The sequence below is a fragment of the Aptenodytes patagonicus genome, chromosome 4, assembly GCF_965638725.1.
Source record: "Aptenodytes patagonicus chromosome 4, bAptPat1.pri.cur, whole genome shotgun sequence".
In the NCBI taxonomy this organism is placed as follows: Eukaryota; Metazoa; Chordata; class Aves; order Sphenisciformes; family Spheniscidae; genus Aptenodytes; species Aptenodytes patagonicus.
This window is the reverse complement of record NC_134952.1, coordinates 36,212,506-36,356,684: the sequence shown is the minus strand read 5'-3', so window position 1 is coordinate 36,356,684 and position 144,179 is coordinate 36,212,506. Positions and strand designations below refer to the sequence as shown.

At 37.5% G+C, this 144,179-nt stretch overlaps 1 protein-coding gene across 3 annotated transcripts; it reads right to left on the bottom strand.

Annotated features, from left to right (window-relative positions):
* Positions 1-80,582: 80,582 nt before the first annotated feature.
* MTNR1A (melatonin receptor 1A) lies at positions 80,583-139,965 on the bottom strand. Of its 3 annotated transcripts, XM_076336358.1 has the most exons (5): positions 139,718-139,965; positions 136,899-137,450; positions 135,464-135,565; positions 134,678-134,859; positions 80,583-81,861 (listed from the first exon to the last, which is right to left on the bottom strand). In XM_076336358.1, the coding sequence occupies exon 5, from the start codon at positions 81,725-81,727 to the stop codon at positions 80,993-80,995; it is 735 nt and encodes a 244-aa protein (XP_076192473.1). In that variant the 5' UTR covers positions 81,728-81,861; positions 134,678-134,859; positions 135,464-135,565; positions 136,899-137,450; positions 139,718-139,965; the 3' UTR covers positions 80,583-80,992. The 3 variants fall into 3 exon arrangements, with proteins under 3 accessions (XP_076192473.1, XP_076192471.1, XP_076192472.1); XM_076336356.1 differs by lacking the exon at positions 135,464-135,565; XM_076336357.1 differs by lacking the exons at positions 135,464-135,565; positions 136,899-137,450.
* Positions 139,966-144,179: the final 4,214 nt, after the last annotated feature.

The following is a 144,179-nucleotide window of genomic DNA, read 5'->3' as shown; positions in this document are numbered from 1 at the left end:
CTCAAGTTGTGCCAGGGGAGGTTTAGATTGGGCATGAGGAAAAATGTCTTTACTGAAAGAGTGGTTAAACATTGGAAGAGGCTGCCCAGGGAAGTGGTTCAGTCACCATCCCTGGAAATATTTAAAAGATGCACAGATGAGGCACTTAGAGACATGGTTTAGTGGGCATGGTGGTGTTGGGTCGACGGTTGGCCTCGATGATCTTCGAGGTCTTTTCCAACCTTAATGATTCTATGATTCTATGAATATATTAAATACATATTACCACTAGCTCATTTTTATAATCCAGCTAAGACTGTTCCTGAGCTCCTGTACCATTATATTCACTTTTCTCTTATTCCACGAGTCATCTTACTGTGATTTAAGCTTCCTCAGTTATCTCAGTAGATGTTCCCTGGGACTGAAATTCAGAGCAATAAAATTCTTCCATTTATGGTGTAAATATTTTTTTTTCCTGCAAACAATTCTAATTTACTTCTGTTGTATTCAGTTCCCTCCCTTTTCCCTTTGATTGTCCCCTCTGAACTAGACTGAAATTTCCAAAGTGGGCTTACAAATTTTTTTGTCATTTCATATTAATAATAAATTCCCTTGCATATTCCCCACCCTGTTTGAGTATTTTCTCAGTGTCTTCTTCTATTTACACATGAAATAGTATCTGATCAGTTGTTAAATGCATGTTGGAATTTTATAACATATTTTTCACATTGCAGCAAATGGATAATCAACAGTAATTGTGAACCAGCTTCAGTCAGTATAGACGCTAATAGAATATTTTCATTTGCAAAATCTTCTCAGGTTGTATTAATATTGACAAGTAGTGTTTTGGGCTGAAATTTAGCAAACAGTTTTCTAGAAGAAATGAGAAAACTTCTTTAAAACTACTGAAAAATTTGAAAAAGATTGTGTAAGTAGTGAAGGGCAAAAATGCAGTCCTTATTTTTCTTTGGTATTTTTTGGTATTCTTGTGATCTAGAATGGCTTTGAGCTTTGAACAAAAGGTGATGCAGAGGTCTTTCTTTGCTGAGTGGTCTACACAGGGTATTCTCAGGGGGCAAACATTTGCAGTTCTAAAACTATCAAACGATTTATTTGTTCTTGGGTGAAACCAATAGCATAAATATAAAAAAAACCACAGGTGAATACACTGTACATGCTACATACTGCTTATAACATTTCACAGCAATAGTATTGTATGACAGTAACTCCACCAAAGTGTGAAATAGATGTACATGTAAAGACAGTAGGTAGGTAGTCCAAATCTCCAGTGGGGCTTCATGAGTAGTTTATATACAGGCTAAATTGGTTGATGTAATTTAGGAAAGTGAGTCTCATGCATTCATAGACAATAATCACTGCTGACAAAAATGTCACATGGCTTTTTAGTACACAGAGGTTTAGAATACTTGAGAGTTTGTAGATTAATTGTTCTATAATTTTTGGTATAATAGATCATAGTAGCTGCTTTTGAAGAAAAAAAATGAATAGCTGGGGTAAAAGAGAACTTTCAATGCATGGAATTTTGATGCGGGAGGGAATTTTTTTGGGGATACTGTTGAGCAACCCTAAAATCACTTCAAACAAGTCTGTTAACATATCCCAGCTAAGATAGTTATTGTGTTTTCTAGACAAAATGCAGAAGCAAATTAGCCGATCAATCTTATTCTTGTTTATTTGTTAATGCAGTTGTTTGGGGAGTTCTAACACAAAGTTTTGGGGGAAAAAAAATGAAGGCATTTTTGTCCCTGTTCAAATGGATGATTTCCCTTTGAATTTCAATTATTACCTGTCTGGTTTCGGCTGGGATGGAGTTAATTTTCTTCCTAGTAGCTGGTACAGTGCTGTGTTTTGGATTTAGGATGAGAATAATGGTGATAACACGCTGATGTTTTAGTTGTTGTTAAGCAGTGTTTATACTAAGTCAAGGACTTTTCAGCTTCCCATGCTCTACCGACTGAGAAGGCTGGGGGTGCACAAGAAGCTGGGAGGGGGCACAGCCAGGACAGCTGACCCAAACTGGCCAAAGGGATATTCCATACCATATGGTGTCATGCTCAGAATATAAACTGGGGGGGAGTTGGTCGGGGGGCGGCGACTGCTGCTCAGGGACTGACTGGGCATCAGTCGGTGGGTGGTGACCAGTTGCATCACTTGTTTTTCCTGGGTTTTGTTTCTGTCTCTCTTTTTGTTGTTTTCCTTTTCATTACAAATTGTTGTTGTTGTTGTTGTTGTTGTTGTTGTTGTTGTTGTTATTATATTTTATTTCAATCATTAAACTGTTCTTATCTCAACCCATGAGTTTTCTTACTTTTGCCCTTCTGATTCTCTCCCCCATCCCACTGCGGGGGGTGGGAGGGTGAGCGAGCGCCTGTGTGGTGCTTGGTTGCTGGCTAGGGTTAAACCACGACTTTTCTTTTGCATGGGAATGTTCATTACCCAAACTGTTTTTCATTTTTTGCCGTATTCTGTCTGTATAATACTGAAGATGAGCAATTCAACAGATAAACTACAAAGCATTTCATATTTCAATTTTTTCCCTGAGTCTCTCCTGTACCAACCCTTACTGATTCTAATGGGGAGGGAAAAGGTTCACATTAGGAACTACAGTTTACACTTTGTATATTTAAGATATTATAAGCTTCTGGAAGCACTATGCTAAAACAGAATGATCTTTATACCATTAGAAATTACATGTCTCCAGTCTGGCCTCTAACTTATTGTAAATCTGGCCTTCTACTGATATAATTCAGAGCAGACCAACTGTCAATAATGGAGCCATGCTGGTATATGCCACCTGGCAACACTTTGTTACCTCCAAAACTATCTTTTTATAGCTATTGGAATGCAAAAACTATTGTATCATTAGGAAGCATATCTGCATACTATATGAATTCATGTTGAGTTTAAGCAAATATTTCTGGTTTTGTGTTATCTCTTGCTTTGCAGGAGAAACAGTTGTCTTGAATATCTTGCCAATTACCCTTAATACTTGAGAAATAAAAAAAGCACTACAATTGCTATTAAAATGTGAGGTCTATTTTAAAATTATGATATTTGGTTTCCTGTCTGGTTTCAGTCAACCTAAGCCTGTCTTGCTGCCAGAAGCACAGTCCAGCCTTTCCACCCCTATCTGGATATTCTTGTCACCTGCTTGTCCTGGCTTGCCTGCTCCTGTGGTTGCACTGTCAGCTGCAGAAGGGAACAGATCCACAGAAAAACTAGCAGTAAAACAAAATTATTTTCAGACAGGTGTGGTTCTAATCCTGATGAATAAACTGCCACAAAGTGCTAGCAAAAAAAGCATCAAGAACCAGTGATGAAGATGGTGACAAGTGAGAAACTGTCTCTTTGGCAATAGCTTGAAATATAATTGGTGTCTCTGATTATGAAATCATATTCTTGGATTTACTTTTCACAGTTTTCTCCCCCCAAGAGCTATCTTGATAGGTAAACTTGGTGGAGGCAAATGTAACAGCACAGCCAGAGCATGCAGGCGTAAATTAATAAATAAATACAATTTACACTGGAGACTACATATCAGGCCCTAAATTTTGTAAAGCACTTGCATACGTATTTAAGTCCACCTATACTCTATAGCATCCACATGTGGTTTGTATTTGGTATTTATTTACATCTCCTTAAAAGAGTAGGAATTAAACATGTGCTTAAGGGGGTTTTCAGAACTGGGACACCTTCCTAAATTATGGTTAAATGACCCTTTTTTTGTGTACTATTGCCCTTGTTTGTACTATGATTGCTTATACAATAGCAAATTGCAATTGTTCCCTGTAGAGGACCCCTAGAAAACTTTTGGCACAATACCAACTCCTCAATTGGCTTTAAACACATCTGTTTCACTCAATGTTTCCCAAACCACTCCAAAAATCTTAATCAGGAGCTAAAATTTTTGTTCCATTAAGTACTGAACCCACTAGGAATTTTGTTACTAATTTCAGTAGAATGAAGATGCATTTTTTACTATCTACAAGACATTATGTTGAGAACTAATGCTTGGGCTTCAAGTAGAGCAATTTATACTAATGTCCTTATTTTTGTCTAGGCAACAAGGCCTAGCGACATTCTAGCTGTTCATGTGCTTTTCGTACACACTGTCTCCTTTACTGGCTTATTCAGGTTGCTTCCGGAGAACGGAGAAGCAGAGGAGAGCTGATCAAAGGTAATCAAGAGTGAGCAGAAGCAGAAAAAGGACGGTTTCGGAAATAGAGTATGGGGGTGTGAGCATGAACATACATACACAATCACCATCTAGCTTGTAGTCTGGGCTCTGCAGAAGGCAGGTTTCCCCTAGGAGGGAAAGCCTGTTAATATGAAGCTACAGATTGGGGGAAAAAATAATCACAATTTGTAGTAAGCGTGTGTTAAATTCTCCTACTAGGCTTTTTCTTGCACTTCTATTAGTTTTGCTAGCTATTGCCTGGTGGAGCACCTAATTTTGTGTCTCCATCTATCAGTCAACTGTCACTTATGAAAACGTTGCCTTGAGTCAAATCCTGCAATTCTGTTCAGACAATACTCCCCAAACAACTCAAAGGGGATAGTTTTGACGGAGGAGATAGTAAAAGACTTGGCCCTTGGTTTATAGTCTTCAACCTCATTTGTTTTTTTCCCTTGACATCAGACTAGTTTTTATCACTACTCGTGATTAACAATATTTGGTTGAAATCAGGTTATATTTACAATTCAACAGCACCAAATCCTTAGAAGTACAGTCCTGTTCTTAGCAATTAAGATCATTGCAAAAGACTGACTGTAGCAGTACTTCCATTTTGATACGTCTGCTTTTATTTCCTTCTTTCTTCGAAGTGTTTAAATAATGTTTTTCTTCTTCATTGATAAAAACCAGCACTTCTTTAATTTGCTCTAAGCAAACTGAACTATATGAAATAGTAATGACGTGACCCAAGATTGAAAGTCTAATAAGATTTCTTCAGCTAAGTCTGAAGCATGCTGCAAGTAAAGCAAGAATGTGAATGTAGTAATTAGCACACCTCAGTGGAAACTTGATTCCCTTTAAGCTTCTCTATATTCAACCTTTATTCACCACTGAAGCAGGTTTAATTATTTTTTACCATTTGTACACAGTTTACAGCTGCTGCTCTAGCAATTATGCGAAGCAATTAACTGCTTTCTTTGCTATTTAGGAACTTGAAAAACGGTGGGAAAAATGGGTATCAACCATACTGTCACTTGGTTTTATTGAGAAAAACGTCCTGCCATATGGGTCAATCTGACTGTGCAAATGTAACATGCTATCATGCAGAGCATTCAAATTAGGTTCTTAATCTTCAACTGGTAGGGACAGTAAAAAAAGACAGAAAAAAAGAAACAAATGCAGGGAAGGAGTGTCTAATGTCCAGTGCTATTTCAAACCAAACAAAAAAACCATTAAATCACTAATCTGAGATTGACTGTCAAGTTATGGAGTAAAAGATACAGACATTTAGAAATTCAAAAGATGATAAAATTTTGAGAACTACTTTCTATTCCTTCACTTTAGACTAAGAAGAAAGAGCAATGTACTGGGCAACAGATTCCTGACGTACTTTTGGAATAGACACAACATTGCGTCTAAATCCAATGTAATTGCTTATATTGGATTTAGAAAGGCTGTCCACACAAATTTGCCATAAAAAATATTAATTGGTGTTTCTCAATGCTATTTTAAGGCAACTTTCAGTCTCTGTTAGCAGAGGCAGAAGTAGACTACAGAAAGGAAGATATAAAAGTATTTCATATCAGAGCAGATATTTACACATCAGTTTGTGCTGAAGAAAGTTGAGACACAGGAGATCACCAAAGCTATACCCCTATAACTTAAATCTATTCTGATTGCTAGTCTGAGACACAGTTTTTCAGTTCTGCTTTAAGAAGTATAATAAACGCAGATTGAAGTAGATAGTCATTACTAAAAGACTGGTTTTTTTTCTCTGAGCAAAAGACAAAGTGTCTGACTGACACTTTATTGTAAATACTAAAGAAGCTTTCCACCTAAAGTTATTTCCAAGGGGAAGTACACACTACTCATTTAAAGAGTTGGTTGCTATAAAAACTTTAGTGTTTGGAACCTTGAATCTTATTTTTATTTTTCCTGCAACTATTCTAATACTCAGTTAGCAGTCTCACAGCTACACAGCTTCTCTAGGAATAGGAATAGGACTTCCCTAGAAATGCAGGAAGAGGTGGTAGCCATCTTTTACATGAGTCAGGTACTACACTCACTTCCAGTCATATGAGATGATTCCAGTTCCTAAATGGAATCACATTATTGGGATGGCTTCATATAGCAAGACCACAAAATATATAGACAGAGTATGGGATAGGATGCACCATACATAAATAAATGGACACACTTTCAGACATTATGAAGTAGCTTTGAAGGAGTCAAAGGCCATAGTGCTACACAAACACTGAGATCATCTGATTTTCCACTGTGGTGGTGGGTATGCAGGTAAGAAGATTAACTAGGGGAAGGGGGAAAGGCAAGGAAAGTTAAAGTCCCCTTAGACCTTTCCATAAAACTGCAGTTAAAGTTGTCCCTCCTAGAAACAGAAAGAGGAAAATATGCTTTTTATGTGTCCTCTTATTTTATGTAGAACAGGCTTTAGAAAGTTACATATGTCCTATGACACAAAGCAACCTTTGTAGAATATAATATTCTCACTCAGGTGGCCTACAACTTCAAAGCCTTTATAAAAGGTTAAGTTTTGAGTGTACATAGTTAGTCCAGCTAATTGAGATCAAAGGTCAGAAGATAACAAAACCTCTGATAACTGTCAAAACAATATACTCAGAAATAATTATGATAGTCTGGATTTTTGTTTGAATACCCTGTCCTGCAGAAATGCACCCTAAGAAGCCACTCATGGAGTCACTAGTTCAATAAACATCTAAAGCACCTTCTTTAGCTGAACTGAGTATTAATTACTATTCTGAGGAAATGACAGACCACAAACAAATAGAGAAACTCAGTTATGGTTAATATCATAGAACAGCCCAGGTTGGAAGGGACCTCAAAAGATCATCTGCTCAAATCTTTCATGGAAAAGGGAGCCTAGGTGAGATTATTTAACACCCTGTCCAGTCGTGTCTTGAAAACCTCCAGTGATGGAGACTCCACCATGTCCCTGGGAAGGTTGTTCCAGTGATGAGTTGTTCTCATTGTGAAAAATTTCTTTCTTATATCAAGATGAAAACTCTCCCGATGCAACTTGCACCTATTGCCCCTTGTCCTCTCGATGCAGCTCCTTGTGAAGAGAGAGCCTCCATCCTTTTTGTAGTCACCCTTTAAGAACTGGAAAACTGTGATGAGGTCCCTCCTGAGGCTTCTCGTCTCCAGGGTGAAAAGACCGAATTCCTTCAGTCTTTCCTCACAATGCAGGTTCTCCAGCCCTTTGATCATCTTTGTGGCCCTCCTTTGGACCCTCTAAAGTCTGTCCAATATTTAAAGCAGCTCTTTGTTTTGACAACTTGTTACATGAGAAGTATATGACAAGAAGGCAAATGGAAGCTTATTCATTACTTCCTCAAAGAAAATGTTCTTTATCCCTCTGGGATTCATTTTCCTTTACAATAGGATCAAGATTATCCCACAAGTTTTGGCTTTTAACTGTGACACACAAATTGAAAGTGTCCAGTCTGTTAGGAGTCAACGCAGGTCTAGTTGGAGACCAGTGTTTATAGCCATTACAAAGCTTTTCATCAACCAAGAAGGTCTCTCTGCTATTGAAGTTGTTGCCAGTAGATGCACTATCTGCACAAGAAGGGGCTAACAGTGTCAGGAAAATGGTACAACAGGTGTTGTGCTGTCAAAAGAGAGGAGGAAGGGAAATTTAGTAAGTACATTGTACCTAATATAAGACCTTATGGTGGGAATGAAATCTGAACATCCTGATCAGGACACATGTGGAATCTAATACATATTTATTTTGAATACTGTAGAGGAAAGAGTCTGAAACCATGTAAATTTTGTGTTGTGCTAGGGAGTATGATGCTAACAGGATGGTTAGCATGATGATAACAGGATGTTAGCATGATGGTAACAGGAGTTAATGCCTCATCAAAGGGAGCTTGTTATAGCTCTGCGGGCTACAAACCTGAATGAGACTGTCACTGAGCTTGAGCTCATTCTTTATGAGGCAAAATTAGCTCTGGTGGTTCCAGACTGCAGCTACTCTGGCACTGACATATCCAGGGTTACAACTCTAACACACATGCTTTCAGCAGATGATGACCACAGCTACAGCAAATAGTCAACAGACAATTTAAAAAAAAAAAAAAAACATTTTTCTCATAGAAAAAGCCTTGTTTTGGAAAATTGCTGACTTCAGGAAAAAATAAAAGATCTGGCTTAATACTTCTTACCGATTTTGTCTTTTCAAAATGTTAATTGTAGTAACTCCCATAGAAATGAAAATGTTCAAATTGTAAAAATTGTTCTGAAGTTGTTGAAGCATAATTTATTTAAGTCAAAATACACTTCTGACTGAAGAAGAGGAATATTAGCTATTGAAAATTTTGAGACTTTGACTTTTCATCCCACTTCAGAATAATGTTCTTCTAAATCTCAATAGTTTTCCAATGGGGGAAAATTATTTGTATTCTGTTTAAATATGAAAAAGAATAGTAAAGTTGACAGATTTTCTAAGCAAGTTCTTCGACAGTAGTAACCACTGAAATCGGTCATCACTGAATTAGGTTCATTGAGACTGAGTCCATCATTAGCAAGTAAAGAATTACATTGTCTCTATCCCCAAACAGTTGCAGAGCAGAACAAGGTTATGTAATTTTGTTTGGAAACCAATCCAAGTTTAATAGTAAAATAATAATATCAATGTGCTGATGCTTACATTCTTAATGAGATTCCCATAACGCTTTCAGTGATCAAAGTTATAAACTCTTTACAATGCCAAGAAAAGGGATGAAAACAGTCCAGTAACAATGTTTGCAGTCATTTTGACTAGCCAATCCAGAAGAGTTTCTGAGAAAATTTAGAGGGACCCCTTGAGGCAGGTGAATAGGGATGAAGACAGAATATGTTGATAAATGCATACTGAAGAGTGAATAAATGCATTTGTTCTTTCACTTTATAGGGTTCTAAAATTTTGGTATTAATTCAGTAAAGGGCCTGGGTATCACTGCAGGCAGCTCAGTGAAAACGACAGCTCACTGGGCAGTTTCAGTCAAACAAATTATCAAGGTTACACGAATGCATAATGTAGAATGTTATTATGCTTTTAGAGTACTGGAGACGATGGGGGTCTGCTCTCCTTCCTCCCTTAAAGGAGAATTTGGCTTTGGATTAGAGATTCAGAGAGTGCTAGTGAGAAAGAGCAAGGGCACGGAGCAATCTCCCATGATGACAGACTGAAACTACTGGATTTGTTTACCTCAAAGAAGGGATAAGTGAAAGGTTATGTGCTGAAAGTAGTTAACATTTCACACACATTGTCTAGCAAAAGACTTAAGATGACAAAATCAACCACTAGGAAGCTGGAAAATGCCAGAACTAATAATACTTTAACAGATGTGCTCCAAAAGAGAGAGAAATAGTACCAAGAAAAATAGTTTGCACAAAGTTGCTTTCTGAGAGATAAAAGATTTCATTATTTAAAAATAGGGGGGTTTTCAGGTCTATTTCTGCAATTTAGAATCTTCTTTATAATATTTAGATTAGGAGAACTCTTTCTAATGATGTTTGGTTTTACACTTAATACACAGACTTACCTATGTTGCGTAATTAATGAATGGAATATAACCTGTCACACAAACGTGCATCTCAAACTTCATGTTCTTTCAGGATACTAGCAGACGGGAATATTTAAAATCAGATGTAACATTACACAATATTGCAAATGGAAATACTTATTCTCAAAATGATCACCAATAAACGTTCTCTTAGACTCTTTCTTAAACCCTTTCTTTTTTTTTTTCTCTTCTGATTACAAATCAACAATTTAATGATTCAAAAATTTTGTTATATTCCTTCAAAATTTTAATAGGGTTTTTGTTATATAAATATAGGGAGGAGATATACAGCATACACTTTTTTCATAAATGGAACCATCTCTGAGTCATACAAATAGCATGTTAACCAGGAAAAGTAATTCAGCCCTAATTTGCAACTAAAGCTAGTAACAGATGCAAATGTTAAGGCAGGTTTACAGCTTCTATCATATGGTCAGTTTTCAACTGTCAATGACTAGTCCCTACTTCAGAACTTTCAAATGAAAAAAATGTAACTCCCATTGGCTGGTTCCATCTTCATAATTTTGAAAAATATTCTTAAGTTGTAATGCTTAGAATTTTCTGAGTATTGGGCTAAGGGAAAATCTTCTAGTCTTCTCTGTCTTATATTTCCTTGTCTTGTCTTTGTTTCACTGAATGATGCTATGCTTCCCAGAGCTGTCTCATCCTGTCACATTTTGCTGGGAATCTATTATGACACCATTCTGTCATCTTTTATGCTTTCACCATTATTATTTCTTCATTCCCTGCTGTAGTAATAAAATTCCCCCTTCCCATTTCCAAGTAAACTCAGGCATCTTCCACGTTCCTTCCTCATTCCTAGTGAGACATCTCCCCTTCTTCCACCAAATGCCCTTGCCATTTCTTGCACTTTGCATGTCACAGCATTTACTCCTTTCTCTTCCGCTCAAGCTAGGTCTTCTCCAAATTAAAGCAAAGTAAAATCTTTCATTAAAGTAAATCTCAAAATATAGTTAGAAATGTAGGGAATTATAGTCGACAATCTTCTGTAGGTCCCCCAAAATCTGTTGCTACCATATCCACCTATGAATATTCAGGTACCTAAGTTTCATGTCAATGAAACCTATATATCATGGAAAGTAGGACTGGCAGGATCTGTGAAAAAGCACACATAAATAAAAATAACAGAAGAAGGAACAATTCGTCTTTGTGGTTCAGCAACACAGGGTGGAGCTCTGTGGTGGCAAGTTAAAAAGCATGTCTTTTGAATATGTGGTGTCTTTACCACAGACTAGGTCTTCCATGGAAAAACCACACAGTTCACCCACAATACTTCATGAAGTTGATGTTTTGAAACAAGCCTAAAAAATTGGAAGTGTGGCATGGATTTCAGCAGTGTAAGTAAATTAAAGTAGCTCCATTATTAATTGAAGAAAGTACAGCACCAAGAACCTGCACCAAACTAAGCAGTATTTCTGTGACTTTCTGAAAAACTTGAAAGACATATTCTGCCTGACGGAAATGGAAAAAAGTAAAATTCAATACAACAGAAGCTTTCAAAATGCTTCCTGTTGCTAGTCACAAACATACCAGTGAAGCAGTACCTTCAGCATCAATGCAAACTGCCTAGGGAATAAAGAACAGAAGAAACTATTTCAATAATTTTTTGTAAATCTATATAATGTTAAGCATAAATGTGATACAGAAAATATTCTCCTGTTACAAAATCAGCAGTATGCCAGTTTCTATTATCTCTGTTATGGTCATGTACAAAAGCTTTAATCAAGGATAAATGTCTCATTCCCTGAGGCACTATAAAATTATCCATAGTAAAAAGTCAGCTATTTAATGAATTAAGTATCTGAAGGCATAACTACTGGTAAAGTTAAAATAAATTAGTATGCGATGTTTTAATCATGATTAAATTTAGTTGTGTTCAATGCTGTGCAAACACACACAAATCACGTGTATATTTCCAAAATACATAAAGACATTCAGATTTCAGTCACTACCTGATGCAAGATACCCAAGCTGACGAATCAGTACTGATGTATCCAGTATCTTTAAATGGATCTATATGTCTGTCTGTATATGTCTGTGAAAAATGATAATATCATTGAAGAGACATGGATGATCCCCTATCAAACAGGCAAATCTACAAAGATGCTAATAGATAGACCTATGAAGGAGTGCTTGCGTAACAAAGAAAGAGCACACAGTGGCAATTATTAGGCAAGATTTAGAAAATACACATCAGACAGAACAGTGATTATGTTTAGCCTGGAGGGGCAAAGTACAGGGGAAAAAAGACTGGAAAACAAGTCTGGTAAAGAAAAACTACTGAATGTACATAGGGTAGAGGAAGTAAAACAGCTTCTAGAGAAATGACCAGGGATGGATAAAACTTCTGAAAAGATTATGAAACCTAATAACAGCTTTGAAACCCATTGCAAGGTATTAAAATAGATATTAAATAGCCAACTGGAAGATATTGGAAGCCCTATGCCTTTGGTGGGCTCTCCATCTGCCTGACCGATTAGCAAAGTTCAGCTCATACAGAGATTTTGTGTGTGTGTGGTGTAGATAGAGATCATACCATCTCTGCCTGTCAGATGGAAATATGTGAATCTATAAGCACATATCACATATGATTTCTTTTTTCCTGCACATTCTGACCAGAATATGAACAAAATACCATGAATATGAGTGTGATATATACAAGGGTGATGGAAAAAACTCTGCTGCAGGGCATTGTCCTGCTTCTAGACCAGGAGAATCAACAAGCGTAGAATCCTATGAATTTTATGACAGCAAATGAAACTTTCTGCAGTTTGAATCATGACATGTTGAGTATTCTCATTCCATTATTGTATTTTAAAGTGTGAGGAATTAAGCATAATTGCTACCTAGCATATATATTAAGCATATATATCAAAAAGCACTCAACAAAAATCTTGCGGGCGTAAGAAAAACAAAGTGGACAAAATGTGTTGAAAAAATAGGAGTCACTTAAAAGGAATGCATTTGTTGTGTTGGCTTGTGTTCTGACTGACGTGTAAAACATATCCTATACGGTAACAGCATACTTTGACTGACTTCTATCCTAAGGGAGCAGAGAGTCATTATTAGTCCTTTTCTGCAATTCAGAATAAAAACTGAAGGATGTTCATTACACAGACTGATTACCCTGATTTTTCATATGACTTGTAAAGACTGAAGAGCTGGGTGCTCATATGTGCTAAAACGCACAAGCTCTATATACCTGCCATTTGAATATTTGGGGTTACACAATTAAAATATGAAAGGGAATAGTGGAGAGGAGTACCTGAAAGGCTCTGCAAACACCAACTTTGTACCTCAATTTTTTACTTAGGGTATAAATGATTTGGTGAAGAACAGAGTTCAGAGGCAGTAAAATTTACTGATGACAGAAAATAGGAAAAGGAAGAAACCTCTGCAAATGCACGGGAACAAAGTAGACAAATTAATTTGCATGGATTACTCTCAAGTGGCTCATCGATCTCAGCAGAGAGAAGTGCGAAGTAATTAGACTAGGGATTCAAATAATTGGACACCACCAGGCAGGAGTCACAATATTGAGTAGCTGTGTGGTTTGAACACATGCAATAGTAGGTTTGAGCAAATTAATGTATGAAGTTCCAGAGTACTTTTCATCACTGGACAATGGGAGCTACATGGATTGCGATTTTGCACAACTGCCAACTTACTTGATTTTATTATTGCAGCTTGTAATATTTATTTTTACATCTTCATAAATCCTTGTGACTTTTGTTTGTGACTATAGTTTGTGACTATAATTTGTGACTATAAAATTCCTTATCCTCTATGTATTGAAAATACTCTGTAAATCAGTATAAGCAACCTGAAGTACCTAACAAGGAGAGAAAAATCAGTGGTTTAGATTCTGAAATCTTCTTAATATTGACATCTCTGGGGACAATATGACCAGAATTTTGAGATTGTACTTGGTTTATCAGCATGGCCAGAAAAGAAATTGGCACTGAATACTTCCATGCAACAGATATGACTACAGTGGAAGTGCCCCAGGACAAACTGCATAATGGTGGTTGGTTTGGTTAAAAAAAGAGAAGAAAGGGTCTGAGATGTGATTTGTGCTTCTACTTTTTGTAATGGGAAAATGATATTGTTAGGAGCATGATTAGCATTTGATCTGCACTACTCTGGTTCTGTGGGCTTCATGATCATAGGTATACAAACTTGCCCACAGTTCTGGCTGTTCTGGCTCTATTTAAAGTGTGGAATATTATTATAAACTGCAGAATATTATAAATAAATGGTAACTATAAAGTCCTGAAGGGACCAGGATTTTAATGTTAACTGTTATAAAATAAATATCATAGGTTTCACAGGAAATAACTAAGTTCAGAAGTTATTGTGGTTATGCAGAATAGCTTTGCATGTATGTCAATTTATAGCTCATGAAATTATTGTTTCATCTGTCCAAAAAATACAAGTAAGTAAACAGCTACTATAACAATGGTGTCTGATGGACAGAGGCAGCTCACACTGTTGTAAATGTAATTAAACACACAACAAAGCAACTCTACATCTGTGACATGATGAACAGCACAATACTGGAACTGCTACACACAGTGTAGTGATTTGCAGAGATTTTCAAGATTTATCTGTTTCTCAGAGAATTATGCTATTGATTATTATTTATTAATATTCATATGGTCATTGACTTGTACCTGAAAGTGCATATTGTCAAGATGTCACTCATTTGTCTAATTCTAGCATAAATGAGAGCTTGTCAGACCACTCTTAATTAAGTGCATAATTTTCTAAACTATTTATTTGTCCTCTGTTCATTTACTGAGGGAGCAGAAACAATACAATGTTAGGTGATAAATTTGACACAATAAATAAAAAACAGAGAATGAGGAAAGTCTGAAAGAGAAACAAGTATCTTATGATCAATTCATTATCTTACATTTACACACCTTGTGAATTTAACTACAATTTGCAGAAAATGTTTGAAAAAAGCAGGATTTGTTCATGAACAGAGGGTTAAATATGAAATATCAGACCCTATGCATACCTTAGTTTCATTGACCTGTTTGATGACTGAAAAAAACAAACAAATAAATTAAATTAAGTGATGAAATACTATGCCTCTACAACCAAATGTGTCCCTAGCCTTGTAGGTACAGCACCTATGCTAATATGACCCTACTAGAGCATTAGCCTTATCTAATCGATCTGATAGTAGGAGGTAAAAACGAAGTTCAGCATGTTGCTCAAATTGTCAATGTATGTAGCATGAGGTAGGTCTGGGAAATCTAAGGAGAAACAGAAAAGCTGCGTCATCAACTCAGAAGTGCTTTTAAAGCTTCTGGTGGTAGAAGGAAAGTCAAAGCCAAAGCTTTAATAAAATTTTATTTTGTGCCATATTCATTTCCTGTATGACAAATACTCAAACTCCTCTGTAAGCGGTGTGATATTGTAGAAGGATAAGGCAATGTCACAAGGCATGTAGAACAACATGAACTATAATTTTTAGGAGACTTCTGTATGTAAAGAAAAGGACCTCTAGCAAATATATGCAAATAATATTATGGTTTTCTCACTTTAAAGATTTAAGGGAGAAATTCAGCAAGGTTACCTTACAATTATGTCACAAAATACAATATACTTCTTTATCAGATTTCATTTTAATTTTTCATCTGATCCAGTTTTGCAAAATTCCTGATGTTCATAATTTGCACTGAAATGAACTTTTTAAAATTTTCTAAAAAAGCTGAAGTATGGAAGTTGCAATTTTTACTCTTATGTAAATAACATATGTAAATGTACATATTCTACAATGAGACTGAACTTTTTAATTGCTAATATGTTTCCTAGCCTTTGCAAAACTTAAATAATAAAAACCCTTTTAAAGCTACTAAAACCATTCTGATGTTTTGAATTGGAAAAAGAAAAATAAATTTGCAAAATTTCCCATTAAAAAATATAAATGCATTTTGATTCAGAAGTCTTGAAATATTTCATTCTGCATAATTTCATTATGCTATTTTCAAATCATTAGGATATGCCATATTACATATCATTAACTTGTCAAGATGACAGTTGAAACAAATTGAAGATAAATATAACTAATCAAAACACCAATTATTATCATTATTGTTTAATTGAAATTATATATTTCAACTGTAATTTATAATATTTAATAATTTATAATATTTATTTTTTATTAATTATTATTTAATTAATATATTATTTATTATAATTAATAATTATTAATTATTAATTTATAAATTTATAATATTTAATTTTAAACGTGCTAGGTTATGTGATTAAAAGCTAATCACAGGTAACACAGCTGCCCAGCAAGGATCACGGGAACAACACAAGCAGAGGAACCCTGGTGACCTGAGAAGTGAAATGAAGTTCACAAACCACCTTCTCCAAAGACCATCAGAGGAGACTAATTAGACCACTGACCCCAGTGGTAAACCCACCGGGGTGAGTCAGCTGAAACCCCTCTTCCATAATGCCATCCGGGCTAAGAGGGGTGATCGCCTGAGTGGGTATAGGACTTACTATGGATGCAGGAGGAAGAGCATTTTGGGACTGTATGAAGCTTCTGATGTGGCTTAAAGGGATTGTGGGAATAAGCAAGACTCATTGTGGGATGCTGTACTGGGGCTGGCTAGACTGGAGTTAACTTCCTCCATAGCAGCCCGTACGGTGCTGTGTTTTGGATTTGTGACTAAAACAGCATTGATAACACGCTGGTGCTTTGGCCACTGCTGAACAGTTCTTGCACAGCATTAAGGTTTTCAATTTTTCTCACCCACCAGCTGTCTTCAATCCTGAGCAGCCAGAGGAACCGGATCAAGTTGTCCTTGCTGTTCATGTTTGCGTGAGTGTGGTGTCTGGTGGCACGGGTGCCTTCAAAGGCACTGTTTTTTCTCTGTGTTTGTCTGTGTGACCACCTGTCTCAGCAGTGTGTGTGTGCGCACTATTGGGACTACATGCTCAGCCTTTCACTGGCTGGACCTGGGGACATGGAGCCACAGCTGCCTCACATCTGTGGGGCTGGGACTGGAGGGGGCCACCTGGGTCCTGAAGTCCACCAGATGTGGCATCCGCTAGCAACAAAAGGTCCCTGCTCTTAACTGAGATGCTCATACCAGGGAACACTACTGAATTTCCGAAAACCTAGCTGTATGACTGCTTATCTTGGTGTCCTCAGTGCTCTGTGTATTCTAGAAGTGGAACACTGTCCTTTTACAGTCTTCTGTCCTGAACCTTATTTTATTTCCTTACTTAGGTAACTTGCAGATAATACAGTCTCCTCTCTGACCTGTACAGCAAGTTCCTCTCAACTTCAGCTGATGGGGCAACTAAAGATTTCCTCTCAGCTAGAAAAAAAAAACCTTTGTTCCTTCCTTGACTTAACCTCTGTTTGTAGAGGTCTTCACTAGCCCTTTGTCCATTTCTTCTTTGTCTTAAATATTTTCCCTTTCTATTTTCCTCTCTGAAGAGAAGTACTTCATTTCAGGTTGGAAGTGCAAGGTTTACTCATTTGTTCACAGACATTTATCATCCTATCTGACAACTGTTAGGGACGGCAGTCACACCACTGTTAACATCCTTACTGTCACTGCTAGAAGTCCAGTGCAGGAATCAAAGCCGTTACCATGACAGAAATTTGAATAGAACTATTAATCTCAACATTGAAAATTAATGGGGAATTTGTCAACCTATAGAATAGGATCCTCAGTTTATCCTAACTTGAACTTACTCATATCATATTAATAACTGGAAAGATTTGCAAGAAAAAATACATTCCAAGAAATACATGTATAATATGAGAAATATGGGACTTTTTAGAAAGACGAATGGAATCCTTATGCCAGGAATTACGATGATAACTATTTAAACAAGATTATAACTTCACTCTAAAAGTTTGTGTATGCTCTGTTAAGTTAGTGATTCGCTATCCCATTTTTCCTTTAAGAAAGGAAAACAGAAAGGAATATATTTTGGAGGCGGTAATAAACACCGGTAGAAGTTGAAAGTGTAAGTTATAGTAAATCATGGGAAAAGTTGTGTTATTAAAAAGAAAACTACTGAAAACTATTTAAACATTTTTCATTTCTCTAAATGCTGTCTAGATTATACATCAAATATTCTGTGTTTAGAAGGTTTGCTTTTTGTCCTTGAAGATGCTATAAAAATACATTTTTCTGAACACCCAATTAGAATGAAAAAAATGACTTTTTCTTTATTTTGTTCCAATATATTCTATTTTATTGTAAGTCCAGAGGTTCAGCAAGTGCTTTTAGGCAGAGTGTAGTAGTTATCTACCAGTAAAATAAATTCAGAACAATGGTACAAGACATTATTAAACAGTAACTGACCGCTCTGGGATTCTTTTTAAAAGAGCTATTGCAGTCTCTGGGTGCATTACTTTTCTAAAGGTGAGAATTGACTATGCTGTACAGTAAATGAGCCTCACGAGGTTGGGCTATTTATAAAGGACACGAAGTAAGATTTAGCCTGTATGATCATAAGTCATACTTTTTATAGTTTTTTCTTTTTCTCCTGTTCAGAAAAATTTACAAAACAACAGGGTCTTAAAGAAAATGAACCCAAACTATCTATTGACTTCAACAGGTTGAGTCAGAATGAATATAGCGGAGAAAAAAAGGAATTACATATTTAAAGAGAGGGAGACATTCACTTATGTATTAAAAAATGTTTTGGACAACAGAAAAGACATTATGATATTAGAAATTATTAAATATAATAAAAGAGTTATAAAATGTTACAAATTTAAAAAGAGTTAAAATGTTACAAAACATTTTAAAAGAGACCCTGATATGAACAGTCATGTCTTTACTCCTCTACAACCAAATATGCTTGAAGTCATTCAAGTATCTACCAGCAGGCACCTCCCTTTGCTACTCCAGAGCACCACTGCGGACAGAGTGCAGCAACAAGGATACCCACTAGATGGTAGTGGCACCACTAATTGCTGATCCTTCACCTTAAAACTTTTTCTTTAATTACGTTGACACTTGCACCTTCAAGAATATAATTAAAAGACGTTATTTTTAAACCAATTATAAGCCTACAAAAGTTACTAATAAATTTAGCAAATACTGAAATTTCCATCCTGTGGGAAAGCATTTTACTAGCACTTGTTGGGTTAACTGGAACCTAAAATAAAATATGGAAACATTTGCATGACTGAAAAGTACTGGGAAATTCAGAAATCATGACAATAAATGAATATATGCAAAAAAATAATCTTTCACTTTGAGTCAATTCAAGATTAAACTACACTTTTCTATAATGTCCTGAGAATCATCATTTAGGGAAATGGTATTCTGTTCTTCTCTAATGTCTTCAGTCCTTGGCTGAATTATACTTTTCAAGACTCGCTATGCTGCTTTATCAGGAAAAAATTATACACTGTAACTTAGAAGAAAAAGTCATCCCAAAAAGCTCATGAGAAAAAATGGTTCAAGCCACAATTTTCAAGAGACACTTTGCCATAAGAAGAGAGTACTGTTTATTATTAAATGGTTTGAAACCAAAAATTTATAATCAGTTCAATAAATGGAAATATTTCAATTCACATCCAACTGTTTCCAGACACAATGAATTGGTTTGGAGAAAAAGTATCAGCAATTTTTTCTACACAAAACAATATTTCCTATTAGAGAATCATTTAAGGAGACATTCCCAACCTGCTCTAGTGGATATCAGTTGTATGTTTTGCACTTTGGCTTGTCTTAATGTTTTTCTGCCATTACCATTATATTGTGTGAGTGCAGTAGCTATCCTGCTCTGCCATGTTTTTAGAAAGGCCTCTGAGACACTCTGGCCTCTAACATAGCCTTCATAACCCTTTTTCAATTTGTTTTTTTTCTTTCTGAAGAACTCCTATTCATAGCCCATTATTTTTTTACAAAAAATCCATATTAATCTGTAATTTCATTCAATCATATTAGTCTGCTCATTTTACAGAAGCTTTCAGTAACTCAAGGTTACTGCTTCTAGATTTTTTGGTGCTTGACAAACTAGAAACAGAGGAGGCCAGAAGTAATAGCAACAAGCTAGGAGATAACACCAAGGAGGAAACAAAATCAAATTAAATATGTTGGATCCGTGCCTTGGGCATACTCTGAAGATACTAAGTCAAGTAAAACTCTATTCACAAGTAAATCCAGTTCCCCGATGCATCTACAGACTAAGAATGACTTGTATCTTCTTCTAGAAATTACACTAATTGTTTCCTCAGGGAGGAAAGTGATGTATATCCGAGCTGTATGTCTGTGGGCAGACATTTTCTTTCGTGGGAGAGACTTCAAGGAGAGCATTGTCTTTTCCTGGCTGTAGCTATTGAAGATCACCAAAATGGAGTTATGGTTATCTATCCTATCAACTTCTGTTATAAATAATGCAGTTTTCAGTCTGATTTATGCATATTTCCAGGGTACCACACAGGTAGTAAAACCGTGCACAACACGGTGAATTCTCCACTAAATGTTTAAGACAGCTTCACAGGGCTTTTGCCCTAGGAAAGAATGCAAAGTGTGGCCAGGAGGCGATGCACCGTCTTCAGATCTCAGCTGAAATATCTGCAGTCTGTAATCTGTGAAAGAATTTAGTCTCCCTGAAACACTGAGAAATGTGGAGTTCCCTGCAACCAAGCAGTACCCTCTGTTGAGTTTCTCTTTCTGAGAAAAGGATACCCTAGCATTAACAGCTTTTTATTTTACTGATTCCTTTTGTTTTTCTGTGATTTATGTGGTCAGAGGATGCCACATCTGGTGGATTTCAGGACTCAGGTGGTCCCCTCCAGTCCCAGCCCCATAGGTGTGAGGCAGCTGTGGCTCCATGTCCCCAGGTCCAGCCAGCGGCGAGGCTGAGCATGTAGTCCCAATAGTGCACACACACACTGCTAACATGGCTGGCTGCACAGACCAATGAAGAGAGAAAACTGAGTATTTGCTCAATGACGTTTGTGCTGTCTGAATGCCTTGTCCCTTCCCAAATTTTAGGACAGGTAGCAAAAATAAAAGGCTTGTTAGGTCATCAAAGATGGCCTTGGACTTAGGCAGATGTCTAAACTCTGAATTGTGATTCTTAATTCTCTGCTTAATTCCCAACTAATCCTTGAGGTCCATAAACTCAAATAATGCCACAGTTTCCATTGGCATCTAATATTCCATTTGTGTAAATGACCATAATATTTCAGGCCTGACTCCGTGGGGCAGCTCATTGCCTATATGCCTAATTTAGGCATATGCCTATATTGCCTATATCTAATCCACATCTGCAAACTGAATGGGGTAATGCTTATCTACCAAAGGAGAGTAGAATTAGTAGCTGTAGGATGGAATATAGTTCTCATGGAATATAGAGGATTTATTTTAAACTACTGGCATCTCAGTGAATACAGGTCTTACTCAGGGCCACAAGACCCGGGTTCAGTTTTCCTCTTTCCCTGAGAAGATGTGAATTCAAATCGCCTGCCTCCCTGATTTGAAAGTAAACTCCTCCTGTTGAAGCCATGTAATTGTGAAGAAAAGCCAGCTGGGCCAGAAGGAGAACTGTTATGTGTCATTTAGTAGTTATGGCAGTCTCCTGGACTGTGATATTTTAAGTCTGTAAACCAAAGAAGGGACCTCAAACCACACCAGCTCTAGCATGAGTCATAAGTTTTTCTATGTCTCTTTTCTTCTTCTCAACCATGTCCTGAAAGGACAGAATAAGACATTTCATTTTTCAAAGAAAAATTATAGACCCTTGTCTTACGAAGAAGTTGCTGCAGACAGTCCTGCAGAAGCATTCACCTTGTTGAAATAATGCACCCTAGTTCTACAGAGAAAAGGCATATGAGCTTATTTCAGCTTTGCTGTCTCTAGGTGCTCAATACCTAGCTTGTCCGGTATTTGACTTTCTTCAGGCATCATATTGAGTGTCTTGATCCTTAACATATTAGTCTGGATTCTACTCAATTACTTACTCAAGTTCTACTCAAGAAGCAGGAACTTCAAAATTACATGTTTAAAGTCTCAGCGTTGTGGTGCACAACCTTTTTTTCAGACTAAAGCCCTTTGATCTTTTATTATGTGCAGAATGTTCTCATCTGAGACATTACTGGATTCATTTTTTATAAAGATGAGTGTGCAAAGAAAAGCATAAACTATGTGTCCGAGTGATCAGTCTGGAATTTCTCAAATTCCAGCTGCAGGTTTTAGAAGTCATAATTGCAAAATTAGCTAAACCAGCTAGCACTATAGCTAGAAACTGGGAATAACGAAACTCCCAACATTTTTCTCAAGGGTTATTAAAGCCATATATCTAGTAAGGTTCTTAGTTAACTATAACAAGCCACTTTAGTCTATAAGTTATACTTTAGTGTAAGTTTCTACAAATAGCTGATAATCCTGTTGTCATACAGAAAGAATGCTCAACTCAGGAACTTATTCTAAATACCTTGTAACCTAGGAAAAGTGATAGGGGAATATGAAAGCCTTGTGTAGCAATTTATACTCATTAGCATTAAAGTGTATCTGTGCTGAAGAGGTGTAGAGTCAGTGTCTTCTTTTAGTTTGTTTGGGGGGGTTTGCTTTTGGGTTGGGGTTTGGGGTTTTTTTGCAAAGGAACTCTTCTTTCATATACAGCCAGGGGTAGGGGGGATATGTTCTGGTATGAGAGGGGAGATTTTTACAATGAATATTGTTTATTTTCCATATTTTGATATTTCCAATGGAAAGACAATTACAAGTTTGAAACCTTTAGGATTTAAAATGTTCCTAAGTATAAGATTAGACAAAATACTTATATATAAACCCCTCTTTTGCCTGAGGATAGGAAAGTGACTCCCCCACACATATCTTAATGTTTATACTAATCACTGACATCAGGGTAGGTGCCAAAAACAGTTTTCCAGATGGCTGTCATTTTAAGGTACAACAAAAATATAGATCCTGGAACCTACTAACACCCTCCATGATTATTCTTTTGAAAGTCCTCTGTGAGGACGTTGTAATCACTTAAAGTAAAATACCAAAGGGGATTCCGAGTGGCCTTGGGGAATCTTCAGTAGACTTCTGAGTTGTGATGGCTTGTGCAAATATTTCTTACCGGCTCTCTTGTATTGCCATACAAGAATCTATGCACTTCTCCTTTCATATCATAGAGTATTGGTGCTTTGGAAAAATAATGTGAAATGAAGGTCTTACATTACTTTGTGGTTTTGTACTACTTTTTGCTTTGTTTCTACAGTTGTTAAATATGGGAAAGTGCTTTCATGTTAAAAAATGTTTCTAGCCTCATGAATGAGGGAAAAAGATGGAAAATGAATACATTTTTGGGAAAAAAAGGTGGGAAACATTATCTGAAGTATTCTAAGTTCTCCAAAACAAAAAAGTGAAAGAAAACAACTCACAATTTATTATTTCATCAATAATTCATGACATTGCAGCAAATTTCCTTGATTTTGGAAAGTTGTTTCATGATTTCTGAGCACTTTGATGTGGAAATACTAAAGAGCTATGAGATACAGTGTATCAACTGTAAAAATTTCAAGTAGTTGGTTGTTTTCAAATGAAAAATACAAAATAATAAGTAAGATCCCTGAAAATCAAAGGGAAAGTTTGAGTAATTTTTCATTTCAGCTTATGCTTATTCAACTGCAAGGATTTTCCATTAAGTCTTCAAACTGTGAATAATTAGAAACAGCTGTGAAAGAAAGATGATGCTACTTGCACAGTTTTTACCCCCTTTACTGATATCAAGCCTTGACAAAAGACCATCATCAAATATGATTGAATACCTCAATACAGAGTTATGTTTGTGGTAGGAGAGTGTCGAGTTCTGTCATTGGTAATTATGTGGATATAATGTCAAGAAGACTAGAAAGGAATGTTTTGCAACTCAGATTTGCAGATGCAATCTGCAAATTATTACACCATGGGAAACCCCTATGTTTTATAGAAGGCTGTTGGTGACTGATGTTTTTAAGACTTGAAGTCTCACAAAATGTTGAGAAACATCTTTCAAATATGTTTTTTTCATCTAATATAAGAAGTAGGAACTTGAAGAAGGTCCCTCTGGAGAAGGGTAACAGAGGAAGAGAAAGATATAGATAAAATGCTTTGTTTTCTTTTCTGTGAAATGCTCATGTATTAACATGAAAATGACCACGAGATTATATAAACAGACCTGAACAGAACCCAAACTCCCTTTTTTTTTCACCAAAAAACAAATTCTCTAAAAAAAGAACAGGGCAGGCTGGGGATTAGAAAGAAACTTTGCTCGTAAACTTTTTTCCCTTGGTCATATCTGTTTTTTAAAATCTTTTTTGGAAGCATCCAGTACTAGTCACTTCTTAGAAACAGGATACTGGGTGGGTATTAACAGATGATGGGGGTGATGACTGTAGCACTTAGGAGCCATTGTAATGGACTGGAAATTCAGATTCTGTCTGTTTGGGCAATTATTGTGTTCTTCTAAAAAATATACTTCACACTTCTCTAACATTTCTTTCCTGTTTGGGATCTGAAATTACTGTATGAGAGTGTATAAATAAGATTATGTAGATTTTTATAGTCAGAGAAACTGGGGCACTAAGTGGGTAAATGGCTTGTTTAGCCTGTGGCAGAGCTGAGAATTAAACTAGCATTTTCCAACTGTTAGTTTCAGTAGAAAATATAATGTCCTGTATTTGTTACCTTTTTTGGAATTTGGGGGGTTGGGGGTTTTTTGACTCTTTTAATGTTAATTCAGTTTTCATTATAGTAATTATGTAGCTACAGTAGCCTAGGGTCCAGTTTGCAGCCAGCTGTAAATTACTAGTGCAATAGCCATTTCTCCCCATTTTTTCAGATGTAAGTAGTTAGCCCATGGCTATCTCAGCTACAGAAGAAATAAGCAGACCTGAGAGAAAGTTTCTGATTTGCAGCTACATACGATGTTATTTGAGTGTGCACACATCCTTGGATATAAGATGCATTTGGAAAAAGCCTTCAAATCTCATCTTTCTTGGCTAAAGGAGTTAACTTGTTTTAAATCATGGCATACATAATCCTGTCCGTAAAACAAATAAAACCACATTAACCTGCAAATACTTTGGGAAATTCAGCTCTTAAGAAACTCATGATTAAGTTTAGTGTTTTTCCAGTTTATATTCTTACAGTCTGCTTGCCAAAGAAAGAGGATAATACTTAATTCTTTCAAATATTTTTGAAAACCCTAACCTAAGCTACATAACTGATATTATTAACAAAAATTTTTATGTTCTATAATGATTCACAGTGCTAGAAGACGGTAAAACTTTTCTTTAACCAAGATGTTAGAATACATACTATCAAAGCAGTTAAACAGTTGTGAAACCTTAGAACAGCAGAACCATGCATCCGAGTGTGGAATTCAGGAGAAAGGCAGAAGGGAAACAGAAAAAGAGGGAATATGGAGACTCGAGATGTCAGTGCACCTGGGCAATTAAGTAGGTGAAGCAAAAAAATGCATGTCAGCTCCATGTATAGATAGATAAAGACATGAGCTTATATATTGGTACTATAGAATGCAGTATTTGGGCAGTTTACTCTGCTCTTTTCCACCCTCAATGTAACAGCCACATTTATATGACTCTATCACTTTGCTGGACCTGGGGGATCACCCTTCCACTGAAGTGTTTTCAGATTTATTTTCTCCAACTCCAAAGACTACCTTTTTTCTCACTGGAAGCTGGGATGTTTTGTCATTCCCTTGGAGTCTTCCTTCTTTGTCCAGGAGGGCCAGTGTCTTAGGAGAAGTGAAAAGTAGTAGCAAAATTTTTCTGTGTACAGAAAACCTTTGTGAATAAATTGCTTGAACATTGTCACCGGCTGGAGTCAACCTTTGCTTGTTCATGACTATGTAAAGTTCCATTTCTATCAGTTTGAAAGTCCAAGTCATGTTTATCTGCTTTCATTTATCAGAGATGTGTTATTGCCCTGTGCACCTGGCCAGTTTTATTGGGTTTGATTATTGCAGTTGCCCTTTTACATTTAATTGTTAATGCTGTTAGTGTCATCAAAATTGATTTGTGTCTCATGGAATGTAGTTTGGTTGAATTCTTGCCTTTTGGATTTCTAAATTTGGTTCCTTATGTGGGTCTCCTATTAATGAGATATGAATATGAAATACATATTTCCTGATTTGAGTACAGTTTCTTACAAAACAGATTTATGACATGATTTTCATAGATTGTGTTTTATAAAACTAATTGTAATGGTGATGTGACTGCAAAAGGCCATGCCTTTGGGCAGGTGCCTTTCTATTTGGTCTGCAAATCACAGCTCAGGCTTATGATGTATAAATTACAATGATTTTTTTTATTAATAATGCTTATTGATACATGTTTGGATGGCATGGAAAACTGTTATTGATACTCCCTACAATAATGTGTGATGTGTGGCAAAACTTACATTGTCTTTTCCAAAATTAACCTAGGATTACTAATAAAAAATTCAGTAGTCTGTCTTTTGTTTTTCTTTTGCAATTGTAGTGGAAGACTTAAATGGAAAACACAAATTAGCAAAATGGAAAACAAAAGTTTGGGATAAGAAAAAGAAATATTCGAGGATGATTTAAAACCAGAGAGGCAAGGGCTGTGGTCTACATTTTTAAATGAGACCATATTCTCATTTTATTGATGTTGCAGTAGCAACTTAAGACACATTAAAGGGAAGTAGATTTTTTGGAAAGTAGATTACTGTATTTTCAAAGCTGGACATAAATGAGCGATCTAAAACCTAGAACCACTTTTGTAAATGAAGGCTTACATGTTGACGATTAGAACAAAGAGGTTAGGAATCTTTATGAGATGATCTCTTCAAGAGATTCTCTGGCTATGCAAGAGATTCACAGCACAAGGCAGGTCCTGGTCTTCAAGATTTGGCTGCAGCATGCTGTGGTTCTCTTAGAGTCCATGTGGAGTGCTTTTCTTGCCAGGGAAAGGAATGTATGGACGGGGGCTTTTGTGCATCTGATCTCATTCTGATATGGGATTAACATATGCCCAGATCACTTACATGGGCCTAGGGACTAAGATGTGCTCCTGGATTGTGTACGCTAAATATAGCTCATATGTCCTAAAAGGAGCCACTTCACCACTCTGTACTTCCATCTGTTTGATGGTGCCTCATTCTACATCTGAATTCAGAAGAAATTTTCTGGGGACCTCCTCTCCTCCAGTTGAGTCTGAGAAAATGTTGGCAGGCATTCCTTTCTTCATCTGTCTATGTAAGGTGAGTGTTTAAGTGTGCAACAGGCTGATAAAAGAGATCCATGGTGATTGAGAGAAAAGATCTATAGGCCTCTGTAAGAACACCGTTTCCTTGTCTATACTTGCCAGCACTTTATTTAAAGAAAAGAACATTAAATTTCCTCTGGTATATCACTGGAGTGTCAGTTAAACAATCTCAAATGTCCTTAAATGCTAATTGATGGGGCTGCTTGGAAGTGAGTTTCATAGTTTTAATCGCATCATGTCTCTTCCAAGCTCATTTCTCTGAGCATAGGATAAAGTTTTCGTAGCTGACCTGCACTTCGTGTCGTTGGTAGTGTGTGTGTCTTGAAAATACAATTCTGTACATATACTCCACATACTCATATATTCATACAGGCTCTTTTTATAACAACATCCCTGACATTAGAGGAGGAAATTATTCTTTTAAAAAGAGAGAGAACGAGAGAGAGAGAGAATGATCTAAATTAGTGGTATGTGCCTGGAAAAATTATGTGGCATTTTAAGTGGAGAGGAATACTCTACTAATTAGAAAATTCTTGGGAATATTCAACCAATGAAATCCAGTGATTGACTGCATGTTGCAAACCTACTAGCTTTAAATAGATGTTGACTCACTGCAACAGTGTTCATAGCAACAGATCATTCCGTTGGAGGGGAGAGGGATGTAGAGGAGTACTGCGCTTTAAATACGTTTATACTTAAACAGGCACAGACACACACAGAGATATAGATATAAATATCTAAAAACATGCTTTCCAAGAGCCATATAATCTTTTTACAACCTATTAGGAGCTTTGCCCTTGGCAGTACTTGGAGTCTACACACTGAAAGATATAAAAATGAGAATAGAACCGTTCAGTTTTGCTGCAGCATCTTACATCCTGACTTTGTTCTGCTGAGCAAACAATCTTTAAACCAATTGTAGATTAATTATCAAACAAAGTATGTAAACAAAATTGTATGAGAGTAGGTTAATACAGTTTATATTGATTTTAAATATATGATTTTTTAAAAGTGAAATCTGAACTTGTAAACAGAAAATTACTTCTGATTTACTTTTACTCTATGTTTTGTTTAACCAGAAGGGCTTGGGTTGTAAAAAGTAATATGGCTACATACCACCTACACAGTGATATTTTAAACACTCACTACCACAGCAACATGATACCCTCATCACTGATGAGTTCCTGAGGTAAATTGGTTCCAGAGGCTTTATTGGTGAGCCAAAAAAAAAATTTTTAATGTTACAGTGACAGTTTGGGACTAAAGGTTCCCATTTCAGTGGGTACATCAATAAATGAGAACAATTATAGGTGTGTATACCAATCTTTGAAAGCAAAATAGATCAATTAAAAAGCCAAAACGCTTGAGAGGGTGACACAGTAATGGAACCACACTCATGTTATCGGAATAATCCTACAGGAAGCTTTTATGCTACATCTAGTTAAGACACTTACTTAGTCCCCTTTAGCGTCTGAACAGCTTGGTGACTTTATTATTCTTGTGATAATAACATTAATAATAATTTTTAATAATTGATAATAGCACCATTTTACACCTAGTGATCTAAGAGTATGGCAAAATGAACTGGCCAGACACAGTAAATATTTTTCCCACCACAGTTATGCACTCAAAATGTTGGACTATTTTTCATCTGAACTGCTGCTGGAAAACACGGATGCAAAATTATTACAAGAATGTAGGACCTTACCCCTCTCACTGAAAAGGTTGTGCTTCAGTTGGACTGCTCATAGCAATGTTTAAAAGTGCTGCCCAGAATCCTCAGTTCTCTTTATAGAACTGCCTCACCTTATTAAAATTAAGAAAAAAAAAGTATCAAATACATGCTCAGAATGCTTGTCTTTTCAGACAGAAAATGCATAGTACTGTGGGCCAAACTTTGATCCTATGAGAGCAAATCACTCACTGATTTAAACTGATTTCAAAACAAACATACAAGTCCACTGATCTTTGGCAGAATATGGAAAAGCTGGATCTAGTTTTGTACAAAAAAAAATATTCCCCAAAACTGAGCAGTTGTGATGATTCATTAAAAACTCTGCCAAACATTTCTTGTGACTTAGAAATTTTTTAGTCTTTGCTGCAGCTATTAGTTAATTTATTACATAAAATGGTTCACAAGCTTGGCAGACCAGAAGACAGAGGCACGTGTGTTTTTTGTTTTCTACCCTGTAAAGTATATAGGGATGGTGTGAGAACGTCATAGGAGAAAATAAAAAAGAAAAACATTACCTGTGAATCTCTCTATAGAGCTTCCTTAGTAGTTATTCAGTATGGATAAGCATAGCTGACTGCTGGGGTCATGGCATTCCCATATGGAAACAATTACTGTCATATTTTTTTCTTACTAAAAGCCTGAGAGAGATACTTCCCCTCAAACCCAGTGAATCTGTCTAACACAGAGTTATAGAATCATAGAATCATTGAGGTTGGAAAAGACCTCTAAGATCATCGAGTCCAACCATCGACCCAACACCACCATGCCCACTAAACCATGTCCCTAAGCGCCGCATCTACACGTCTTTTAAATACCTCCAGGGATGGGGACTCAACCACTTCCCTGGGCAGCCTGTTCCAATGTTTCACCACTCTTTCAGTAAAGAAATTTTTCCTCACGTCCAATCTAAACCTCCCCTGGCACAACTTGAGGCCATTTCCTCTCGTCCTATCAAGTTCATTTACACTTAGAGATAGAGTGCAGAAATTCCCCCAGAGGGAGAACGCCTGCTGAATAAAAAGGTGTAACTTCTCACAACGGCTGCTTTAATGATTCTAATAGACTTTGAGACTGTGTAGCTTAGTCACATATAGTTTAAATATATCTCTAATTACAATATAGAGAGAGCATATATAATATCTAGAATGGTAATATATAGTATACATATAATAAAGTTTAAATAAAGTTTATTAATGACTAGTGCTATTCATCCCTAAAAGATTAATTTTTCCTTATACATTTTTTAGTATACATTCCTATATATTTTTATATCTGAGGTCACCTTATCATAATTTGTAAAATCTTCAGCAAAGAATTCTCATTAGTTAAGATTAAAAAGTTTTTGGAAATATGTGCTGACAAGTGTGAGAACAATTTTAAGTCATTAGTTCATAATATGAAGACATTTGGCCAATTTCTATAATCTCATGCTATGGATAGAAACAAACACAACCAAAAGCGATTGCACTAATCTGCTGACAGCAGCTGTCGCATCGTTACACTGTGTAAACTTACACGAGATGAACTGGTAAACTGCAACAGCATTGCCAACAGAAATCTCTAAAGTCTCCTCGGCATTCTGACCAACAGCTTCCAGAGTTTTCTCAAAGGGAGCTTAGAAACAGTGCTCACGTGTAGGAGTTTAAAGTATCTCTTTCTCTTCCTATATAGATCCTATTCTTTTAAAGCAAATTTCAAACCCAGCATCCAGGAACAGGTTGCACTTTTAATACAGTTTAACCTTCTTTCTAACACTGCCAGCGTTGGAAAGTACAATGCTGCCAGGCACACTGAGAACAACCTACACAGTGCTACAGATTGTTATCAACCAAAACCACTGCTTAGTCCTTTTCTGAATGTTTTACTTTTTTTAATATATCTTAAAAAGTAATTGTTCTAGATTTGTTAAGAAGTTAATGTTATTCCCACAGAATTACTTAGTAAAGTTATGTCCTTCATGTAGGATAGCTCTATCCATTTTCACAGCTTCTAGTCAGTAAAAACACTAGGACATATAAAAAACCCTTAAAAAATGTAAGACACCTTTCTCCCAAAAATTACAGGGCAAAGAAAGTTTACTTCATGATCTTGAAGTAGATGTATTCATTGGTTATCACTGGTTTTGCCATACTGCTGATGCAATCAACCATAAAACAAAGTATTTTTTAAAAGCTTCTCTTATGAATACCTCTTTGGAAGATAATACCAACAAGGCTGCAAGCTTCTCTTTTCTTTCTTCTAAGGACCAAATCATTAGTTTCAAAGGGTGGTGGGTTCCTATTCTTATGTTCCTATGTAATTTATTGATAAACATGCATGTCAGAGTCATAAAATAACAAATCTCTTCTTTCAGCTCCTATGAAAATGTTTCTGTTATTGACTAACATTTTGGGTATTGAGATGTCATAGAAAATCTTAGTTATGCTTAGGACAGAAAGTTTGAACTAGTTCCTCAGAATGCTTTAAATATTAAGATAACATTTCCTGACCGGTCACCTAAGGAAGCACATAGGTTAGTTTAAAGTTATCCTAGCTACAAGGAAACTCAGTAAGTCTAAAGAGATTTCAATGCCAAAAACTGAAGATACAAAACTAATCACGTACTTTTCAGTCCTGCAAAAAAAAATGTGATCTTTTAAAAGATCTCTCACTTCTGAAAGTAGGGCTTTTAATACTGATTAACTGAGACATAGAAGAAGCGGTGGAAAAAGTCTTAAGCCAGAGAAATCATGTAACTAGAGAAGTTATAGCAGAATCTTTGTAAACTAATACATGCATATGAAGAGAGTAATGGAACACTGGGGAATAAAATACATCTGAAATGATAAAATGATGAAATGAAATGGGAAAATAAACTCTAGAGTTCTGAGCACAGTGATAAGTATAAGTAAGAGTTGTATTCTTCTACACGGATAATAAGTTAGAAGAAATTGTGTTGAAGTAAATGGAGTTATAATAGGAAAAAAAAGAAAAGTTTGTGAAACCGGAATTTGGTTGAATCCATGAAATGAAAATAGAAGAAAAATGTCAGATTTGTCTTTCAAAGAAGTTAAAGCAAAATACAGAACGAAGACAGTGAATATGTTATATGGGACAGCAGGACCAAAAGCAATGGTGGGTTTATGGGTATATGAAAAAATTATATAGTACTATAAAAAAGACATATTATTTTTCAAGCAATCACTCAAGCAAGATATGACATATGAGAAACTGAGGAAGGCCAAGAAAAGCCAGTTGCTAAAACATTCCAAACTACTATTTGATAGTAGTTTTTATTTGTGGATTTGTATCAGAAGATACAAAGAATAGGATGGATCAAGTTGTCTTTCAGCAGGACAGTAGCACACAGACTGCTTTGTAAGAACATTTGTAGAAATTAAAAGACATCTATTGCCGAGTTCTTTGGTTAAGGCAGAACAATGGATAGATATTGGTGGCAAGACAGTCTGGCTCGATATTAAATTACAAGGTATAAATCTAATTCAAGAAGGATACTGCATGGTGATAAGGATAAGGAGGTATATGAATGAGCATCCCACAAAAGTTGACTAGCAGTTACGAAAAGAGAGAGCCAAAACTGATGCAGTTATCAGACAGATACCAGGGTAGTATCTGATGTTTTGTTGGGGAGAAAATTATGTAATTGCTTAATGTAATTTTCATCTTCATTACGTGGAAAATATAGATATACTTGATTCCAAAAGAAACACAAGTCTAAAATAAAAACACCCACAGACTTTAAAAGAAGAGGCATCATTCTGTTAGTCTGCTTCATGTGTACCTGAATTTGAAAAAGTTAATGTATAACTTTTGTTAAACTTGGCTCTTAAGACATAGCTTGCCTGTTGCATATCACAGAATACTTCAGAGCTTTTTTGGATCCATCGATTTTGAAGTTAGTCAACACTGTCTTTTGATCTTTTTTTTTTTTAAATGTAGATTAATTGATTTTCTTTCCTCCTTGTACTTGTCCCCACATTTTAAACCTGATTAACATCACTGGTCTGTTGGTCTCCACTATTGTGCTTTGCTAATTTCCTGATTTTGTGTCGCAGACTTCCCTAGATTCTCTTTTCTAAATTACACCAAATAACAACCATCAAGGCCATAGACTCTCTCTTTTTATTCAAATTATCACTTCAGACAAGAGAAAAATGGCAAGAGGAATAAAGATGCAAATATAATTACCAAACCTAATAGGAGAGTCAGAATAATAATTTAAAAATCAGTTGATATTTTGTGACCTCACTCAGCAAGAATTATACTGAACAAATTGCAATGATTGGAAACAGGAAATCAGGCTATTGGTATTCTGTTTACTTCACTGGGACAGAGATTATGTGTGTTTGAACAACATATACCACAACAGAGAAGACTAAAGAGCACTGTAATCTCTATTTCTCACTGATGAGATCTATGGCAGAGCTTTGGACCGCTCTTCAGAAGCCTCTTTCTCTTCCACTGATTCTCAGATAACAAGTTCCCATCAATCTTCCCAGTCAACTGCTTGAAATGAAAAAGCTGAGAGAAAAGGCCTCATTCTTCGGTCGTTTCATCCAAATGAATTGTTGCAAAAGTTCTGATAATGCAAGAAGACTGCATTTCCTAAAAAAATCACTCTCTCATGGTAGATATCTGCCCAAATTTTTGGGCAAGCAATTGGACCACACAGTCACAGAAGACAATATATGATGCAGTACTAGGATATGGTATCAGTAACAGGATAAAACACATATTCCCTTTGAATTTCTCAGGCATTCCTACAGTGATAACGTACTATTATCAGCAAACATATGGCATTATGTTACAAGCAAAGCAAGACATGCACATACATGGTAATCTAAACCACTGTAATCTGTGGAGGTATGATGATTTATATGGTTTGAGAGCATAGTCATATCAAACTTGACATAAAAAGGTCTCAATCCAGACTTGCCCTAAGCACTTGCTTGTTGTAGATTCAAAAATAACCTAGACACAACCAATGTACATAATTATCTTCCTGGTTTGGATGCTATAGAAACTGCAGTACCTTTCCAAATAAGACCAAGTGTAATTTATTTTAAAAACCCTAAATCCCCTCTGTTTTCATCTGTAGATTTTAAATATGATTTTTGCATTTTTAGAATAATTACAACTTACTCAGAATTCAGAGATAAGTATTTTATAAAGCATTAGCAAATGTCAAATAGAGATTAGACATACATGAATGTAAATACTGATGCCCTTTTATGCATTCCTTCAAGAGATCAATTTAGAGATAACAGTTAATGTACTTTAAAATAACTAATCAGCACCAATTAAAACGTATGGAAATGTTTATGTCAGGAGCTGTCAGAAGACAGCTAATCTTTTAGTGCAGAGAGGGAATTCTCCTTTCTCATCTTTTGAATGAGACAGATGCCTTAATCTAGGTATTCCCAGGGCTCAGGCTAAAACAGGTCAGGCAACAGCTGCTGACCACTGCATTGTGTTAAACCAAGCCACAACCAGCCAAGGCCAAGGCAAGCGAAGGCAAGTGCTGAGACCCGGCACCGCCAGGCCAGTGTAAAGCCTGGTACCTTCTCCTGGTACTGGTGTGTACTGGACTACATGGGGAGATGTTGCCTATGTTAGTAGTTAAGATGTTTTTATGATCACTTTTCAGGGAAATCCCATGACAAGAACAGAAGAACAAATTCATATAGTTCATGGCTTTGCTCACAGCTGCTTTCACGAAAGGGAATACACCACTTTTTGATTTACCTCTGGCTCAGTCTTTTACAACTTTTCTTCAAAACCATGTGCTTAGAGATGCTTAAAGAAAAGCCCCAAACCTTAGATACTAGGGTAGAATTATTCTGCAAATTCAAACAGAACAACCAAGTCACGTTTTATAGATTTTCCTGACTCTCCACCTAATTGCATTATGCATGGAGCTGTATGACGTATGCAAGCTTGGCAGATCACACATTGTCTAGTCACTTTTCAGCAATGAAATGATAAACATAAAGTGTCACTTATGATTCAAGTGGTTCATAATGTACCAGTGCTTCAAGCTGATGAAATAATCACACATTATCGAAGTCAGCTGTGAAGAAATCATGGTATTGTCTCCTTCTTCAGTGGATTGAGGTGAAGGCAACTAATTGATGTATTAACCAATCTAAGTCACTGGTTTTATTCATTTTTCCAGAACATCTGCAATCTGAAATTCCCTTAAAAAAAGCAAATATAGCAAAGGCTCTGTGAACTTCTAAATTTTTGACATTGCTGGGGGTTTTTGTACCGTGTATGCTGTACAGCTTAAATAAAATTGCAGAATCTGGCCTCTCTCCAGGTTCTTAGGCGTATCATAACATTTAGAAATAACAATTAAGTCATCTCGTGGTTTTCCAGTACAATATCTTAATTTATCATTTTTCCAGGTGCAAAGCAGTAAAAGCAAATACAAATCAATTTGTTCTGCCAAAGCAGAGTCATCTAAACTGCTCTTCAGTCCCCAGTTTATCCAACATAGAAAACCTCTAGTCTCTTTCATAGCTTACAAAAAAAAAAAAAAAAAAATTCTTTCTATTCCATGCAGGAGGACAATAAAACAGTCAGGCCCTTTTTGATTCACAGAACCATTGCAAGTTCTTAATTCTGGAAAGTATCCTACTAGTAATCCCTTACCATCTGATTTTAATGATCACAACTAGAAATATTATCATAGATGTTTTAGAACTTTGTAACATAAAACCAATACCTTAAACTCTAGCCAGAGACTCTCCCTAAATCAGATAAGCACATGCTATCTCTGCCAGTTACTTTCCTTAAATTACTAACATTATTTCACTGTCAGCTGACTTAAGCCACATGCCATTATTGTATATAGGACAAATGGGATTATAACACAGTGCATTGGTGAATTTTAATAAACAGTATAATCAGTGGTAACATAAAATTATTAATACAGCATTCAGTAGATCTTTGGGGTATTTACCATCGTTAAACTTGAGTTTATAACAACCTGCAATTGTACAAGTCAGAGATCACTTACATTCTCAAAAGAGAAAATTTGTTTTTGTTTACGTTGTTTTGTTGATCTTAATATACTACATAATTACTTCAGTTGTCCACATTCAGTATTGAGGCTAAGTATGAGAAACTGAAGATCACAGAGGTTTTAGGCTTTAGATACTGCAAAGTCAATTGAGGATATTTAAAGTATTCTAGATCTAGGCTCGTCAAAATCACAAGGTTTAGACAGACCTGTTAGGAGTCTGTGACCACAAAACATTCTGATTGTGTTCTCCAGTTTGTGATTTTTTTGTACATAAGGAAAGTTAATTAATGAACATGCCTAAGATACGGTGAACAAATGTCTCAAAGGTCCCTACACTCTGGTAATGTCCCTTCAATCACTTAATTTGTATGTTGAAAAGACAATGTGAAAAGAGTCTTCAAGGCAAGCCTAACCAAAATAAACAGATCCTGTGTAACAAAGTGTGACCTCAGAGATATGTTAACTACTTAATTAGAATTGAAAAGAAATCTAAAACATACATTGAATTAGAATAGATAGTGGGAATAAAGAGGTGATAACATGGAAGAAAATGTAAACAGCCTTGTTGATGATGGATCAGAAAAGGCTAAGAGAGGACAGAAAGTTCTGTGACACATATACTGTCCTGGTGAGCAGAAAAGAGTTATTAGGTTGGAACTTAAACTATAGCTTTTGCAACTCTGTAGAGCACCTGGCACTACCTTACAGAACACACAATGTTTCAGAATTGGCTTCTAAAAAAATTAAATCACAGCTAGAAAAATTTCAAAATAAGAATAAGCACTATGCTTTGTAAAGTTAATATAGCAAGATCTTCTATACTCAAAAGCAGAACCCCTTCCTGTGCCTCAGATTCCCTATCCGTAACATAAATAATGCTAAACATAATTGGTTTCCCTGTATAGCACTTTAAAATATATATAAAAATGCCCAGATATTTCTAGTAACAGATTAGTAGACAGCTTTCCAAAAATGAAACCTGAATGTTTAAAAGTACTCGCAAGGAAAGACATTTATGAAATCTGGAAAAAATACAGAAAATGTTGTTTTTTCCTTCAGTGGACTATAAACCAGTGATGAATTAAGGAAATTCCCCTTCTTATAGACCATTATGTTCTTTGTTTGAAGTGACAGGTGAGGTTGTCAAAAAGTTGTTCCCTGTAAGTGAAAATATCACTCGATAGACCAAGAAGGGATTATTCAAATTGTTAGTAATAAAAGAGAACTCCTTGGATTATTGTTAGTAATAATTCTTTTGCCTAAACTCTCAGATTAAAACTTCTCTATTATTGGATCAAAGATGAAGCAGATAGGTGCTAAGTAAATTCCCAGGAACTATCTGCATGTTTTTAGAAAAATCATCGATAAATCTAGAGTATGTGGGGAGGCACATACTAGGGCAGTGGACCTAGTGTTCAGGGTGAACAGTGTGAGACAACTGCAGCCAGGAACCAGACAGCACAAAAAGTTGCCTGCTGACTTCAACTGCTGTAATACTTCTTTTATATGTTACATAATGCATCCATCATATCCAGGAAATTTCTGGGGCCAATTTTTGATGCAGGCTGGACACAACAATCTGGAAGGTGCTTTGCTGGATCTGCTACTCACAATCAAGGATGAACTTGTCAGATGTGTAATAGCTGATGAACGCCTTTGCTGAAGTGTCTGTGACACAGTAGAGATTTAATATCCTTAGGGAAGGGAGGCAGGAGGCTTCAGCACAGCAGACTTTGGCGTCATCAGGGAACTGATAGGCACGAAGCCATGGGGTGCTGCTGGGCAGGAGAAAAGGGTCCAGGACAGCTAGTTGATCTTCTAGGAGGACAACCTTCACAAAGCCCTCTCTAATAGTCCATTCCAATGTGCAAGAAGCTGAATAGGCGTGGCAGGTGGCCAAACTGGTTGAATAAGGAATTGCTGGCTGAACTAAAAAATAAAAATACGCTGTATGGAAGGTAGAAAAGAGGACAGTCTGCCAACGTGAAATGCAGAAACATCGCCTAAATTTGCAGCACTGGACTTGAAAATGGCAAGGATGTGAAAGGCAGCTGCAAATATTCTTATATATCCAATGGATCTGTATAAGCTTCAGATGTGTCCCCCAAATCTTTTCTCTAAATGTCATGAAACATTGTTAAAATTGGCACTAAGACTAATCTTCATCATATGAAGAACATTTGGGGGTCAGAGTGTGCGGGAGGAACCAAAGTTGAATCAGCGTAGTCAAAGGCGCATGCCTCTAAGTCCAAGTTAATTTTGTTGGTTTCATTTCCTGGAAAGTAAAATGGGGAAAAAAGGGTACATGTACTGTGATCAAATGAATTCAAGTTACTGAATCACATCATAGGATTTAGAAAGATCAAGCGAATTTTTACACAACAAAGCATACACCTTTTTGATATAGACAAAGATTAGATGGCAATTTAGATAAATCTGAGCCTGGGAAAGCTACAGCTGAATCCACAAGTGAGAAAGGAATATTTATAACTTGACAATCTCTGATAGATTTTTCTCCTGTAAAGTGCTTTAAGACATTACTGCCCTAACCTATCTGAACAATCTTTCTGCCAAAGGTTGTTGCCCTGTAGAGACAGCAGAGAACAGAGTGCATGTTCTTACAGTTGCTTTGGTTCACAGTCTGGTTGTGAGTCTCCAACTTCTAATGAAGGAACTTTTTATTAATATGTCAAAGTGCAGCAGCTGACAAGCACCCTGTTCTGCTGTAGCTACTGAGATGGTGTTGATTTCTGGCAAAAGGGCAAGGAAACTGCTTCAGCTAAATCCACACTAGTGCATCTGACAGAACTTTAAGTTAGTATTTCCCACCTCAGACTGCATGAAAATTGAATTTTTCTCTCTTCTAATTGAGCTGTAGACTCTCTTTTTTCACATTTGTCTGCAGCAACATTTAAAGGAAAAGTGGGACATAATTGAGGGAATAATTTTTAACTACTACCAGAATTAAATATATTTTCAATCTAATTGTTTGTGCCTGTCTTCTCATACTTGCATAATGTTAAACTCACTGTCCTTTTAATGTTTCATCTCTGAAGTTGTTGCTACAGGCTTTGAAATAGCAGTTAACTGCATTTTGGAATTTAGATGAGCTGTGACCTATTTCCCCCCACATCCCCCAGTGCCAAAAGCACTGCCTTTTAAAACAAGCTGCATCAAATCAAAGATTTGCTGAAATTTATTAGGGAAAAGTGTTCACTTCTAATCCATCAATGCAAGCACAGTACTGCAGTGCATAATAATTAATACACAGCGCTTCACGTGAGCTTCATTGGTGAATTTGGTGGGTATTTTGCCCACGTACATAATCAACTTTATGGTAGGTAAGATTATCATTCTCATGTTCCTGTTAGAAGACTTCTTAACCACTGTGGAGAAGTGCTGTCCTTGTCCAGCAAATGTAGATTTTGTGGGTACTATTCAGAGCTAAAAATTGTATTTTTGTTCATTCATTTAAAACAACAAAAATCCATAGGTAGCACTTTCATTTGTAATAAATCATTCCTAATTGGGCTCTGCCTTTCAGGCAGAATAATCTGGTAATAGTGATGAATATACATAATCATGCAGATCAGCAGACATTACTGCATATTTTGAAATAGTTCTGTGGCTGCATTGACTCACAGACTGAATTAATGTACCAGTTGAAAGGAAGGTAGTTAAGCACGGTGGTATCCAGGAGATCAAGCTTTCCTCCAGGCTTCCTACCAGCAATTTCTTGTGGCAATTCTCTTTGCATCAGTTTGGTAACTATAAATGCGAGATAATAAGTGTCCTTTTATTCTCCCATCCTGTCTTCTCTGTTCAGATTGTAAGCTCTTCAGGACAGCACTGTGTTCATAGCGATCTATACACTGTAATAGACCTATCTATATATATCTATATACACTGTGTCCGAGAACTGTGCTTATTTCAGAGAGGGTGCTTTGCTTACACTTGCACTTCAAGAAAAAGGGGAAGAGATAAATTAATTTAAATTCTGGAATAGTATAAGGATTTGATGTATTAGGCGCAACTGTAATATGTTAATAAATTTGAAATACAGTTATAGACATTTCCCATATGGATTCAATATTTTCAATTAGAATTTCCAGTAAAAGAACATACTTTTTGTGAATAATTTTTTCTCCCAAAATAGTTATCAACAATAACAGAAAACAGAAAAACAAACAAGCAAATAAAAGATAACAAAATTGTACCTCAGTTAATTAAGTAAAAACACTCCAGAAAAATAGATTTTTCCAGAGACAAGACGTTGCTTCCTTCAAATGCATTTTATATCTTCAGTATAGTTTTATGTAAACTTTGAATTGAGTTTTGTGTAGAAGGGTCTTAGAAAAAAGAAAATAAGGATTTTTCATATTTTTATCAAATAAAAAATGGACCCTGTAATAGACTTTTTAAAGTGGACTTGAATACTTATAAACATTTAAAATGAGATCAATATAATTTTCAGATACTGAACTGAAGGGCTTTGTATTTTATTAAACAATTTCTTCTGCCCTTCTACACTTTTTGAAGCATTTCTATTTAAGATATATTATAACCCTCAAAGTTGATCTGATTTACATTTCAGGCTGTTAACTGTGTCTACTTCCTAACTTTTGGCAGAAATTTTTTAAGAACTTGTAAGCTTACACAAAAAAAATACACAAATCTTTCTGCGTCTCTCTCAATGCAAGAAATTGCTTATAAACAATGGCAATGAAAATTATTTTATTATTAATAACCTTTCTGATTTCTGAGCATTTGGTGTCATACCACAGCACAGCTTAAAGCACAGATCTGAATGAGCAGTCATGCACACAATCAGTTATATAGCTATATAGAACTTGTTACAAACTTTATTGTAGTCATTCCCAACAACAGCAGATGAAATCCATACAGATGTTCACCAATTAAAAACTTTGGGGGTTATATTAAAGATATTCTGCTGCAGTCTATGGGAACTTTAATATCTTGTACTAAAGAAAGTTCATACAAACCACAAAAAGGCACAAAGTAAATACCACAGAAATTTGTATCATTACTTGTTCATGAAAGGAAAGCAACCTCACAAAAACAGTACGTGAAAGAGGGCAGGCATTTAGGTAGCACAGGAACGGGTCTTCACAGGAAATAGTGAAACTCATATACAGAGATTATGGTCAGAATAAGAAAAGTGCTTAAAGCAGACACTCATGACACTTTTTGCAACGAGCAAGGGAAACATTAGTTCTGTCATTTCAAAACATATGAGCTCCCCCTTGGAACTACAGCATTTTTGCAAAGTACTTTTGTTGTTATTCTATCTACATTAAACAGAAAAATGCATGATCTAAAGTGTTATATTCATAATTAAGTACTACTTAGTTGTAAAAACATAGGACAGTTGCTTGCATTCTTCTGCATTTCATGAATCTGTCTTTAATAAACCAAGGACAAATCTCCCTGTGACATTTTTAGGCAAAGGACTGGGATCTTTTGACAAAGTTTTAAATATAACACTAGATAAAAGATCTATTGTATAAATTCAATATATATTTTCTTAATATATATTTTGGTTGGCTGGAAATCGAGTAATGAACTGCTGGGAAAGTTAAGCTTTAGTCTGTGGAATATAGCTTCTTAGTATCTGCAACAACTACTTCTGTAAAGAACTTAAGTAATATGTATACCTCTGATGAATCTTATGTCAAAGTTATGTCAAAAACTTAATTACTTTGCAGGAACATTTGGCTAGCAGCCTGCTTTTCAATCTCTTCAAGAAAACTTAGGAGACCAGATAAACTTTGGGGAAAAAAATGAAAAATATCAGTTCTTCAGATGTTTTTGTAGTAATATCTGCTTAACTGGCTAACTAAAATAAGCTTTGCCTGCTTTTTACTTAAATTACAGAAATTTAGAGTCAACACAGTTATGAAGGCAGTAATTGAAGAGAGAATTTAACGACAGTTCACGTGCCCTGGCTTTTGAATACTGGAGTTAGATACTGCCCTGTTGGACCTGCAGTGGTGGCAATGATGAAGGAACAAGAAAGCTCACAGTTAACTGCAAAATTCCAAGCTGAGATTGCAAAACTGACACAGAAAAAAAAAGACAAAAAGCTCCAGCCAAATACATTTCCTTACTTGTAGAAAGTACAAAGTAGAGAAATAAATCTGTGAGACTTTAGAAACTTAAGAGCTCATGATTTATTTTGAAACGGTCACTCTAGTAACAGAGTTAATCTTTAAGGATTCATTTCTACTCCTATTGAAAGCATTAGTCTGGAGTAAGACCTAAGGCAATAGCGTCAGAACATGGAGCTTGAAGCAGGGGGATAGGTTTCTTGCAAATCAGAATTACTATTACCGAGTCAGAAAGCCTGTATATATTATCTATCCTTTTATTAACATTGTAATAATGCTATAATCAGTTAAGCTTTAGAAGTCACATTAATATACCTGTCATTTGCCACTGCATTCTTAGGAGGTAATCTGATCCACAAAAAGCAATATTGCACACTAATACAATTAAAAATACAAAGTCTTCTGCTAATACAAGAAAAAGAACACCAGACTTCTGAATACTCAGTGTAGACCTTCCATCTTGTTTTTTCATGTGAAAGAAGATATTGTTGGGCTATGACTAGACACAATAACTGTTATTCTTTTCCAAGTTATAATAAGTGTTATTCTTTTCTGGTGTGTGTCATTCTGTCTTCAATTTAATTTTTTTTTTTTAAATATTGTAAATAGATAAATAAACAAGAGGTTAGGGGGGTTCATGCTATTTTTACTGGTCACCAGCATCACTATATAACTTTCAATTCTGCTTTAAAATGTAGTTGGCAGACTAGGCTTTCTCAAGGCTTTGTATCTTTTTGGTAAGGAAATTCCATCTTTTAGGTAAACTGAGGAAGCCCTTACCTTTTAAGTTTTATAAATTCACAAATTGGTGAATTGTCTTGTGTACACCATTATGAAGTAGAGTAGGAAAGGAACTAGAAGAATTATTATCCTAACGGACATTTCACTTCCTAGTACTGTTCATTTTTAGATTACATCAGCTGTTATCATCAGAACAAAACGTCACTGCAGAGATGCACATATCAGGAGACAAAAACAATCTTCACAAGCTGATAAATCCACTTGTATAACACCTAAGTGTTCTCTCAAAGGAATTACAGGAAAGATATGGAGATGAGTCTTTTTCTCCACCCCTGCACTGCCTCTGTAATACCTGCATTTGGAGGTACTCCTTTGCATTGCCGCAAAAGCTAAAAAGGAGCAGCAGCAAGGCCAAACATTTCTCACAAAGACCCTCACTTCAGCTCTAGAGCTGTTTCAGCTCTGCAGTCAAGCATACCACCATCACACTATAAGTGAATTGAGAAAGCTGTGTAAGACACTTTCTACATCACTTTTGCATCTCTGTAATTCCAGACATTACCACTTGGCTACTGTTATCTCTTTCTTTCCAGAGATTTTACAAGTCTAATGGTTTCTTAGTTGTCAAAAGACCATACTGCATTATCATAAGATCTTTGAAAGTCATTTAACCACCACCACACCAGTTGTGGTGTCCATCTCCAATATGAGCTTATTTTTTGGACATTTAACATAGCTGCTCAATTAATGTTGAGCTTGAAGAGCAATCACACCTCTGAATCTGGCCAGCAAGCAGACACTACCAAAATCCCCGGGGAAAGTCTGCATGTACTCATTTGCAATACTAGATTCATGATGCCTGCATCATTCCACCTGTGCTCCAAGGTTACTGGATGCCAACACATCCTTTCTGAAGACATTGTGCTGTATTCCAGTAAACCTTACTGAGGCCAAAGCTACAGGGCTTGATCAATTTTCAGCACAGGCAGGGTGCTGTGGTTTAACCTGGCAGGCAGCTAAACACCACACAGCTGTTCGCTTATTCCCCTCCCCCCTCAGTGGGATGGGGGAGAGAATCGGGAAAAAAAAAAGTAAAATTGGTGGGTTGAGATAAAGACAGTTTAATAGGACAGAAAAGGAAGGGAGAAATAATAATAACAATAACAATAATAACAATAACAATAATAATGATAAAAGAATATACAAAGCAAGTGATGCACAATGCAATTGCTCACCACCCGCCAACCGATGCCCAGCCAGTTCCTGAGCAGCGGTCACCGCCCCCTGGCCAACTCCCCCCAGTTTATATGCTGAGCATGACATCATATGGTATGGAATATCCCTTGGGCCAGTTTGGGTCAGCTGTCCTGGCTGTGCCTCCTCCCAGCTTCTCGCTGGCAGGGCATAAGAAGCTGAAAAGTCCTTGACTAGTGTAAGCACTGCTTAGCAACAACTAAAACATCGGCGTGTTATCAACATTGTTCTCATCCTAAATCCAACACACAGCACTGTACCAGCTCCTAGGAAGAAAATTAACTCTATCCCAGCCGAAACCAGGACACAGGGTGGGTGTAGATGTCTCTAGAAAAGGCTGTGAGGGCAAACTGGATGCTAGCACTCCATAACACATTTGAGTAATGGCTGTATCTGAATTTAAATACAAACCCTGGGGAAGAAAGAAACATATACAAAATAGGAATAGTCAGACACACAGTAAGATATTGCAGTAGTCTGTTCTTTGATTTTCAGCTACATTTATCTTAGACAGGCTGCCAAACCTTCAGTAATGAGATGTAAGAAGAAACATTTGGAGAAAAGATATCTGTAATAAATATGGATCCTCAATGCTAGAAAACACTACCAATCATTTGGGGTAAAAAGAAAAAGACAAAGCCTTCCTCTTTTATTGCTAGCAATCAATGTACTTTACTAAAATAAATAAGCTACCCCATCTGTTACACCTCCAGATTTTCATAAGTTCTCATATATGTGAAATATTGAGATGAGCTGCAGAATTTTTATATTGATTAAGGGAAAAGAAGTAATCCTAGCCAAAGTGCAATTATCCAGAACCAATGGTGATCTGGAATTTCCTGGCCCTTAATTACATAATTTATCATCTTCCATTTGCAGTGTATCATAATGGTCCCATTATAATCCATTGGTAAACTCTTACCAGACTTGCTTGCAGCCAAGAATTATGTTTTGTGTTATATATTCAGATAATTTACATACTATTACCACATATTACACCCAAATTGCCACTTCTCATCAAAAAGCAGTCCTATGAGAACAACTACCTGTTACATATGCCATAAAAAAAGCATTGTAACATAACACACATAATACAGAATAAACTTTACAGCTTCTGTAATCATTTTAGCATAATATTTGACACCAGTATTTCATAGCAAAAATGGTAAAAATAGTTATGAACATCAAAAAATGAAATATGTTCATCAAAACAAATTTATTTTGAATTCGGAGAATAATAATAAACAGTTTTATATCTGTCTCCAGACCCTATGTGTTCCATAAGACCTGCAGCCATTTTTCAGTGCAGTAGCAGTAAACAGAGAAGAAAAATATCCATTCAAAATGGTTTCCATAAAGACCTTGCATTTTAGCAGTTTCTGTTCAAGTCCCATATAACTCAGAACAGGCCCTCAAAGATGAGAATTTTAAAACGAGAACTGTAAATAAAATTTTAGTTCACTTAGTATTACATCTTGTTGCCTCCTGTCTATCCTCCCTCCCACTTCTGAAACCTTTCCTGACTTTCCACACCAAATTTTTATCTCCTTCCTGGACATATTACCTCCAGATACATCTTGCAATATGAGACTTGAACATACTGTGTATGTGTTTGTTTTTCATATTAAGCCATGACTGTTCTACTTATCTAATTTTCCAGAAGTTTGAACAAATTGGTATCACGTGAACAATCCCCTATTAAATCTTCTACATACCTGGCATGTTGTTCAGTATCAAGTATTTGTATAATTTAGATTATTATTAGAATTTATGTATCAAAATTATTGCAAAATTGAACAGATATTTCTCAGCCAGCTGAGAAGCAGTCTGTGAAATGAAAACTCAGGTGGGCAGATCTTCTGAATGGATGCATAGGCAAGAAGAATGAAGTATTGCAAGTCACCATAATAAAAGGAACAAAGACTCCAATTCCTGTACCATGGAAAGATACGAGAAAGAGAGCCAAATGGAAGCTAGATGGAAATTTTGGCATAAATTTTAACACAAGGTGTTATTCCAGGACAGGAATATATGGCAAGAAGTGCAAGCCAAGGCAAGATAGTGATGTTAATGCAAAAAGATAAAATATATAGCCAATAAAATTAGTCAAAACTTCAGAAGTGAAAAACCTGTGGAACTACAGCAAATAGAAATGCTCCTGTATGCCAGCACATGTGCAGAAAATGAATAACTTCTGAAGATTTGAACAAGACACTGGGAAGAATGGAGAAAAACACAGTAGTAAGTAACAAAATAAATGAGAAATCAGTAAATTCAAATATTTGAAGAAATGACATTAGCCTCAAATGTTTAATCCTTATCTGAAGTGACTGCTTATTGTAGAAAATATAAAAAGTCTTCCTTTGATTCCCTTCCTATCCCCAATCTGCAGTGATTCTTGTAACTACACAGTCTATAGACTTGTTTAGGGAAAGTTTTCTACTCAAGTGGTTCTAAGGTTTTGTTCTGCAGCAACTAGGGCTCATGGCCAATCTGATCTCTTTAGTGCCAAGTCCTACGTTTGTGGAATGGTTGCTGGAAGAATTATGTCCTGAGCAGACGTATGGCACTTGGAAGTTGACAGTCCCGTCACGGTGGCTGAACGTAACTATTGCAGGACTTTATGGTCACTCAGGTGGGTCAGGTAGGCAGGAAAGTAATTTGAATCACTAAATCAGAGAATTCTGAAGAGGAATGAGACCCTGATTTTGAACTGGCATTTAACTGAAAGCCAGTGCAGGAACAGTAGATACAATCTCAAAGACCTTTTTGAATAAGTTTTATTTTCTAATCAAAGTAAACATTTTGCTCTCTATAGGCAGAGGTTTAATTTCAACATACACTGCAATAATCAACCCAGAAGGCCACAGAGCTACAGGTTTCCTAAGTGATAACACAAAGCCAGAGCAGGATCCAAATTCTGGAAAGATGCTGGAGACCTGGCAGGACTTTTGCTATTTTTGAGAAGTGAGAGCCGTTAAAAGTGTTTCTTTTCCATAAAGAAATAAAATATCTTACTGGTTTCAAAAATTTAATTTTATGATCATAACAAGTTTCATATCTTTCAACTCCTCACATTTCCTCTTCTGCTTTCTTCCTTCCCCTCTTCTTCTCCAGTCAGAAAAAAAAAAGTAAGGGGAAATCAAAAGTGGAAAGAGAGAGAAACAATACTGCTATTTAGTTTTTATCTCTTTTATAAGCTGTTTTAACTCTCTCCAGTATTTTAGTACAAGTATACAATTAAAGGGGTAAACATTTTCCATTTCACTCCAATTTCACAGTCTGAAAGACCTGACAAGATCAATCTCATTTTGTTCCCCATTAGATAATAAAGCTTTTTTTTTTTTAGTGCAAAAAATAAAGCCAGTTCTCAGAACTTGAGCGAAAGGATAGATGTTCTAGGGATAATATTTATCCCCATGTCAGCATGGACAAACTGAAAACTGTCCTAGGATCTTTTCATCCTATAAAAACGTAACAATAAATGTGAATGTGTCCAAGACAGGGAAATAAAATCATTATTGCCTATCTAACAGTAATTAGCCCTGGCTGTAAATGGGATTGAGGGTCCACTGAAACAAGAGATATTATTAGTAATCACACTATTTAAAACAGCCTTAGCAAAACAAACTAATATCTACTACCAAAAAATTCATTTATAAAAAAGATATGATATCTTGAGCTGAATGAATAATTCATAATAAGTGATTTAATTAGCTAACTTGCTTGCTTCTTTCCACCTGGGATTTGTCCGGGAACAGATTGCCATTTTCACACATTTGTTTCTTATTCAGAATAATTTTTCTTAATTAATCTTTGAGTGAGTAGTTGTTTGTTAAAAATTCATCATAAATATCCACCATTTCTCATGAATTCAAATTACCTTGGCTTAGTTTTTTGTGGAAAAAGCACTTGGTTTCCTTTTTGGGGAGTAATTTTAGAATCGTGGGCTTTGTACCAATATGAATGGTAGGTAAGGTTTTATATTTGACACTAGTCTTAACAGTGTCTGTATTGGACATACTTCTATAAATAATACAGTAACTGCATAGAAATGGATGCCTAAATAACTAGACATCAGTGATGAAAAATAAGCAAATTGTATCAGAGAAAGTTGCTTTGATCACAATTACATCCCAAAAAAAGAGTGACCACCTGATTTTGATCATTACAGTTTCTGCCCTTTTAAACATAGTTTGTTCTCAATGGATAGATCAGAGTTCAGAGGCAGCCCCCATTGATGACCTGCGTGCCTGTGTGTCACTCATATTATCTGGGGACAACTAGAGAGGAGATGTGACCGGGAGGGAACTGTTGGGCTCGAAGCACGGAAGGTGACTTAGCCTGGCTAGCCCTACTCTCCTCAGCCACACTGGCATGGTCAAACAATCTGGCTGTGATTTTCTAACTCATTCCCAACCATACTGTCTTATTTATGTATTAATGTGAGACGACAAGACTTCACAGGCAGATTGGAGACTAATCTTTTGTGGGCATATAGATGTGGATTTGTTCAATAGTCCCTGAGAACTGCTTAGTATATACATCAGCATTTTGTAACTAGTCACCCAGACTTTTTCTCTCTGCTGGAAAGTTAGACTCCATGCTAAGCTGGGATGTGCCATTGTCACACAATGCTCAAGAGAACAAAATATATGTTAACTATGTTGCAATACACGACTGCAGCATACACTGGGTAATTCAATCTGAGGCCCTGCAATTACGTATAAGAAATTTAATTAAGTTGTCATGAATATGACTGTAAGCAATGTTAGATCTATATAAATATGTATGCAGGATCAGAGACATATCCTGGAAAACTGGTTTAGTTCAATGAAAAGTCCTAGAAATCATATAAGTACAAAGTAGGTCCCTTGCATTTTCATCAGCGGTAATCTTACACTGAGCTCACTTAAAGATTCTACCTTTGTATGTGAATTTGACATAGGATTACTTTACTGTTTTTAAATAGGGGAATACATTTTCCTGAAATATGACCCCAAAAGATTCAAAACAATTCTATGATGCAAATGAGTGAATGAATGTTTCTGTACTTATATGTAAGTCACGACATTTTAAAGGTCGCCTGTCTTCCAGTTTGTCCTTCCCTTCCTTTTTATTTTTAAATTGTTACTTACGCAGGTGTTCAGTGTCCTGCCAGCTATAAGAACAAGACAGCTTGGTTGAGCATTATGCTCTTGAAAGCTGTAGGAACTAAATGTGTCCTCCTAAGTCTAGAAAATCAATTTATACATGATGCAGTACCAAATGAAAGCATGAGACTTGGTAGATTTAACTAGCAGAAATAAAACATTCACTTTTGAAATATACTTGATTTAAGAGATATCATCTGTGTTAACTTTGTAACAACAATTACAATATGCTTTAAAATAAGACTGCAAACAAATTTCCAATAGATTTAGATGGAATTTTTTTATTTTATTTTATTTCTATGCATAATCATGAAGGCAATATATACTACGTTTTTCTACTGTGCTGTAATGGTTTCTTACACAGTAGAAGAGAGACCAAAAACAAATGTTGTGCAGATTTAATCCCTGAATCATATCCAACAGAAATGGTGACAATAGAGAAAAATACTATATATTTGTTCTGTAAAATAGTAGTTCTTTAAACTTCATGTAACATAAACCACTAATGATGCTTCTGCAATGCAAAAGTACCATATGCCACTAATTCTTCTCCAAAAAACAGAGGTGCATTTAGATTACAATGTAGAATTAAATTACCTTGGATATATCATCCAACTGGAAGACAAAACTGAGACTGAAGTTTCAGACAGTGACATCTCACCTATGGACTCTGACAAAGCCCTCCCTGGTTCAGCATCTAAGCTGTAATAAGGGCTACATCAAACAATTCCTGGTACTGCAAGTTTCTGGCTGATCTCAGTGTGGACTTTGACTGCCAGAGAACTGAATGTGGTGGAGCGAAAAAAAGAAGTAACTGTTAAAACACAACTATACCATCACAGCGCTGAGACAACAGCTCCAATTAAGACTGCTGCCAAAATACTCCTCAGGAGGCTGGATAATTTGCTAGAACCATTGCTGCCCTGATAGCAAGATCAGTTCAATGTTCTTTTACAATCCAAAACAAAAGCACATCAACGTATGGTGTAAATCTGTATTATGTGTGCAATTCCCATCATTAAAAAATTAAGTGGACTGGCTTCTGCAATGACTGAGAAATAATGACCTTTATGGACAGGCTTCTCTTTATTGCTGATTTGCCTAGGTTAGGCCTGACACACTCTTCAGAACCACAGTGATCAAAAGCCACATTTAAAATACCTCTTTTTCTTCTCTGGAAGAGAACCTTCTCATTCTCTTCAAATCCCAGATGCTAGCACAGGCACTGCTGAGCAGACTAATTTATAAAGCAATCAAAGAAAACAAACAAACAAACAAAAACCCACTTCAAATATCCAAAAGAACACATCATTCATTTTATCCCCCCAACAACAGCTTGTCTAAATATCACAGACGTAAGAAGCTTCTACCTAACCTGTGTAATTTAAGGTCCATAGTGATGTTTTGTTAGTACTGTTTCCTTCTCTCCTTTTTTTTTAATAGCTACACCAATTAATTAAACCCCATCCTGATTGGCACTGACCTTCTTTAACTCTTCAGGGTAAAAGTAGTCTGTGATCTCCTTTCCCTCACAGTCTTTTGTCTAGTCGAAGGTTCTCTGTGCATGGCTAATAGCTTCCTCCGTTGTTAGGAAGACAACTTTATGTAGTCTCTTTTTGTGAAAGAAAGAAAAATTTATTTAAAATAGTCCCCATAAGCAATTTCCTATACCTTCAGAAATTTTCAGGTTTACACAATCCCAAGGCTAGTAAGAAGACAGACTTGTGAGGGCTGTGATTATATGTCTTTGTAAATGCAAGCAACATATCACATAGTGTGGTTGCAAAATATTTCTACCTTTTAGAAATTAAATACAGCAGCAGTTTTTACTTCAGCATTAATTTCAGAACTGTGAAAACCATGTTATTTAACAAGGGGTTTAGTGACTGGTTCAAAAAATTTATCCAAGTGAGTTTGACATTGTTTGAATTACTTTTCCTTCAATAAAAATAGTTGTAAAGAGTCAGGAAAATTCTTCCCCCATTTAGTCTTTTATACGTAAGGCTTAGGCAAATTTGGCTATAATTTACATCATTATAAGGATATACTTAAACCCAGTATTATATATGGAGAACTACTCCACATCTACCAAGTCAACCTATTGTGGATAGGACAGCTGAAAGTTTTGTTTCTTTTAAAAGATGTTTGCACTTGTTTCTCTAGACATCATGCTCTGAGACTTATCACACTACCTTTTTGCTTGTTTGCTTGTTGTTTGCAACCTCCTCAAAGCCTCAGAAAGCAAACCATATCCTTTTGATTGCCAAGTCAGTGTGAAAGTTTTTCCATCTCTTAAGTCTGTGCAAAATCTCAGCATGTCCCAATTCCTTTCTGGTAGTGAGGGTATGAAGGGCAGACTGCAGCCTACCCTTTTCTCATGGCACCAAACCTGCACTCCTGAAAGCCAGCTCTGCGTGTGAAGAGCATCGTGACAAGTTCTGTTTAGATCTGCTTTCTGTACAGGGGATCCTATATCTGGACAATGTCTGTTTAGTTCACTCCTTTAGTTGACATTTCCATCTTAATATTATTCATTCTCTGAGCTTCAAAGGCCTAATTGCAGGCCTGTGATCCAGACTGGAACCTGTCCCTTTTCTGATGGAGGCTGATGCTTGGCATAAGTGACCAGATAACCTCCGGAGATCCCTTCCAACCTCAACCGTTCTGTGATTCTGTGATAAGGACTATGTTTTGCAGCGCTAATTCAGGATATTCTGTATGATAATTTCAAAGCACCACCACACAGAAAAATATCAGTGTAAGAAGCACCTTTCGTTATATTCAAAACTAGGATACTGTGCATTATATCAGGGTATTTCCCAAACACAGTGTATTGACACCCCCTGGTGTCTGTCACAGGCATGTCGATACAAAAGTGCTTTTGCCATTTTAGGTTATGCTATGCAGGTAGGTAGTGTTACTATGACAGCTGAAAAGGTTCTCCTGTCAGCCTACGCTGCATCTCCAGCAGTAGCTATGACAACGTGGCTATGCTAGCATGTAATCTACATGTAATGTAGATGTGTTCTGAAGTACCAGTGGAGCATGATGCCTGGAAATGGAAAGCCTTTGGAAACTGGTACCATTGCTGGTAGAAAAGGGATGTTTTGTGTTGTAAATAAAATTAATTTTTTCTCAGAAAATGTGGAGCCATGAAAATGTATTTGCAGGATATGCTGGTACAAGCCCTTTAGGAAACTCTGGACATTGTGTAATTCCATCCAGATACCATGCCTTGCTGCAGGACAAGCTCATTTTGGAGGGTATGTATGGAGGTATATATGCATTTAGGTGCCTACCGCTTTGGACCCCAAGGCAGAGATATTTGCGCCAAATGGCCTTCTTCCAAAGTACTCACGAAGACTGTAATCTGGCAGCTGTTCACAATTCCAGCTGTTTCACATCTCCAGGTCTCTTTAAAAACTGGAAAGGACTCTGATAATATATTTTCAGGTCATGACGAGAAAAAAAAAAAAGTAAGGAAGGAACAGTAGTTCATTATATTTCACCATAAGCATGGGGAAACCATGTCTGAAATGCTGTTCACTAGGAGGCTCAAAAGCAGATTAGTAAATCATGTAAGCACTGATGTTGAAAGTACGGATAAAAATCTAACAGAAAATTATCTACCAGTACGTAGCAAATGATGTAAAACCTTTACAGCTGCAATATGAAACACATGCATGCTGGAAAAATATATTTGAAATTACAGTACTTGTGAAGTTGCTTCCTCAGTCCTATGAGAGACAGTCCTGGAAGTTGGGCAGACATGTAGGTAGCATTGCAAAGTCTTTGGATTCTTTTACAAAAGGGGAATCTGAAGTTTCACCTGAAGCTTAAATTATGACAAATAAACATTAAAATTTCTGAGAAAGATAGGAGGAGAGGAAAAATCTATTGCTTTCAGCCAGACTACTTTCCCATCCTCAACAAAGCAAATCTATGTTGTGTAGTTCACACTACTGTAAGACAATTACCTTTCCAAAGGGTGTATGAAGAACATGGAAAATTGGAGGTCTATTTCAGTCTAAAAGCATTTAAAGGTTGAAAGCTTGTAGAGTATACTTGTGCTGAAATGGAGAAACAGGCTTATGGCCTAGCCTCAGTACAGTCAAACATGATGAAGTAGCAATATGTCCCCTATACAGGAAAGAAAACAACCTCGTCTGAGTCTATGCTAGGGAATATACTCTGCATTTTCTGACATATTTCCTGTCTACAAATACTGAAATCCCTTTGCTCTTGTAAATCCCCTCTCTTTGGATCATATACAAAAAAGATTCAATACGGGAAGCAATCTCAAGTCATAGCTAAGATGTTGCAACCTGCGTGCCTTACCTTGTAAATAATATACAGACTGGAAGAGCAAATTAATTCTTTTTAAAAAGGTTTATTTCCACAGCGTGTACTTTAATTGGCACTATTCCCTCTTCCATTATATTTCTGTATGCCTTCTTTTGCTACAATATATTGTACATTCCTAAAGTACATGTGATGCAATTTGATGGGGGGGGGGGGGGGCAGGCGGCAGAATATCAGACTGGGGACAACTAAGAGTACCAAGATTTATGGAGTCCACAGACAAAGCAATTGAAACTGAAATGCCACTGAGTTCCCTGTCTGGTAAAATACCCATTTCTTTCAACTAATCACACAATGCATTTGAATGCAAGAAAGATAGAAACTTGATTAAAAAGAAAATTGTACTCCCAATTCTACTTACAGATGTGAAATAAAAATAAATTATTTCAGTCATTTCTCCATGACCACCCACTATATCACACTTCTAATGAGCAAACATAACTTGTATCCCACACATCGTTGCTAAGATCCTTTTACTGGCACCTGCTGCTATAGCTGTAGAAGCCCAAGGAGATGACACACACCGCAGCATATAGCTGTTTGGAGATGATAAGCTTTTCTAAAACTATTTATGATATTCTTCTATCAGGTAAATTTTTAGGTGAATGAATACATAATATTTAGCACTTTATAGACTACACATACACAGTTCAAAGTAGGAGACTTCTTTGCAAGACATTTCTATTCACTGTGCCAACTCAGAATATTTATCACTGTTTTTTGAGTCTGCCTATAGTGCAATTGAAGCACTTCACAACTTACGATCTCATAGGTAAGGGAGAAACTACAAGGATGACTGGTGCCCTATTTGGCCCCGTCTATGCACAAGGACAGCATGTTTTGCTCTTCATTCATATCATGCTATGGCTAATTATAAAGAAAAGTAATCGTATAACTGTCCTTGGACCACAGCAAACCTTTGCTTCTCTATGACCCAGTATAACAGCAATTTAGCTTTAGTAGTCACTGCCAATTCTCCTGAAATCCTGTGTATTCTAGCCGGCAGTCTCTGAGCCAGCCTCGTCCTCTGGGCCCTACTACCAGTCTATGGTCTGCTGTTATTAGGCAATGATTTCTTATCTTAGCCAGACTGTATAATAACCTGAAAAAAGTTATCAGATCAGGTAAACAACAAAGCTCAAAAATAGGTGAAAATTACATGAAATATATCACATAAAGGCACTGGCAATGCCAATGTTTTCTGTGGGTGTATAGAGGATTTAATGCTAAATCTGCTTAAATGAAATATTGACGTTCTTGCATATAGAGAGAAAAACTACAGGAACCCAGGGGAAGAAGAGAAAAGCACTAACAATGCTATTATTGTCTGACACGTGGGACAAGTTGGAGAAACTAGGAAGAAATCTTTTTTTTTTTCTTTTAGGCCAAAGACCTGTGATCAAGGCAAGGAAATACTTTGTTTCTCTTAAAAAGGGCTTTTATGCAGAAAGGTACAGAAGTCATGTAATTTAAACCAATAAAGCTGCATTTTACATGTAGGGAATATAAATTAAGCTAAATCCTTTTTAGAAAAAGAAAAATCCTAGAAGAAATTCTCTAGATGGCATCTTATAGCACTGAAGATGATGACAAATAAATGCTGATGTTTCCACAGAGGTCAGACTGTCATTCTAGTTGCTTAGTTTTTGTTGCTATTTCCCTGCTGGATCCATTGAAGTGGTATATTGTGAAGAAAAAAAATACCACCTTAATGAGACCAGATGCTTTTTATGCAGTATGAGCAATATGCATCATTTTTGTTCTTTAGTTCCTGTGTTTAAGTTCTTTTTTTTTCAAATGCTGAAAAAATACTATTTAATTGTGATTAAAGATATAATGCTAAATGTTCCAGATCTACTTGGCTTTTCTGGTTTCCTATGCAGATATGTAATTTTCTTCTTCCTCTAAATTTCTGGATGAACTGTATTTAGGAAGAGTTATTTAGTAGGAGGAATTGAATGTGAAGAATTAGTTTACCTATGTTCCATGTCTGGTTATGCATCTGAATATTTGTTATGTTGAAATGTTCTTGACAATATTTTTTGTAACAGGCAGGCTATATAATTTTTTGCTATTAGTGGCAGCTTTGGGGACTACCTGCTTGCTAAAAATGGGCAGTATGATTAACCAGTGCTTGTTCATTTGAGCTGTATTTTACATTTTTAAAGCAAAAGAGAAAAGATGGCATCGATACAAGCTGTTACTGTAGGGTTTATTTACTGCACTTAAGCTGTTTCCATCTGCACTACGTTGCAGGGACTTCCATCTCTTAGTATGCATAATGACAGACAAAGATGAAAATTGACAAATAAAATTAAATCATGACAGTTTGCAGGCTGCAGCTCTTACTGGCACTGGAGGAACCTGGGATCTTAGGGCTGGGACTAAGTCTTGGGAAGATGAGGTGAAGAGATACTGGATGGCAGTAAGTCACTTTAAGTATCATGATTCCAACACAACCTCTTCTGTAAAGTTTCAGAACATCTTATACTACCTTTGATGTGTATGCAACTTATTTAAGTCACACAGCCAGCATACCTCGTAATTTTCCATCAGACGCTGGATACACATACTCAGTCCCACTGTCAGTGTCAGCAGAGCCAAAGTTTATAGAACAAGGGAGCCATATCGGGAGCTCTGAGATCTTCAACCACAAAGATAAGCTTTTGAATGGCCTGTGATGGATGAAAGTCTTAACTCAGACAATCTACCTGGCGCTTCATTCCTGTGTCACAGGAGAAACCTGTAAGGTATGAATGACTACCCCGGGGGTCCTTTGATTTCTTCACAATGGCCAACAACATAAGAAGTGCTAAATGTAAACTTAAACTTCTCTGAAATTAGTAAACGTTGTTTTTTCTTTTAAAAAATGTCATGGTATATACCACTGATATGCATGAGCTTTACATTTTCAACTACTTTTTACTAGATTACACTCAAATACTTAAACATCTAAGTATCTAAGATACTCCACTTGTGGAATTCCTACGCAAGCCCATCTTCAGCATTCCGGTTTAGTCTCCATCTCAAAAAAAGATAGGCAAGTTTGAGGAAGACATTTTCATTCTGAATGTACTGATATAAATAAATAAAAATTAATGATCAACTTTACACACCCTTGAAAACAGATTCTAAAATGAAAGGTGTTAACTCTAGAAAGAAAATCTAGAAAACAAGTTCTAAGGAAAAGCATTTCTTACAGTCATAATGTCTGGAAAGTATGCTAGGCATTTCAAGCAAATACCAGCAGGCGAATTCTAAACACAAATCACCTTACACAATAATAATTCCTGGGTTTATTTAATTGTAGTTTAAATATATATGCACAATTTTCCAAGTGTTTTCTAATTGTCAACATCTGAAAGGAAGCTAATAGAGTGATACAGAGGGATACACAGGCAGGCTCATCAAGGTGCTTTAACCAAGCGGAACTGGCCAAATAGTGATAATGAATACTGGACTCTTAATTTCTGCTAGCCTTAAAAGATCCAGTCATAGGAGTTAGGATCTTTTGATTTTTTTAATCATTCTTCTTCTTAGCAAATCATTTGTCTAAAAAACCAGTGATGGCTTAACGGACTGAGCACTGTGACTCATATAGTTTCTATTGAACTAGCTAATTCACATAACATTTTAATTGTTCATCCTGATTAATGTTTTCAGCGTACAAAACAAATAAAACCTTAGTGAAAAGCAAACCAGGAACTGTTTACACACGTGTACTATGTCTTTAGTGACCAGATCCACCAACATCAGCATCTTGGGTAGAGCCTAATTTTTATGTATAAGCTATTTATGTAGGTAAGTACACAAGCCATTTGTCTGCAGTTTCCAAATCTCTTGTTACCTGAGCTGCTGGGTGGCCAGAAATCCATTGTTTGCTGCCTGAAAATGTCAGGGCAGTGAAGTATTACTAAAAGAATTAACTTGTCTCTGTAAATAGAAAGATTCTCAATCCCTATGCAGATTCTTTGGCACGTGATGAACTATCCCAAGTTTTTGATACTTGGAGTGCGCTTTAATCTGGATTAAAATTGGCAGTACAAAGGAGATCTTCCCAAACTGCCCCAAGCCTGGCCAGCGTGGGCTGTTCACATGGCACCCCTACTACTGCTCACTTCTATCAGGCTCTTAAGATTAGATGCTAAAAGCAAATGGCAGAGCACACAGGGTGCTGCCATATTTCTGCTATTCTTATGGCACACTGTATACTACAGCACACTCGTTGGGAATCACTGGCACATGGGCTACATTTACCTTTTGAGATTTTTGCACTTGCTACTGCAAAGCCACAGTTTTGAGCAGGGGCACTGAAAGCTACCAAATTTTAAACATAAAACAATAATAAATTACAGACTAAATCTGGGTATACACATCTGCAATCTTCTCACAAATAGAAACCAACATGATTTAATGTCCACAGATCTATGAAAAAAAGGGAAGCAACAGCATATCTGAATCAAATTGCAATATTGATTTTTCTGAACACAGCCACAGATCTATTTTCTTAGTATTACATCAGCTAAAGACATGACACTTGCATTTAAAGTTAATATTTGATGCTCCTCATATTGAACACATCTTACAGAAAACATTTCAGAAAAATACTGCATGGCCTTCAAAATGCCAATAATTTTTTCCACTGATCTTTTTTTTTTTCCCTAAACAAAACGGGTTTGGATTGAAAAGAAGACTTGGCAGTCCTTTCTTCAAGGAATAGTGTTCATATATAATTTTTTTTTCTATTTTAGTCAAGATAACAGTTTTGAAAGTATAGATAAGGTGATTAATAGGAACCTTGGAAAACTGGTATTCTGTTCATGTGCATAAACTCAGACTGAGAACGGCCAAGTAAATGATCAGGCACAATCGAGATCTAGTGACAGCTCAGGCTTCCACTTGCATCTGGACTTTGAGAGACTTAAGTAAACCAGGAACTCATAAAATGAGGCAAGGTGGCTCTGCTGAACCAGACTTATCAGCAGAGAAATCAGGTGGAACAAACTTCATTAAGTCAGCACGTAGCGGCAGCGTTTGTAAAATGGGACAACTGATATGGCTGATGTCTCTGATGAAGGATTAATGTCCCCTTAGTGTCAAGTGACAACTAGGCAAAAGCAAAACTAAGGGAATTGAGTCTTTTCAAGACTGGGAATAAATAACGGCATATCTGTTGGCACAAACCTTGAACTAGACAGACCTGGCCTGATGGCAGCTAAGGAGAATCAGATCTGGTGGCAGAAGCGGTCTAACTAAATTCATAAGGGAGTCCCATGTGAGTGAATACTATGTTTGAACACTACTGTGAAGTAACTGAGCCAGCACAAACTGTTCAGGCTGCCATCCATTTTTTTTAGCCTTGTTGATTTCTTTTTATGAGAACAGTTATTTACCTCCCACTCCTCAATGAGGTGTTATCTGCCCAGGAACTACTAACTAGTTTGAAAGTGAGAAGAAAACAGTTGTTCTTTAGATTTAGAGTTGCAGTTCCTAACACCTGAAAGTTTCTAGCTCAGGATTAAAACCCAAATACTTTGTTTTATTTGAAAAAAAGGAACTGCTAGACATTGTACTCGAATTGATTCTTGTTTTTGCTAATGACACCTAACAAAGAAAGTTTATACATCACGGTTTGCCTGATTTCTTTTTACAGGACGTTGCCAAACTCACTTGACATATTTATAGGAAACAGTTTCACTGGTGTGATTCTGCATAATTTGCTTTGGAAAACTACCAGTCCATCTAGCTTAACTGAAACTGACAGTCAGAAGTTGTTTAGATAGGATTTCAATAACATTATTCCGGTATGGCAAATTGACATTCTGCAAATCACTTCAGCATATAGCTGTTAATGCACTTGAGTATAGAATCTTGCTATAGTTTATGTACATTTTAATACATTTTACATTTTTATAAACCTAAAATGTACTGCGTATTTCAGAGAGAGAGAGAGAGAAAGGCAGAGCACAGTTTTGGTATACCTCCTTCAGTCTTACTCAGGAAAGACTAAAGCATTATTGGGAAAAAAAAAGTCCAGATTCTGGAGCCACACGTCCTAGTGGAGGGTATACCATTCCATGACTTTAATCTAGTGATCCGTAGAGATGGTGCCTTCTCTCCATCATAATTTTTTCCATCTCTTATGCTCCATATCTTTGATAACCATCATACTGTTTGTCGTGGTTTAACCTCAGTCAGCAACTGAGCACCACACAGCCACTCGCTCACTCCCCTCCCCCCCGGTGGGATGGCGGAGAGAATTGGAAGAGCACAAATGAAAAAAACTCGTGGGTTGAGATAAAAACAGTTTAATAATTGAAATAAAATAATAACAATAATAATGTAATAATAATAATAATAATAATAATAATAATAATAATAATAATAATAATACACAAAGCAACTGATGCACAGTGCAATTGCTCACCACCCGCCGACTGATGCCCGAGCAGCGGCCCCCCCGGCCAGCTTTCCCCAGTTTATGTACTGAGCATGACGTCACATGGTATGGAATGTTTCTTTGGCCAGTTTGGCTGTGCCCCCTCCCAGCTTCTTGTGCACCTCCAGCCTTCTCAGTCGGTAGAGCATGGGAAACTAAAATGTCCTTGACTAGTGTAAGCATTACCTAGCAACAACTAAAACATGGGTGCGTTATCAACTTTGTTCTCCTCCTAAATCCAAAACACAGCACTGTACCAGCTACTAGGAAGAAAATTAACTCTATCCCAGCCGAAACCAGGACACTGGTGCATGGACACAAGTGATCCTGGAGTCTGATCACTCTGTAGTTAAACTCAGACTTCAAATTTCAGTGAAGATTTATGTGTTATTCTTAGGCACCACTGGTACTCATCACAAACCACTCAGCAAACAAAGAACACCTGCTCAAAACATAAGTAACAAGGCTACCTCCAGATCTACCTAATGAGGCAATAGTTTCTTTCTTTCCCCCAGAGAGGGTTGCAGTAGTCATTTGACTTACAGAAACTGAACCTGGGCTGACTTTGTTGAGGTAAAATGCAGAACCCACGCAAGCATAAGTGGCCATTGTTTCTGTAACATTTGGGAAAGCTCAGCCTGGATGTTTTGGGAATTAGACCAGGAAAGCAGAGGCCAAAAGTCTTGGTTCTTATCACAGGACAGGTGTAGAGAAGGTTAGAATCTGAGGGTGATGAAGAGGAAAGGAGAGGCAAGGTGAAAATGACCTCTTAGAGTCTGAGAGGCAAGCTGGACTTGTAACACTTTTGAATATGAGGAGAACAGGAAAATAAAATCCTGCTTTAGAGTTTGCAAGGGAAATGGATGATCATTTAACACTATGCAATTTGTATTTGGTTCCTGCTGTCTGATTTATAAAACGTGTTTGCAGTGTGATTCTCCTCCTTTTGGTGGAGAAATCAAAGCCTCTTTCATAACTCTAGGAGACAAACACAGTGTTTAAATAAGCCAGACTCACTGCTGGAAGCTGTCCAAAGAACCTGTGATAATGCTCTGTAACAAAGACATGACTGAATCACTAAACACAATAAAGAGCAAGAGGAACCTTAGCATTCCTGGAAACAAATGATTTGTTTTCTATTAATTCTGTTTTTTCATTAACTTTCAATATATTGACAGATAAACAGCCTTTGCTGTTCCTTTAAGACAAAAAAAAAGCTACTTTAAGTAGCTTCCTATTTCTAAACTATGGCAGGCAGAAAACATCTTACTGAGTATTGATTTTATTGGATGGCAGGACTAAAACCTACTTTCAGATGGAAGTAAGGAATGTGAGCTTAGAGTCACATGCAAGGGCCGTTTGACAGAATGACGTGATGGATACGTCCTTCGGTTGCTATGGTGATGGCTCATCTGCTTATACGTCCAAGAAATAGGGCTTTTCATTATTTCCTCTAAGAATAAAAACTGCTAACTCATAATAAAAAAATGATTTGTTTTTGCACTAAAGCACAGCTAATGCAAATACCATTGCTCAGTTTTAATTTGGGCATGAAATTAATGTCCTAAAGCAAATAGTATGAACAAATAACTTTTCTGTCTTCTACCTAGTTACTCCCATAGCGTTTTTCACCACAGCAACTGTTTACCTCTTCTGTGAACCTCCAATATATTTGCAATAAATTGGATTTCTGGAATAACTGCCACAAGGTCCCAGAACACTGTGGTAACTTTAATAAATTTTATTTCAAAGTAGGATTTAATTTTTTTTTACCCAGGTCATCCAGATGTTAGCGCTGGACAGAATTTACCAGCACTTTCTATTAAGAGTTTCCTGAATATTTAAGTGAATTCTGTTCAGCTGTGGCCATACTCTGTTTCTGTTTATTTTCTTTAAGTACCCTCTGACCAGTCACTATTAGTGGGAAAGTTTATAAGAAGCTCATATGAAAAATGCATAGCTGAAGCTCCTGGAAATAACATTTTTTTAATGTACACAGGGACTGTTTTTGTTAGAATTGCCTGCATTCACAATCCAGGACCAGCAACACCAAGATGTGACTAAGCAGATCAATTTCATGTGTCAACCAGAAGCAACTGTTTGGTAGCACTTGATATTTTAACTATTTGATTTGAGATGCAATACTATGTTTCCTTAAGTAGTAGAAAAATCAGTAGAAGAATGTTAAACAAAAAAGCCAGAGGAAATCATGTTCTCTCTGCAAGTGTTCCAAAAGAAAAATTAAATTCTCAGTTAAGATTCTTTGCAGATACATCAGCCATGCCATAATTAAATGTAGCTGTCACTTCATTTTAATACTCCTCATGCTGTTTCAGAAAACCGGATAAAATAAATATCAAGAACAACATAATATGGAGAGTGTTACAGAAATTACAGACATATCAGCGAGGCATTAAAGCCATCTTCTCATTCAACTCATTCAAAATCAGAATGCATGACCATGTAATTGTATCAAATGCAGTAAGGGACTCTATGGCCTCCAAAAAGTATTTTTATAGATTAGGATATCAGTAATTGCACTGTGACACTTATTTCCAGATGTCCCCTTCAGAAGTATGCCATATAGAAAAACTAAGAAATCTAAAAATACATTTTAGTTGGCATGCAGCCCCAAATCTGGAAGCACCTGTTGTAGAATAAGGCTGTTTGCTTTGAATTAATTGTGATTTTTTTTTGAATGATTTGTCCCCCAGCTATATTGCATTACACAGCATGTTATAAATAACCTTGTTACAGTAATGCACAGCTGTCCAGTCTGAATAGCAATAGTCTTCCCTGATATAATGGGAATTACTTTTTTTAAAGGAAAAGAGAATGCATGAATTTTTGCAAATGCCTGTGAACATGAACCTCCTAGTCACCACCTTAAATGCAGAGACACATCCTTATGTGATTTCTACAGATGGTCCATTTTATTATAATGATAGTTCTGAGGTTGCAAAAAATACAATGACAGCTTTATGCAAATAGTAATGGTGAGGACACACACAATGAAGCAAGGACTAGGATTTGTGGGAGCAACTAAGGATATTCTCCCAGAGCCATTCCCGCTGCAAGGCATCTGTGCAAATTCTGTGACACGGTAGGCTCTCCTAGGTGTTGGATAGCGTATCAATCTCTTTTCCTAGTTTGTAAGTTATATTTAAAATAAGTAGTCTGTTTATATATTTGGGGTTTGTTTTCTTCAAAATTTTTTCACCCCAGATTTCTAAGTGTTGGCATAAGGCTAATAATACAAGACTGCTGAGTGCATGTTTTTCTGCAGAAATAATCCAGATTAACCACAGGTAAATTAACCATCTGCTTTATGTTTGAGCAACTATGTCCCACACTGCAGTTCCTATCAACTCAGCCATTTTCCCCTCACACTAGCTTAATAGCTAAATTGAGGTGAACAAATTTAAAGGCTTAAAGGTCCCTTGCCATCTAAACTGTCTATCTCACGCAGGTCGAGGACTCTGCCAATACAGCTCTCTAGTCCATGTCCAGCTGCCTTTTGCGTGTCATCACTCTCCAGCTAAATTTCACCTGGTAGTCTGGAAGCAGAGCTTCTGATGTGGCAGGGAAGCTCTCCTAACTGCACAAAATACTGACACCCTCTCCTTGGTGTTGACATTAGCAGACGTACACTGGGGACACGAGGGCCATCTGCAGTACCACTCGCCAGTGCTGAGAGATCTGTGCCTGGTTCCCAGCGGTGACATTTCTGTTTCTAATCTAGCCTCAGCTCCTGCTTTAGCCGTGGTGATGCCAGTCACAGCTTGCTCATCAGAGTGCCTCTGGGCTGCAGCAGGAGCAGGTGTTCTGCTTGGCCTGCCATGTTATCCTGGTTTCAGCTGGGATAGAGTTAATTTTCTTCCTAGTAGCTGGTACAGTGCTGTGTTTTGGATTCAGGATGAGAATAATGTTGATAACGCACTGATGTTTTAGTTGTTGCTAAGTAGTGCTTACACTAGTCAAGGACTTTTCAGCTTCTTATGCCCTGCCAGCGAGAAGCTGGGAGGGGGCACAGCCAGGACAGCTGACCCAAACTGGCCCAAGGGATATTCCATACCATATGATGTCATGCTCAGCATATAAACTGGGGGGAGTTAGCTGGGAGAGGGGTGACCACTGCTCAGGAACTGGCTGTGCATTGGTCAGTGGGTGGTGAGCAATTTCATTGTGCATCACTTGCTTTGTATATTCCTTTATCATTATTATTATTGTTATTATTATTATTATTTTCCCTTCCTTTTCTGTCCTATTAAACTGTCTTTATCTCAACCCACAAATTTTACTTTTTTTTTTCTGATTCTCTCCCCCATCCCACTTGGGGGTGGGGAGTGAGCGAACGGCTGTGTGGTGTTTAGCTGCCTGCCGGGTTAAACCTGGCAAATTTTACTTTTTTTTTTTTTTTTCTGATTCTCTCCCCCATCCCACTGTGGAGGGGAGAGTGAGCAAACGGCTGTGTGGTATTTAGCTGCCTGCCGGGTTAAACTGCAACTTTTGCCTGAAAGAATGTGCTGGACTTTAATTGAAAATTGCCTTCTTGTTTGTCTTCCCATAACACACTGACCTTACCCACTTTTCTGTGATCCACATTCTTGTCTAGCACTCCCACACACCCCAAACCCCACAGAAAATTGTTATAAAGAAGCCATTGCCTGGCCTGTGGCTTGATGAAGCTGAAACCCACTTCTCCATGGGCTGTGCTCCTTACTTACTGCTTCTCTTCAGCAAATGCTTGTGGATGCACACCATACTTCGGCTTTTGGGTAGTATGCACCCGCTCCAGCACTCTGCAAAAGAACCTTGGTCTTCATTTTTAACATCCTGATATTCTTCTGCTTCATGCAAACAGCAGATGTACCGGGCACTGCACAAGAACATTTTGCAGCTATCTTGTTCAAGGCCTGGTGCAGAATCATGGCATTGCTAGCTGAAGCCCAGGTGTTTGGATGGATAGGGGCACGAGGCATCTGGATAAGGGGCAGTGAATTGCCCTTAAAGGACAGCTACCCAGCAGCTGGCTGTCAAGGAAGTCCTGGGCCCAAACCCCCTGAGGACAGCCATTTTGCTGGGCTCCTCATTGCCATAACAACAGGGGCTCCTAGCAGTGGGAGGCCTGACTTGGGGGCACAGGGTGAGCCGTTACATCTAGCTCAGGTAATCTGGTGCTTCTGAATAACCTCAAGCTTTCAGGGACTCCCCAACTAATCTGAGAGAGTGTAAGCAGAGCTGAGTGCAGGAAGGCAATTATTCGTTAGTAGTCTGAGGCTTTTGTGGGCCTATACCTGGGCAAGGCTATGTGTGCCTGCTCGCATCCGCCCACTGCTACCTGAGGGCCTGAAGCTGCTCACAGGGCCGGCGCTCACCCTGTGCTTTTGGCTTGGGTTGTGGTAGGAGTTCGAGCCACACAGCCAAGGCACCAATTGCCGTCCGGAGAGGTTGGTGACAGACTTCCAGGGGTGGAGGTCTGCAAGCTGTGCGCTTGCTTGGGGCACACAGGATTAACACACCCCCAGGGCCAGACACCCCCTGGGGGTTCACAGAAGCTCTGGCACAGCCTTTAAAATCTTAAACACGCTTGTTGACTCCCATGCCCTGTAGTTGCAGTGGTATACGTACTTATATTGGCAGGATGTATATATAGTGGTGTATGTAATTATATTTATCTTGTGCATCACTGCGCGAAAGAGAAGAGAGCCTCAGCCAGTGGTGGGAAAGCTTAGTTAAAGGCCAAGATTTCATTCTCTGCTGGGGTAGAAAGAGCTGTTATCACCTACACAGTGGGTGAATTTGGCCCTTGGGTCTGATTCATCATTCTGCTACCTCAGCGTTGCTTTGATGTAAAAGCAGGGGATGGTTCAAGATACAACAATTGGAGAGCATTCCTTCCTACTGTGTTTTATTACAGTGCTTCCTGAGGTTTCTTTTTGTGCTTCACCTTATGAATGAAAGTACAGAAATAAATAAGTTTCCATGAGATCTTATCAAAGTTTGGTTTCCTTCAGAGGGCCAAGCTCATCAAACCTTACTATTGTCATGCATATCTCAGATCCTGAAGCAAATGTATGCAGTTACAGGCAGACTGACAATGGCAACATTTTCTGTGGCGTCTGAAAAGAGCTCTTTAACAATTTAGGTGGCTGCAATCTTTCCAGTGCTCTTTTGAAATTTGCTGTCTGGAATTAAAAAATAATACACAATATAATTGCTATCCATTAGATGAAAGTGCATTCTGGAATCAAAATAACTCATCCCTGGACTGAAATAGAGTTGTATTATTAATTCTGAGTAGCACTTTTCATTTTTATGGTACCTATGCATTTGTAGGAAATGAAAACTGAACTATGTACACTTTTTGAAGAATTTTATTTTTTGTTCAGTAAGTCTTAAAAAAAAAAAAGTCAGTCATATGTTCATTATTTGAATTTAGCTAGTTTTCTTAGGCACTCTAAGCCAGCAAATTTTTAACCTTGTACTTTAGATTAAACAAGTAATTTGTCACAAAGCTCTTTACTATAACTTAAATAATCTTAAATGACAGCATATCTTTTGTTACATTAAAAAATATAATTAAATCCCAATCCAAACTGCATATACATTTTATTGTCCTCTGCAGTCTACTCTGTATGTCATACTGTGATGGAAGTATGGGCTACAAGTTTTATAACTGCACACTGGCCAAACACATTGAAAAAAGAAATTCACTTGAATTAGAACAGGCAATAGAACGCAAATTAAATGATAATTTTATTGGAATTGAGTCTCAAATGTACATTTACAAAAATTTTCTCAGCTCCAGTAAGTAAAATTTCTCTCACAGAGATGTCTCCACCCTTTTCTACATTAGGAATATTCAACTTATGCAGGCTCTATAAATTCCAGAAAGCTTTTAAAAATTCATGTGCTTTCATGTAACCATAGTGGTGTTTCACTAACCCAAAAGTTTGCAGTAACACCACTCAAACACAAACACTTGACAAACGTATGACTCAGTTTTCACATAAATCAGCTTAGAATACTGCATATAATTGAAGTTTCCTAAGAATTCAGAAAATAAAAAAAAACCCATAACTGATTTTATGACCTATTACAATGTGACATGAAGAGAGATTGTTACTAATGTGTAAGGAAAAACTAAGATTGCAACAATTACAATATTAGGTTAATAATGAAGTTTTAAATTTTCATTAATTTTGTAAAGTTTTGAGTTAATGTTGGATAGCTTATATGCTAACATCTTGTGGATAGTTACAGTTAAAAGGATATTTTTAGATTGATGTTTTAGTAAAAAAGAGTCAGAGGATGATGTGCAAGCACCTTGGTTTAAGCATGCTGGGGAATGCATGGATATATTAGCAAAAAGAGAAAACAAAAGAATAAAGGGCCTTTAGTTTAATACCAATAGGTCTAAGAACCACTTCTAGTTGTTGGGTTAGTTTAGAAGAGTTTGAACTTCCAAATAAGCAGCAGATTAATTATTCCACTCCTATACCTTGGATGTCTCCAGCCTTGATTAAGTTGATTTGTAGTGCAAGAATCTTACTGAGTTCAATGCTTACTGCATAGTGTGAGTAGATATATATTTGCCAGGTGAAAGAACGACTGCACATGAGTTATATAAGAATTTCATGTCCAGTTCCATACTGGAGAGGCTGCAGTTACAGGCCACATACCAGAACAATTTACTTAGCACATGGCTCACTCCCCTGTTATTTCTGGAAAGGTCCTACACAAGAGCTTGGAGGCTTCTCATCTACAATACGCACAGGACACAATTATCCATGGGAATTTCAGTGGATAAAAATAGTGGCTAGTGCTTCTCATAAAGGAAAACAAGGCTAGGGAAATTATCTGGGAGTTTGCTTAAGGCTAGAAAAAAATCATACTGTCTTCATGAATACAGGTAGTTGCATCTTAGTTCTCAAGAATTAACTAAAAATTGCACATCTTAAGCATGTTAGACTTCCCTCATAGTAGAATTAAGCTTTCTCAAAAACAGACCGAGTAAAATTATATTTTTCATTCAAGAAGGCATTCTGAGTTTGTTTTTGTTTTATTTTGTTTTGAATTCTTGCTTCAGTTCTAATATGCTCCCATATTTTTAAAGTCCTGTTTCTTTTATATGTGTATGAAAATGTGTACTTTTTAGGATTCCAAAAGTTTAGCCAACAATTGTTATGCATATTTGAAATTACTGTATATTATTGGGTTGGTTTGGTTTTAATTTTCAAAGCACTAATTTAGAGACAATGTAAAGGCAGTGATACGTCGATCCTAATCAAAATGGATAGCTCTAAAACACTGAAACTTTTAGAAATAATTTGTAATCCTGGGACTGTTATGTAAGGAGAGTACAGATAAAATTTGTCAAGAGCTATATGCTGCTGTAAAATCCTGAATGATCTTACTAAACAAAATACACACGATTCTCTTATTATACTGGCACCTCTTCTCTGCTGGTTGCTACTAAGGGCTGTCCCCATGTGGAGTCTTGAAGTACCTTCATGCTTCCACAGTCAGACCTCTGGGTCTGATTTGCAATAAATACTTCCTGAAAGGGAATTTCACCACCTGTCACTAGCTGCTGCTCTTGATTTGTACAAAAGGTTGTACAGACCTGTACAAAAGGAGAGTTTCATCAGTATTTTGCTCATCCAGATGTGCACATGTGCTGGAAGTGATGTATGAGCTAGCTGAACTTAAGTCTTTCCTCCAGGTCTTCCAATTGGCATGCACTCATGATGTCCTGCAGGCTTTATAGGATCTATAGGATTGTTGTGGTTTAAGCTGGCAGGCAGCTAAACACCACACAGCCGTTCGCTCACTCCCCTCCCCCCTCAGTGGGATGGGGGAGAGAATCGGGAAAAAAAAAGTAAAATCTGTGGGTTGAGATAAAGACAGTTTAATAGGACAGAAAAGGAAGGGAAATAATAATAATAATAATAACAACAACAATAATAATAATGATAAAAGAATATACAAAGCAAGTGATGCACAATGCAATTGCTCACCACCCGCCAACCGATGCCCAGCCAGTTCCTGAGCAGCGGTCACCACCCCCCGGCCAACTCCTCCCAGTTTATATGCTGAGCATGACATCATATGGTATGGAATATCCCTTGGGCCAGTTTGGGTCAGCTGTCCTGGCTGTGCCCCCTCCCAGCTTCTTGCTGGCAGGGCATGAGGAGCTGAAAAGTCCTTGACTACTGTAAGCAGTGCTTAGTGACAAGTAAAACATCAGCGTGTTATCAACATTATTCTCATCCTGAATCCAACACACAGCACTGTACCAGCTAGTAGGAAGAAAATTAACTCTATCCCAGCCGAAACCAGGACAAGGATCCATAATCAAAACGAGTGAATTTTGTTGTACAGTGTCCTGGTTTTGGCAGGGATAGAGTTAATTTCCTTCCTAGTAGCTGGTACAGTGCTGTGTTTTGGATTTAGGGTGAGAACAATGTTGATAAGCACCCATGTTTTAGTTGTTGCTAGGTTATGCTTACACTAGTCAAGGACTTTTTAGTTTCCCATGCTCTACCAACTGAGAAGGCTGCAGGTGCACAAGAAGCTGGGAGGGGGCACAGCCAGGACAGCTGACCCCAACTGGCCAAAGGGACATTCCATACCATGTGACGTCATGCTCAGTACATAAACTGGGGAAAGCTGGCCGGGGGGGCTGCTGCTCGGGGACTGGCTGGGCATCGGTCGGCAAGTGGTGAGCAATTGCACTGTGCATCACTTGCTTTGTGTATTATTATTATTACTACATTATTATTGTTATTATTTTATTTCAATTATTAAACGGTTTTTATCTCAACCCACGAGTTTTTCTCACTTCTGTTCTTCCAATTCTCTCCCCCATCCCACTGGGGGGGCGGGGGGGAGTGAGCGAGCAGCTGTGTGGTGCTCAGTTGCCGACTGAGGTTAAACCATGACATACAGTCATCTCTATTTATTTTAATATTACAAATATTCAGGATGGGAAAAAACAGGATTAGAAATTATCTAAGGGAAAAAAAGCCCTAAATAGTTGGAAGAATAACACCTGGGTACATTTTTATGAGAATTTTTTTTTTAATATATGTAATATACCTAACTCTTAGGTGACTATTTCAGTAATAGTGTTAATTTTATTATTATTTTATTTTTATTGTATTTAATATACAAATTTTCCTTAGTACTGAATAGCAATAAAATTCTCAGTAAAGATAATATACATGCAGTTCATTCACTGTGGTTTCCTCACACTGCTTCATCCTCTCTAGGATTATTTGCAAATAATAGATGAAAAGAATGACAGAGTGGAGGTGTTAAAAGATAGTTGGGTGATTCATCCACCCAACTATTCACAAGCTATTTTGCATTCAAGTGATAAGGGAACACTGAAGTTTATTGAAGCTTCTTGTTGAGCTGTTGATCATGGGAGAAGTACATAGAGGGTGCTTTTCCTGGTTTTCAAATATGTATCTTAGTATAGGTCTTCTAATTTCAGCATGACTATAATATTTGGTGGTTTTTACGTACAAACAGTTACAGGAGAATATCACTTTTCACTGGAAAAGAAAAAGTAAATGTCTAGTCCTCCGAGTTTTCAGGAAGGATTGAAAATACAAGTATGATTGCATCTTAAAGACCTGAAAATGGAAGTCAAATTAAAGTACTCTATTTTTATTATTATTTGAAATCACATTTTTGTTTAATGCCATTCTCAGGTTTTTTTGTGCTTGATTCATGGTTTGTGAAGAATTAGGGCTGGCAATCCCAACTTTCAAAGTGACGCAGTGGACCAATTGCAGTCTATTCCTTTTAATTCTGATTCTCACTCTTTTTTTCCAGAAAGAAATCAAATTCATGGTGTGGATTTGAGTGGGGAGAATTTATCCTACGCTATTTGCAAGTAAAAGTATATATGTATCTGATGGCTGGTTAAAGGAACAATTTGTGCTGCCTCTGTCATTTATTCCTGAAGTATAGCCATCCCAGGAGTGTAATTCCTGTTGCAATGGAGTAGTAACGCATATCGATGTTAAACAAATTTTTACTGCATGAAAGGAAAAATTTACTAGGTTAGCTCTAAAACAGAGGAAGGACCTTTAGGCAGGGAGAATATAATAACTCAGGCTTGAATTTGGACATAACTTACCTATTCTTTCATGGTGCGTCCTTTAAAAAAAGACAAATAGTGGTGCCCTGATGATACATTTCATCTGAATGAGACCACAATGTCCTCCAATCTTCCATAATAAAATTGGACTAGTATTGACTATCATGACTGGATAAAATTCACTGATAACACTTGAATAGTTTTCATTCAGATGTCTTGTTCAAATACCAACCAATTCAAACTTGCTTTACCTGCAGGATATGCTGACGTAAATGTGAGATAGCAAATTTCAACAAAAAGAATGGTGTTATTTTAGTATAAATTACTTACATTCTATTTCAGTTCAGCTCAAGTTAAAATACTTGCTTTTTAGAAGCAGCAAACTCAGAAAAGTCTAAATTTCCGTGTCTGAAAACTAATGAAATTCTGCCAGTTAGATTCACTTTCTGTTGCTGCAGGCCTTGAAAATAAGAAAAAACTTCACAGTATCTGCTGTCACAACTCAGTTGAAATCCATTAATATCTTGATCCATGGTATTAGCAATTGTGCTATCTGTTGCCTAGGAAAGGAAAGAATTAGGACTAGTAGACAGTAAAATGAAACAGGGATGGCTTTTACTAGGGGGTTAGTGTGGTCCATGCCCACCAGAACTTATATAAACACCAGCAAAATCTTTCAGAGTAGTTTCCCTCTTGCACTAAGCATGCATAGTGCTTCTGCTAGCACCAAGTCCAGCACTGCAACACATCAGATCAGGAGGTATACCCTGGAGTGGGAGGTCTGCTGTGCCTGCAGAGTAGCCACAGTGGTGGTCACTTTGCCTCTCCTCAAGCTGGCAGAGACAAGTGTGTAGAAAGTCAGGCTCAGAGAGAAGGGAGACCCACTACAGGGCAATTTACAAGGTAGCAGCCATTCTTTTCTGGTTTTCTACATATAGCAGCTAGCAATTCTTATCTTATTGGTAACAACGGGTAACCTTACTGTTTTAGTTTATGAGATATTGTTCTATCCCACCTCCATAGAGCAATCATGCGCGCGCGCGCGCACACACACACACACACATGCAAAGTCCACCCCAAAATTTTATGTTGACATCTCCACCAGCTAGAAAGCATTAGGGTTGAATGAAACGAAATGAAAAGTAGGATAACAGGAGAAATGTAAGTCCAGTAGGTCAGTATAGCTCAGTTTGTTATTTAGTGTTGACAAAACAAATGTAATACATATGATTTTCAAATGCCTTAGTCATTCCCTATGGCTGTTACTTACTCTATACTGAATGCAAACTTAATTTTCATAGCTGCCTACAATTATGTATACCCAGCTGTATTCAAACATACTTGGAATGCATTATCAGGGTTCTCCTTGAACATTTTCTTCTTCCAAAATAGAAGGAAGAACCGAAATCAAGAATATCACAGGCAGATGCTAAACTACTGTTCTCAATATCATGGAACACTGCCCAAAGGTTGTGATGCTGAAGAAGAAAACTAAAAACTAAAGTAGCGGATGAGGATGAAACTGAACTCCTGTTTAAGTCATGTAGCTACAGACACTGCTCTGAATTTCCTTATTTGTGTATTTCTACTATTAATGGAACTTTTTTCATTCCATCTGCCCACACTATCATCATTCTGCCCTTAACTATGATTAGATGGTTAGTTGTAATAACTAATATTTGTCTTTAGTTGTGACCCAATGACACTCTGCAGTTATTTATGACAGCATTCAACAGCCTCTTGGCTTGCCTTCCTGAACATGCATACTCATCTGTGAAAAACAGTGACAGTTGTTTTTTTGATCAGTGTATTGGTGTTTATATGCAAGCAATGTCCTAAATAAGAAGAGTATGAAAAATTGTTCTCATTATTTGAAAGTTATTCTGGAGATTTGATCATATTTTATTTCAAGTTTCAATACAAATGTTACTCAACTGTTTCTTTGACAACCAGTTGGATTTTTTATTTTGAATTCATCTACTTGCTGAGAAATAATTCATTAGGTAGTATTATCTGTATTATGAAAACACTTCTTAGACATTGAGGAAACATTCTGAGAAGATGAATTAACTGAAAAAAAAAGTAGAATTGTTGCTTTTCCGTATTAATAAGGAAACTTACCAATTAGCTAATTCTTTCAGGATACTGTCCTAATTGCTCTGAAAACACTTAATTTCTGATAGTGGTGAAGTAATTGCATAAGATGGATTCTGTATTTTGACTACTGTTTTCCCAGACAACAATTTTCTAGTAATACGTGAATCAAATGCAAGATCTGTCTTGAAGGAGTAAAACAGAAACAATAGAAGAGATAGGAGAGTCCTATTTAGGACCAGACTGACTGCCTGGCCCTTAGATTCCTGACTAATAGCAGACATCTGTGTAATAGACCTTTAAGTCTATTTGGGATAACAAAATGCCTGCCCTGTATCTTCAAGTTTCCTGGGCCTCCCATGACAAAAAATATCCCAATAAGCAAAGAACTTTTCACTATGGGCTGTCACTGTTGTGTTTCAAATGCTGTCTCCTGTAGGATGAGGGAGTGACTATTCCACTACTCCTATCAGATGTGCTGTTAAGATTCAAAACAAAAGAGTGTTATAAACAAATCTACACACACAGAAACTGCACCCATGCTGGTCCTTTCCTGGAGGTTTCAGTGGCTTTATGGGTTGCAAAAAACTTTATAGCCGCCTCTTCATCTCAACAGATAGGAGCATACAAATGACCCAGAGGTACTGTGGAAGGGTGAGCACAAAACCAAGAAAAAGGGGTAGATGCTAGGAAGTTTTATGTATAAAACTATACTTAATGTGTAGTCATATACATGACTTGAATCATATAATCAATAAGGATTTTCTATAATAATTAGATGATTTGGACTTGGAGTGTTAGTTTAATTGAACTGGACTAAGAGTAACTTGCATATTTTTATTAGACCACTAAAATATTAATTAGACTAGCAATAAAATCTTGGTTTCCTATATAAGATGGGCTCCCTTTTTCCCATAACAGCTTTTTGATGGTAACATAAGGGATGATTCCTTACTAACTATTCCTTATTGCTGAGCTTTTCCTGAAACAAGGTCTAATTTCTTTCTTTAAGATCTTAGGTAACAGACACTTATTTTTTGTCAAATGCTTCAATACTTAGTGATGCCTACCCTGAATTTGATTTCCCTTCCTGTCACAGCTCGCAGGAGACTTCAAGTGCAACCGTTCTTCTAGTGACTATTTAATTCCTCCCTCAGTACAGAAGCTGGGTTCTTGACGTGGAGAAAAAGATGGGGGCAATAATGGGATTCATGAGCATTTAGAAGAAATAAAATTATTTTGAAGATTATAAAGCAAGGTTTATATTTAAATAATAGAGCCTGGGGGGGGAGGGGAGCGCTATAATTCATGTTATAAATTGTTATGCTTGTATTAAATCGTAGATTCTTGAGGATGACATACTGGAACTATTGTATTTAATTTGTCTGTAAGATGGTCTTTAATTGATATCAAACTACTCTTAAAAAACACAAGTGGTCATAATAGATCACAATAGGACAGGGATGTTTCAGAGTCAAGAACATTATGGCATATGTTCACTGGTATGGACAGATGGAATAGGGACAGCCAAGCTGATAGCATGGTCAGAACTGAGGAATGAAAGCACGTCATCTGGGATTGGAAAGGAGAAAGGATTAATTTGGCAAGGAGAAGTATTTCTAGGAGTCGTCCTAGAAAATTGCATTAACATCAAAATTGGTTGGGAGAGATGATCTGTGTGAACATAAATATTAATGAAGCAGTTAATATTTCTGCTTTCAAGCTAGGCAAAATTTATGGTGCGAGAGACACTGAATGTTATTAAACTATCAGGAAAGACTACAAAATAGTGAACAAATTATTGGCATATTAGCCTTTCAGCCAGTCTGAAACAGAAGCTTGGGAATCTGAGGGCTTTATAGTTGGTTTAATGTGCCTATAGTAGCTATATTTCCTTATGTTGGAAGTAAACATCTACCTGAATATAGTATTTGTGGGACATGTCTTTTTACATGACTTGAAGGTTGTAAAGCATGCATATATAATCCATAGATCTATATAATATTTTTATGCAACTTTAAAAATTATCACAAAGGGCTTAATGAGGTTTTTCCATGTGAATTTTTAAGCATCTGATATTGTATCATTAAAAAGTGAACAAAAGTATCTTATTAATTTACTCTTAGTGGAAGTTAATCATGGTTTTGATGTCATTTTTGCCCACATATGTTTTTCGGTTGTTACTAAGCCTACTTAGTAATTTGTAATTTGAGTGGCTGTCCTGCTCTGTCCAATCCTAACCTGCCCTACTTTCCTAGGATTTGACTGTGCTATATTTTTAAAACATAGTTTTTACTGGATTTGCAGTTATTGGTTAGTAGGGGAAAAAAAGGGCATTGCCAGTTTCTTGAAACAAATTAATTATGATCAGGCTCTTTGTCTTTCAAAGTGCACTGTGTTGGATTAGTTCTGTTTTACACTTCTAGATCATACGTAGTTAGTCAGATCAAAGGTCCATCTACTCCAGGATCCTCTGGCCAGTATCTATACTGAGGAAGAGGATAAGAACAGGGCAAGAATATAGTGATACTTCCTCCAGGTATCATTCCAATAATCCTTGGCTTAGGGATTTCCTGATACTGAAGTTGTATTTTTGTGCTTGCTGCCCTAGGGAATCTTCTTGCTGTGAGTCAGTGCAACTGTTTTTCGTGTACCTGTTTAGGGTTTGTATAGGCAGTGCTCTGTGGCAAAAAATTCCACAGCTTAAGTTGTGTGGAAAAAAATTTTGGTCTGAACCATACAACTGATAATCTCATGGTATTGCCCTGACTTTTATATACGTTATGAAAAACTGAATATTTGTACATATTGAAGAAGAGTGAAGAGTATGTATTTGAGTATAAGCACTTTTAGAATCTGGAAAGACACTTGCAAAGTAAAATTCCTGTTGCGATTAAATGAAACCCTTGTGCACACATGCAATATAAGCAGAAAGAATAACTGTAAGTAGACTTCCTGTCTCTGGATTGCCCAAATCTCTTGTGTTGGTACAATTTTCTGCTAAATACATACTATTTATACAGTTAAGAATGAAGCCAAATAAAAGACTGCTGACTTAATATATTTACTTATAAAAATGACAAATCACAGAGAGAGTTCTACTGGATGAGGTTAATTTTGCAGATATTTAGCAGGCAAATTCACATTCTCCCACAACCTGGACAGATGACAGTTGATGAGTTCCTTAGAAATGAAACATATATTGCTTGTGTAATAAAGTAGCTAATTTTTAGATTTATGAAATCTAATATGCCAAAATCCTCAGCTGACATGAATCAGTGAAGCTGTGCTGGTTTATGTGAGCTGAAAATGAGACATTGTGTCTCAAATATTGTTTGGTTATAACTTTTGGAATAATTGGTATATACATTTGTGAATGACAAGCTTCTCAAAATTTGCATACTTTGGTCAGTGTTTGATAATAGGGATGGTTTGAGTGATGAGTCTTTTATTGAACTGGGAAAATATTTTCTGTGACCATTATTAATATATGTACTTCTTTGCTGGATTTACTTTTGTTTCTATTTAAAATTCTAAAGGCTATTGACTTGTACTCTGAGTTTTTTCCACCCTATTCTTTATTGCAATCTCTCAGACACATATTTGAGGTAGGAATACTATTTTTAATGAGTAAATTCATAAAACCACATAATGGAATTCTTACTTAACACAGGCAAAATTTGAGATACAGTACATGGGCTATAAGCCAGGCCACTACTTGAATATTTTTTCTTCCAAGAAATTTGGCTTTAGCACATGTGATTTCCCAAGCCTCAGTGACAAGATAACAGACATTTGTAGTTCTTAATTTATTTGTAAACCGTATTAATGATGCTTAGAAAGTGCAGTTATTAAAAAAGAATTAAAGAATAACAGTCCATCTGTATTACTACAGTTTGTGAATAAGATGTTCAAATAGAAGAGTTTCTGAGATTCTATTTTAAATTTGGTGACCACAGATACTTAGGTATTTGTGCATTATATTTTAAGGAGCTTTTTTATGATTGTTTTCGCAGTGCAGTTTAAGGGAAAGAACAGTCCCCTTCAGTATGTCATAATTAATCACATTTAACATGATACCATTTCAAAAGTGGACCAAAAGAAGGACAAGGTGAGATATTAACTGATTATATGAGGATGTGCTATTGACTGCAATACAGATTGATTACAATAGTACGTTTATTATGGATGATTCAAAGACTTACCTTCTAAAACACATAAGAAGAAAAAGAAAAATAGCAAAATCATTGCTATATATTATGCCTATTGAAATAACATATATTTGCTTCATATCTATGCACTTCCATTAGCCCAGTGGAAGAAGAAAATGTGCAAAGCACTCTTAAGTGAGCTATTCCAAATGAAATTACATTGTTGCATACAGTTATAGTTTAACTACAATAAATACCCTGTTAATTGATATTAATATATTCATTAATATTCTCTTTGCTGGTAAATATGAAATAATGCCAAACTTCCTTGTTAACGTGAAGTTTGCAATGAAGATTACCACCAATAAAACTTTCTATCTGTAAGGGTTCAGGATGTGGTGATATAAGATCATATTCAGATTGTCAACATAATGAAGATTGTGACAGAAGAAAGAAATTCTTGTAGGATAAGGTCAGGGTCAATTAGGCTGTAAGTCTTCAGTGTGTTGCATACAGGGGGTTCACTGCTCCTTCACAGAGGTCCTTTGGCTTCAGTGGGGCTCAGACCAAAAATGGATAGGAAGTAGGAAAGGGAAGGGTCCCTGCAGGTGTGGTGCGGTAGACTGCCAAGACTCATGTTTTAGAATTAAATCCATCCAGGGCTGATGACTGCTGTAGGACAAGTACACTATCTAAAACTTCCAGATAGAGCTCTAAATAATGCATTTGTGCTATGCTAGCCTTTCTTACAGGGGAAAATGTAATGACTTGGAATGTAAAAAACATGTCATGGCTCATCCGTTTGCACAGGAGCAACTAATTTTGGGTAAGTTTCTAAGTCCATCTCCTTAGAATGGATGGAAATCACAGTTATTTTCATCAGTCATTTTTACATTGACCATAAAGAGTCTGATGTTGTGAGGTGCTGACTTACATTGCCATGCTCATTGTCAATAAGCAGTTGATGAGGCTACTGATTGTCTTACATGAATCACTTTGACTCCTTTGAAGCAGTAGAATCTGATTAAAAGAAATCATTACTGCAGAGTTAAACATCACTACGCTTTCACTTTTGCAATAAGTTGTTTTGCAAACCTTACCTAAAATGTACTTCAGAATGGCAGTAAATGCAAAATTAATTTGAAGAGAGCAGCAGATATTTCCCAAATTTTTCATCCATGTTAATTTAAACTAAATTCTAAAGACTAACACTCTTCCCTCCCCCCAAAGAAGAACAAGAGATTAATTTCTTAAAATTATTGCTATATTTAGCAGCTCATAACATCACCAACGTGCACGTTTCTGTGATTTAGGTTTAATACAAATATTTCAAAATATCAGATCTGAAAAATGCTCTCCATTTTTATTACAGGCCTATTCAATAAAATATATACCTTTGGTATAATATGTTCTATTGCATATAGCAAACCATTTTCTTTATCATCAAAAATATATTTTAGCACTTGTGAATTACAGGGGACTTTAATTCCTCAGATAACCCACAATATTGGATACAGTATCTGGAACTGGCTTATAAATATGTAGACATGATAAATATGTACCTTTTCTGTTGGAAATGGCAAGTAAAAGATCTTTGAGAATTCTAAATTTAAGCTACTTAAACTATCTTTATGCTACTTTATTAGATGCGTCATAAGACATTATTTTCATTGAAAATATGCTTTAAATAAGGCAAGTTTTGTAAGAATTTAAATAGTGTTTTTTCTTACATGAAAAACTTCTTTTCTTGTGAGGTGGTCATGCCCCTCTTGCTATTCTGAAATCACTACACACAAAGCAATAAAATTACAGAGCTAAGCATCCTCCAAGGATGAAATCACAGTGAAGAAAGCTGTGATACACTTTATGCTGTTGTAACCATGTTGTATCATATCGCATCATATGATGATACCACAATAGAAGAGAGCTGGTTATTTACACAGTGGTTCTGACTGGCAAATGTAAACAAAGATGAGTCAAGCACCTCGGCAACGCATTGACTTGCCAGTTCATCTCCAGGGTTTTACAATGTTGTTCATTAGTTCTATTGTCAGCTTGACATGAGGCACCTATTTTTAAGGTAAAAATCTGGTCAGTTGATGAAGTGCCAGTGGGGTTTTCAAGTAAATGTGAATCTGTTCCCTTTTAGTTCATTATTAAGTCAAGGGTACACTAATCTATGATCCAAGAAAGACAAAATGCTGTTAGATTTGTATGCAGTTTAAGGAATTATGTAACATAGTGACATCAGTGTAGGTATGAACATTAAAAGGAGCATTAAAAGGTATGACAGTTGGACCATCTTTCCAGACCCTAATGCTCCTTCTTTTTAAGCTCAATTTGAAGGTGAATCCTATTGTTGTGAATTGCTTTTCTCCACCAGAAGACTTTATAATAAACAGAGATTCACTGTTGCAGCAGACAGCCTGTCTAGCTATTCTTCCACACTTTACAGTGTGCTTCCCCTCACTGAAGAAGTGCCTGCTGACAGTGGAAAGTCCACATAGCAGGTCCTGTCCTGAGAGTCACGCGTTCCTCCTTGTACCAGGGTCATAAGTAGCATCTTCTCTTTTCTATTATTTAAAGGTGTCGAATTGTTATAGGTTATTACATTGTGTTCATCATTGTGGTAAACACCTAATTATTATTTTGAAAATCTTATCTGTGGCAGATTACAAAATAACCTATAGTCTCAGGCTATTCTCAAGAGATCAAGCTGAAAAAGATGTTAAATACTCATCCAGTAAATATTTCTCATTTCCCAGGGTTTCATGAGGTTAAGATTCCACTAACTAGACAAAACTGTCATCCTCACCCACCGTCCCTCTTAAATGCTGTAATCGTCTTGTCACGGAGGTTTAGAACTTCTGTACTGTACACAAGTGAGAAATAATGGTCCTTCCTCACTTATGTTTCTAGGAGGTGTTTCCCTAGAAACTCCTCTGGGGCACTTCCTGATTTCGTGAATTACTGCCTCTTCAGAAAGAACGGTGTTTGTATTTCTCTTCCCACCTCTCCTACACCTTTTTTCATGCCCAAACGGCTTGAGCTGATGAATCATGGCTCTTTTCTTTCCTTGCTGTTTATCCTCCTGCACTTGTAGCTTCAAAGATAATCAGTCAGGTATATTTCTCCTCCTAAAAGCTATTTTAAAATTGAGAAGTCAATTGAGAATGCCATTCCTAGGAGGGCTGGTGAGGTTTAATCTCCAAAAAATGAATAATCACGTCCATGTTAGGAGCAAAACAATATCGGTAGAGGTACTTATCAAAAATCCAAATGAATTTTCAATTACCTTTATTTCTCGCTTCACTTTTCCTAATATATTTCATAATGGTCTGATTTCATCTTTTAAAGGAAGTTCTCAGAGGTTTTAGAACCATAACCTGGCTAGAAGCAGCAGGCAGAAAGCAGTAGGAATAGTTTTGTGATTTCTTTTATTGAGCCAGGCAATGTGGATACTTCTGTTTCAATCTGGTTTTAGTTGTTTATCTCCATTTAAGGGAAAAATAAAAAGTATCCATGCATAATTTTGCATTTCTCTCAAGGATATCATTGTGTTGTTATACGAGAGATATACCGTTGTATAATAGGATCTGTACGTCAAGGCTCTGTAACTTGAGTTCCCAAATACCATGCAAGGAATTTGATCAAAGTGCTTTCAGTGTAGAAGAGATTTCACTATAATATTTAAGAGTTGGTCTAATAAAACAGATAGTTTATTTGGATGCTGTTGAGTGACAATAAGATTCCCATTTTCAGACAGAGTCCACCTTCACTTGATTGTTGTTTGTAATCAATGGAGAAGGTTTACTTTTCATCCTGTCTCCCCCATCATTAGAACTATCCTGAAAAAAAACTTTTGCTGTACAAAAAGTGACAATAATTCTTTTGTATTCTCTTCTGAAGTTCTGGTTCAGGAGTCCATATATGATAGCATTAAGGCAGCTGTTGAAATATGCCATGTAATAACTAGATATGAACAACCACTCTGGAATCCTAGGGATTATAGTTTCTGGGTTGACAGCCACAGCAAGGCCTATAAAGTTCAAAGGAGCCCAGCAGACTGCAAACAGTACAAATACCACAAACATGGTTACAAAGTTTCTGAAGTCATGTGGTTTCAGCCTGGGGTTGTTATCTGGCTTAACCCTTCGCCTCACCTGAATAACAAGGATCCATATTCTCAAGTAACAGAAAGTTACTATAGCTATGGGGAGCAGGAAATGGAAAAACACAACTGCTATTGTATACGCTGAGCTCACAGATTGTGCAAATGTACATGAGTAAATCCTGGGGTCATATTGTAGCGATCCCACAAACAGGTTGGGCACGATAGCAACAAATGTTAGGACCCAGATAAGAACAACATAGCACAATGAATTCTTGTCGCTGTACAGCTTGTCATATTTGAGACTGTGGCAGATATAGCAGTACCGATTGATAGCGATGCCTGTAATATTGAAGATTGATCCAATGACACTTAGACCCATCAAGAAGCCACTAATCTGGCAGTGAAGGTATCCCAGATTCCATCCGTTGTGAAATACAGATGTGAGGACCAGTGGGTATGGGTAGATTGCTACAACCAAGTCTGCAACTGCCAGGCTTACAACAAACACATTTCCTGTAAAACAAATATAAAAAGGCAAGTATTAGTTTTTCTTTTGCTCTTTTCTGTCACTTCTGCTCTCAATATATTAATGAGCAGCCTTAGTGGAACACTTTAAACGTAATTAGTTTCTACTTTCTAGATCAAAATTCATTGTCATATATCAGAAATAAGACACTCTTTTTAATCTAAAAAAGAAGTAGCTTAACTTAAAGATGCACCTTTTAAAAGAAAACTGTCTTTGAATTTAATTACTGTGACCTAATATTTTTATCATGTCATTTATTTGGATTCTTCCAATCACACAGACTCACAATTCATATCAAATTAAAATATTCATAACTTTAAGCCTTGCTTTGGTTTTAAATAGATGTCTCTTGAAAAATCAGCAGAAATAATATGATTCCTAATAAATTTCAAAACTCACATTTGCCTTCCATATTTAATTTAATTCCCTTTCCTTATATTGCACCTTAACTTTTCCAGTCCTGAAATGAAAATCTTTTTTTTCCCCATTTATATTTCAAGCTTTCATTACTTTAATGTGACTTTTAAAGTGACTTTTTTTGAATCTGCTGGCTAGCACTTAGCTGAACTTAACTTCTAAGAGCCTAGCTGAACACAAACTTAGTTGTCTTTCCTAAATTGAGAGACATACTATTCAGTAAAAGAAGTGGTGCTGGGCAGTGACCTAGGCAGTTCCCAGACACTATTGATGCCACATTCTTCTCTGCCTCCAAACTGGAAAATTATGCAATGATGATGCATTTTCTTAGTTCATTTTTTAATTAAAACAAATGGAGATTATTTTAGACTGTGTTAGTTCTTGATAGAACCCCTCTCTGTTCTTCAAAGACAATGGAACCCATCATAACTACATTCTGAATTGATCTTTTGAGCATAGATTATATATTCTTCTTTTAATTGCTTAAGTGATAACTCATCTGAATGCCTCCCAACCATTGCCATTTCTACGAAGGTCACAAGATACACTGGTACAGTTTTTATTCATTTTTTTTAAAATAACTACTATATGTATTGGTCTAGTTATTCATGTCCGTATCTACAGAAAGCTATAAATGTGTATATGTACATGCATGTGTGTAGGTATATAAATGCATGTGTATGCATGTATACATAGGCATGTGTGTGTTTGAGATTATATTTTGGAATTCTGAAATGATTCACTGAAGATGAAATATGAGCTCCTATTGCAACCTGTAAGAAAATATATTGCTAGTTTAAGATGACATAGCATTTCATTATTAATCCAAAGTGGGGTTGGTGAACTGTTTTATACATTTATTTTGAGCAGACAAAATACAAATAGATAAAAATAGGTTAAAAGAAAAGGAAAAAGTATCTATGGACCAATAGGGCATTTTAGCTGCTATAATTCTCAAAACTTTTTTTTTTTAATATATTACCTCAAATATCTTAAAATGCATATTCTCTCACTAATCTTATGCTTTAAATGGCCAGGTAGAAATATTAAATCTGCAAACACCTACAGAGAAAAACATAGAAATTATCTGGCTCGGGATGCTACTTATTCTCTTTTGTTTAAATTTTGATACATGCATGAAATACCACATTTGATATTTATACTAATGGTAGCTGGGACAAATGGCCTCAGTTAAAAGATTGCTTCACTAGTTTTCATAGATTTTGTATCTGGATTTATAAATAACTTTCTCTTGATGGTGTCTGTAGTTGTTTCTTCTTTTGCCTGGGAATTCACTGCCAGACTGAAATAGGCTTATCCTGAAGGTTTTGGCTGAATTCTAGATCATTTCAGCACAAACAGCAGAGCTTCTTTAAGCAGAAGACGACAAGGGAAAAAACCATTGCTTTCAGAATTTACCCTTGACATGGTGGCAAGCGATACAAGAATGGATAAAGAGACTATATGAAACTGAGAGCTCTGTGTTTATCTTATGAATTGAGAAGTGGAAAGTGAATTAAAAGTTGCTGTTGGCAAGTTTTTGTCCCCACCCAGAACATTGCAGGTTTGATAAAATGGCACCATATAAACTCCAGATCGGACAAAGAACCGGGACGCTTCTTTAAATGTAATACTTAAAAGAATCCTATTTACACTTGCTTACAAATTTTCTGTTTAGCTGGAGACTGCCCATCCCAATGGGCAGAGTTCTCTCTCTGCCATCCACTGAAACTTCTGCTGGTGCTCTCCATTAATATTACTAATATTATCATTATTTACCCACTTGAGCCAAAAGATTCAGCCATAAGAACAAAACTAAAACCGTGTGGGGTTTTTCCCTTTGTTGAAAGAAGACAGGTGGTGTACTTTTCTCTGAATAATTTTAGCAACCCTGTGCTTTGGAAACAACTGAATCTAGGAAAAGTAGGCATTCTGTCTCCGAATCAGCCAAATTTCAGGCTTCCACAAACTGGTGCGCCATGGTTGTCCAAGCTTATCTTCTCAGTCAGCTGCCGTAGAGCAACAAGCTGAAAGTCTTGGAAATACCAGCTGTTTCATATGGAAATTGGACACTAGCAGCATATCCTGGGAGCCTGTCTTTTTAAAAAAATCATGAGCTTGGAAACCAAGTCCAGGCTGCCAGCTCACAGTTAGCATGTCAGCTGGATGACCAAAGCATTGGGCTACAAACTGCCTGGAAACCAGATACCTGCTTGCAGAGAGGACTTTTAACCTGCCTTTCAGGAAGGGTTATCTTCAAACTTGAGTTCAGATACATTTTCCTTGTGAGTACAGAATCTTTGTCATTGAGATAAAATAGAAACTTCAAGTAAAAAATTATTTGGGATTAGTATGTTCGTTGTATATTTTGAGGTTCATTGTTTCAGACTCTGAAGTCGGATCTGAAATGATGTTCAGCTTTCATATGTTATACAACATACAATTTAAAAATATGATCCTAGATTTAGGCACCCACCATTAGTGGAAAATATTGATATTTTATGAAATTCCCATATATTTAATGGCATCTTGTGAAATTAAACTCTTACGTTTGTGGATCATTTGGTATTGTAGAGGTGAGTACCATAAAAAAAATATAGGAAAAATTATTTTTTATATTCAGAGTTGGATTTGAACAGAATGCTATAAATGAAGCCTGAAGCTCCATACTGAACCCTTTAAAAAAGCCACAAAATCAAAATCTTGAATAACTCTTCCTTGAACAAAAAGTATTCATTCTCTTTAGAGAGTGAGATCATATTGCTGTGAAAAAATATGATTTAAGTAACTAAAGAATGCATTACTGTGCATTAACACCAGTTGGCTGAACTGAAGGTTGAGGTTGAACTTCTTGACTTTGACATAAGTCAAACACACTTTAATAAATTTAAGCAGATGTGCTACGGATGTATGTGGGGAAAAAAGATAATCTACTGGTATCTTTACATAGCTTTAGCAGGCTATGCTTTTAGATGCAGTCTAAAGCAATGTTCCATTAAATATTTTTTACCACCCTTACTGAAAAGACACCTTTCTGCTCAGCAAACACATAGCAACATCAGACCTACCTGCTGAATAAAAAAGTGCGTTAAAGCAACAGAAAACAAACAAGTGCTCTCCTAGACAATTTGACTTTTCTGAGAGCAAAATACAACATCAACTGAGTGTAAAAATTGTGACCCTGACAGATTATAAAAAAAATGCTCATGGGATTAATTGTCATGATGTCAAAATGAATATAAAAGCATCAAATAAGAACTACGTGATGTAGTTGTATCAGTAGCAACTTGTATCTGCATAACATATACAAATTACTATGTGGGTTGTTATTCCCTAGATTTAATGCTAAGTATGTCCTGAAGTTAATGGGAATTAGAAAGTTTCCAGAAATTTCTAGCAACTTAAATAAGTGCAGAATATTAATGGAAAAAAATTACAGTTACTTAGTCTAAGTGGTGCTGAATGCCTCCCATAGACTTAGACTGGAGGGCTGAGCACTTTGCCAGCAGATCAAAAGGGATGAATTCTTTCAGCAATTTTAGGAGAACTGAGGGAGATGTGGTCTACAGAGCTCTTTCCTCAAGTGCTGAGACTGTGAAGTATTTTAACTCTTCCAAAACTTTTAGCCTGGGCAAAAAAATATATTGTAAAAAAAGGGAAACATCTTATCTATGTAACAAAATAACAATGTTTTAAAGCATTAGGGACTCCAGCTAGAATTTTTTGGTACTAAGGAAATCTGAATGAATTTTAGAGAAGATCTCATTTTGTTGACAGCATTGGTAAGGCTACTATTTCTCCTTTTTTTCCAAGATATTTCTGTACCTTTTGATATTGGTTGTTAGGTCACTATTTCTGTTCACCTGTTTCAAATTATTTCCTGTATAAATAATGCATTGGCTTCTTACAACAAATGCTTTGCAGACACCATTGTGTTTTCATCATGTTGCTACATTTTGAAGTATATAACATTACGTTTCCTGTTTATGCGTTAGTGCTTCAGGTTGCACCAAACGTAGCTAAGAGGCATTTAAAGTCTTTATGCTAACTGGAGATGCTTTTGCTTTTAGGTAAGACTAAACAGTACATGCAGCTATCATTGAAATCACGTACCAAGCTTTTGTTTCAGTGGCCATCGACTCAGACCTCTAATGTTTGCTTGTTATGTATATCTTTAAGGAAAGAGGATAGCGTAAACATTCGCAATGTTGGAGCAGTTACAAGATCAAACTTAATTTCTAACTACCAGGTCCATGCCATTCTTATCAACTGTCTTTTTATCACCTGTCAGATATTGCCAGATATGCTAACAGTCATTTCTGATTGTTTCATAACTAGGCTTAATTAACAGGATGCTTTGCTATAAATTTAGATCAGGTTTTCTAGAAGTTGTGATGTATTCAAATATCATATTGCCAAGATTGCTACATCCACAGTTTTTATATATTTAATAGCACCAAAGTTTTAATTTACATTTTAAAGCACTGATTTCTGATCACTCTCATACTTCTACTGATTTTCTTCAAGGATAGCTTACAGATTTTTTTTTTAGCATTTTGAAACGTTTCTCATTAATCCAGCCCTTGTTCAGAATGTTAATCTGGGGTTTTATGCTGCTAGCTGAAAACAAAACTAAGATTAGGTGCACACCAGTGAATGCCTGCAGCAGTAGAAAATTTAAATGTGGTACCTCATAGTTATAACTGAGCACAGCATCATACTGACACATTTACATCTAACAAAAGTGACATTGATATATAGCTGGCAAAACACCTGGTTTAGAAAACTAGTAACTCCCCTTCACAACTGAATGGTAGGAGTGAATAAGTCTCTGATTCTAGAACATAAGACATCGCATGAAATAAGGCAATGGGCTAGTTTATGAAGAAAGCAAAATTAGAAGGCTAAGCATAACATTCAATATGATATGCTTCGTTTTGCCACTAAGAGCTGCGCTTCTTCCTTAGAAAGGCATTTTGTTAGGCCTCTGCTTCTTTCATGGCTATTTCCATGCACAAAATGGTGTCTCAATAACAAATATTAACACTGATTTGTTTCATATTCCATAAACATTTTTGCCCTGAATGTTGTTCGTTAGCAGCAGTATTTCACTTTTAAAACATCACAAACTACAAAATCAAGGAGTGAAAGCTGGTTTTGTGAGTCCCTAATGCAAATTTAATAAAATATCCTTGTTCATGTATCTGGAGACAGAGCTTAGCTCTACAGGCTCAGTAACCCTTCTCCCTGTGACCTCAACCAGTCATAAAGTTTCAAGAAAAAGGAGATCTGTCCATAAACTTTCTAGGATCAATTTAATATTGGGAAGTTGCTGTACCTGGCAGCACAGTTTGGGATTCCCCAAAGGTCACATGCAATAAAAATTATTAAATGAAAATACCTGTAAGTGGGGTCAATGACCACTGTTTCTTAGGCAAAATCCCAAAGCCAAATAAGGTTACCTAGACAAGCAAGCGTGCAGACAGTCCCAGCTTCACTGAAGAAAGATTTAAGAAACTAACAGTCCTTGCAGCTCAGCATCAGAATGGCACAAAACAGCTGAGCAAAAGTGTAGGAATAAATATTACATAAGCTCCAGTTACTCCTGGGAGCTTCATTCACTTTACAGATCATAATATCAACTCCCTTAGATCTGAAAAGCTTATTTTTAAACTAAAAGCACTATTTATAAACCTGGCCTGAATCAAGAAGTCCACATGCACATTAAATTTGATTAGCGTGATGGCCCTCTGGGTTTTGCTTCTCATTAGCAAATTAGCCCTGATGCTGCAGGTGGTGACGCAGGGAAATTTGAATGGCTTAAAGCCCACAATGAACCTTTTAGCTTTAAGCACATGTAGGAAAACCTTTCTTTTTACTTTTAAGCTGAAAAAAGACCTTGTATTATTTAGCAATTTTCTTAAAACCTCATTCAAATGTATACCTCTGTCACATAATAGAAGGGATTTTCAGACCCTCTATCATCTAGTTGGGACACTAATGAAACCAGCTGTGTAATTACAGACATGGCAATTGCCTACAGCTGTAAGGATGTCAGACAGGTAGCTTGTGTGCTGGTTTTGGCTGGGATAAAGTTGATTTTCTTCATAGGAGCTAGTATGGGTCTATGTTTTGCATTTGTGCTGAAAACAGTGCTGATAATGCAGGGATGTTTTTGTTATTGCTGAGCAGTGCTTGCACAGAGTCAAGGCCTTTTCTGCTTCTCACACCACCCCACCAGCGAGTAGGCTGGGGGTGCACAAGAAGTTGGGAGGGGACACAGCCAGGACAGCTGACCCCAACTGACCAAAGGGATATTCCATACCACATGACATCATGCTCAGCAATAAAAGCTGGGGGAAGAAGGAAGGAAGGAAGGGGAGGATATTTGAGTGATGGTGTTTGTCTTCCCAAGTAACCATTATGTGTGATGGAGCCCTGCTTTCCTGGAGATGGCTGAACACCTGCCTGCCCATGGGAAGGAGTGAATGAATTCCTTGTTTTGCTTTGCTTGTGTGCACAGCTTTTGCTTTACCTATTAAACTGTCTTTATCTCAACCCATGAGTTTTCTCACTTTTACCCTTCTGGTTCTCTCCCCCATCCCACCGGGGGGGAGTGAGTGAGCGGCTGTGTGGTGCTTAGTTGCCGGCTGGGGTTAAACCACGACAGCTTGTTAGCACTGAGGAGGGAGTATTAAATATTTATGGTTTGAACTAATTTATAATCTTACTAAGGTAGAGATTCTGAGTGTCATGGACAAGTTCAGATACTGCAATGACCTAAGTAACCTTGACTTTTAACTGCAGTTGATAGAAATCCAGGGTGCTGAATCTTACAGGTCTGGACAGCTGGAGAACTACATAACAGTATATTTGAGAGATATGGAAGAATAGATTTGTTAGAGACCATGTTATCAGAATAATTCATATTCTAATGCTTTATTCCAGTGTGCTGCAAGTTGAAGAAAATTTGACATAATCAGCACAGCATAAATGAAAGATCATACTGATGCACTCTGAAAAGGAAATGTTATACTGTATTTAGATTATAATTATCATACAGAAACTTCCAGTGAAGCTGCAGCAACAATTTAATTTGAAATGCCTATGCCATCTTCTGGCCAAGAAAATTAGATGCATGAAAGAGTAATTGGCAGAAAATGGCAGTGAGGAATTATATAATACTCAGAATATGAGAATGGAGGATTTTGGTGTCAGGTCCAAGCTGACTGTAGCCAAACAGTTTGTAGATGTGATTAAGTAGTTTTGCAGATGTGCCAAATGGCATACAGTTTTCTGTGACTTTATCACCTACCATCTTTTTCTGCAGTCCCATGGCACACGTGTGAGTGAGACAGCTACTGCTCTCCTTACAGTCTAAAAATATTTGTCAGTGCTATTCTTGGTGGTTCAGTCATGAGAGGAAAGTGATGTGAGTTTTACTGTCGGGCAGAGAAAGAAATTGAATCCATATGCTGGATGAGTGCTACAGACTTGGGGATGTACCTTGCCTCTGGCAGTTTTGTATGACATGTCAGGGCTGCTTTCAAAATGTCTCTTGTATTGGACCTCTCATGTGATAGGAGTACTTAGTTTGTACTAGGCAGTAGATTTAGTCGGTGCATGGTATATTGAATATCTCAGTACTGGCAAGACTGAGGTATTTCTGGGTATGCCAAGAAGGGTAGTGCTATCCACTGGATGAATTTATGTGACATGAAATATAAAGCACCTGAGAAAAGCAGCAGTAAAGAAAGGCCTAGACTACCACTGCACACTTAGGCACCTAATGTAAGAGTAGACAGGAGTTGACTGAAGATCTTTTGTGGACCTAAACTTAAAAATCTAGAGGTCGTCAGGGTTTGGGTCTTTTTTAAGGATTTTTAAGAAGTGCAGTTTTAAAAAGGACTTTAAATAATAGCGGTCAGAGCTGCCAGTGAACCTCAAGATACACTTATCTTTCTGTTACAGTATGCAGTGCCATGAAATATTTTGCTTTGAGACTCTACATAGTAGGTTCATGTCCAAGATACTTTGCTTTAGAAGCAGCAGCAAATTGAACAAGACTTCTGTTCTTTTATGGAAACCTCTAAAATTTTATCAGACTAACATCTAGCTCATATGTATTTACTTTGGTAACAAGATTGTATTAAACTGGCACTGTCATACAGTTTTGTAGTTTTATAATATAGAAATAATAGATGAAAGTGACTCTTGTTAAATAAGTAGTCCTGAAATTGAACAATTCAATTTTTTAAACACTTCATTGACAGATCTCTGGTAGATGTTGATAAAATAAGTTTAATTGCTGTTTGACAGAAATTTGAAGTGCCATATGCATATTTCCTGATACTCAGAATGAATATTGCTGTAGTTGTGTGCCCCATTCAGTGTGTAAATACATGTTTTTTCAGTTCTATGGGTGTCTTTCACCAAAACGCGAAGTCACGACAACTAATCCAGTCAGATGTAATTCTGTTTAAATCATTCTTAACTTAGGTTTTGTTTGTCCACCCAGCCAAGGGTGAACTAAGACATAACATAAAATATCAAGGCTTGTAATGACATTGACGTGAATTAACAAACCCTGCTGTCTTGCAGGTGGAAGTTAGAAACCAGGGCAGGCAGACGTAGTGGTGGGTGTCTCGAGTTCTGCGACCCTGGTTTTGGCTCTGGTATCTGCCTGGACTGTTCTTTCTACAGTTCAATGGGCTGGTGTGTTCTCAAGGTCAGGACATCTATTCCCTTTGAACATCAGCCCCTTCTACCGTGATGACAAAATTTCAGAGACCAAATAGGTTTGCCTGAGTAACTTATCCACTTTTACAGAAGGGAATTATATTACCACTTCTGATTTGATCTTTTCTATCTCTAATTTCTATGATTCATTTGGGAGGAAGAAAATCCTGCGGAACAGCCTGTTTTCCAACACAGTATTGCCTAGATGTTACAGAACACTAAGGTTGTCATCACAGTTCAGCAAGCTGTATGCAACCGATTAGAATAACAATACTGCTGATGTCAGAGGATCACGCTACTGAACTGCATCGCAGCAGAATGATCATAAGAGTACTTTTTCCCCCTTCAACTGTATTTGCATTAGAGTCTGGAAATAAATGGAAGGACAAAAATGGTACTATCACAGTAATATCGCAGCTCAGATAAATAAAACTAATGAAAGGGAAAAAGCAGGAAAAGGCAGAGAAGGATGCTTGTGAAATATAATTATGTTTTGTATTTGTACAAAATCTCATAGATCTGACAGGATTGGTGCTAGAAAATGGGAAGATACAGCCTATTCCCTTCCAAGTTCTAACATGTATTTTGAGAAAACAAGTAGGAGAAAACAGGAGAGTGAATGTGCAATGACATAACTGACAGCAGCCTTCTATACTGTATATAATATTGCAAACATGAAATCCCTTTCCTGAATCTCTTTGAAAGTCCCAGTTTTATGTAACAGGATTTTGTGGCTGAATTTGTCCATAGAATTATTCATGGGAAGAAAAAGAAGTTAAATAAAGCACTCAAGAGTACAAAATAATCCATTTTCTTTCTGTTATGAGTAATAACAGTATAGGTAGTCATTCAGCCAATCCCACATTTAACTACAGAGTCCACAGTAGACAGCAAAGCTAATGAAATGAGCTTTTAAAACAGTCTTCCCAGTTCTTTCTCCTAAAATCAGCAATGGTAGGACATCTGCCGGGAAACTGGAAAATAGCACGATAGAAAATATCACTTATATATAGTTAAACACACTCTTCCTCTATCCATTCTCTATTTCTCTATTCCTTTTCTTCCTTCTTTTATTTATTCCATCACCACCTGTCTTCTCTCTCCTTACTGCCTTACAACCCAAAATCTTTTATGTTTCTGACAGAAGCCTTTTTCCTACCTTCCTTCCCCTCCTTTCCTCTCTTTGTGCCAAAACCAGGACACCCAAGTTCCTTAAAAAAGGTGAGAAGACACAGAAGACTATCATACTATACTCCCACCTTAGCAGTTTGAGGATTTTTAGGGGGTATTCCATTGTGCCGTTACCAAAGACACAGCTGCCTCCAGTTCTTCTGCCTGCCTTTCATTTCTTCATTTTCTCTATTGTGCTACAGCAAAAATCCAGAAGTTGAACGGTCCCAGACCACAGGGGGCAAGTGAAATGGTATCAAGTATCATGGGGAATTCACTAGAATAAGTGCTATTTTATTCCTATAAGTGCTATAAACCCCAATATTAGTGGGAGTTTTTGATGACAGTAACTGATGGTATCAAGAGCTTTTGCTCTTCTATAGCATCAGAAATGCATTTAGCACTGGAAAGTAAAAGGACAAAGGAGTGGAACTTGTATATGCATGGCAGCAAAGCCAAGGATGTTAATACCTGTCTTCTCTAATGTTTGTCTATTCCTCTTTATGAAAAGGAAATGGGAAAACAACAACTCTGGATTAAGAGAGAGTGAAGACCCCATGATGTGTAGTTTCTTTCCTCTGTAAAAAGTTTTATAAACCCTGAGAAATTTACCCCAGCTATTGGACCAGAACAGACTGTTCTAGTCCAACACTGGAACACCTACACTATCCTCCCGTGTCCGTGTATATCCACAGCCTGCCAGGAGAACCCCTTTCTTAGCATGCCCCTTTTTAATTTGGTGAGCACCTACACCAACTGCAGGGTTCTGCACCTGCCACACTGGGGTGAAAATAAGGTAAGAACATACAAATTAAACCTAAACTGGTTACACTGAGTGTCAAGCAAATTCAAAATATGACAAAGCAACAATTTAGGTTTCAGATAACTTTCTTGGAACATGTCGGTGCGAGAAATCTATTCAGGATTGCTGCAGCAAGCAATTAAAATGATAGCCCTGGCAATTTAAGTGTGTCAAAAGCTTAGAAGCATTAGTATATTTTCCCCCTTTGTATTATTTAAAATAATATGGATTTAGATATATGATACAGGATAGATTTATAAGAAATTAAGGAAGTAGGTAGTTTATTCATTATTGCCCTGATTCATACAGGTAATTAATTATCACATTTTAGCACCTGTATAGTACAATTGACTCAGAAACAATGTTTGTTTGCTTATATTAGATGTGTATTTTAAAATAGCTTGCAGATAAAACCTCAGGCTACAGCTGAAATTTTATATTAGTTGAGAAGGAATGAACACATTGCACTACCTGAAGTAAAATCTGTATTTTATTTTGTATCAAAAAGTTGGGGGAAATACAGAATTTCTCTGCACCTGAACTTTTTTCTTTTTTTTTTTTTTCCTAAAGATCTAATTTGTAGTGCTCTAACAAAACTAAAATGGATTTGGAGAAAACAGTTTCTCAGTTTTCTAATGCTATTCCCATTGCTATTAGCAATAGTCTATAGAGATCTTAAGATAAACTTTAGCATTTATGACATTTGAATGACCATAAAAATATTTTCATTTATTTTAAGGCTTCTCAGGATTCTTATCTTTGTACAATTTAGTTTCTTCATTACAAAAGCAACTGGCAGTACAGATAAAATAACAGGGACAAATTGACTGTAAAGAATTTATAGAACTTTAAAAAATATTCTTAAGTCATTATTCCTTTAATTCTTCAGACAAATAAAGACATGAGTCTTTTTTTCAGTATTTCTTCTGGGCAGCCTAGAATATACACTGTGACTTCACTGCAGGCAAATAATGAAGCTATGCTAAATTCACACCAATACCTTTGCAGTGTACAATGATATGAGAAGTACTGATGCACATGTACGTCAGCTAGTTATTCCGCAACAGGATTCATGATGGTGTTTAAAAGCATTAAAATTGTTTAAATAATTTTAAACATAATATTTAGAACAAGAATTATAATCCTACCTAAGCTTTTCATAGTACAAAATGTTTGGAATGTCCTCCATTTAGGCATCATGACCTGTGGGTCAACCAATAGTTAACTGCTTATGACAGAATAACGGAAACAGGACTCTTGGCTGGGATATACTGTTATACTTGCAGTTAATGAATATATCTCCACTTAAATCTTAACTGAATAATCTATTTTTTGCCATCCGTCTGAATGATAAATCTTCTGCAGATGTTGGCTTTAGTTTGACCAGGCTCTAGAAGTTACAATGAAAAGGGGAATTCATTTATTGCTTGTTGCTCCCCCCCCCCCCCGCATGATGGGATTTTTCACACAGCACAGAATAAAATTTCCAAGCAATAGTTATTTGAGAGAAACCAGTAAGAGAAATAGTCAGGTATGATTGCCCTTTGACATCATAGAAGACTTCAGGTATTTCCACAACATACCCCGATGAGCTTACATAAGTGAGGTCAACCTCTTAAAGGACTTTCCTTCTCTTTAGTAAATACTGACATACAACTCCAAAATTTTTCAGTATCCTCTCGGTTAGTTAATTAGCAAATACATGACTTTTATATTTATTGCTTATTAGAAATGAAATGGGGTTTGGATTTTCTGCCTTTATCTTAACAGTATTAATTGAAGTTCTTGACTAAGAGCTCACTTACATAGAGACATGTAATTTAGCACGCTGATGAATTTGCCAAACCATTGCATCCTTAGGAGTAGGCTTTCTACTAGAAGCATTTGGCTAAAATAGTGATTTAGCTAACTCCACTGACTTCAGACAAGTTGAAGTAGTGTAAGTGAACAAATAAGTGGCTCTGTGTATTAGATATATCTCATCATTTTATTATTGAATTATTCTTCTTCTCCATCTTGTTTTAGTTACTTGCCTGTTCTCTGGGTTTTTCTTTCATGAAGAGTGGTGTGGAATTTTTAAGAAAGCATTTATTTTTCTATTGTTTAAGTCTAAACTGTCTGTTTATCAATGAATGTAGTCAAAGGACAATGAGGCTACGGCACTAGCTAATAGTACCTACATATGTCTTCAGAACTTATCACTCAGGGTTCTTACCTAATCTGTAGCACCAGAAAAATCTGTCCAGTACAATGAAATAAATTGCTGAAACCAATACTTGCTGCCAAAAGTATTGGATTTTGTATTATGGTAATTTCAGTGTGGTAGCATTTAAAAGTTGTGTTATGATATCTGATCTGAAGTATTTGTACCCATTGATTTTTGTTATGACTCAGAAATGTCCTAACTGCTCACCTTGAGAATCCAAACACAATTTGTAAAATCAAGTTCAATACCTCCAGTGTAAAAAATGTGAACCCTTTCTCTGTGGGAAAATAAAATAGATTTGGAAAACTATACCACCAATATAATCTTAGTCTCATAATATTGTGTATATAAAAGCTTTTGGAGCTCCTTTACTTTTTTAATGTCTATTTTTTCTCTTATACTCCTTTCTATCTTTGTTTAAATGTTAAAGACAATCTTACAAAAAAAGCTTTTAAGCAAGCTGAAAAGCTAAATCTAGACAGCTAAAGATAGTATCCTTTTAAATATTCAGTAAAAACTTTGCCTTTTCTCCCTCTGCACCTTATTCCTGAATTCTTGATCTTTTTTTAGGTACAGGTTTTTAGTGTGCCAACATACTTTATTATTTAACAAAATTTAACAAAACAGAAGTCAACACTTCTACTGAGGAAGCTAAAATTAAAGAAGGCACCCAAAGAGAGGTGGGATAATTATCTCAATGAAAATTAAAAAAAAAAAAATCCCTATGCTGAAAGGATGCCAGAAGGAAGAGGTTCTGTACAATCAGTGTATGCCAAAGATACAGTGTATTTATACTGTGTTGCAGAACCTGACGTGAAGTTTATTATGAAAAGGATAGAGTGGTGAGCAGGTGGTAAAGCAGCCTTAGCTTCAGACGGCACTGAACGGTCCCTTTGCTTTTCTTTACTTTGGTCTATTAGGGAATAATCACCTCAATTTTTAAACATTATCTTTGTAAAATGTTCTACAGGTGACTGAATGCTAAAAAAAAAGGGGGGGGGGGGGAAGTGTCTTCCACATCTCAGCTAAAGCCTCCTAGATTTTCTTACTTTAGTTTCAGAAACATCTGTATTTAGCTTTGTAGGTGAAAAGATTCCTTCAACAGTTTTGAAAGTGAAAGATGGCTTGAGCTCCTCAGAGAGCCACTTTAGCTATTTCAATGTATGAGCACAAAAATGTCTGCTTTAGCAGGTTAATGTATTTTGTAAAGTAACAGCAGAAAGGCTCCTCCAAAAGATCTGAAAATTCTTCACTCTTTCAAAAAATATGTAAACCCAGACTAACAGCCTTCATTTGTGTGAAGTAAAACTGGTCAGTCCATGATGCAGAAGTAACTATTTTGGTAACAGGAAAAAAAACCTCCTTCGAACTCTTTTATTGAAATTGTATGTGTCAGTTGCAGCCACTGATGGGTAATAGTAGTATTTGCTGTCATTATATTCATTTCCTGATAGACTTGAATTCATATTTTAGGAAAGTCCAAGGGGATTTTTTTTATAAATTCCAGTATCTGGAATAGGGCAGTGTCAGTTCTTTATGATATTTTGAGGTATATTTTATTAACAAGGTCAAGCTTCCTGTAAATTTGCTGTGGCAGGATGTTGAGCTGGTCAGAGCTTTAAAATAGATCAATTAACCTTCTCCTTACAGTGAGCTCGATGAAGATAACCATTTAAGACAGAGAAGAATAAAAATAAACCAGTTTCTCCCTGACTTTTTGTGCTTTCAAGGCAGACCCTTTCTTCCAGGATTGATTTCAGTCAGTTCAAGGACTTTGATGGTCTCCTGTGGTCCTCCCCATTTCTTAGGCCTGATCTGTCTTCTGTTCTTCTCAGCCATCTCAGTCCCTGCTGTAGCTGCAACCTCTCTTCTTCTTGATGCCTTCCTGTGCCTGGTCTTCCTCTTGGCCAGTGCTTGCTTTTATTGACCCTGCTCAGCTGCTTCTGAGGGAGAGAGTCATCTCTCCTTTCTTCTGTGGGATCAACCTCACTCAGATATGCCTTTATTAACAGAATGTAGCATGCAAAGTGAGAAAAAAGGAAACACATACCTTTACTCAGACTTAAGGAAAAGAAGAACAGTAGTTAAACTTTTCATCTACAAGATAGTTCTGAAAATGTCTTCTTTAAGTCTGCATGGAATTAAAAACCTATGCCAAACTGCCAAGTTAAACAAATGAACAAACACATCCAACCTTTTTCTTTCAGAATAAGAAGAAACTTAGTTATATGAGATTTTCAGTAGAAGTGTAAAAGTCAGTAGATCTACAAAGCAGGAGCACGTTCAGCAGTGCTGACAAAGTATCTACCTCAGCTTGGTCACCAAACCTTTCCTCTGATTAATTGTCTGAACATCAGGCCAACTTGAAGACAATATCACTGACAAGGAAGCATTGCTCAGAATAAGAACTTGTTCCACACTGCTGAACAAGGAAGAATAGGGGGTAAAATAGACGGTAAAAGTGACGACATGGCAAAACTGCTTCAGATGACTGGATACTGAGACAAATGAAAAAAAACCTGGAAGCGCATAAGAGTCCTAGTGTGGGGAGAAAAGATTTTGCCACAGAGAAATATGTTCTTCTGGAGTAAATACATTAAATGTAAATTACAGGTGTTAAAGGGCAAAATAATATGGCATTGTTCCTTAGTTGCTGTTCCCTTTTAGTAAATCCTATCCTATAGGACACGGTACTCGGTACTCTTTTGCTCCAAGACCTATTTGGAAAAGAAATAAGAAAGCTGTTGGGATACTAGTTGTTCAGTATCTTTAGGCAGGCATAACTGAGGTTCAGCTCTTATTAATCAAGCAGCTAATGTGAAGACAGGAATCAGATGTTACCTTCTCTACCAAAGAGAGAATTTGATTGTGTTCCATGGACACAGGACACACCAGAGTCCAATATTTTGTGCCAATTTGCAGTGGTTGGCTTGGGTTCTTTAATCTGTTCTAGTGCATAAATTTTCATGGAACTAATGCTGTAGCTCCGTGTTCCATACCAAGCTCTTAGTTTTCTTTGTATTAGACAAAAAGAAGAGGAAAAAAAGATAGAAAAATGTGAGCACCTTCACATAAATCTGACAAATTGCTCTAAATATATTTTTCTTTGATCCAAGTCAGAGAATCTATCCCTTACCACATCTCTAGAAGAAAATGTAGCTAATCAGTTATTTACAATCTCAAGTGGGACCAGCACTAAATGGCAGACACAGGATTGGATTTTGCCCCTGCCTCATTGTGCAACTTTCTAATTCCTTTTTGTCTTATGAAACTATACTCTTGCCTAGCATTTGTATTCCTCCTTTTCTCAACTTTTTCCCATATTCCTCTTTTCCAATATCTATGTATTATGTATTTAGAATCACTCTGTGGACAAAATCTGTATTCTCAGTGTTACATATGCTATCGTATCTAACAGTATACAGTTAAGAAGAAACACTTTTTTGATTTATTACTGTATTTCCATTGCTGTCTTCATATAGATAATGAACATTTAACATACAGAAGTTAACATTTTTTGTGACAGTGAAGCTCTCCTCCCTGTTCTACCTATACCTGAGTGAGCAAAAATAGGCTAAAATGCACAGGATGCTAATCGCCCAAGAATTATAAAATTGTTATCCTTAAAGGACATAGAATTTATAATTCTGCAGTTTATGGTAACAATCAGGATTGTAATCCTAATTAATTGCATGAACATTTGTTCAACATCTGGTTCACTGTTGAGAAATGCTAGGATCCAAGCATTAGAGGCTGCCTTTTCACAGTGAACCTGGCTGCTCTTGCTCTTCTCCTGTGGAGAGACTTTCTAAAATGCAGTTCCCTGGGGCAGGAGGGAAGTGGAGCAGGTCTTTCTCCATCTTCCTATCACAAATGCGTCCAGGAGCTAAAACTCAACATGGTAGTTTAATGTGTCTAACATGCTGACATTGTTTTCTGTGAATATGTATTTACAGTTTGTAAGATTTTGATCTATATGTTTTGCTTGTATCAGTGTGCTTTCTAATGAGTTTACAAACAATAATTGATACAGCTGAACAGCTATATTCATATATAGACTTGTAATGATGACTATTGAGCAAATATGGGCCATACAAGGCTGGAAATAATCTTAGCTGTGTTGTGGAAAAGAAGCATGGACTGCCATGCATTTGTGGTTCCATAAATAGGGAAGATTATTTGAAAACACTGCTGCCTCTAGTTCATAATGAAAATTTAAATTTTAATGTAAATTTGATTATAGTTACTACAACATTTAAGATTTAAAAATCGTGCTATCCGTGAGTTCAAATTACAAATCAACCTCACAGCAACTTCAGTTAGTTGTACAAATATAGAGTGTTTGGACTATGGTTTATAGTATTAAATGAGTGCATGAGTATTTTTTAATGTGATAAGCCTATCGTTCATACATAACATGATTCACTGAGAACACCAGTTACTATATAGTGATCTTTTAGTGTTCCCTACAGCACCTTGCTCACTGAGACTATTAATCTTCATAAAAATGAAGAGAGGGAATCCCAATCCCTAAAAAAGCCAATGACAGAAGTCTAGTGAAATTCTCAAACCACCATGAATACATCCTGTATTTTATATCTCACACTTGTTATTATTGCACACAATCAAGCCCTTCAAGGAAGACACCTGCAAATTTCCATTAGCAGTAATTGCTGCATTTTATTATTTTAGTCACTTCATCCCAAGAAAAAATACCTAAAGTGTAGTGATTTCAAAGCAACGCTTTTCTAGAAGAAAAATCTGAGAAGCAATAGAATCAAAATATTAGCTGTTGGCTATTTAAAATGTTGCTATAGTCAACTGCTTCAGAATTTTTTAAAATCAAATTCAGAAAAAGTAGCATGATTACAAAAAACTTTAATGGGACTTGAATAGCTCTATTTTTTTAATTTCAACAGAGTATCTTTTTAAGTTTCAACACATTAATTCATTATGTTGCAGTCTCCAAAATTAACAAATCAGGCATAACCTGTTTCCTTGTAAAGTTAACTATTCTGCAAATGGAATTCATTTATCTGCACTCAAGTGTGTTTAAGAGTGAATAAAAGCACCCCAATCAATTTACTCATATAAAGTTCTGAACAAACCTTTGAAGCAAATGCAAGGGTAAAACCCCAGATATTTCAACTCTTTGGTTTTCCTGGCAAAGGTTAAAGAAAATAAAATAGTGCTTTTTACAGAAAGCAGAAATAAATTGAAATTCTATGTGGAAAAAACTCACACAGAATACCAGAGAAATGGATGAGGTAGACCTGTCCCTCACTCTGGAAGATATGTTTCAGAACAATTGATGATTAAGTGTTTATTTTAAGTGTCTTTTAAACACTATATACTGTTTGCTGATGGATGCTGCTTTGCCTTGCTATGCTGTAAGGTCAGTGCTTGCTGTAGAACTTCGCCTAGTTTTCACAGTTCATTTTCTGAGCAAAGGGATTATTTTTTAAAAATCTCATGATTTCTAGGCTGGATTGAGGGGTTAATTTAAAAAACCTAACATTATTACAGCCAACTTTGTGTCTTGTAGATTTTGCTAAAAGGTCAGAAAAGCAAAACTTCTGTTTTCAAAAGAGTGGTGGCATTCATAAGGACAGAGCTGTAACAAATTCTGGGCTTCCAGTAATCTTAAGAGAGCTGCAGCATGGTCATGTCCAGCCTGACCTGAGCCAGCAGAAGATATTGAAGATACATCACTTCTACAGGCAGTAAATTAACTGATTGCTTCCAAAATTATGCTGGCTTTTTTTCATTCTTCTGCTTCCTTCTCTGTTCTTTGATTTCTTCTCCCCTTCTTCTTCCCACAGTTTGAGGCACAAGTAGTGGAAAACATGTTAGCTCTAGAAGATGAGCTCTGCTTCCAGAGCACAGATGCTCCAAAAACAAAAGGAATGAGGCATTTGAAGATACCTTAATCACACTAGGACCAACTCTTTTGCTTCCTTTCTTTCTCTTACTGATAAGTTGCTGGTGGATGGTATATGGGGAAAGACAGCCTCTGAAGAAAAATGTTTCATATTCCCTAGTCTAGTAGATATAGAATCATAGAATCATAGAATCATTGAGGTTGGAAAAGACCTCTAAGATCATCGAGTCCAATGTGAAAGGATATCACGGTGTCCATCACTGAGTGATGGCCAGCTTTTTGTCCTGAAGTTTTTATGTAATGCAGTTAAGAAAAAATAGGTGCCTTTGCCAATGGCATGTGTCAAGCTAAAGCGAATTTGATTGTATTTCTTATATAGCTGCTGGAAATCCTTAGAAACTATAATATAAATACCCTATACTGGTGATCTTGACATTGTAAACACATGGCAGTGTCTCATGGAGGTTGTACTAGAATTACTATAAAAATTCTTATAATTGTTAAATATTTGAAAAAGTAAAAAAATCCGTATGTTCTCTAGCAAAAGTTTACCATTAAACCTACTTCCAATCTTTCAGGTACTTTTTTATTCTAACTGGCAAATACTTTGTATGTCATTTAATGTTGGTGCAGTCCCTCAAGTTAAATCTGTCAAGCCTGACATCTTCTCTTGTAAAGTTAACTGTTCGGTGAATAGAATTGACTTATTTGCTCTCAGTTGTGTTTAAGAATGAATACAAGTAACACAGTAGATTCACTAGCCTGAGTGAATCTTCCAGTTATAGCCCTGCATTCTTATGGCACAGACCAGCTATAAAAGAAAATAAAAAGTGAAAGAGCCCGTGTTTGTGCTAATACGCATTCATGTTACCATCTCTAAAAAGGGCTCCATGTTAGAGAGGAATTCTAACTGCAGTGATCATTGCAGGAAAAGTACTGCTATTGAATATGTGTTCACCTTCTGGTACATTCAAGACAAACAGAGGTGATTCTGTTACATGCCATTTCTGTGTCTTTTCTTATGATTGTATTGGAGGAAAACTTTCAGGTCCAATTGGGCTTCCTTGAGTTAATCAACATAATCACAGTAACTCTGAGGAAACCATACAGGTTTACAGGCACTGAGAATAAAGCTATTTTGTGGTTTCTCAAATCTGAAGTCACATACATTTGACAATGTGTCCTTACCAAGGCCTAAAATCAATCATTACTATTCCCCCGTAGACTTTCAAAAGAATAGCAGATGTGCTATGATATTATTATATTGAAATCTATGCTATTATGTCAGCATAATGCCTGGCGAAAATAGAAACTCTTACTAAAAATGGTGTTCACATCCTTGACAAGTTTAACTTTTAACTTTTATTTAACAAACAAAATCAGTTTAAATGTCAAAGAGTTAGCAGGAGCATTTTTAGATCCGTGCATGTTGCATTTGCAGAAAGTCAAGAGAATATAAATAATCCACTGGTTCTATGGCCTGTTTCTCAGCTGTTTTGCTCTTTGTATGTGCACTGGGTGAGAATCTTCTTTAAATCACTTCATCCATCATGATATGAGATATCCACATTTCTTGGTCCTTGGCCATTTAAGAACAATATGCACAAACAAAAAAACGCAAAAATGAAGCACATGTAATTCTTAATTCATAATGACATATGCTACCTACTGTAATAAGTATATCTTCAGAGGTTACAGTGTTTCACCACAGGAACAACTTTCTGTTCTATAACCTGAACAGCTGTTCTTTTTATGAAACATTGAGCTTTTAGAGGTCTATTTATTTCTGGTACTCACAAATCCCATGCTATTGGGAGCTGCAGCAGTTCAACATATATGAAATTTCTGGCCAGTTGTTTGAGCTACAGGTCTATCAAACAATAATTTTTATTTATTTGCTACGCACATAAAAATACTATAGCATTTCAGAGGATATTGTAATTATGTCAACAGTTGGAATCCTGTTCGTTAGCAACATTTTATTTTGGCTCAGATCTTACTCTGTGTATTTAAATTAAAATAATTTAAAAAAAGAGAGTGAGAGCTTATATTATAATTTAGGAAAAATCTTTATTTTCTTAGCCATTATTGCTAATCCATAACACTTTTCTTGGTAGATGCCTGTGAACTGGAACAAAGAGTTATACACTGAAAATAATAAACAGTCCTTCTAGACAGCTAAATCAGAATGACTCAGTGTAAGATCTGCATGGAGGGAAGAGATACACAGTAGAGGTAAGTTGTTCAGGGTCCTCAAAGCATGTTTATTAGCCACAATATGCCTAAATATTTGATACGGACAGGGATCAAGGTTGGAGGAATTTTACTTAAGCTTCTAAACCCTTTCCTTCACCTTCAAGGTAGAAAGTGTACAGATAAAGGCTTTGGTTCAGGTCCAGATCATATCTATACGCAAAATATGTTTCTGGAATTAATCACATCCAAGGGAGACTAACAGAATCTTCAGGAGCCTCAGTTAGTTTTACGTTTTTCTGAGACAAAATGATCAAATCAGTCTGAATTTGCATATTTGACAGCAGAATTCTGCCCACTGATTTTTTTGAGAGCTAGTAGCCTACTACTTGTGAAAAACTCTGCAAAGAGCCAGCCAGAGCCATCATTAGAAATGTGTTTTGTTTAATTCAAGGATGCCATTAATTCAGTGAATAATTTTGCCATAAAGAAGATTTCTGTTGCTTCATGAAGTTTAAATTTACATTTGTAATATGTTTTAAAAAAACCTAGATAGCTTTCAAGTGTGGATTAAAATATATGGGAAGACCTTATTCTAGGCACTTCTTTTCTCATGAAATAAATTACACATAGTATTTACATACCTGCCAAGCTCCACTCATTTCAAGTGAGACTAATAACCAGCATGCTCTCAAAATTCAACGCTCAAAGAAAAGTCAAGTACAAAGTAGTGATGACATCTCTAAAAAACAAACTTTGTTGGAAAAACAGATGGTGTCCAAGTTGAAGTCATGAATACTTTCTGAGCCAATATTCTGTAAATTTAGGATTTTAAATGTGTATCCATGAATGGGTCCACAAAAATATTTTAATAAAGTAGTAACTTAATGACTTGAACACAGTGCAGCTCTCTGTGCTCTCTCCTCATAATGCTTGCATCTTTAGTTTAAATGCATTCCATCTTCAAAAGATCACAGTCAGGAGAAATGACTTGTGAATATGCAGAAGTAAATAACTGGATTTTTTCAATTTTTGATAAGGGAAATTATATTCTGGATACCAGTTGATCAAGTAGTCACTAGTCTTCCCTCTCAAAAAAAAAAAAAATTGAACTTATCTACAAAGTACTTTTCTTTTTTTTTAATAGCTTAGTATGGAAAACTCTTTAATAGTATTCCAAAACTGACCAAATAGGTGTACAAGCAGCAACCCAGTGTATGGAAGCACTGAATCTTTACCATTACTTTTTAAACTAGTGTATTATGAAAGCTGTGTGTGATATTTGACAGTGCTCAGTGTGCTATTCTAAGGAGTAAGCAAACATGCTTCCTGTACTGTGAGCTGCAGTGGAAAGATGGCTACACATCTTCTATAAAAGACGTACTCTCCAACCTATTTGCTAGCCAGGACACAGACATCGCTATGATTCTCACTACTCTGTAGGGAACTGGCTGAAACTGAGTCTGCAGGCAATTTAGCTGCATTTGAAATGGCCCTAACATATGATATAGACCTCAGAAAGGACCATCCAGCTGTGCTAGGAATATGGATAACATAGGCTTTTTTGTACATACAGAACCAATTGTGTAGCTGACTACACAACCAACACATAACATTTGTGGAGTGGGTTTAGTAATGATTTGACAGTAGAGGCAACAGTGATAAGAAGTTGCAGAAGATTAAATCATAGCCCTTTTTCATAACTTTAGTTCAGATTTTGAAATCTGCATTTAATGTTTCGACTCATGTTGTCCATCAATTTTAACTGGAATTGGCCATCTAGCAGCTTGAAGTGGCATTACAAATATTACCCACCAATTACTATTTTACTCTACTGGTAGCTTGTGTTAAACTGTCCTAACTGTTATATTAGACACTACCCTGAAGTTGCTGGGTTAGAACCAAAATGACTGTGCAAGAAAGAGTACAGGAAAAAATATTTTTCCATCTATATGAAGAAAGCAAATTAGAAAATTTCTGGAAATTTTTCATATTTTATACCTATTGATAGTCTTTTGCTGTACAGACTATGATGAAAAACAAGATGAGGTAAAATTTATTGACAAATAATTTGCTAGCAGAAGGATCAAACTTGGGTTCTAAACATTAAGAAATCCTTTTATAGATAAGATTTTTAGATATCATAAAGCCTCAAGAAAAATGCTTTAAAGATACTCCTGTCTGGATGTCCCCCTTTTCCAATGTCTGAAACTTTACAATCAAATTTGAAAGAGGATCATAGAATCATTAAGGTTGGAAAAGACCTCTAAGATCATCGAGTCCAACCGCCAACCCAACACCACCATGTCCACTAAACCATGTCCCTAAGCGCCTCATCTACACGTCTTTTAAATACCTCCAGGGATGGTGACTCAACCACTTCCCTGGGCAGCCTGTTCCAATGTTTCACCACTCTTTCAGTAAAGAAATTTACTTACTAAAGCAGGTCTCTAAGACACTGCTGCAAAGTTTCTACAAGTTGTGTAAAAAATTGTAGCTGGCTAAAGGAATAGGGTAGGCAAGCCAAGGGCCCAAGGTGATGGGAACAGAAGGGACACAGCAACCAACACAGCAACAAAGTTGATGTGGAATCCTTGTGAGCATAGGCATTGTAAAGAAGGAAGTGCCTGCAGAACAGCCTTGTGGGGAAAACTCTCAAGCCTGTACTGGGGAATTAGCACACTTGGGTGCCTCTCTGAAATGCCTCTATGCTGATGCACGCAGGATGGAGAACAAACGGGAGGAGCTGGGAAGTCTGTGTGCAGCTATAGGGCTATGACCTCATTGGGGTAATGGAGACATGGTGGGATGGCTTACATGGCTGGAGTGCTGCAGTGGAGGTATACAGGCTCTTTAGGAAGAGCAGGCTGGCAAGGCAAGGAAGGGGAGTTGCCCTTTACGTGACAGAGAGCAGCTGGAATGCATGGAACCATGCCTTGGGACGGGTCAGGAGTCAGTTGAGAGCTTTTGGGTGAAGATTAGTGTGCAGATCAAAGCAGGATCACAGCCCTAGATTTCAACCTTTTCAGAGGATATGGCCCTGGAGAGAAGAGTGGTCCAGGAGAGGTGGCTGATATCCAAGGATAATCTCCAAGCTCAAGAAAGGTCTGTCCCGACAATTAGGAAATCAAGAAATGGTGGCAGAGACCAGCATGGATAAGCAAGGAGCAACTAACTGAACTCAGACATAAAAAAGAAGTGTACAAGAAGTGGAAGCAGGGGCAGGTGACCTAGGAGGAGTATAAAGTTCCTGTCCGGTCATGCAGGGCTAGGGTTAGAAAAGCCAACTGGAGTTGAATCTGGCAAGGAATGCTAAGGGCAGCAAGAAACGATTCTACAGGTACATAAACAGCAAAAGGGAAAACATGGGCCTGCTGCTGAATGGGGCAGGGAAACTAGTGGCAAATGAAATGCCGAAGGCTGAAGTGCTCAGTGTCTTCTTTGCCTGAGTCTTTACCAGTAAAACTGGCCTTCAGGAAGCTCAGACCCCTCAGACCAGAGGACCTGTTCAGCCTGGAGAAGAGAAGGCTCGAGGGGGGACTTACCAATGTGTATAAATACCTCATAGGAGGGAATGAAGATGAGAGAACTGGACTATTCTCAGTGGTGCCCCATGATAGGACAAGAGGCAGTAGGCACAAATTTAAATACATGGAATTCCCTCTGAACATAAGAAAACACCTTCTTATTGTAGGGGTGGTGATTGACCACTGGACACTGTCCTAGGCAACCTACTTTAGCTGATCCTGCTTGAGCAGGGTGTCAGACTAGATGATCACAAGAGGTCCCTTCCAACTCAAATGATTCTGTGATTCTGTGAATTTCTGTTACTTAACAGAAAAGCATTATCTCCTTGATAATGAACACTCAGAAAACTGATAGGAGTTGGTCTTCAGTTCCTTAAACACAGGGATCTTGTGTCATTTGTGAAACCCTACGGTGCCCTAACTAGTCTCTTACTGTTGCCTCAGGAGATGGTTGCCCTGCAGGTTCTGTTTATATGTCCCAAGCTCTGTGCAGACATTTGTCTCAAATACCATATGGCACCTCAGATGGCACCTAGGTTTAAGCACCTCATTTGTAAGTATCTTAAGAAAGTAAGATGAACATCTGAAAAAGCTATGGAACAGACAGGGAGAAGAAAAATAAATAATTTATAGAAAGAATCTTTCTTTTTTATGTTCTTAATTGTTAGAAAATTAGTGTCATGCCTTGTCTGAGATGGCATAAGAAGTATGCCCCAAAAATACTGAAAAGATAAGCATGAACTCCTAGGATCTTGGCAGTCAAGTGGGGTGCCATATCTACTCAAAGGTGAAACAATATTCTTGGAAAAATGAGATGGACTAGACTCAAAATAAACTTTCCCAAAATATCAAGAAACAGCCTTCTTTGTAGAAGTACTTCTTTGTAGAAAGTATTTAAAATAGACAAAAAGAAATTGATATTTCTATAATAAAGTATGTATGTCACATTGTTGCATCAGAAAAGAAAGGAACACTGTAGTAGCAACATGAAGAAACTAAGACTATGCCAAATCTTTCATTTACGCTTCTGTACTGATTCTCAGCTACTGTACTACTAATTCTCTCAGTAACATTTTGTGCCATTAAGGATTATCTGCAGTACTATGAAAAAGGAGGACTAACCCTGAGTACAGCAGAGTTCAATTTTGTGGAATGCAGGTTAATCCAGATTGAATTCCACTTAATCTTTGTTAGTAGATTAACAAAATATATTTTCCTGTTTCTTCTAGATTACATAGAAATGTTTGCAGATATTAAGAATTGACATAGCTTAGAGCTCAATAACAAAAGCTTTATTGGTTATTATTTCAACACTGGAAAAACACTGTATTTGCAATTGGCAAACTCCCTAGGAAATAGGAGGACAGAAAAAATCAGAAGTCACAGAACAAAATGAAGGTTTTCCTGGATATATACAGTCTTTTCCATAGGGAGCTCTCTTTGTTCCCTGCTAGGTTAATGATTTTATGACTTCTGTATGTAATTATGCAACTGCAGGAGAAAACGCTAAGTCTTTAATAATACACATATACATAATCATGCTTACATATACATATATAGTATTATATACAGGTACATAATGCCAAATTGTCTCTGGTATAAATATAGCAAAAGAAATAAAATGCAGGTAGCTGTGATAGATACCTCTATGAATATCAGAGAAGTACAAGTCCATATCAAGTTTATGGCAGAAGCCTGACTCTGTTACAAACCAAGTTGAACTCTGTTAATTTTTTTAGGTGCATTTATTTGATCATAACTCATAGTATAGCCAAAATTGTTGAATAATAATGTAAGAAAACAATGTGATAGAATAGTACAAAATTAAGCTATTTAACATATTCAGAAATCTCAGTGACAGGTCTCATTCATTAGGGATATATTTTCCCCTTGTTGAGTATACATCAGTCTCAATATTAACTGGAGTGATTTATCCATGTTTAAAACTGAAGATGACATTTAATAACTGCATCAGCAATTGCATGGATATGTGTTCAGATAATCTGACTACTCGTTTCTGGAAATCATTGTCTGGAACATTTCAGCCTTGCTAAGTAGTCATGTTTGCTATACATTATGTATGAAGCTGTCCAAAACATAAGTGTTCCCTTTTATGTATCATTCCATTACAGATATATTACTTTTACATATGTGGTGTCTTGGTTTATCTAATTAGTTACACATTTTGATTAATAATCAAGCCCTTACTTTGTGAGAGGCACTAGAATTTTATTGCTAAGATAATCATCAGAAAAATCTCAATAAAATCACATTTGTAAATAAATAAAATAATAAATCTTCCTAATTATTTAAAGTAGCTGTATAGAATGCTGTCTAAACTCTGTATTTGGCTGTCTCTATATAAAATAGTCTACTTCCAGATGACTAAACCAACCAATCTGTTTGTAGCGTTCTTTTCCTTCATGTTCAGATATATTTACACTTTAGAATATAATCTCATCAAGAATTTGGGGACTTCTGAAAATCTTGCCATTCTTTCCTTTTTATATTTCTTTAAAAAAAAAAAAAAACCACCCAAAAAACAACTAAATCATTTTGGGGAAAGGTGTCAGTCTTTTGCTTGTTATGATCATCTTTTTCTCCGCTCCGCCCCCCCCGCCCCCAAATGTAGTTGCATCCTTGTCTTCTCACCTACCAAATGAGTATCAAACAAAAGTTCATATTATTCTTCACTTTTCAATTCATCTTTTGTCACCTAGTAGAACTAGCACAGCATCATCTCTCACTGTACTGTAGCACTCAGAGAAGTGGTAACCAATTACGTTGAGTAATTCTCCTGGCCGACGCTTCTATTTATCTTTCCTCCCTTTTACTCTGTTGCTTGCATCTATCAATATGAAAACCAGATTAACATGCATCTCTGCCCTACATAGAGTATTCCTACACCTTTTCCTGAAACTAACCCACTGACATTCAGTCAATCTAAGCAAAGACATCAAAGTAATAAGGTAGCAGATGTCTTCATAGGAGAACCTTGGACTGAGGTTCTAAAATGGGCCTCAGGGACATGGATGCCCAGATCTCACTCAAGGTCAGTAGGAACGAGAAATCTCATTTCCTTGGGCTTCTTTGAGAATCTCAATCACATTCTTCAGCAGTACAAACAGCAGGTTGCATTAAGCAGTTGTAATAGAAACAACCATAAGGACAGTTTATAAAACTGTAGCAATTATAAGGCATGAGCAAAGAAATTACTAGCAACTATGATTAAAAAGTTATGGTTCTGAAAACTCTGGAGATAACTGAACTTTAACTCACAGTACATAAAGAAAGAGAGCAGATAATATCCTACTGCTTTTAACACTGTCCCATAATGCCATATGCCTTTTAGTATTGGAGACATTCCAGCATCTGAGTTAGGGTGTTTTTTGGCTTAGTTTGAGGAGTACACTTGCACACATCTGTTGTGCTCCCTGTTACCCACGACTGTTACACAATTCTTCTTTGTGTGCCTGTCTGGGAGAAAACACCATTGAATTTTTGAAAATCTCCAGATTATTTCAAATAAAATGTATTTGGATATATATTTGGATATATATATCCAAAATATTTGGATTCTGCAAAGGTCCAAGGATGCCAAATTTCCTTTTTTTCTTGGGTTTTGGTTTTTTTTTTTTGTGGAAAAGCAGAACATAGAGAGTATGGAATTCAAGAAAAAAGCTGGGGGACTCACTTGGAGAAAGGCAATCACAAACATAAAAGAATTCTTTGTGTTCATGAAAATTAAGGTATGTTTCCTAGGAAAGATTAACCGCAGTTTCTGTGAATGAACATGAACCTATAAAATGTTCATAAGAATTCCATCTGTAGATGGGAATGAAATGAATCAGCTATCATTACCTGGACAAAATTGTTACTGTATTTTAATGGATTTTCACCTTCTGTAAGGATTAAAAAATCAGACTGTATCACATCTTAATACCAGCTGACTGCTTAGTAGAGCATACTGTTAGGAATCCCGTGTTCTCTCAGATCTGAGTGCTAATTCAATGACTCAGTAACATTACTACAGTGTAATTAATCACTTCCTGCTACAACTAGAAAAATCTTTAACAAATGTTATTATAAGTGACTGCATTCTTATTCTGAGAAGTGATGCATAAAATGGAATACATTACAGTTTGGTTTGCATCTTAACGATCTAAAAACACAGAACATTTTTCCCCTCTAGTGTCTGGTAGTGGAAATTACAACTAGTTGAATGCATTTTTGAACAATTACAGTATTTTAGTTAATTTATAAAGTTTGGGTTTTTTTTATATTATGAGCATGTTAAAGTCTTAGACCTAATGGGTTGTTTTGAAATTATTTCCTAGTGAAGAATTAATATTAGACCCCATTCTCATACTGAAATCAAGGAAAGTTTTATTGTTGATGTCAATGGGCTTTAAATTAGTTATTAAAATGAGAAACTGGGAAAAAGACATATCTTCAGAAATCTCAGATGAGTTAAAGTAACATCATACTACTGAGTTAAAAGCAATTACGGCAAGTATAGATTGGAACTCATATTGAAAATGTGAATATTTATCTTTTGGAAAAGTTCTACACCTTCAGATGTATCAATATCACCTGCAGTACAAAGCAATGGTTTCTGGGAATAGCCAACATCTGTTAACTTGCAGCCAGAGCCTGATCTGCCCCATCCGAGCTTGCCTCTATAGGCTCTATAAATTTAATACAGTGGAGCCATAGATTGATACGGGCACTTACTAGATCAGCGAAATTCAAGAAATCAAGAAGAGCAATTCAAAGTGACTGCTATCTGTCATATCCTAGTCCTGTAAAGTCAATAGAGAAAAGCAGGCATGTAATCAAGGAACTTGGATGTTTTCCATATGGCATTTTCCTGTCTGTGTAGGGTGCTTTGGAGAATAGACGGTCAGAACCATTAATTGCTGCTTTGAATGCCACTATAGTGACCAGATTTTCTCGGAGGCCTGAGAGTCTGTTCTCTGAATACACCCAGTAAGTGGTAAATACTATTAAAAAGAAATCAGACTAAACAATGGAATGTTTCTAATCTTCTGCATGGAGCATACATTCCCACAGAATTTACAATCTACTGTATAATTACATTAAACTAAAAGCCTTTGTGTGTAAATGGGACTTAGCCTGAATTTTGCTGCTTCTTGTCAGATCTCATGAGAGGAGTCTATGTTGGAAGTCTGCCTGTTTTCTCCAGCCATTATTTTAGTGAAATTTATTATCCCTTCGCACAAATCTTACCTCAGATAACTAAATTTCTGTAACTTTTCCAAATTGGTGTTAATGGCAACTTTTGAACATTGTTTCTCCTGTTGGGTTTTTTTGAGTTTGTTTGTTTGTTAGTTTGTTTTATGAAATGTCTTTTTTTTTTTGGCTAAAGATGTGCTGACTATCAAAGACAGCAAGCTCACTATTGCATACCTAGCCTACTCTCCAGCTGACCTTTCTCAGGAAAAGCAAAAGAAAAAACATTGATGTTCATTTGTTCATAGAATATGAGTACACATATATCATTCCTTCCCTCTTCCCATTCTCAGGCTGATGAAGGGCATAAGGTAATAGAGGGATCTTTTTTGGCTATGCAGTAGTGAGCTAAAATCACGTGCAGGACTTTGCACGTCTCCTTGATGAACTTCATGAGGCCCCTGTCAGTGTGCTTCTCCAGCTAGATTATCAAGAAACATGATTTTATCTTATTACTCCTCTCCTTTTACTTCTCTGCTTTTAAGCAGAGGAAAAGATCAGTATAAAATATAATTGATTATCAGTAAAGAGCAAAAAAAAAAAAAGTGTTCATACTATTTAAGAAGTAGTAATATTTATTTCATATCATTTGAGAGGAACATTGTCAAAAACAATGATTTATTTAAACGTATATATTATGCAATCAGAAACATTTCTTTATAAAGGAAAAAAGCTCTGAAAAGTCTTTATCCTGGACTCTGAAGTTTGCACACAAGATTCCAGAGGTAAAAAATAAGAGTGCCAGCTTCAATTATTTTATTTTCTGACCAATTTAAAAAAAACCCCAACAACAGTAAAGAGAAGCCACTTCTGTGGCTTTCCCAACGTTCTGTCACATCTTCATTCTGCTTTATAAAGCAAGCAATTAGCCTTCTGGAGATTTTTTGTTGGTATTATTAAATTACTTTTCTCAAAGACAATACTTTACTCTTTTCCTGCTATGGTTCTTATCTTCTTTTTTTTTATAGGCCTTATTATTTCTTTGAGAAAAAAAATCACAGGATCTCCTAGAAGTTCCTTTTTTTCTTCTACCCATCTAGTTTCGTTCTCCTTAAGTCTCATTTTCTTTGAGGTCTACTTTCTTCCAAAGTTTTACATTGGTTCTTATCTATTGAAGAGAAAGTGCTGATGAAATAATCTAAAAAATCAAAGATGTCTCTACACTTTTAGCGTTTCTGTGACTATTCTGACATAGGTATATGTGACTGTATTTTATTCTTCTGTTGCAGTGACGTTCCCTTTAGGGGATTCCCTTTTTCCATGATTCTACTGGTTTTGAATTTTCCAGTTCTTAGCTCTTTCTTGCCTTTCTAAGAGTAGCTCACAGGTGGCGTAATCCTTTACCATGTATTATCAGTAGTTCTACACTAATGACTGTCATATCTTTCTCTCCTTTGTCCCTCTGTACCTCTGCTCCAACTTGTAAGTCTAACATTCATTGTTCTGGCTTCTGATATCTTCGTAAGGGTGTCCCATATTGCCATATATTTAGTGGGGAAAAAAGAAACTTCGTACCTTTTCAGTGAAACCTCTCACCTTGCTCCTTTTCTGTTATAATTAATAGGCCTTCCTCTCAGTGATGCAGGTATGCCATATGTTTGTAAGAATGAGTAGTTATCCCAGTAACAAAACTAAAACCCAGAAATAGTTACTAGTAGAATGGAGCAAATAGCAGCCTAATGTTTGTTTACTGAGATAAAGATGGCTCTCAGAAAAGTTATAATAGTGCTCATTATTATCAACCATCTGTATGGCACTCTTATGAACCTCTGAGACATTGTGAAAAACAAGATGGAGAATTCTGTCTCAGCTGACCAGCTTTCTTGAGGTCTTTCCACTCATTTTATAGAGGCCTCTGATACTGTACTCCTAACTGAGGTACTTTGGTTGGTACTCTACAGCGGAAGACTTGAATGACACTCCAAAAAAGAGAGCAATTATGACATAAATCGTAGATACAAGAAAATAGGAATGGCAAATACTACCCATTCTTGTTTACAAAGCAGAGATATAAGAGTTTGAAATTAATAATAAACGAATGAACAAACAAAACCAGTGAACAGAGTCTAAGATAAGATTTCTACAGAGCTGTTTAATCTCCTAAACATTACTTGTCCTGGTTTCATCTGGGATAGAGTTAATTTTCTTCCTAGGAGCTGGGACAGTGCTGTGTTTTGGATTTAGGGTGAGAACAATGTTGATAACACACTGATGTTTTAGTTGTCACTAAGTAGTGCTTACACTAGTCAAGGACTTTTCAGCTTCTTGTTCTCTACCGACTGAGAAGGTTGGAGGTGCACAAGAAGCTGGGAGGGGGCACAGCCAGGACAGCTGACCCAAACTGGCCCAAGGGATATTCCATACCATGGGACATCATGCTCAGTACATAAACTGGGGGGAGTTGGCTGGGGGGGCAGCGATTGCTGCTCAGGGAATGACTGGGTGTCGGTCGGTGGGCGGTGAGCAATTGCAACACCTCTTGGGTTTTTTTTTTCCTTCCTGCGTTTTGCTCCCCCCTCTCTCTCTCTCTCTCTTTGTTTTACTTTCCATTACAATTTATTGTTGCTGTTGTTGTTACTATTTTATTATTTCAAGTATTAAACTCTTCTTATCTCAACCCACGAGTTTTCTCACTTTTGCTCTTCCGATTCTCTCCCCCATCCTACTGGGCAGGGGGAGGGTGAGCGAGTGGCTGTGTGGTGCTTAGTTGCTGACTGAAGTTAAACCACGACATTACTCAAATTTCAAAAGTCTGTGGCTGCCACAGATCTGTAGACTTTTTGGTGCCTAGTCCTTTGATACAACACTGTATTTTCCCTGTTCAGGCAATTGCCTAAGTATTTTCTGGCCTAAAAAATATTTGTGGAGAAGGATACATTCAGGAGAAAGAACTCCTACATATGACAGATTGTTTTATTATGACTGTCCTATGAAGGCAACAAGAAAAGGTGTACAATTTGTAGAGACATTTTATAAATAAACTTAAATACAATACTGAAGTCCATTATTGTTTAAAATGTTTAGCATTCTGGTATAAGAATGAAATAAAATAGCTAGTTTTCAGTTAAAGAGGATGTTGGTCATCCTCATGGAGACATTCTTACAAAAGTATATCAGGCTTAACAAAAATGAAGAAATTGTATTCCAAGAGAAGAAAGTTTCAATGCCCTGTAGCAATCTCAGAAAAATATGCTTTATGTACATCAAGTAATTAATGTCTCTTACAGAACTTGCAAATTGAAAGATGCTGCAACTTACTATTTTTAGTGTCCTTTAATGAAGATAATTGCCCTACAGGGAAAAAAGTTCTAAACAGTTTGATGCAATAACACACAAGATTTTTATTGTGGTATTTACCCACTGCCAAAATCACTGCTAATGGATTACTTTCAAAATCTCGAGAAGCAAAAAATCTTACCAAGCTTGGGTGAGCTGTAAAACTCTGACATTTGTTGAACCTTTGGCTAAATAGTGCCAAAGGAAGTATAAATCAAATACTTTGGCTAAAATGGCTCTTTAACAAAATCCCTGAGTTTGCTGTAGATGAATTAACAAGCAATTTGTTGCAGAGGGAGTTCTCTGTAGATGGCAAGCTAATGAATTCTGACAGGTTGAATGGTGCAAAGATAATGGGCTGAGCTGTCCACTGACTGTAAAGCAGAAGCTGATTAAGGTTAAGACTTTAGGAAAACACCCCAACAAAACTGGATCAAAAGGAACAATTAATTTGATTTAGGGGTTGAACTGCAGGGATTCCGTTTCTTTACTAAAGATTGATGTGTTAGTCCCATTCAAGCATTTGAAGTTTTACACTGGTATCATGACTTGCTACGTAACTCATGATTGTTCTAACATTGCCATTCACCCCTCCTTTCCAAATATGAAGGGTCACACAAAATTGACTTCATCATCTTAATACTGTCTTTGAAATAATTTCAGATTCAATTAGATATAAAGAGTTATTATTGCATAATTTGTTGGAAAACTTTTTCAAAACAGAGTACCTGAAATCAGATTTCAGGAGATGAAGCAAGACTAAGTAATAGTAAGGCTTATCCACCAAAGAACTGTTATACAGTTTTTCTTCCAGAAGAAGTGTCATTTTGTGTCTGTAAAATCATGGCTGATGAAACTAGGACTTTATGTAAGGAAGGTGGCAAAACATATGTAAAAAGGCTGGATGACTTTTGTCAGGCCCAGAATCAGTAAAAAATATGTAGGACTTGTTAGGTGGAAAAGAAAATTTTGCTTCTAGGGATATTCATTTGTTTAGCTTGTGCACAAAACAGATTAATTAAATCTCTCGGAAACCAGCAATACAAAAAACAGCACTTACCCTTTCTATCATCAGCAGAATGAAAAGCAATTAAAAAGATACTTATTTTCTTTCCTTTTTTCTGTTATTTTTTCAGATGTCATCTGCAAAAAAGCAGACTGAACTGTTCTAGACAGTGACTCGTGTAATCAGCCAAGGCTGGATCCTATTATCACTACTCAAGCATCAACAGACCAAGGTGCTTTTCTTGGTTGTCATTACAAAGACTAAAAAAAATTCCACAAACCTAAACAGAAAAAAAGAAACAGAATCTGAATCTGAAGGTGAATTTGGCAAGATATCAAACTTACCAAGCTTTCATAATGAGGTTCTGAAAATTCTGGTAGAGTTATGGATCATTAACATCAGTAGGGTGCTGGAAACAACTTTCAGGGGAAAAAAAACCGCCAAAACTTCAACAAGAAGACAACGACTGTTTTCAATGGACAAGTGTGGAACCTTCACTGTTAACACTCAAGGTTAAGCCATAGCTTACCACTCTCAAACTATAGATAAAAACCCCTTATTCTTCTCAAAAAAGATGTATTAATATTAAACAGTCATTTTTGTCTTTTACGAAATGCTAATCTATCTTGAAGCATAAAAATACAATATAGTTTGAAATTAAAGGTTTTGCCTTCCAAAACTGTAAACTCTCCAACATATGCAGACATTTTTTATCATGAACCTCAATAAGATGATTCACATGGTCCAAAGTAGGTTTCTAATTGGTCAAACTCTTTTGAGAATTTTCTTCGTAAAGTCTTAGGTCAAGGATAAAGAGCAAGTGAATATTTCTCATATTATTTTATTGGAAAAATGATTATGTGTTATTGGAAAATGATTATGTGTGTGTAATCGTTGTATGTGAAACAGACATGTGACAAAGATAGGCCTCTCAGAGACTGATGATAATACTTTTAACCTCCCTTCATCAATTCCACATGCCATGAGAAGCAGGAAGAGAAACAACACTTCCTGAAGAGAATGAGAAAGTAGTTACTGTATGCATAGATGCAAAGTCAGTCTTTACTCTATAACCTTACTGCACAGAAATAAGCAAGCAGATTCCGAAATACAACAATGAATTGACCTAGGAGATACTTTTTCAGGGTCACTTTGGTAGAGCTGATCCTGTGTTAGGTACAACAAGAGGCAGACTGGATGACCCCTTGAAATTCCTGCAACAGCTATTTGCTCTCATCCATCTATAATTTGACATATCTAGTATGTTGAGAGCTACTAATATTTCATTCTGAGGGCACAAAAGACTAAGAGGTTGAAGGGAGATAGAGTGGAACAGATCAAAATTTCCAACTAAAAAAAAAGTCAATATATATCGTAAGTTCCTAAGCACCTTAAATTATTTGTTTTAAGGTCATGCTTATATGTCCCATTCAGAATTCAAGTGCCATTATAATGTCATAGATCATTTTTCAGCCACTGCAATCTGCCGGTTAGAAACCAGACAGCAATCACTGTGGCTATATAGTTTCCAAACTGTTGAAAATACTGATGTGAGACATTTTTCCATTCTGGATAACTGCAATACAGATGGAGTCTGAAAAGACTTTCTGCTTCGTGCAGGCGTTAATGATACCATTGGCAAAGCATACATGTCAGGCAGATTTGGCTTGACAGTCCAACAGGTAGTAGTAGCCTCATCTCTTTTCTGAAGAGAAATGGTGTTCTCTTATGACAGTCATGCTCCTGGAAATTTTGGGAGGAAAAAATCTGCAAAAAGTGTCATTTAGCTTAAAAGACATGATAGTGAAAGGAATCACTGGCACAAAACAGTGAAGTCATTTGCTTGCTGGAAATGGTCAAATCTGTCTTTTGCAAACCATCCATTTGCCTTTAGAAACAAGAAAAACCCTGGCTGCTTAATAACATCAGTAAGACCTCTCATATGAAAAACATTCAAAGATGGGGTAAAACAGATACTAAAATTGTGGAATAAAATCACCTGGAAATTTACTTTAAAACAACAAAGATGAATAAACCCCAGAAAATTTAGCAGTGAAAGCTCCTTCTGAACTTTGGATTGCAACTGATGTGCACAGCTTTGGCCTGTCAGTACTCAAAGAGCAGCATCACAAACTTTATTTTGATGAAAAGCAGCTGCCTCTATTAATACGACTTTTGTGACAATTCAAGCAGCTGAGGATAAGCCAAAGGGGAATGCAGTGTATTGGAACTGATTTTGATTTTAGATAAATTCATGGATTTGAGTGACTGGAACATAGACATACTAGGCACGTAGATACAGTGACATAAAAAATCTTCCAGTTACCATTGTTAAAAACGTGTCTTAGGAACCTCATTTTGAATACTTTGTTTCCAGAAGAAGAGTCGAGCCATTTGAGCATAAAGTGCCTTGAGCATCTGGATAGAAAATAAAGTACATTTGTATCTTCTTCTCAAGTGTAACTGGCACTGAAGCTAGTTTTTTTCTTTCCCTAGATGTTTAATACATCAATCATGCTCTGCTTTTGTGGAGGTGTTGCAATAAGATGAAGACAGAACTATCTGAAGTAACCGAAGTATTCTTGGGACTTGTTGCAAATTCAGTGGCAGCATTTTGTGTGTCCCGAATATTTTCTGCTCTCAAAAGCATTTGAATCCTAAGTTCAGTCGAGACAAGAAAAAAAAAGGAAGACAAAGAAAATCTTTATACTGGCTTTTAGTTCCAAGCATTCCAATGGTGACATACACAGCTGAGCTCCAGACCTGCAATGCATTTAAACATAAGTCAGCTTCAGGGATAGGCATTGTTTGGGGCATTCACATCCTTAAAATGTTTGTTTTGAAATGGAACTGTACAGAAAAAGAACCCTGTCTGAAGAAACAACAACAAAAAAACCCCAGCAGTGACTACCTTCCTCCTTCTTCACTTGTACAAAAAAGGTCATGTGAAAAAAGAAAAAGAAACTTCATCCGAGTTCCCTGTGAGGTGACTATATTTGAAAGACAGCAGGAACCAAGTTTCTAAAAAGGTCCTTAGCAAACTGTAAAGCCTTGCTAACCTACCCAGGTTTTCCTGAAGTGGACAGAATGGACTGTTCCCCAGTCAGTAGTTCCCACAACACAAAAAATCCCACCATCTCAGGGAAAGAAGATGACACTCACTAATAATTACGGATCTTCAGAACTCTATGCATGCCCATAACAGTACAGGAGGTACGTGCACCGTACACCCTTCAGCTGGAAAGTTTATCTCAAGAATACCTCTGTAGAGCTCAACTGTCCTGCTGTTCTCTCTACTCTGCAGTGGGGGTAGAGAAGCTAGTGCTTTCCACCTCTCAGTTCTGAACTGCAGAGCCCTAGTGTGTCAGGGACTTTGATAAGGGGATGGGGAGAGTAAAAAGGGATGCACAGCATGCACATGGATGACACACATTGCAAAGCTCCAGCTCCTGGTATGCAACTTTGTCTTTTACCTCTAGAACTTTGTCAAGTGCATATCCTACTATGGGTGATTCCCATCCACCCTACACAGCTTGCAGCTCTAAACAAAGAAGTCTAGAGGACTGCTTGGCCAATTCCAGTGTCCTCTCTGAAGTCTCTGCAATGATGTAAAGCACACTGAAGGTGTGTAAGAAGTTTTAAATGGCATTATATGGAAATGCTGGAAATAAAACTTTTTGAAGGGAGGCCTACTATCTGCCTGATAGTATCCAATCAAGTTCTGTTTTGGCTTGAGTGGGCAGATGTCATGTTGAATAAGAAAATACCATAGCTTCTTATGGCTTGAAATTCAATTCAAATAGGCAAAGTTCATTATGGGGTGGGGGGGCGGGGGGTGTAACATCAGCTGCAGCTGACTGTCAACAGCTGTAGAAGCTGAGAACATTTACACCAGTTAAGGATCTGTTTGTTTGATTTAAAGCAGATTAAGGAGGAAACTACCAAACTCTGTGGTGGCACAGACACCCCACTTTCACACAACAAAATGTGGGCCATGCCACTGCTATTAAAATCTACTGTGAAACTCTCAATTCAATGTAAAAAGTCAGCATAGCTGAATTCAATGGGGCAGATGGCTCCAGATTTTCATCTGATAGATGAAATATGACACTGAAGTGAAAAGAACAGTTTGAGATACTCAGTCCATTTGAAATTAGGTTTGAAGACAAATATATCAGTAGATGTATTCTCACATACTGAGAGGGCAGAAAATCTAAACATCTACAGCCAAAAGTATGCAGGTGTTAATTAAAAATGAAATTATTATTGCAAGGGGTGCTGCTCCGGGCTATATAAAAGATGTCGTGTAAGAGGTATATATATTTCCCACAGTATGTGATACGCATGGTATATTTACATACACATATACACTGACCAGGCTTTCAGTCTGCCACATCTCTTACCCAACTCTAATACAAGTTATAGCTGTGACACACATCTGGAATGAATGACCAGCAGAGAATTCCAGAAAACTGTTGTGATCAGACCTCAAATAATAAATAATTGCACGAACCCAATTCCTAATTACTTGATTGCAATCCTTTTAATAGCAACCTCTTTTTTGGTGCTTTTGCAATGTTTACTACATAGAAGCTCAATCCGTGACGGGGCAGTATAAATAAGCATGAAATTGGTAAATATTATTCCTATTGCTATGTAATTTCATTTCTGTTGACATAAACATAAGCCTCTCTCATCTTTCTCCTATGGTTTAGAAAATACTTTTTCAAATTAGTGGCTAAGGCTCATGGAAATGAAAACAAGAGACTGTTTCCAAATTCGTGCTTGCCCCTTATATTGGTCATGATAGTTTCAATATTTAAACCACTGCATATTAACAGAGAGACCACTCCAATGCTTTTTAGAAAATCTCTGTTTACAGTTTACAACTGTATTAACAAATCTCTGAGTCACGCTTGCAGCTTGATTTGTGGTTTGTTCTATGTGACCTCAGCTTTGCTATTTAGTTTCTTCAGGGACAAGATTTTTTCAGGAGTTTGTCTGATTTGCTGTTGCTTTTATGAGAAAGAATATTTGGCTGCTAGTCCCAGACTAACATTTTAATGTAAAAAGCATGTTAATTCTGTGATGATTACTTTTAAGTCAAAGTCACTCACTGTCTCTTAAAATTAACATCAATGTGATAAACATGTGTCAGCAGAACATAAATTTTCTAGAAAGTTTTGATGTCTGTAGTTTATGTGTCAAAGACCATAACTGTAGTAGCAAGCATTACTAGCTTTTCTTGTAGTGATTTTAAAGCTATGCCATGCCTATATTTTATGACTACTCTATAGCTGTCAGTAAAATTTTGACACACACATAGTCACTGTCGACCGGTATTTCAACTTGCTTACAAGGACATAAACAACTTTATTAGAAGTTTAAAAATTCACAAGCTAAAGGACACCTGAATTTCTTACTATAAATCTGTTCACAGATAACCTGCAGTCTTCTGAACATGGTCATCAGACATGCTGGTCTTAGGAGAAAACAGACAAAGGTGCCTACAGAAGTACTGTTGGCTTTCCCAGCAAGTACAGCAAAGTGGGGTTTGGCCAAACTGAGGGGCTGATCACTGATTTCACATATGTACACTTTAAAACAACGTTAACTTCATTGATGTGAGAAATCTTAGCAAGGAGAAAAAGGCAACTCAAACCCATTTCCTTCTTTCAGCAGAGTCCAGCATCTTCTGTGAAGTTTCTGATTTCAACAGTATGGAAAGCTATGGAAATGTGGTGGAAGAGATGACAACACTTATTTATCCTGGTAAAATGGAGATTTTAGGGCCAGCTCTGTGAGAAACATCATGAACTTTAGGCACTGGTGCGAGAAATGAGAGAAGAGGCATTCTGGGGCATATTAGACATTATTTGAACTGTCATTTGAGACACAAAGAGTGGAAATATCCAAAAGCTGTATTTTCACTGAAGCTAGGCAATATGAGGCAGAAAAGTCAACTAAACGGCACGGCTAAAGGGGCTGACAGAAAGCTAAAAGAAGTCACATGAGCTTTTGAACTTTGCATCACTAGTGACCAACTCACATGTTTAATTCAGTGATCTTCATGATGTACCTAGATCAAAAGAGAGGTAAATGGAGATAAGAGTTTTAAAGGGCATTATATGGAAATGCTGGAAATAAAGACTTTTTTGAAGGGAGACCACATAATCTACCTGATAGTATCCACTACCTGTAATCCAGTAACAAATGTTTAGTTACAGTTATACTGAAAAGACTATGCTGTAGTGGAACCCAGCAGATCAGGTGAATTATAGTCTCGTGAACTCCACCAGCTTTGCCATCTAACTGATGCCTCTCAAAATGGTATGTTTTGGAACAATTCCAGAAAAAATAAACCCAACGTCTTCTAATGTTTATCTTCATTGTATCATCTCATTCAAAGACAGCTGCGCAAACTTAAGTAGGAAATTGCCTCAGTACATGATCAGGAAAGAACATCTGATAACATAGTTCATTTCAAGGTAATTTTTTGAAGGTGTATTGGACATATATTCTCTGACTAAAACACTTTTGTGAACAAATGGCATATATAAGGAAGGATATTGGGAGGAAAAACTCAAGTGTTTTCTTTTAAAGTTATCATTCTTGCAACATGCAAGGTATACTTTCAGAATTTCACAAGCTGCACAAAAATTGTTTTAAAAATGTACAGGAAGATCAAGACTGAATTGCATACTGACAGACTCACAGACCACTCACAAAAGAGCAGGGAGAGTACCAAACTTGAAAGTCAGAAATGAATATATGTAATTATATATATGGAGTATATATAACAGTCCAAACAACTGAGTCTCTATACAGACACAAGTTTTGAAGTAATGGGTCACAAATGTGGAAAACAAAATCACAATCTGCCATATTCAGAATAGATGACGTACCCAAAAGATAAATTCACAAATTTCTGCCTCAGCTTTATAGTACTACAGAGTAAATCACATATGAGGCTTGGAATTCAGAGAAACTTAGTATCCTTCACTATATTTAGAGAATGTATTGCTCAAGCTTTATAAAGGGACTGAAGCCAATGTATTGCATTATTACGGATACTCATTTAATAGAGATAATAGGTCTCTCTCAGATAAGGTAGTCTGACATTATGCTTGTAAGATGTGAAGGGATCCAAAAAGCCTCAGGTGAAATGACCTTAGTGGAAGCAACAGTCCAGAATAAGGACAGTTCTTAATACTTTTTCTTGAAAAGTTCTACAGTGCCGCTGAAGCTGAAAAGCTTCCTTTTTGCTAAGCCTAAATATGCTAAACTAGGCATGCTCTGAACAAATGCATCCATCACTGAAATAAATCTAATTGTGCAGTGTCTGAAATTTTTTGAGGGGCTAGGGGCATTCCTGAGCATTGTACATTTGTAATGATTCATATACTCCTTGAAAATACACGTTTCAGAAAAATGGATTTTGGTCAGTAGACTCAGAAATACACCTAGAAAGAGAATAACCATAAGTAGTGTGAATTTGTCATGACAAATGTTAATAGCACAGCCCTAAGGCACCCTCCCAACTACAATTTTTATTAATCTTGAAGATCCTAACATAGCTATTAAGAAATAAGAAGAATCTATGCATGTAACCACAAACATTTAAGATCAAATAATCAAATAGGTGGTGAAAACAAAATAACTATTCTGGATAAGGAAAATGGATATCGACAAAAAAAAGATGAAGAATCAGCTACACTGGGCACACTAGATACACAGTATTACACATTTTTTCATATGCTTTTGGGGATAAAGTCAACTGTGGAATAGTGGAACACTTTGACAAAAGAACTAAGAGACTAATTCAGGGACATTACAGGCATCCATGCAATAGCTAAGGACATGATACAAACTCAGAGAGAATATGAGGAGGCAGTGAAGAAAGCAGTGGCAGAAAATAGCAAGTTGGATCAGATAACATCGAGGACATGGTGAAAGAAATCAAATACATTAGCTCTACATTAGTTCTCTCCATGGAAAACCAAGCCGGTTGACAGAAAAGCCGCAGTTATAGTCTGGTACAAGGCTTCCGTATGGCACAGAGGTGCTCTGGAAGATTATATTTCCTGCACAGTTATTTCAGATAAAGAATCACTGGCTGCCCTGCTGAGACAAAAGACACTTCCAGAATGAAGCTGGGAAATGTTCATGGGAATGTAACAAAGTATTGGAACAAGTAAGTTCAACAGCAGAACTGGGATGCTACACAGAAGCCAGTATCATTCAAACAGGGAAGTCCAAAAATGGCTTAGGAACTGGGCTTTTACAATACTGCAACAGTAGTTGTAGCAGGAGACAGACAGTTGTAACATAAGGATGAAATAGGTTCTCAGCTGAGAAGAAATTACTTATCATTGCATATGGCTCAAAGAAATATCAACAAAGATATAAACAATATGGGTCAACATAAACCAGACTGCAGTCAATTCCAGATGATATTTAATTTTCTTGGAAAATACTTCCAAGGTTATGCTGAGCATTACTTCAGTTGAAAAAAATTGATCTTGAAGTCATATTCCTATTTCAGTTTGTATAGAAGGGAATCAAAGAGGTCACCCTAGTCCTTTTTCTTCTTCAAATATATGATTAACTCTGCCTATGGCATTCCTATACATAACTGCCTATTCCACCTGTATCTTAAATCAGCATGTGATCTAATATCTTTCTTGTCCTGGGCTAATTTTTTACACTGTCCAAGTCTCATTTACAAAGTATTACAGACTCTTGCAGAACTTCACAGGCTCTGAAAACTGTATATCTTTAAGATCCTTTGGCATCTGTGGCATCTTCAGTTCCAAAGCCAAAGGCCTCATGTCCAATTAGGTTTGGACAGAATCATCTCCAGGGAATACACAGGTCCTTAAAAGAGAAGCACTACTTTTAACTACAGCCGAGTCCAGATTTTTCTAACACTAGAATTTTGAAAAATCTCATACGGTTGGAATTTTTTGTTCCATACTTAGAAGGGCCTTACTCTTCTTATTTCATTACATACCTTCTGTTGCTTATTTTTTGGTGTCAATAGTTTACGTAATGTATACACTATTACTGCTCAAAGGGCTTTACAGTGTATCAAAGAAAACAGTTTAGACACAAACAATAGTTAGCTGTATAAGTAAAAGACATTGGTGACAGAGGAAACTTGCAGTGATTTTTTCTCCGGATTCACAAAACTAGCAAATGGGAATTTCAGGTGCCTACGAGTTTCAGGTTCAAAATTATTCTACCATTTGCTCCACTTAACTGAGACTAATTTCAAGACTCATATTAATCCCTTTTTCCACAGTCCCTCCTCTCAGAACAGTGCCAGTACACCATGAAATTTTGAAGGCAATGCTGAGTTATTAAAATAAGTAATCTATCTGGACAATTAACAAAGCATTAGATACTGGTTTAAACAGCTTAACTCCAAGCAGACTTTTTTTCTTCCAGTGGCCATAATCCAAATAAAAACTTCAAACAGCAAGTAGCTAAGAACACTTGTCGGTAAATCTAAGACACTTGCAGAGTAATACTGTATTTCAGATGGTTCAAATTTATTTCTCTACTTACTATAAAACTCTTATCTTTTGAAATTGTTTTGACTGAAGTTATGTTATTGCTGCACTTTCTTTCAGATACTATTAGCAGTAGTTATTAACTGGAATGCTATCAAGGCTATCTACCTATGTAGAAAAGACTTACTTTCATAGCTGAACATTCCTGGTATTTCACAATGATTTGCAAACTGAAGGGATTTGATATAGAGGCAGAACAAATATGAAGTGCTAAAGTATAATTTTTAAAGTCATTGTTTCCTAAGTGTAGTCACAGTTTAAGATGACGTAGGGTTTGGTGTAGAAAATACATGCAGAAAAAATTGCCTAGGGTCTGCAAAAAGGAATAGAAGCCAATGGATTTAGCTATTTTCTACACTGACAGCTTGAAAATCATGACATAAAGCAAGATCTATGAGGGGATCTAATGAAATGTAATTAATTATAAGCTTTGGCTAGGAACAAATATGGAAGGAAAGACATGACAGATAGAAGGACAAAAAAAGAGGAGAACAGTACTAAAAACAAAAGTCCCAGGGAGAACAAGAAATGGAGGTGACATGTACACATGTGCTCAGAAATTGAGTAATCAATATATTGACACAGACTGAAAGAAAAAGGGCACTTCTGAACTTTGAGTATAGATATAGAGTCAATGAAGTCTACAGAGGGCTGGGAAGATGGTTCTGGAAGACAGTAAGGAAAAGGGCAACTGATGCCCTTTCGTTAGAACTTCAGTAGAAGATTTTTTTAAGTCTGATCTTCTGAAGGAGCACAAATAACAACATTGGAGAGCTTGCTGCCATTTGTTGTTGAGGAGCTGGAAAAACAACCTAAAGCTGCTTGAAAACTCCAGAGAAATAAAGGGCAAGAGAAAATGACAAAATGAACTATGTCCACTTGCATTTATTATTCAGTACTTTAGAGCATGCTGGATAACATGCAGTTTTGTTTTAGTTATGAGCAGCAAAATGTTTCATTATCCTTGTCGGATAATGAACAGGTAGGAGAACTGAATCAAATGGATTCCCTTAATACTGCAATCTAAAATGGTCAGAAGCCTGGTGGAATCAAGATGTCCTGAACAAAAGAGCAGGTCCTTCTGGAAAGCCTCCTTGTGACAAGGATTATGATGGGGTCTAGTACCATGCATGTCCATCTCTCACATATGGTGCAGAGGTATTCTTGAATGTTCTCCATGGTGGCTGAGGAGAATTCCAAATTGGAGCTAAAAACTAAGTTGAATAATTAATTTCAGGGCAAATAAGTCAGGGTACTTATAAAAATCAGGATACTCATCAAATGACACTAACTGCAAAAAAACTCAACCCAAAATGTTCTGGGCTCTGAAGGGTTCAATTTATTTTCCAGGAGCAAGAGAAATAAAAGAAAGCAAGAAAGCATGAGAGAGAACAGCACCATTTGGAGGCTGCTAGCTGAATGACACCTTGTGGACTAAAATCACCTAGAATGACTGAAAGTTTGCAGCGAGGCCCTTTCTGTCCACCATGAGTACTGTAATTACTGCAGCTGTAATCACTGGGTGAAGTGTGGGGCTTCTAAGCCCAAGAACGGTCTCTGGTAGGACAGACAGACTCCAGCCCTAAGTAACCATGTAGGTACACGTGCAAAGAGACTACTAGCTTACTTCTCGTAACTAACTCCACGCTTAGACCTGTGAGAGGAAGGTCGGGTTTAGGATTACTGCCTAACTAGTGCCCTACCATAGCTGACATATTAACCTAACTTTTCCAGTTATACTGCATTCCTAACTTGTCAGCTCATCTGACTCTTTTCTTACCTCAGTAGCAGCTCAGGGTTTCTAAATATAGAAGGCATAATATTAATTTACAGATGATCATTAGACAGTCCTTTATTTCCAGTAACATTCCAATGTACTAAAAATGTCCATTTTTTAGTGTTTCTAGAAAAAGTAGTTGGTCACATACTACATTTGTACTTATCACATGAATATGCAGAAATGCTCCCATGAAATAAATTCTTAAAATAATATTAATAAATATGTCATCAGAATGGGTTTTAACTTAAATTAAACATACACTGGAGCTGCCACCCAGCGTTGCTACTGGAAATGCCATTTACTTCATTGGAATACCTGTGCAAGAGAGTAGACCAAAGAATGACACAAGCAAATTCATGATTTGGAGATTTATTTGCAAGACAAGCAAGTTTCATGTTTTTGAGTAAAGTAAGCAAACATTCTGTCCAGTCATCACAAGGAATGGTCAGCAATTCAAAAGATACAAACAGCTGAAATCTCTGTGAAATTTGAATCTGATCAAGAAAGTTTTCTGAGTAAATATGGGGACAGGAGATAACATGAATATCTGAATATAAGCAAAAGATCATAGAAATCAATTCACTGCTTTGGTGGTAGTCTATGAAGTTATCTCTGCACAGGAAAGATGTGCTCAGGCAGCTAGACTGCAGTAAGCATTCTGGCAGCAAAGCCCTGTCACTGCAATAGCTTGAGAAAAGTGAAAGAGAAGACCCACTAGAAAAGCTTACAATGAAGGGATGCATCACTATTGTGACAAATGGGATACCCCAGTACAAAACAAGCACCGACAACAAGCAGATTGCAAATTCTACCTCTACTAGGTTGCTTCAACTTAGCTTATTTTCTTTTTTTCCATTCATACTTATGCATGTACATGTTTGTCAGATTCAGCCATATCTTTAGGGCATCTTTTAGATAACGATCACTGCAAGCAGTATTAACAAAGTGCAAGGGCAAGCTTTGTACAACTGTATAATCTCCCCTAGATTGTCACTAAGTATGCATTAGAAATTCCTACCAGGAATAATTGCAAAAGCAGCACTCAACCTCCTTTTAAAATGCTAGTACTTGTAATGCCCCTATGAACGGTGCAGTATCTCAGTATTCTATTATTATAGAGCATATAAAAAAAAGCTTTCACAGAATGTGTAATGGATCCCATAAGGGAGAGACCCAGGTCAATAACAACTCTAAAACAATAGCCTTTCAGACAAAACCTGACAGATCTACCCTCAATGGAAAAATGCAGGGAAAAAAGAAAAAAAAATCAGCAAACTATTTAACAAGGATAGTGCAAAGTTATTCTTTGATACAGGAGTGGTCATCTTCGTGCCATCTTCAGCATAATACCCAGTGGGTATGGATCGTCCAAAGAAAAAGTGCAAATGTATGATGAACACAAGCAGGACAAATTCCTAGGAACGTCCAAAGATAATTGAACAAAAGTTGGTATGTTAGGTAGATACAAAACACTGTTGGACGAGAGCATCTATGAACAAGACAAGTATTACACCATGAAAACTATGAAAATTGAGGCAGGTTTCCAGCAACTAACAAAATGTTCATAGTTGACAATCCTATCAGGCACTGCAGAGATTCCCAGTAGTGGGATACACTGCATGGGCAAGAGAAAAAGGAATCGGGAGAAGAGCTGCAAAAACCAGGAGCAGAATGTACACAAATTTGTAAAAGAAGCTGCAAAAGAAATGCCCAATTATTTGCTAAAAACAATGTTTGAAAATCTTTGCTGCAAGAAAGTGCAAGAAAATCTGACTGCATTTTGAGCTCTACATTAGGTATTTAATATATATGCTAAGACATAAACTTGGTTCTGCTGTCTTCTCCATACTTAGCAGTACACAGAGGAGATGCAAAGCTGTTTTACCCAGCCTGATGGGAATAACTGTTGACTCTGTAGTCCTGGACGCTTACATGCAGAATAGTTAGAATGAGCTTGGCCAGTGAAAGCTATGTTTACGTGACACTCATCGATACAAAAATCCCTGTGGGAGCTGTTGCAATAAGCATGAATTACAGAAACATTGACGCTGTTCTAATTTATAGTAAACCCACCACCTGTGTCTAGGTGGAGGAAAGATAAGGAAACATTACTGTCCTTCCTTCCTGTCAGACATACTGAATATTGTTCTCCTACATATGAGAGATCCTCCTTTCTAGAGAAAGGGTGTATATTCACAAGCAATATACAAAAATATGAGTTACAATGTGCCAGTGGATGCTGCATTAGGGGGAAAAAAAAAAAAGAAAATGAAAAGGTACTTTCTGCAAAAATACCCAAATAATTAGAGGAAATGTTTCTAGGTGCATCTATATCTGTAAATTCATAAAAGCAAGGTATACCACAAAATGGAACAACCTTTTCTACAAGTACCTTCTGCAACATGGTAAAAACCAGTAGGATTTACATATGCTTTGATATAAATGTGTTTCTGTATATCCCTAAAACAAGACACAGCCAATACTAAGAAAATCCTTAGCAACAGGTGTTGAAATGTGTTACATCATCAGGAAGGGAGAATAAGATAGGTTTATGAGGCACTGCAGAGATTCTCAACAGTACAGTTCCTTAGACAAGAAAAAAAAAATCAAGAGGAGAGCTGAAAAGATAGTGGTTGGAGAGAGGCAGATCGGTAAGAGAAATTTCCGAAGGAACATCATACATATATATGATGATGTCGTATTTGGCAACAGAACCACCAGACAATCCGTACAATGAGGCTATAGCAGCAAAACCCCAATTCTGAAATTTATTCTGCTTAATGAACATATTAAAGAACTACGAGTTTCTAGAAAACAGAAGAGGACAAAGATAATACCAAAGATAAACTGACGTGATCTGACCAGACAAGTCTAGTACAAGCAAACTGTCCTTGACCTATGTAACATAATATCCATTTGTTAAACAGAAAACACCCCCACAAACCCCAAACCCTAGAAAGGACAGCATTGGAGTAGTAGAGGGTCTCTTGTGTTTTCTTTACTCCCAGGGGTGTTCTTGAAGCATCAATTCTCAGACTTAATAGTTTGCATACCTACTATACATGAAATTGTAAGCGGCTTCCCATGATGTACCCACCTCAGGATATATAGATCAGACACTTATGACCCTGATCTGTAACAGCTTTATTGCAAGGATATCGGTGATCCAACAAAAATCCTGTTCTGACCCCAAAGTTATGGCAGAGACTTCTCTGCTTACAGCACTTTGGGTTTAAGATTGTTAGCAGCATAGCAGCCTTCTTACTCATGGGCAAGCGTTACAGCCAAAAAAATGAAAGGAGACAGGCACTCACTTTGGTAAGAGGTTTACTATTGATTTCAGTAAAACTAGGATTTAGCTTTTAGGGAAGGTATTTCCAGAGATGAGGCATACTCCTGGGGGTAGTGGTCTCTTGCAGAAGGGGAAAGATTATTTTGTAAATAGACTAACAGAATTTAATTTCCACCTTTTTTTGACCAGCACAATGACAGCCAAGAGATGATGTTTTTATTCTCACTCATTACAAGAATACAGAGATGTTAAGTAATGTTAAGTAACATTAGTATAATAGCAAAAGCATATAAACTGACAGAAAATACATTTAGGCAGTGAGAATACCCTTCTTGAGTTGGAATAAGGAGAAAAAGCTGTAACTGAAGGTGAAGGCTGATTCTGAAAGGATTTGTATGAACACCTGTTACACCTGGAAAATGGACTTGATCGAGAAGGTCCCTTTCAATCCTTTGTTCTAAGCGAGAACCAATTCAGTAACTCAGATTCAGGGAAGGTTGGGGGATGTAATATGGCATAATGGAAATGTGGGGAAGAACCTAGGTTTTGTAAAGTAAGTTGCAATTATGTGAACCGGCATGTTAGGTGCAGGCATTACATTACAATACTCAAATTACAGAAGGCAGACCCCAGAATTACACAGCCAGAGACAATCTAGAGACATACCTTTAATGTAAATAATTACTATAATTAAGACAGAACATATCAATGCAAAATAAACATAAACTGTTAATAAAAACAGGTGGTTTTTTAAATTTATTTATAGGCCATTAATTCTTCATCCAAAATGAAATAAAAATGCAACTGAAGTAACTGATTCATTTGCATTTATGCAAACTTCAGTTCTTCATGATATGAAAGTCCCATATTTTCAACAATATCCAGTCTCAAAATAAGTCTGTGGATGCTGTTACTTAAAGAAAAAAAAAAAATCCAAAGAGCACTGAAGGAGGATAAAATGGCATTGCAATGCTTCATTTTATGAGCAACTTTGTGATGTTTGACTGGAGGGGCAAATAGTGGCTGTTAATGAGGACAATTCACATAAAGAGGTACCTTCCTTTCAGTATCTCTAACACAAAAAAGTCCATACCCTAACTGTATTGGGCTAAGAATATTCTTTCACCTCTGAAAATGAAATCACTTCTTTTCTCCCCAACACGGACAGGGAGTGGAATGTGTCCTTAAAAATCAAGCAAGACTATGGAGTGGAAAACTGCTCATCACTCAGTCTGGAAAACAGGAACATCAAATGAAATCCATTGCTACTACTCAGGGGGGAAAGAACATTGACGATTCTTCCCCAAAACACACACAAAGATAGGTATCTGCTGAAACTTCTCTAGGGTGTGACTGGATACCAGTTTTCAAGGCTGATTCCTGTACTCATGCCCATTCATCACTTTGGCCAATGGCTATAGATTTGGCCATCTTGTCTGGCTAAATAACGTAGTACTGACTGTTGCAGTATAACCACACTAGGCTAATACTCAGGTTCAGCTGAAATGACCTACTAACAAAAGCAATGCTGCTGACTGACCTCACGCGATACCAAGCACCAAGAGAGGAGCCGACCTCTGTCAGCACAGGGGCAGAGTACTTCTGCTTGGTAACCTCTCCCTGAAGGCCAGTTAGTTTTGCCAACCTTGCATCTGCACCCCAAAAGCAAAGTCAATGTGATATGATACAAATAGACCTAGTATTTCAGCATCACACGTAGAATCACATGTGCACATCATGTAGAATGGGGTTTCCGTAGGCCTAAATGGAAAAATTACATATCCTGCCCAACTTATACAACAAATGTAGCCAAATAATCCGTTTAAAGGTGTGGACAGAAAAATAAAATTTAATTAACCTGAAACCACCCATAAACCTTTCCAGCTGCTTAGTATGTATTTGAATAGAGAATTCCAGTGCTTGGTCACACACAGTGGGGTTTGAAATCAGCTGCTTCTATTCGCTCTTTTGTTTTAGAGAGCAAGGGACCTTAGGAGCTAGGGGCGATTAGAGTCCAAGTGAAGCGTTGAAGGCCTTTTTAGAACCCTAGCAATGGAAAAGATGAGGAGTCCCCCATGATCAAAAAAACCCCAGCCTCCCCCCCACCCCAAACCCCAACAACCTAATTCAGGTCCCTAACTCAAGTATAGGACTCTGAGTTAATCAAAAGCTGCATTTTTATGATCATCAATAAGGTAATAGATATGCTTTTTGAAGAATAGTTAACGATATTGACCTGGTACTATATTAGATCATTTATAAAATGAAAAGAATGAGCTGAAAAATCTCTTAGTTCTGGTGCAAGGTGTTTCTTCAAGGAAGGGGTGTAAGTTTGCCTTCTCTTTACAGATAACAAGCTTCATTAAAAAAAAAAGAACTATAGGACACAAAACTTTGTACACTTACTGGTTGTTTATTACCACAAAACTATTTAGAAGCTACAGAAGTCACTATTTAAAAGATATAAACAGATTTACTGATTATACCCTCATTTCTGCTCTCCTTGAAAAAGAAAAGATTAAAAAGTTTGCAGCCTGCTTATCATCTGAATTTAAGGATATTGGTAAGGGTTTTTTTTGCATATTTTATCCATCCTTAAAACAAAGAAGATAATCAGACCTTTATTTTGTCATTTAAGGTAGGAACCTGGATTATCCCACTGAACTGTAATACTGCCCATCTTTGTGACTTCAGGATTTTGAAAGAACACTTCTTTAGTAGCAGCATTTGTATTATAGTCCCAAGCATTATTTAACTACACTTTAAATACATGTTTATTTGTTCATTAAATAAGCAAACACTAAAACATTAATAAATTGTGTTCTGTTATCCTGAAGAATTCATAGTAACACTTGTCCTCCTGAAACAGAGGTTGGTAATTGTTTCTCAGGAGTGGAAAATGTGGAATTTGAGGCAGGTCGTGGATGTGAGTAGAAGAAAAATTGCCAACAGCAAGGGTGACAAGGTTCTTACTGAGGTTGCAAAATTAAACTGTGATGCACAGCACTGAATTGACACTGCAACATTTTTATTGCCCTAGGAAAGCAAGCCTCATTGTACAAACAGAATGGACATTGTCATATCAGCATTGGATGACTGTTGGTAGCATTTTCTGTCACTAAACTAGACTTGCTGATGATGTCTTATGCTAGAAAGACATGAAGTATCTATGTTATAACAAGATAAGAAAGTGGCTAGTATAAAAAGAGAGAGAAAAGGGCTAAGAGTAGAAGCAGATCAGAAGTTGCTAACAAAAAGGTTAAAGATGAAATAAATGTTAATAGGAAAAGGGAGAACCCCTCCAAAAAATAACCTAAAAGAGAGAGCAAAGAGTATAGCCTATCAGTACCATTGTCTGCTGGCAGCAGCGAACTAGAAAAAGCAGTGCCTCTAAAAACTTCAGAATGCAGAATCTTGCAGAAAGAATAAATAGCTGAGTTTGACAGACATATTAGTAAGAATAGAGTATTAATTATTTGAAATACTCATCTCTACCTTCAGTCATTGACAGCACAGTGCCATTTAAACAGGTTTCTGAAGTAAACCTTTGATTCAGTAAATTATTCAATCAAAACCAGTCTGAGGAATAGCTTTATTTAAACTGTATTTTTATGCTCAGTTCTGTTCAACAATTGGCAAAGTTCAGCATCTCCACTAGACATTTTCCCTTCTCCCAAACGGCTTACCATTTTTAATACTGGAAGTTATTCATGTCTGAAATAACGTTCATTGCCATCAACATCTCAGTTTTCATCAGAACCCTGAATTTGTGCTACAACTTGATCTTCTACCAGTTATCTCCCTTGAGTCAAATCTTTGTCGGGCTACCAATTTCCTCTCGGGGCACAAAAAGAAGTCCAAGGATCACCTGTGACAAAAACAATGATTCCATTAGTCTGAATTCACAACAGGGGTTTCACTTATTAGATAAAACAATCTTTAATAGAGCATTTAACATTATCATTTTAAAACTAAAAACCAAAACATCATCAAGAACAAACATATGCTGAAAAAGCTGATGAGATCTCCAATCTGATTATCAAAAGATAGTTCCATTCTTATATGTGAAATTTGTATTCTAGAAAATGCACTAACAGAGTAACACTCTTCAACTAGATTCTTACACTGCTCAAACCAAAACCCAGGGCCAGTTTGAAAAGCCTCCAAAATAAGATTCTTACTGATAGACCCCATCCCCCAATTCTGCAATGGCTGTACTATTTAACAAATATTTGATTGAAAAAAAAAAATCATAAGTAGCTGCGTTCCTTAGTTCTTCCATAAGTGACTTCACTGATCTTACAGATTTTGGTCATGGATTACTCTCGAGTTCATTATTCTTTTGAGCACTCACAGAGCTGTCTTTACAGAACTGTTTGGACCTAATGCAGCTGAGGCAGATTTAGCATACGAACATTGTTTTTTCCCTTTTTCATTGCCATCTCATTCAGAAAAGTAGTTAACACACATACTTAAGTTTAAGCATGTCTGCAGTCCTAGTGAAGTTAGCTGTATCTTGCTGCTCTAGGGCCCTGGTGCCTCAGCAATGTCAGACTTCCTCTCTGCCTTCTTCACTAGTAACAAAAACGAATTTTAGCAACAAAACAATTGGGCCAAGAACATGGGAAACTGGGAAAAAGTACAAAAACCCAAACGCATCTACCGCAGAACAGAGATTGGTGAGAAGGGGGTGAATGCAACTTTCTTCACTGATATGGTAGGTGCTAGTTACCGGCTTGGCACGAGTCCCTGTGTTATCCCAACTCGTGTCAGGTGTTAGCAGGCAAGACAGGCACAGAAGAGTGAGGGTGAGGCTGCTGGGGCCCTCTTCTTGCCTGCTGGAGGCTCCCTTCCAATCCAGGAGTCTGTTGGAGGGGTAGTCAGGGCACCTTTGGACCTCACCACATAAAGTGCCCAGGAAAAAGCAACCCACTGGGCCAAGAGAACAGTTTCAAAAGGAAGAGAAAGAAGAGCAGGAGGGATAGTAACACTCAAGAGAGCTTTCTTCACTGACCTTAAGAATGGTCCAGTCCTGCAATCACTGAGTACCCAAATCCCCCTGTCACCAAAATGGTAGGTGCATGAAAACTGACATTTTAACTTAACAAGCAGTAAATTAATCTCCATAGCTGCTCCCTCACCTTGTTCTTGATGCATTGTTTTTCTTGGTGTGGGTAACAAAGGCATAAGGATACTAGCAATCACTGAATTTGTGTGTAATATTACATAAATCACTTTAAATGATCTATTCAGTTTTCTGAGATGCTCTAATCCAATGTTGATAGCTTCAAGTAAAACGCCACTTGTTGCAAAAAGTACTAGTATTTATAGAATCATAGAATAGTTTGGGTTGGAAGGTACCTCTAAAGGTCATCTAGTCCAACCCCCCTGCCGTGGGCAGGGACATCTTCAACTAGATCAAGTTGCTCAGATTTCTTTAATCCACCTTCCCTAAGGCTAGTTGTTTCATCTTTTTGGAGTGGAACTTTTGTTGAATGACCTTACTTCTGATCTGTGAATATTAGAAATGGAAAATGAGACACACTAGGATTATTTACACCAAACTTCTTTAAAATGAGCTATTCTCATTCTTTTTAATAATTAATTATTAAAGAAAGCACATCAGTTTAAAGTTCAAGCAGCATGAACGTACTATCAAGATATGGGCACTAAAATCCTTATGCCTTGAATGTTTCCCTTGAACTTTGTTTCAAAGTTAAAAGATCACAGACTTCATAAACCAAATTCAGTCTTTGCGTAGGCCAGCATTAAATTGCAGCTGTTCCCATCGGGACTGAATTGGTGTTAAGCACCTGTTAGATTATAAAGCCACCATAAAAAAACCAAACAGACCAGAACTATGAAACTTATTACAAGTCAAATACATTAAATAAAAGAGGATCCTACCAGTTGCATCATCAGCTTCTGTGTCTAGAAGAGCATCTACTGAAGCCATGCTTGTGACTATGAAGGAGTCTGTAGTATCAGACACTCCTCGCTTGCTGTGACAAACTTCTTTGAGATACTGACTCCTCTGCTTTCATCAGTGTCTTTTACTAACTGTCAAGAAGGTTACACCACTTGTCGAGAAGGTTTTTCTAGGCCTTCCTACTATTCCCCAATGCACTTTTTTAATCATAAGTCCACAGGTTCAATTTGTAGTCTTCCAAAAGTATTTATTTAATAGAGAGTGGGGCAGAGATGCAAGATGTTTTCCCCCACCAAATCCACCTTTTTAGCAAAGCGTTAAATACTCCTTATTTCTGTTAGTCCTCTCTTGCAAAGGAGGAAGAAAGTCTTCAGTGAGATACATTTTCTTCAGGAGGTATCTTCTGTTCCTCCCTGACCTTTTTCCAGTGGAATTTTCATCCTGTGTCCTTTTTCCTCAATAAATGTGCCAGCAAAGGACTTATTAATATAGGTTCTTGTAAAACCAGAAGTTTCTTTCTTATTACAGCTCTGTAAAAAGTTGTAACTGTCTTTATAATTAGCAAGTTACAAATTAATTGCATGTATAAATCAGATTGTTTTCAATGTAATCTCTTCCTGAATAATCTGAATTGGCATAAACAAGACTTAGGAAACTTTCTTCTTCATACTCACAAATATTAGGCCAGAGTTTTCTAGATACTTATGCCTCATCATAAGTTTACTCACCTGAGTAACCCCTTCTTAATTCAATGCCAAGCTTAATAGTGGTGTTCACATAAGTAAAGTTATGCCCAGGCATAGGTTTTTGCAGGATTAGTCAAAAACACTTTGCATACCTTTTTGAAGCTTATTAATTATGTTCTTTCTAAAGTTTCTTTTTATCCATGTACTAAAAAAAACTTTACTTTGAAGAAAAAAAAAAAGACTTTAAAACTTTAAAAGGTTATTGTTACTCTATTTTTTTTCCTAAAACAGACTATAAACTATTTCCCATCTTGTACCAAGTATCTACTTGTTTTAAGTAGTCCTTAATTTCAGAAGGTAAAACAGCATTTAGTTCATGTTCCAGTCCAAAATAATTTATGCTCAGAAGAATGCTCTGTTCTCCTAGCTGTAGGAGATAACTGTTGCCAGTTTGCTGCAGTTCTTAACAGCCACTATGACAGAAAAGGCAAGAACAAGAAACGTAGTAAGAGTGAGCAAGTGAGCACGTGTTGGGATTCAAGAGGGATTACGTGAGATCTACAGCAGAGAATATGTGCACACATACCGCCCAACGATTCAGTTATGTTTCCAGAAAACAGGCACCACGTTTATTTCAGACTTATCACCAGACACATCTGTATCGCAAACTCCCCACAGAAGTGCTGAAGTATATAGTTAGTAATTAAGGGGGAGAAGAATATCACCCTTTCCCCTGGAGTAACCCCAGTAATGTGCCTATCTCAACCCTTTCTTCCGCCACCTGAAAGTCTCCCAGGGAACAAGGGTAGTCAAGTGCTGAGTTGGACTTCTGAGTCAGATTCTCCTCAAATATATAGTGTTGTAGTGTGCAACCCTGCCAGCTCCAGTGAGTGAAATTTCTGTCAATGAAAGCAAGAAGAGAATATAGCTTTTAGATTTTACATCAGTGGCAACCGCAGGGAGAAAAATCTGTTACTCTTCATTTTGATCCTGTGTGTTGGCATTCCACTATGGCTGAATAAAACTGAAATGTACAATCCATTTGAATTACCTGACTTAACCTTGGAAAGTTAAGCATGCCACTGTTTGCTGGAGTCCAATATTAGCTACCTTTATTAGACTAGCTTATAGCACAGCCTGGGCCCAAGTTCCCCCTCAGATGAATTTTAAACCAGTAGCTAATGAACTGAGTGGACTTACAATAAAGAACCTGACAGTCAGCTGTGAAAAGAAATAAAAGCAGCATTTCAGTTGTCACAGAGTGAAATTCAGCTTTCATTAACAATGCAGCTCTCTTCACATGCTCCATTTTTTTTTTTTTCAATGAAACATGCATGGGGTTTTGAGGGCACAGATTTGGTACACGTGCGCGGCAGCTGGTCTGACATGATAAAGCAGAATGAATCTGAAGAAGTTCCTGCCTGTCTGACCAATAATCCTTGAACTAAGAGGGATTTACCCAATAGACCATCACACAATCTATCCTGTCAAAATTAGACATTTATTTTTTTAAGAACGTGCCTAAATCTGTTTTCTGTCAGATGTTTCCCATTCCCCAAAGACCTAGACAGCAAGTAGGAGGTGAACAAAGAAAATGAAATTACTGTCCTGGGGTTTTTGTTTGGGTTTGTTTTTTCCTGAATCCTGCAATGTCTGTTACTTAGTATTTGCTTGATTTGAAGCTCCAACCATAGTATTTGCTGCTGGAGACATTTCTGTAACTCAAAGAAAATCGATCAGAAAAATGGCATCCAGCACACACAGACACACACTGTATGCCACAGCAGCATCCCCAGTACCGCGTCTAAATTTCATTCTTAAATAAGGCTTACTTGCCCTTCTTCTTCACTAGGTGGGAACTGTCGAGAGCTAAAAATAGCACCACGATTCGGTGGCGGGCGCTAAAAATACCCTTTCGTGCCGAGTCGGTGATCGAGCGGGTAAGACGAAGCCCTTAGCATCTGTCACAGCCTGTAACCGCTAGCTGGGGCTGAAGGCAAAGAGCGCCCAGCCCCGGAGTTGCGCGCCCGGGCAAAGTTTTGCCGGCAGACGAAGAGGCCGCGGCGCTGCGCCCCGCAGCCGCGGCCCCCTGCCCGCCCGCCGCCCCTTACCCGCGTTCCGCAGCTTCTTGTTGCGATAGACGGAGAGGATGACCAGGAGGTTGCCCAGCAGGTCCACCACGATGGTGAAGATGAGGATGGCGGCCAAGGTGGAGGTCACCCAGGGCGGGCGGCGCGGGGCGCCCTCGGCCGGCGGGTCCCGCGAGAGGACGGAGCTGTTCAGATCGCTCCCGTTCACTCTCATCCTGCCGCCACCGCCTCCCAGGGCAGAGCCGGGTGCCGGCGGAGCGGGCGCCCCCGCCAGCACTGCCTCCCGCGGGGGCAGGTCGGGGCGGGGGTCCCGGCCGCAGCCGCCCTCCGCCGCCGGGCTGCCCGCCCTAGGGCGGAGCGGGGCTGGCGGGAGCGGGCGCTCCTCCCATGACCGCCGCCGCCTGTCCGGCTAGGAAGTTTCCCCGAAGTGTGCATGTGCCGCGGCGGGACGCTTTTATAGCCTCCCCCGCGCCTCCCGCCCCGCCCGCCGCCGCCGCCGCCGCCGCCAGGTGACACCGAGCCGCCCCCGCGCCGGCACGTGCGCGGCCGGGGGTTCCAGCTGCCGCGCGGCGGTGTTGGCGGCGGCGCGGCGCCACAGCGCCCCCCCGCGGCGCCCGCCCGGCGCGGCGGCCCCATTCACGCCCGCGCCCCGCTTCTCCCATTCATGCGCCCGGCCGCCCATTCAGAGCCGGCCGCTCCATTCAGCGGAGGAGGCGCGAGAGGGACCGATGGGTTTTGCTGCCTGCGGTTATGTGGTTTGCAGCGCTCGGGGCTATTTTTAGCTCTCCTGGTTAACGCCGTCTCTTAATTAGGCGCGCGCTGAACTCCCCTCCCCTCCTCCCCCGTCTTTATTTAACATCGCACTCGCACAGTAACGTGAGCGCGGCAAGAGGGAGCGGGTCGGTGCTGCTATAAAAAGCTCCTCGCGGAGCCGTGCTCGCCGCGGGCGGGCGTCTGAGGACCCGCGTCCCGGGAGCACCACGTGCCGCCGCTGCACGGGGGGGAGGGAGGGACACACCGCCTCGGCAGCCCCCCCCCCCCCCCCTTTTTCTCCCACCCCCTCGGCAGCGCGGGCGAGCCGCACGCCGGAGCTACGAGGCCGGTGGGGTCTGGCTCCGCCGTTCCCCAAAAGCGGCGCGGCGGGAACAGGGAGCCGTCGCCCAGCCGTGAGGAGGAACCGGTTGAGCGAATGGGGTACCCCCTCGCCCCCTCGCACGGTGGGTGTTGCGGTAAAAAAAAAAAAAGGCACTTTCTTCTGACTGTAATAACGGCACCGCATCTTCTCGCTTGCGTGGTATAAAGCTGTTTAAAATACCTGAGCAAACTGGGCATAGCGACTACTCTCCCGTTCAGGATCACAGAGGCTGCGAGCGCGGGTGGCAATTCACGCTGTACTCCGCTAAGCACGGGGCTGTGAGCGGCGCTGGCGGCCGCGGGCGACCCCCGCGCACCGCCGTCCCGCCCGAAACACCTTGGGGTACTGCGACTCGGGGGTACCCGAAACCTCGGCGGCGGGGGGGGGGGGCAGCCCGCAGTGGGAGCTCGGGGCTCCTCCTGGGGCGGCGCAGGCTCCGCGGGGCGCGGGCAGCGGCCCTGCGCGGACCGGGGGGGGGCTCCTGCTGCTGCCGCCGCCAAGTCGTGCACCGCAACCCGCGCTCAACCGCCCGGCGGTTACAGGGTTACACCTGTAATGGCACTCCTTGGTGATGAATGATTAAAGCCATCGTTATGAGCGGTTAAAAACCGTTATGACCAACGGTGGCTCCACCGGCCACGTTACGTAACGACCACGGGTGTGACAAGAAAACCGGCGGCCCTTGGCAGCGCGGGGGGGACCGGCCCTTGCCGCGGGGACCTCGGCGGAAGCGGCAGCTCGTACCCCGAGGCGCTACCGACGGCCGCGCTTTCCCCCCCGGGACTGAACCCTCTCTTCGGGCCCGCCGAGGGCAGCCGGCCCGCCGCCGCCTCCAGCGCTGCCGTGGAGGGGCGTGGAGAGGCAGAGCGGCGGCGGCGCCCCCCGCCACGGCCAGCCCCGCAGTCCCAGCCCGAACGGCTGGGCTGGGCTGAAAGGCGGTGGGTGTAAGGGAAACCCCGAGCTCCCGATTCACCCAGGGTTTTCTTGCACCACCGCGGGCAGCGGAGCACGGAGCACAGCAGCTCAGCCTCCCGCTGGTGCATGAGAGTATTTTTTCTGTGGGGGAGCGCTGATTCACTTGATCACTTACTGACTAAAAATGCTCAGTGCTCCGGCAGCGTGTCGTGTCTTTCCCTCCGCCCCCGTCCCGCGATAAACAGCAGACCCGGGGAGACGTGTCGGCACTACAGAGCAGTCCGTCCAGCTGCCCCGAGGAGAGCAAAGCCCATCACTGGAGATGGAGAGCAGCAGCCCGCACTAGAGGGGAGGTTGCAGTAGGTGTCCCCCCCTCACCGCGGCGCCGCAGCCCCTGGGCAGAGTGGTGGTGGTGAGCACACCCTGTCCTGTCCTGTCCTGTCCCCTTCCCGCCCCCCCCCCCGGAGGTGATCTTGCAGAGAGAGAAAAACGAGCGTGTGTGTCCTTGCAGGTGCATAACAAATAGGTTATCAAGCTGGGGGAGAAGATTAAAATTAGGGGAAGCCAGTCTCGGAGGGCCATCAGATCAAGGGCAGGCACGCATGGAGACAGGCAGAACTGCCTGGTCCTCAGCAGACCTCATCGGGTGTTTCACTGGACAGGGAGGGGCTGCCCGGAGAGAGCTGTGAAGTTTCACAAGGTCGGATATTTTTAACCAGGAGGTAGAGTGGCGATGAGGATCAGCCCAGAATTTTGCTTCAAAGAAAGGGAATCTGGTCCGTGAGGGGACTGCTGCCGTTTGTCTCATGGCTGGGATGTTCAGCCACACGTTTGAAATTTAGAGCCGCAGGGGAGTGGAGACATCACTCAGTCCCACTTTAGTCTTGTGACAAGAGCGCACACCGGGCACAAAGGCTGCCTGTACTGGTGAGAGCAACGCTTAAGGAAGGGAATGCTTCCTGAAAAGGGAACTGGAGAGGTCCTGTCAGAAAACCCTATGAGAGCTAAGGGTGACCCAAGCACCAACAAGGTCCGAGATACATTGAGAAGCCTCGTGCTATTGCTCCGTGTGCCAGCTTTGCTTCCTGGAGAGTGGGAACATCAGTATGTGGGTCAGGCTCCAGACAGGACTACCTTTCCATTCCCCCCAGGCTGTCCTTCTCTCACCTTGACAGGGACACCTCATCCTAGAGAACATGCTGCTCTTTAAGGTTTAACAGGTGTTTATTCACATTTTGGAGAGTTAGAGACTTTGAGATGCCACCCAAATAAGCAGGCTGTGAAAACTGCGGAGGAGCAGCTCTGACAAGATCAGGTTAGTTCACACCGATCAGCATTCAGAGTCAGTCAGAGAGTCTTAGAGGCAGTTTGTCTGGTACTGCCTGTTACATCTTCTGGGACTGGTCTCTCCTCGCATTTTCTACACTTTTTTTTCTACATATGCGTTTTTAAAGTGCAAGTAAGTGAAGTTAAATTACGCTTTACGTGAAAGCAGCATAGAAGGGATCAAGGCAAGCATATCACTAGGGCCAGTCACCCCGTTATAATTGTTTAAATCAGGATTGACGTCACTGTAATCAGCAAAGTTAGCAGCTTTCCAAATCAGCTTTTGGTGAATTTACTTTATCACATGAAGAAACACAGAACTTGTCTGGTCTTTCTTAGAAGAGCGCTGAATTGTCTTTGCTTGAGTTACGTTGTGGGTGTGCCTGTGCCAGTCCTGTCTCTGGCCTTGTTTCCTGGCTGACTGGACTGATGTTGTGGTCTTGATTTTGGTCCTGTCTCCTGTTGATCTTACCTGGGCTCTCTGGATGGGTGCTGATCCTGACTCATCTCTTTTCCCTGTCTGGGGCTGCTGACTGAGCCTGTTGTCAGCATCTGGCTCTACCTGCTGCTCTTACATCCTGTGAGACTGTGCTCTGGTTGGTGAGGGTGCTGCCTGTGCTGTGGTTTCCCTTGGCTCCTGGCTCACCTTCCCTCGTGGAGAAGCTCTTACTGCTACCCAGCAAGGGACACTATATTGCTAGTGGATTTTTTTTAGGTTTTTTTTTTTTTTCTTTTTTAGATTAAACGATGTACAAACCAGCAAATTTGGATTTTCTTCTGAATTCCAAAGTTTCAGTCCTAGGCTGATTGTATTCCTGTAGAAGCCACTGACTTCAGAAAAACAAGACTTCAGAAAATGGTTAATCTACTACATGCTACACAGTGTGCACATTGTGCCACAAATAGTGGAGAGCAAACAATCTTATCTGCATATGCAATATGAACGTTACAGATCTTTATCACTTGCATTAGCTGAGGAGATGGAAACAGCATTAATTAATTAAACCCAAATCAAGCAATTAATGCCTATGTTTTGTTTAAAAGTTGATATTCTTCCTCAAACCTAATACTCTTTAATGACTCAGCATTTGATTAATTGTAGTTTGA

What these genes read in the sequence shown, in the direction of transcription:
- MTNR1A (XM_076336358.1), bottom strand. Translation starts at nt 81,727, where the DNA reads ATGGGTCTAAGTGTCATTGGATCAATCTTCAATATTACAGGCATCGCT.